Source organism: Heterodontus francisci, chromosome 11 (assembly GCF_036365525.1).
Source record: "Heterodontus francisci isolate sHetFra1 chromosome 11, sHetFra1.hap1, whole genome shotgun sequence".
Taxonomy (NCBI): Eukaryota; Metazoa; Chordata; class Chondrichthyes; order Heterodontiformes; family Heterodontidae; genus Heterodontus; species Heterodontus francisci.
The window spans coordinates 100,896,396-101,040,574 of record NC_090381.1 but is presented as its reverse complement, the minus strand read 5'-3'; the positions used below and the strand labels follow the sequence as shown (position 1 = coordinate 101,040,574).

Below are 144,179 nucleotides of genomic sequence, written 5' to 3'. Positions count from 1 at the left end.
AGCTGCCAACAGGACACTGATGGTTCTGTGATTCCCTAGCCACCGCTGCCTGTGAGCACCCAATGATGGGGGAAGCCTTTTGACCGGATTCAGCATCTTAAGTGAACTAGAGTTTCATATGTTTAGCATGGCTTCTCTCTCCTGACCAATTGACCGATACTGTAAGTTGCAATGAGTTGATTTTGTGTTGACAGGCTGTCCATACACCTTTGCTGCCTCATCAGAAGCAGGCGTTGGCCTGGATGGTATTGAGAGAGAATAATGCAGATCTGCCTCCATTCTGGGAGCAGAGGAACGACATGTACTATAACTTGCTGACAAATTTTGCAGAAAAGGAGAGACCCGAAAATGTACATGGAGGAATCCTAGCTGATGACATGGGCTTGGTAATTATCTATCTTTGTAATTGCAACTTGGATGATTTAGTGCCTACACTTTTATTTTTAAACCAAGGTTTAGTTGTTATTCTGTGCTCAAAATATCAACAGAAAACAGCAGACTCCTCCCCAGCTAGATAGAGAGCAAGGGGAAGAAGACACGCATCTATAGGCGGAATTGGAGAAGGAAATGAGTGAGGAGGAAGATGCAATCTCTGTTTAGAAAGGGTGGGATGAAGAGTGGTGGCCCTGGGCTGAGTAGGAGGAGATAAGAGCGCTTGTTTGTTTCTGTCAGGAAGTGGTGGTCTCTGGAATGGAGAACATTGCTTCTATATGGAAAGGGAGACACACTTTTCTTCCACAGAGAATTGGAAGAACTTTGTAGGAAATGAATTCCCCAAGTATAGGTTGAGGAGTAGGCCATTCAGCCCTTTGAGTCTGTTCTGCCATTAAGTTAGATCATGGCTGCTCTGTATCTTGACTCCATTTGCCTGCCCTGGTTCATATTCCTTGTCTAACAAAAATCTAACAGTCTCTGTTTTGAAATTTTCAATTGACTTAGCCTCAACAGCTTTTTGAGGGAGAGTTTTCCAACACCCTTTGTGTGATGAAGTGCTTCCTGACATCAGCGCTGAAATGGCCTAGTTCTACTTTATGGTTATGCCATCTTTTTTTGGACTCTCCCACCAGAGGAAATAGTTTCTCTTTATCTACCCGATCAATGCCTTTTAATCATCGTAAACACCTCAATTATATCACCTCTTAATTTTCTTCACTCAAGAAAATACAAACCTAGTCTGTGCAATCTGTCTTCATAATTTAACCCTTTTAGCCTGGTATCATTATGTTGAATCTGCACTGCACCCTCTCCAAGGCCAAATGATCTGTGTTTTCTCGACACATGCTGCCTGACGTGCTGAATGCTTTCTGTTTTGGACCCACTTTTTTTGCATCTGGATTTATAAGTAGAATTTCCACTATTGGCCACTTCAGTACTGAGGACAGTTAATAACATTTACAACCAACATCATCTGACTGAATTACTGGCTAATTTGTAGAGGTTATTTTTAGCACCAGTAATTACTACTAGTTTTCTGTCAACCAGCATTACACAGTAATTTCATTCTGCTCATGACAAAAGTTGGACATATTTAGTTGAGTTCTTCCGAATGGCTTTCTTCTCGGATTTTTCAGTCTTGAAACCCCATGTGCAATGCTGCTGGAGATTGGCTAGAATATTAAATGAACAATTAAAACTTAATCTGAGCCCCATTTCATTTTGAAACCGCTGTGAAGCTAGGAATTGCTAGATGAGAACAAAAACTAGGTCCATCTAGTTTTTCTTCTACCATCTGTGATGCATTGCAGAGTTAAGTTATGGAAAGCTGAAGACCCAAATGGTGGTAGCATATAATGTATAGTTCAAGAATGTCATTATTCTAGTCTGTAGATGAAAAGAGGTCAAGCTAGTAAAAAAAAAAAGCAGCTGGGCGACCAACCAATGTTTCTTCTAAGCTGTGTGGGTGCACAGCCAGACAACAATCTGGAACATACCGCACAGGCAGCAAACTGACCACGCACAGCCAATGTTACATTTAAGGTTCGTGGCTTCAATCTTAAAGGGACCATGCAGTGCAACAGACAGGCTGCACAAAAAGAAAAATTAAACAGGACATCCTGTGAGACTTAACAGTGTGTGAGATGCAGCATTGATGGCACTCCAAAATGCAGACCTCAGCTTCAGAAGTTCTAATATTGTTTCTTCCACCAGCAAGGTATGAGGCTGGTTTCCTTTTTATACCTTTTCAATTAGGGCAGAGTTGCACAATAGCATGATCACTACTTTTTGATTCACAGATTGCAGTTTACTCATATTTGTGAGAAAAGTCTTTCATTTTTTGTATTTTTCCAGGGAAAAACGCTATCGACTATTGCAGTAATCCTTACGAACTTTCACCAGGGAAAGCCACTTCCCATTGAAAGATGTGCAGAGGAAGTGGTGGTGGAGGAGGTAAGAGTTAAGCAGATGTCCTATATCATTTTAAGTTTTTTTTTCCTATTTATGTACTTTTAATGAGTAAAAACATAAGTAGTAGGAGCAGGAGTAGACTATATGGCGCCTCGAGCCTATATCTCTTTGTAGTCTCTTTGTGTCCTCCTCACAGCTTACATTCTCACCAAGCTTTGTATCGGCAGCAAACTTAGATTCATTACTCTCGGTCTCTTCGTCTAAATCGTTAATATAGATTGTAAATAGCTGAGGTCCCAGCCCTGATCTTTGTAGTACTCCACTAGTTACAGCCTGCCAACTTGAAAATGCACCATTTATCCTTTCTCTCTGTTTGCTGTCCCTTAACCAATCCTCTATCCATGCTGATATATTATCCCCATGAGCCCTTGCGAATTGGCCTTTTGTGTGGCACCTTATCGAATGTCTTTTGGAAATCCAGGTAGACTACATCTGCTGGCTTCACTTTTATCTACTGTACTAGTTACATCCTCAAACTAATAAATCTTTCCCTTTTGTAAACATATTTTGACTTTGATCATGTTATGATTTTCTAGGTGCATTGTTAAGATTTGCTTAATAGTAGAGTCCAACATTTTCCCCAACAACTGATGTCAGGCTAATTGGACTATAGTTCCTTGTTTTCTCTCTCCCTCCTTTCTTGAATAGCAGTATTATATTTGATAACTTTCAATCCGCTTGGACCGTTCTAGAATCTAGGGAATTTTGGCAAATCATATCAAGTGCATCCTCTATCTCTGGAGCTACCTCTTTTAGAACCCTTGCATGTAGGCCATCAGGCCCTGGGGATTGTTGGCTTTTAGCCCCTTAAGTTTCTCCAATACTTTTTACTCAGCTGATATTAGTGACTTAAGTTCCTCACTCTTATTAGCCCCTTGGTTACACTCTCTTTCTAGTATGTAATTTGCTATTGTGAAGACAGACACAAGATATTTGTTCAACGTTTCTGCTATTTCCTCGTTCCACATGATAATTTCTCCTGTCTCTGCCTTTAAGGGACCAGTGTTTATTTTACCTACTCTCCTTGTTATACACTTGTAAAAGCACTTTACAGTTTGTTTTTATATTCCGAGCAAGTTACTTTCATTCTATTTTTTTTCCCTTTTTAGCAACTGTTTGGCCCTTTCCTAGTTTCTAAAACACTCCCAATCCTCAGGCTTACTACTATTCTTTGCAACATTATAAGCCTCTTCTTTTAAACTAAAACTATCTTTAGTAAGCCACGGATGGATCTTTCTTGCTGAGTTTTTGTTTTTTAATAGAATGTATTTTTGTTGAACATTTTGGACTTCTTTGAATGTTTGCCACCGTTTATTTACCACCATACCTTTTAGTCTGTTTCCCCTATCATCCTTAGCCACCCCTCCCCTCATACCTATGTAATTGGCTTTGTTTAAAGTAAAGTAAGATGTTACTTTTTAGGTAAATAAACAGTCCACTAAATTGTGGTTTAGGCTATTAACTGCCAACCTGATTTAAACAGTAAATTGACAAGTGAGCAGTAGCAGTGGCACACTGTATATTTTGCAATTGCTTTAACTTAACTCTCCAAATTGGTTGAAAATAATCATCAGTCATTGTTCTTTGTGCTAACAGTGTAAATGTTTTTAAAGCCAGTTAAGCTGGTGGTTTTTTTCACTTAATACTGTTAGGATGCTTTTTTGTGCTGTGAAGGTGAAGAATATTTATGCTGAGAAATACAATATTGAGTAAAGCAGTATTATAGAGATTCAGATCAGGTTAGCTGTCCCATTGCTCGCCATATTTGTCCTCAGCCTTACAATAGGGAGAGGTCTTCAGATGTTATCAGTGTGAGTATGGCATTTCCTACATGGATTATCCTTTGATCTCTTGGGATGAACTAGGATGAGTTGCATTTTATTTGCCCTTGGAAGGGAGAAGGGACTTGTCTCATTAATCTGGACTGGGCTCATTCAGATCTAAAAGTTCAGATGAAAGTGCAGCAGGCACTGTGTCAAACTGTTGGCCAAGCAGCTCTCCATTGGAAAACACCACTGGGAGATGAAGCTAATCTGGAAGGGGAGAACAGCAATAGCAACAAGACAGGCCTTGGGGCTGGCTCTCTCAATCGGATCCCATTGATGGGTATGCACTTCCTGCTTCCAGCAGCACTAATCATCCCCCTCCAATTTGTGCCCTGCCTCAGAAATGCTCCAACTTGAGAAGAGAGCAGCTGGAAACATTGGTGTGCATCAGTTCACTGTTTCCTCTTGTGAGAGAACTAGAAGTTTCTAACTGATTTGTTCCCTGCGGCAGATCAGCTGTTTGGCACAGTTAGTGGTTTCTCATTAGAGTCCTAGAGAGGTACAGCACTGAAACAGGTCCTTCGGTCCACCGAGTCTGTGCCGACCATAAACCACCCATTTATACTAAATCCTACTTTAATCCCATATTCCTTACCACATCCCCACCTTCCCTCAATTCTCCTAGCACCTACCTACACTAAGGTAAATTGGCCATTGTAAATTGCCCTATCAACCTGCAAGTCTTTGGCTGTGGGAGGAAACCAGAGCACCCGGCGGAAACCCATGCGGTCACAGGGAGAACTTGCAAACTCCGCACAGGCAGTACCCAGAACTGAACCCGGGTCGCTGGAGCTGTGAGGCTGCGGTGCTAATCACTGTGCTGCCCTGTGCACTTGAAGGAATAACTTCTTCATGTTTAAAATGGGTAAGGAATAACTCCCCTCGTCTGCACTGCCCCATCGAACACTCTCAGAGAAGGTACAGCATGGGTTAGATACAGAGTAAAGCTCCGTTTAAACTGTCCCTGGAGTGTCGGGTTAACCCGGGTCACTCACTGTACCCGGCTCATGCTCAAGACTCACCTGCCTCAGTCACTGAGATGCTCCTGTATCACTTGCCTTAATGTAAGCGGATGCCGGGATTTGGAGCAGGACAGGCACGTGGGATTAGGACGACTACTCATGTGGAGGATAAGCATCAATAATCCCTCAGAGAATCAGAACAGACCAGTGAGACTCAGAAAAGGAAACTTGGTTTGAATTTGTGAGCCTTGCATTGTGGAATGCTTTAGTATTTGGTGTGAATGTTGAAATCATAATGTTCATCTCCTTCAGTTGTGGTATGTGCTGGGAGCGAGAGAACATTCCTGCCAGGACTAGTTTAGCTCATCTTTCAGCAAATAACCCTTAAAAAGGTTCAGACAGACCTGCTGGGGCTGAGTGTGACAAGCACTTCTGGTTACCCACTGATGGAAGGCCAGCAAGCAGGAGAGTCTTGAAGTGTATCCGTTCCCACAAAGCCCTGGACTCAGCTACTGATACTACCAGATCTAACTCGCCCCTTTCCTGTTGATTCTGCCTGAAACTTAGCCCACCTGAGTGCTGCAGCAGCCTTTTCCTGCCCATATGGAGTTCGAGAGTTAGAGGAGAGAGGCACATGCAGAAATGAAGGTGAGACAGTCTGGGAAGGGACAGAGAACGATACACCGAGAGGAAAGATACTGAATTGGCATGGTTTAATTTCTCACAAAATGTGCACTACATAGGGAACAGGATGATGATGGTTCCCATCACCACTATCATGATCACCATCTTATAGTTAGCACAGAAAAATGGAGTGAAATCCCCATAATCCTGTGTAATAAAGGTGGAATTGAAATTATTCATACACAGCCCACTTGTTGGTTGTAATACACCAACGTGGCTGTCTGCTTCATAAGACTAGATGCCCCATTGTAGTTCATTGAACTGTTCAGCTCCCTTGTCCTGATGGGTCATCTTTGACCGGGTCAATATTTTCTCACACACACACACACACACACACACACACACACACACACACACACAGATGTTGTGAAACATTCATGGCTATTGACTCGTAAAATGTTTTAACTATGCAAATAATATGTATTAATGTCTGCCTGTTTTAAATCAGTGCACTTACCTTAAAAAATATTTTCCAATAGCTGCTTCACTGGTTTAGCTAGTTCTCCATATTTGCAGATTGTCTCCATTGGAGAAGGTGGGTGTGTCATCAGGCCTTGAAGAGGGTTGAGGGCAGAAATTCATGTTGTAATATTTTTTCCCTGTCTCCTTTTTCTCATGGAATGGGGGTGACTGAACTCAGCTCAGCAATTTTGTCTCCCTACACAGGTTAGTCTTCCAATACATTCCTCTCTGGAATTGGGAATTCCACATATTGAAACTAAAAGTGCATTGACATTTTCTTTTCTGATAGTACTTTTGTGTACAGTAATAGATGTGTTTATCCTGATATCACTGCAAGCATGCATGTGTGAAGCAGCGTTTAAGGGTATGTTTACAACTGCAGCGTCAGTATAACATTTCAGATTACATTGTAAATTCAGCCTCGATTCGGAGTCAGAGCCCGATCTGATACAGTGGGGTGTGAGTCAGTATGGGCCTTAATTACACTACACAAGTTTAGCAATGGTGCAAAGCTGAAATGCTTTTAAGTTTGTTGTATAAATGCACCTTAAAACATATACATCAGTAGCAGAATGATAGGCAAATACTAAACTTCTATCTTTCTGTCCTCTAAATGTAGGAATCATCTGGCTTTACTGATGCAATGGGGAAAGCTTATGCACAAAGAGCTAACAAGGAACCATCCAACACTTTCAAAATACTAACAACAGGTAAATGCATTGTCTTTTTAATGTAACGAAAGTTAGTTTTTAAATAACTTTTTAAGAAACTTATTAGTCTATCATGGCTTGGAGGCATGCTTCCTGCCCTTAAAAACCTTCTTACTTGTACTTTTTTTTTTTATTTTGCTTTTTCTTGAGAACATTTACCAATGTAGATTGCTACATTTCAGTTTTGCTTTGTCGAATGTCACTGTAATTCTAGGCTCTAGACTCTTTTAAACAGCACAATTGACTTCCTATATCTATTGTTTTCTGGAGCAGTATGTTGTTTATATTCATGACACTTTTGTGCGATCTTTTCCCTAGATTTGGTTTCAGTTGGCTTAGTTCAAGTTTTAAGATTATTCCTCTTGTTCTGCACTTCCCTTACTAGAGGAGGGAGGCAGTGGCGTAGTGTTAATATTACTGGACTAATTATCCAGAGTCTTGGGCTAATGCTGTGGTGAAATTTGAATTCAGTTAATAAATTAGTCTGATGGTGACCTCGAAGACATTGTCAATTGTCGTAAAAACTCATCTGATTCACTAATGTCCGTTGGGGAAGAAAATCTGCCAACCTGGTCTGGCCTACGTGTGATTCCAGGCCCACAGCAATGTGGTTCACTCTTAATTGCCTAGCAAGCCACTCAGTTGTATCAAACTGCTACAAAGTGTAAGAAAAGGAAAACCCAGCCCTGTCAACCCTGCAAAGTTCTCCTTACTAACATCTCGGGGCTTGTGCCAAAATTGGGAGAGCTGTCCCACAGACTAGTCAAGCAACAGCCTGACCTAGTCCTACTCATGGAATCATACCTTATAGACAATGTCCTGATACCTTCATAACTATCCCTGGCTTTGTCCTGTCCCACCGGCACAGTGGTATACAGTCTGGAGGGAATTGCCCTGGGAGTCCTCAACATTAACTCCAGATCTCATGAAGTCTCATTGCATTAGGTCAAACGTGGGCAAGGAAACCTTCTGCTGATTACCACCTACCCACCCCCCCACCCCTTGGCTGATGAGTCAGTGCTTCTCCATGTTGAGCATCACTTGGAAGAAGCACGAAGGGTAGCAAGGGCACAGAACGTACTCTGGGTGGGGGACTTCAGTGTCCGTCACCAAGAGTAGCTCGGTAGTACCATTACTGACTGAGTTGGTCGAGTCCTGAACGACATAACTGCTAGGCTGGGTCTGCGGCAGGTGGTGAGGGAACCAACAAGAAGGAAAAACCTAATTGATCTCGTCTTCACCTGTCTACCTGTCACAGATGCATCTGTCCAAGACAGTATTGGTAGGAATGACCACCGCACAGACCTTGTGGAGATGAAGTCTCGTCTTCGCATTGAGGACACGCACCATTGCGTTTTGTGGCATTACCGCCGTGCTAAGTGGGATAGATTTCGAACCGATCTCGCAACTGAACTGGGCATCCATGGGGTGCTGTGGGCCATCAGCAGCAGAATTGTATTCAACCACAATCTGTAACTTCGTGGCCTGGCATATCCCCCAGTCTACCATTACCATCAAGCCGGGGGACCGACCTTGGTTCAATGAAGAGTGCAGGAGGGCATGCCAGGAGCAGCACCAGGCATACCTCAAAATGAGGTGTCAGCCTGGTGAAGCTATAACACAGGACTACTTGCATGCCAAACAGTGGAATCAGCATACGATAGGGCTAAACGATCCCTCAACCTTAGCTCTGCAGTCCTGCCACATCCAGTCGTGAATGGTTATGGACAAATAAACAGCTAACAGGAGGAGGCTCCACAAATATTCCCATCCTCAATGATGGGGGAGTCCAGCACATCCGTGCGAAAGACAAGGCTGAAGCATTTGCATCCATCTTCAGCCAGAATTGCCAAGTGGATGATCTATCCAGAGGTCTCCAACATCACAGATGCCAGTCTTCAGCCAATCCGATTCACTCCACGTGATATCAAGAACCGGCGGATGGCACTGGATACTGCAAAGGCTATGGGGCCCTGACAACATTCTGGCAACAGTACTGAAGACTTGTGCTCTAGAACTTGCTGCACCCCTGGCTAAGCTGCTCCAGTACAGCTACAACACTGGCATTTACCTGGCACTGTGATAAATTGTCTAGATATGTCCAAGACAAATCCAAACCAGCCAATTACTGCCTTATCGGTCTACTCTTGATCATCAGCAAAGTGATGGAAGGGGTCGTCGACTGTACTATCAAACGGCACTTGATCAGCAGTAACCTGCTTACTGAAGCTAGGTTTGGGTTCCGCCAGGGCCACTCAGCTCCTGACCTCATTTACAGTATTTGTCCAAACATGGACAAAAGAGCTGAACTCCAGAGGTGAGGGGAGAGTGACTGCCCTTGACATCAAGGCAGTATGACTGAGTATGGCATCAAGGAGCCCTAGGAGAACTGGAGTCAATGGGAATTGGGGGGAAAACTCTCCACTGGTTGGAGTCATAGCTAGCATAAAGGAAAATGAAAGCAAAATATTGCAGATGCTGGAAATCTGAACTAAAAACAAAAAGTGCTGGAAATACTTAGCAGGTCTTTCGATTGGGCACTCTACAGCCTTGCGGACTGAACGTTGAGTTCAATAACTTAAGAGCATGACTGGCCTTTTTTTGTATTTTATTTTTTAACCATGTGCCTATTTTTCATGTAGTCAGAGCTGCTCATTATTCTGCTATTAACGCTCTCTCTGGACTAATGGCTAGTCTTTCACCACAAGCATTAACACACTCTGCGTTTGTCCCAGGACAGCTTTGTTGTTTAATCTCTCCTCTCACAAACACCTTCCCCTTTTGTTCTTTCCCACACCCCCTCCCCTTCACTTGCTTAAAACCTAATTCTTTTCTAACCTTTGCCAGTTCTGTTGAAAGGTCACAGATCTGAAATGTTAACTGCTTCTTTATCCACAGATGCCTCCAGACCTGCTGAACATTTCCAGCACTTTTTGTTTTTATTATAAAGGAAGATGGTTCTGGTTGTTGAAGGTCAATCATCTCCACTCTAGGACATCATTGTAACAGTTCCTCAGGGTAGTGTCCTAGGCCCAAGCATCTCCAGCTGCTTCATCAATGACCTTTCCTCCATCATAAGGTCAGAAGTGGGGATGTTCGCTGATGATAGCACAATGTTCAGCACCATTTGCGACTCCTCAGATATTGAAGCAGCCCGTGTCCAGATGCAGCAAGACCTGGACAACGTCCAGGCTTGGGCTGATAAGTGGCAAGTAACATTTGCACCATACAAGTACCAGGCAATGACCATCTTAAAACAAGAGAGAATCTGACCATCTCCCCTTGATCAATGGCATTAGCATTGCTGAATCCCCCACTATTAACACCCTGGAGGTTACCATTGACCAAAAACTGAACTGGACCAGCCACAAGAGCAGGTCAGAGGCTAGGAATTCTGCGGCGAATAACTCATTTCCTGACTCCCCAATGCCTGTCCACCATCTACAAGGCACAAGTCAGGAGTGTGATGGAATACTCTCCACTTGCCTGGATGTGTGCAGCTCCAACAACACTCAAGAAGCTCGACACCATCCAGGACAAAGCAGCCCACTTGATTGGCACCCATCCACCACCTTTTAATATTCACTCCCTTCAGCACTGAGGCACAGAGGCAGCAGTGTGTACCATCTACAAGATGCTCTGCAGCAGTTCAGCAAGTCTCCTTCAGCAGCACCTTCCAAACCCGCAACTGTACTACCTAGAAGGGCAGCAGATGCATGGGAACACCACCATCTGCATGTTCCCCTCCAAGGCGCACACCATCCTGACTTGGAACTATATTGCCGTTCCTTCACTGTTGTTGGGTCAAAATCCTGGACTTCCCTTCCTAACAGCACTATGGGTGTACCTACACTCCAAGGACTGCAGTGGTTCAAGAAGGCAGCTCACCGCCACCTCCTCGAGGGCAGTAAGGGATGGGCAATAAATGCTGGCCTAGCCAGTGACACCCACATCCCATGAATGAATAAAAAAAAAGGAACTTTGCTAATTTCCTTCCCTTCATTAGTTAAAGCACCTCTGTCAGATTACTCCTTAAACTCCTCACCTCCAGTGGTTATAACCTATATTTATCCAATCTCTCATCATTGTTCAGTTCCCTCATCCCAGCTGTTGTCATGGTGAATTGCTGCTGGAATTTCTACAAGGCTCATAAATCCTCCTACGGTGGGACACGTAAAACTGAACACAGCGTTCCGAGTGAGGACTGACCAGTATTCTGTATTATCGCAGTTAGTACTTAATCTACTGTAGATTGTAAAGAGCGTCTTAATTCTGTCCTTAACTGGCACGTGAACTGTATCTTATGTCTGACTGCATAGCAGTGAGGAGCAGGATCCCTCAGTGGTATATTCAGCCACCCTGTCCTAACCCGGAACACTGAGACCAATTGTCAGGTTGTACTGCTGGCCAAACAGAGTCTAACTAACTCAGCACAAATTGGAGATTGAATCTGGCCCTTTGCAGTTCTCTATTACAGTGTATATACCAATTCAGCCATCTGAGAGGGGGAAATTGAGTGATTCTACCTTCTGTTGGGGGTTGGGGGGGTACTATTCCTGGGACTTCATTCTGTAAATTATCACGACAGTAGGACTGTGAAAATGGAACTGAGAGGAGTAGAAGTGCTGAATGATACTGTGGAGCTCCAGTCTATTGCACCACATGACTGCAAAAGTCTTGTCACTTTTTGCTGGGTGTGTAGGTCTTACAGTTAAATAAGCACCCCCTGGAATAAAGTATAATGATGGATATCTGGGAATGATTAGAATGCTGTGCAGTTATCTTATTGTGAAATGGTCAGACTAATGATAAACTACAAGAATGAAGATCGAGTGGTTTATAGTCATAAGCAAAATTGGCTCCAGGTATCTTTTTTTTAATTCTTTCATGGAATGTGTGCATCATTGGCAAGGCCAGCACTTGTTGCCTATCCCTAATTGCCCTTGAACAGAGTGACTTGTTCGGCTATTTCAGAGGCCAGTTAAGAGTTAACCACATTGCTGTGGGTCTGTAGTCACGTGTAGACCAGACCAGGTAAGGATGGAAGATTTCCTTCCCTAAAGGACATTGGTGAACCAGATGGGTTTTTTTCATGACAATTGATAGTTTCATTCATGGCGTCATTACTGAGACTAGCTTTCAATTCCTTTTTTTTAAAATTAAATTTAAATTCAACCAGCTGCCATGGTGGATTTTGGAACACACATCCCTGGGGCATTAGTTTGGTTCTCTGGATTACTAGTCCAGTGACATTACCACTGTCTCCCCTAACCCTTCTCGTATACAGAAGGGTAGCTTTAAAAAAAAAAAAAAATTGGTACCCATTAAATTCTTTGGCTCTGTACTCTGCCTAATCATTGCAAGATTGAGTCAATCATGGATGGTACCACATGGCACTTTATCCAGCTGGTGAGAAATCTAGATGTGTTGACTTGGAGTAGAATTACTGCCAACTTTAAAGAAAAAAGAAGCACCTCTAATATATTTTAATAACTGGGCATTTTTGTACCATATTGGGAGGAGTTTCTCTTTTTGACTCATATTTTAAAATACTGTGTGGATGTGGGTAACTTTACTTGAGTAGTTTGTGGTCCTGGGGATTTAAGTGGATATCCTGGAGTTTATTTTCTGTCTCTTAATGTGCTGGAATTCCAGTTTTCTACACTACCTGTCTTGTGCTGATGTATTTAAAACATGGCTCAATCGCAGGAGTGTGCCATCTCGGTGCTGGACTGTGTCAGTACAACCCCATGCCATCTAGGATTATTAAATATCCATTCAGATTTATCCTGCCAAATAATGCTGCCTTTTAGGTGCTGACAACAGAGAAAAGGCCACTATGATGGATACTACAGGAAACATTTCTTCCTCAGGAACTAATCCACTTGCTTCATCATATCCTAAAAGGTAATGGGCTGTAAAGTTAACCTGCATTTTTCTTCTTAGTATTACTCATTTCTGCACTTGTATACTTGTTACAACTGTTAATTTGCATAATTTCAAGCAATTCATTTTTACATCTGCACGGTCCTGTATACGCACTTGATGGACATTATATTAACTGATCATTGCAGATGTGCTGGATGCTGTACAGCTCTCAGTATAAGTCTTTGCTTGCTGAATACACGGTGGAAGTCACCAAGAGGCCTTTGTCTTCTGGGATCCACTTAAATCTGTCCCATATATCAAGTTTGAAGAAGTGGCCCCATTAATTTGGACCTGTTTCAACAGCAAACATCCGGGCCTCTGAACTTCAATCAGAGCAAACCAGCAAGCAAGGAATATAGGTGTATAAAAAAAAAACTTGAGTTGCCTGTGCTTTTCTGACCACTGCCTCAAATCTGTTCCTTACAGTATACTTTGCAACAAGTCGCACTTGGCAGATAGGACCTGTTTTCTTTAGCCCAAGAAAACTACTGACTGCCGGTCTTGGTTCAGAAGGTTGAGTTCAAGTTCCCACTCCAGAGACTTGAGCACACAATCTAGGTTGACATTCCCAGTGCAGAACTGAGGGAATGCTGCACTGTTGAGGGTACTGTCTTACAGATGAGATGTTACGCCGAGGTCTAGTGTGCCCTGTCAAATGGATGCCAAAGATCCCATGGCACTATTTTGAAGCGCAGAGGAATTCTCCTGGGGTCCTGGCCAATATTTATCCCTTGACCAACACCTAAAACAGATATAAAAACAAAAAATGCTGGAACCACTCAGCAGGTCTGGCAGCATCTGTGGAAAGAGAAGCAGAGTTACCGTTTCGGGTCAGTGACCCTTCTTCGGAAAACAGATAATCTGGTCATTTATTTAATTGCTGTTTGTGGATACTTACTGTGCACAAAATAGCTGCCACATTTCCTGTATTACAACAGTACCCTCACTTTGGAAGTACTTCATTGGTTGTAAAGTGCTGTGGGATGTCCTGAGATTATGAAAGGTGCTATATAAATGCAAGTCTTAGCTTTCTTTTGACTGTGATGGTTTTTGAAAATTCTTTACTCCTTTCTTCTGCTTTTACTCTTTATTTACATTTTATCAACTAGAATGCTGTTTTGTACAGGAAAAAAACGGAGAGAGTTAAATACACCTACAGCAGCGACTCTGAAAAGGATGAAGAATGGGCCTCTACAAAAAAGAAAGGCAAGGCTGTGACCAGGATCCTTTTCATTCACTATGTTTATTGATGTGGTTTATCAGGGTCCAATCTAAAAGGATCACTTAGCCAACTTCAATAACACAGATTATCGGGTTATTCTCTCATTGCTGTGTGTGGGGCTTTGCTGTGCACAGATTGGCTGCTGTGTTTCCTACATGATAGTAGTGCTTATACTTCAAAAAAAATTACTTAATGGGCTGTAAAGTGCTTTGGGACATGCTGAGGTTGTGAAAGGTGCTATATAAATACAACTATCTCTTTTGAAAGCTGCATCATGGTTATCATTCTTCTTTTGCAGTGAAAGCACAAGTGAAAAGTGCAAAGGGTAAAAGAACGGAGTGGAAGCCTACAAATAGTGGGAGAAAAGGTGAACAATTAAAAAAAAAAGATATTATCCATATATTTGTTTAAAATGACACCCATGATCCAAAACGTCTTGACATAAATTCTAAAGAGGGTAGTTCTGTATGGTCAAAGTTTTGATTGGGCAGTTGTGACAAGAATAAACCTGTTTTCATTCCCAGGCTATGGGCATCACTGGCATTTATTGCTGAACCCATTTGCCCTGAGAAGGTGGTGTTGGACCGTGTTCTTGAACTACTGCAGTAATAGTTAAGAGTCCTGTAGGTGGACTAGGAACTAAATGGTAGAAACGCAAAGCAGATCATTGTTTTTTTTCAATCCTGTTTATGCCATTCACAGATTTGATTTCCTGGTTGTTATTTTGGGACAGTGTTGGTCTTTTTGGACTTTTTAGAGGGTGGTAGTTGAACAGATGACTTCCTTGTGAATTCAAACCCTTTTTGTGTTGGAAGAATATCTGTGACAAGGAAAGAAATCATCATTGGTCTGCTCGTAATAGCTGTTTGCATTTTTAAGATGTTTTACAGTTTTTGTTTTACTTGACAGGAGTTATTGATGATAAGCCACAGTCTAGATGTGGCCTGATGGAGGATATTGATTTTGCAGCCGCACTAGGCGGGTCACCTTCCCCAATGAAAAAGATCAAGAAAGGTAACGCTTCATCTGTGTGGGTAATATGAATTTATTTTTAACCTTTTTTGTTGGTGATTCCTCCTCTCACCTGGATATGCTGAATACGCGCCAGACTCTGGTCTGCTCCTTACCCCGAGGTGCAGTGACTCAGTTTATGTTGCTGTTCCTTCTGTGATTTGTTCTGCAAATTGGAAATAATAAATAACGCTGCTGTCTCCTCTCTCCCCGCTAAGCTCATGATTCACCGCGCTATGCCCTGTTCCCCTTCCCTTTCAAATCAAAGCATACTTTTAATTCCTTCTTTCCTAGGATCTCCATGCTGTGGAACTCCAGAGGTACATCAGTCTCCCCTCTTCAACTACAGTTTATGAGCTTGTCATCAGCGATTGTAGACTAGAACCATACAGCACAGAAGGAGGCCATTTGGTCTCTCATGCCTGTGCTGGCTCTTTTGAAAGAGCTATCCAATAGTCCCTATTCCCCTGCTTTTACCCCATAGCCCTGAAAATTTTTCCCTTGCAAGTATTTAACTAATTACTGTTCAAAATTACTAATTGAATCCACATCCATCGCCCTTTCAGGCATTCCATTCCAAATCATAACTCATGCATTTCTTTTCCTCCACCCCTCTGTTTTTTTGCCACCTAACCAATCCTGCTTATTTTCTTTTGTAGATTTTTCTACCCGTTAGTGTCTCACGTTATAACCATTGGTGCTTCATCTAAAATGCTTGCTAATAAAATTCTATTCACAAAATAACTGGAGAAAATAATAAATGCAATATCTTTAGTGCCTTTAGATGGTGCTAGTGGAACATGTAACCCTTAGCAAATGTAATCACCTCGAAGTCTGCCAAATGATGCTTCACCTCCCGAAGGACGTGGATGAGCTTTCCGGACGTCGATGGTGGGCACTGAGGAAATGGCTTATTACCTGCACCAGATTCCACCCCCCCTCCCCCCCCCCCCTTACCCCCCTTCCACCCCCCCCCCCCCACCCCCGTCCCCTTCCCTGCTCCACCCTCTCAGCTCACCCCCTCACAACCCCGTCCCAGCCCGCCCCCCCCTCGCACCATCTTCACCCCGCACCCCCTTCCCCTGCACCCCACCCCCACCCCCTCCCTCTACCCCTCCCCCTTGCATCCCCTCCTCCCACCGGCACCATCCTACACCTGTGTAGGGGCCCCAACAACCCCACTGCCTTGTGGGCGTCTCGGGAGAGACCAAGGCTAAGGGAGTAAACCCTAACAGAAAATCCGGAGCGGAACCCCGTAGGCGGTCATGTGTCACCTTTGGCATGTTTCCGGCAGTTCCTGCAGCCATACTGGTGCCAAACGTCGTGTCCTGCACTCCTTTGGACCCCACCAGAAAGGCCGAGAGGGGGGTTTTGACGACTGGGCAACTCTCAACCTCCATAAATTTGCCCAGGCATGCGCCATGGAGAGGTCACTCCATAGTTGCCTCACAGCGACTAAAACAACACGGAAGGCAGCAGTTACGGGTTATAAGTCCAGATAAATTGGCGTAGAAACTGGGCGCCACGGGTTGCCTTTGTTGGTGGGAGAGGTCATTGCACCTCACTGGACAGCTACCGCCCGCCTCAAACCGGGCAGCCCCCGGTCAATAAGGTTCTGTCCCGCCACAGTCTGCCTGCTTCAATGGGTGCTTGGAGCTCAGGGTCATTGCCCGAAAGGTGGACTGATACACCGCACCAAACAACATGAAAAAAGGAAAGAAGGTACCAGCCCTTCGCTTTGCAAGCTGGAACGTCAGAACTATGTGTCCTGGCCTGTCGGAAGACCTTACACAAATCAACGATTCTCGGAAGACCGCCATCATTAACAACGAGCTCAGTAGATTCAATGTGGACATTGCAGCACTTCAGGAGACTCGCCTCCCCGCGAGTGGCTCTCTAGCAGAGCAAGACTACACCTTCTTCTGGCAGGGCAGGGATCCTGAAGAACCAAGACAGCATGGAGTGGGCTTCGCCATCAGAAACTCCTTGCTCAGCATGATAGAGCCTCCCTCAAATGGCTCGGAACGCATACTGTCCATCCGACTGCTCACCACCTCTGGTCCAGTACACCTACTCAGCATCTATGCTCCAACACTCTGTTCCGCACCTGAAGCTAAAGACCAGTTCTATGAACAACTCCATAACATCATTAGCAGCATCCCCAACACCGAACACCTATTCCTGCTGGGGGACTTTAATGCCAGGGTTGGGGCCGACCATGACTCATGGCCCTCCTGCCTTGGGCGCTATGGCGTTGGAAGGATGAATGAGAACGGGCAGAGACTGCTTGAGTTGTGTACCTATCATAACCTCTGCATCACCAACTCGTTCTTTCACACTAAACCCTGTCACCAGGTTTCATGGAGGCACCCAAGATCACGTCGTTGGCACCAGCTAGACCTCATTGTCACAAGGCGAGCCGCCTTAAACAGTGTTCAAATCACACGCAGATTCCACAGTGCGGACTGCGACACCGACCACTCCCTGGTGTGCAGCAAGGTTAGACTCAGACCAAAGAAGTTGCATCATTCCAAGCAGAAGGGCCACCCGCGCATCAACACGAGCAGAATTTCTCACCCACAGCTGTTACAAAAATTTCTAAATTCACTTGTAACAGCCCTTCAAAACACTCCCACAGGGGATGCTGAGACCAAGTGGGCCCACATCAGAGACGCCATCTATGAGTCAGCTTTGACCACCTACGGCAAAAGTGCGAAGAGAAATGCAGACTGGTTTCAATCTCATAATGAAGAGCTGGAACCTGTCATAGCCGCTAAGCGCATTGCACTTTTGAACTACAAGAAAGCCCCCAGCGATTTAACATCCGCAGCACTTAAAGCAGCCAGAAGTACTGCACAAAGAACAGCTAGGCGTTGCGCAAACGACTACTGGCAACACCTATGCAGTCATATTCAGCTGGCCTCAGACACCGGAAACATCAGAGGAATGTATGATGGCATGAAGAGAGCTCTTGGGCCAACCATTAAGAAGATTGCCCCCCTCAAATCTAAATCGGGGGACATAATCACTGACCAACGCAAACAGATGGACCGCTGGGTTGAGCACTACCTAGAACTGTACTCCAGGGAGAATGCTGTCACTGAGACTGCCCTCAATGCAGCCCAGCCTCTACCAGTCATGGATGAGCTGGACATACAGCCAACCAAATCGGAACTCAGTGATGCCATTGATTCCCTAGCCAGCGGAAAAGCCCCTGGGAAGGACAGCATTACCCCTGAAATAATCAAGAGTGCCAAGCCTGCTATACTCTCAGCACTACATGAACTGCTATGCCTGTGCTGGGACGAGGGAGCAGTACCCCAGGACATGCGCGATGCCAACATCATCACCCTCTATAAAAACAAAGGTGACCGCGGTGACTGCAACAACTACCGTGGAATCTCCCTGCTCAGCATAGTGGGGAAAGTCTTTGCTCGAGTCGGTCTGAACAGGCTCCAGAAGCTGGCCGAGCGCGTCTACCCTGAGGCACAGTGTGGCTTTCGTGCAGAGAGATCGACTATTGACATGCTGTTCTCCCTTCGTCAGATACAGGAGAAATGCCGTGAACAACAGATGCCCCTCTACATTGCTTTCATTGATCTCACCAAAGCCTTTGACCTCGTCAGCAGACGTGGTCTCTTCAGACTACTAGAAAAGATCGGATGTCCACCAAAGCTACTAAGTATCATCACCTCATTCCATGACAATATGAAAGGCACAATTCAACATGGTGGCTCCTCATCAGAGCCCTTTCCTATCCTGAGTGGTGTGAAACAGGGCTGTGTTCTCGCACCCACACTTTTTGGGATTTTCTTCTCCCTGCTGCTTTCACATGCGTTCAAATCCTCTGAAGAAGGAATTTTCCTCCACACAAGATCAGGGGGCAGGTTGTTCAACCTTGCCCGTCTAAGAGCGAAGTCCAAAGTACGGAAAGTCCTCATCAGAGAACTCCTCTTTGCTGACGATGCTGCTTTAACATCTCACACTGAAGAATGCCTGCAGAGTCTCATCGACAGGTTTGCGTCTGCCTGCAATGAATTTGGCCTAACCATCAGCCTCAAGAAAACGAACATCATGGGGCAGGATGTCAGAAATGCTCCATCCATCAATATTGGCGACCACGCTCTGGAAGTGGTTCAAGAGTTCACCTACCTAGGCTCAACTATCACCAGTAACCTGTCTCTAGATGCAGAAATCAACAAGCGCATGGGTAAGGCTTCCACTGCTATGTCCAGACTGGCCAAGAGAGTGTGGGAAAATGGCGCACTGACACGGAACACAAAAGTCCGAGTGTATCAGGCCTGTGTCCTCAGTACCTTGCTCTACGGCAGCGAGGCCTGGACAACGTATGCCAGCCAAGAGCGACGTCTCAATTCATTCCATCTTCGCTGCCTTCGGAGAATACTTGGCATCAGGTGGCAGGACTATATCTCCAACACAGAAGTCCTTGAAGCGGCCAACACCCCCAGCTTATACACACTACTGAGTCAGCGGCGCTTGAGATGGCTTGGCCATGTGAGCCGCATGGAAGATGGCAGGATCCCCAAAGACACATTGTACAGCGAGCTCGCCACTGGTATCAGACCCACCGGCCGTCCATGTCTCCGTTATAAAGACGTCTGCAAACGTGACATGAAATCGTGTGACATTGATCACAAGTCGTGGGAGTCAGTTGCCAGCATTCGCCAGAGCTGGCGGGCAGCCATAAAGACAGGGCTAAATTGTGGCGAGTCAAAGAGACTTAGTAGTTGGCAGGAAAAAAGACAGAGGCGCAAGGGGAGAGCCAACTGTGCAACAGCCCCAACAAACAAATTTCTCTGCAGCACCTGTGGAAGAGCCTGTCACTCCAGAATTGGCCTTTATAGCCACTCCAGGCGCTGCTTCACAAACCACTGACCACCTCCAGGCGCGTATCCATTGTCTCTCGAGATAAGGAGGCCCAAAGAAAGAAAGTGGAACATGTACAAATGTCAGATTCCAATATTTCACAAGAGCTTGGGCTCCTAGAGTGCTCCTCGTGCAGGATGACATTTCCAAGTTCTTAGATTAAGGAAGACAAAATAGGGATCAAAGGAATGAACGATGATGGTTTTTTGAAAGTGGGGAAGGAGGTGACAAAGTGGAGGGAATTGGTCAAGGTATAAAAGCCATACTGCTAAGACAAAGAATTATGACATCTAGAAATGGGAATGGTTGTTAGACAGAAATATTGCTGCCTTTTAAAATAACTTTTACCTCTTTCAGTTTAATTTATATGGTGCCTTAAAGTAGTAAAATGTCCCAAGGTGATTCACAGCAGTCAGTGGACAAAAATTGACACTGAGCTGCATAAGGAGATATTAGGACAGGTGACCAAAAGCTTGGTCAAAGAGGTGGGTTTTAAGCTGTATTAAGAGCAGAGAGGCTTAGGGAGGGGATCCAGGGCATGGGGCCTAGACAGCGAAAGGGAAGGTCACCAATGGTAACTGATTGCAGAACCTACGTCCAAATTTATAGACATTATTAGACTTAAAGGTACTCCACACTGACTAGATTTTAAGTGAGTTTGTCAAAGTGCAACCTAAATTATTTTTTATCAAAAAAATAAGAATAGAAGATACTGGAAATACGCAGCAGGTCAGGCAGCATCTGTGCAAAGAGAGAGAGTTGACATTTCAGGTCAATGACTGTTCATTAGACCCGTTCCCCTTTGTTGTTATCCGTCTCCATTCTTGTGTTTGTTCAAGCTAAAACTTGTTTTCACAGCCATATCTCTTTCCTCAGCTCCCATGAAAGATCATTGACTTGAAATGTTAATCCTGTCTTCCTCTCTCTACAGATGCTGCCTAACCTGCTCCAAGTGTTTCCAGCAATTTCTGTTTATATTTCAGATTTCCAGCATCTGTAGTATTTGTATTCTTTTCTTTTTAGGTTGTCCAAGCACACAGACCACCACAAATACTGCATCTAGCACAAAGGCAAGATCGACCCTGATTGTTTGTCCACTATCTGTGCTCAGTAACTGGATTGTAAGTACTTCGTGGCACATTTGAGTCTGGCCCTACAAATTTGGTTGTTGTCTTCATCAATATTATCCTTTATTGTAATCAACCCAAAAGGTACAAAGTCCAAACTATTTGAAATAACTTGAAATGCAAATCTGTTTTTCAGGATCAATTTGAGCGACATTTATGTCCTGACGTGAAGTTGAATATGTATCTTTATTATGGCTCTGAGAGAAATAAGGGTGCAGCATTCCTTGCTGAACAGGATGTAGTACTGACCACCTACAATACCTTAACAGTCGATTATGGGGTAGGTGGTGAATATTAAATTGGTATGGTATTGAAATTCATTGCAGTCTTTGAGATTGCACACTTTTCATTCTTGTAAAGTAAAATTGTGACATCTAAAATCCCATCAAAATACTTCACTGAAAGTCACAAATACTTTTGGAATTGAGCTTTTTGCTTTTCTGACCTGTGAACAGTTCTTAAAGGGAAATTTCATACTCCAACGCAACTTTTATCAATAGACCTCAGAGCTGATTTATTTGTTACTTTATAAACCATAGAAACAATTTACGTACTTTTAAAAATATTCTTCTTTCATGTGAGCATCGCTGGTATGGCCAGAATTTATTGTCCATCCCTAACTGCCCTTAACAACAGTGACTTGCTAGGCCATTTCAGAGGGCAGTTAAGAGTCAACCACATTGCTGTGAGTCACATGTAGGCCAGACCAGGTAAAGATGACTGATTTCCTTCCCTAAAGGGAATTAGTGAAACAGATGGGTTTTTATGGCAATTGATCATTTCATGGCACCATTACTGAGACTAGCTTTCAATTTCAGATTTTTATTAATTAGTTGAATTTAAATTCCATGGTGGGATTTGAACCATGTGCCAGGATCTTAGCCTGGGCCTGTGGATTACTAATTCAGAGACATTACCACTACACCACCGTAACACTGTTCTATCAGAATGGAAGTGCCAGTGCATTGCATACATTCCATATAACCGTTTGCATTTATATAGCACCTTTTAATGTAGAAAAATGGATTCCAGGCCAAAGAAGGAGAGTCTGGGAGGGCAAACTAAAAAATTTGACAAAGCAGTGCACTTTAAAGAGGGTCTTCGAGATGAAGAGGCAGAGAGATTTTGGTACGGAATTCCTGAGAGTGGGACTTGAGCAGCTGAACACATGCCGGCCAATGGTGGAGTCAAGGGGTTGGGTGCACAATACGCTGGAGTCAGTAAAACACAGAATTTGGGTTGAGATATTGTCGAGCTGGAAGAGTGATGGAAGGATTTGAAGACCAAGTCCAGTTTTTAAAGTTTGAGGTATGGAGGAAAAGGGCTGGGAGCCTGTGTAGGTCAGTGAGGATGGGGTGATGGGTGTGGGATTGATTGTGGGATAAGGTGCAGGCAGTAAAATTTTGGATGAGGATAGGCAGCTGGCCAGGAGAGCAATGGAATAGTCATGTATGGATGACTTTAATAGATGAGCTGAGGTAGGGGGCAGATAATGTTAGATTAATTAGAAAATAGGCGACATGTTTAGAGAGAGGATCTGGATCGGCGCAGGCTTGGAGGGCCGAAGGGCCTGTTCCTGTGCTGTAATTATCTTTGTTCTTTGTTCTAATTGCAGTGCATGATGTTCAGAATTAGAAATAAGCAGATTTATTGAAAGGGAAGATGTGGAATTGAAAACTTGACTTGGGTCGAAGAGGTCCCTTCTGAACAGTCCTGTTCAGCTTGAACTGGTGTTAACTGGTTAGCAATAAGTCGGGCTCATTTCCCTGCCTACTCCTCAGCACGGCCAAAGATGCGCAGGTCAATTGTGACACCTGTCTCTACCTCACAGGGTTCATATCAAATGGAACTTAATGATTTAGTGGCAGGAAGCTCTAGGATCTATCGTGCTGTAATCTGTGGAAATTAGCACAGTAAAAGCAAGGGAAGTGAGCTGACATTAACTGGAAGTCAGGAACATTTGGATAATTCCCACATGGGTTAAGGGAACGAACAGGGCTTTATGCAGTATTTCTACTGAATTAATAATGCAAGAGAATTGTAATAGAAGTAGCTTCCTATTCTGCTGTGCCTCACAACAGTTGGATGAGTGAGAATTACATGTTTGTGAAGAAGATTGACCTGCTATACACCACAGTGTTTAAAACCTTAGAGCAGCATTGTTTGAGACTACTAAATATTTTATGCATTTTCTTTCTCTGTGTGTGCGCAGAGAGTTATATTACAGCACTTCAAAAGTACCTCATTGGCTGTAAAGCACTTTGGGACATCCTGAGGTAATGAAAGGCACTGTATAAATGCAAGTCGTTCTTTAAGAAGAGCGACAAAAACTATTCCAAGTGTGAATAAGTTTAGTTGTGAGGAAGGATTAGAACACCTACCTAAAGAGAAGGTTGTAGGGGACATCATTGATCAAGCTATGTAAATAGTTAGCAATTCTGCAATAGCACTGCTCACAAAAATTTGTTTTTATAATGACCAGAATCTCTAAGGTATAGTTGTGCCGCTTCAAAGCTACAATGTCTAATTGCGCCTAAGCAAACATTCAGGTAGAGTTCAAACATGCCGCTCAGGTGTAAAGCTGGCATTGTGGATCAGCTGCCTGTTATAGAAACCGCCCAATTTTCAGTTCCATTGATTTTCACCAAAATAAATATCGTGTGATTTCTATAATGGGTGGCCAAAATACAATGTTGGTTTAACACCCCGGATGGAAAGTTGAAAATTTACCCTGTTACGTGAGGTGGAACTTAATTGCCCTTGAAGCTGAAGATCAAAACCTGTACTTCCTTGCTTTACTTAAGTGTGATTTGTAAAGATAGACAAGTGGCTAGAGCCTTCGTTCCTTTTAAACATTTTTTATTTATTTGAGTGTAACATGATATACGAAGCAGGGGCGCTAGATATGTTATGAAAATGGTTGGATCAAATAGTATGCTGTAAACGGAATATTACGTCAGATTGCATTACGATAATGGACCGAGAGAACACAACTTTAAATTTGTTAAACATAAGTTTAAAATGGATACTTGAGTGATAAATGTTTAGAATAATGGACCAAGGAAGATAATAAAGACCAAAACTGGGGCATTTAAAATGCACTTGGATGCTACAGCGAGTGAGGTCGGCTGCTACGAGCTGTAAGCTTTGCTGCGCTGATTGGGTTTTTGTATTTTTTTTAATGTGGCATACTGATACTAATAGAGAATTTCTCAGACAGCTGTATTAGAACATTGTGGTCTGGAGTCCAAGCCTCTGCTTTCATTTCATTTTATCTTTTTAAATGTGTTGAACTGATGATGTATTGGTGCAGGGATATTGTCTAATGCGTGAAGTAGTTGTACAATTCTGAAGTGGGAGACGAATTGCACTGGATTTTTATCTTTTGTCATTGTCGTAGCAATTACTATTAATTTGTCCTGACAGAGCGGAAGTGCCAGTCCATTGCATAAAGTGAACTGGCTCCGTGTGGTATTGGATGAGGGACACACCATCCGAAACCCAAATGCCCAGCAGACTAAAGCAGCGCTCACACTAACTGCTGAAAGAAGATGGGTGTTAACAGGTAGGACTGGGAGATATGTATTGTGCTGACCTGCCAGGTTTCATCTGATCATTGTGATTCTCTCCTTTTGGTTGGGGGAGCAAGAGATGCTGGGCTGCATTTTGTGTAGAAGTAAAGGTGAGGCTACCAGATCAAATTCTGGGTGCTGCAAATGCTCAGTTAAATGTGGAAATCAGGAAGTTGCTGTCCCAGATGCTCTTCTCCTTCAAAAGCTGCTCGACATATTTATATTGCCGAGAGACTTGGTGTTAAAATACATTGAACGGCTTAAAGTCTCTGTACTTACCTGATGTATGTATAATTAAACTCGCTAGAAAAAGGTTGGGCTTGCCCATTCCAGTGTTGATAAAATTTTAACGGTGTGATGAGTCTTAATTACTGCCAAACCATCTCTCTGGCACTGAAAATGAACTTTAACAAATATGGAATCTCATTTCTTCAGATTTTAATTATTGTTGAAGATTTTAGAAAGATTTTTTAAATTTTTATTTCTGTTGCTTTGTCTCACAATTTGAATCTTCCTTTCTCTCTCAATTTTACTTTCTGGACCTGATTTGACGTTGAATTAATTAATCTAACTGACACTTCCTGGTTCAGACTCTGCATGCCTCATTCACAATTAGTCACATGGTAGTATAGAACTTGAGTATTGCTGAAAAGAGAGACATGCTGTCAAAGATTTTTTGACTTGCACTCATCAGGACAGATGTAAGAATGCCAGATTTCAAAGGGAGTAACGGTTTATGCTGCATGGGAAAAGGGTGCTGATTGGTTGGCAGGTTGGCTGCTATTGGTCGAGGCATTGCCATAGAGAATGCACCAGGGCACTTTTGTCCCCCACGCTTTTGTTTAATTTAAAAAAGCGCATTGCCTGGACATGTTCCTTTTGCCTGCAGAGGACAGGTCCCAGCGTATGAATATAGGTAGCTTCTAGCAAGCCTGAGTGAACCACATTACAAGCCCGACTGATGATCTTAAATTGTTTTTTAGTGTAATTCTTAACACAGTCTGAATTGTTAAATAAGTGCTGTCCAGTCGTGAAATCGCCTCTAACATTAGACATTGCATGCTGAGTTTTGCAGGTATGGGCTGGTTGAGTACAGTCAGTACTGTGCCTATTACGAATAGCCGAAGGGACGAGTGATGTGATCCGCCAGTCATTGGGATGTACGGCCTACATACCTGGCATCGCATCGGTATTGGAATTCATATAGCACATTATTCATTTGTGTGGTAGGCAGGACTTGCTGAACAATCCTAAGTCTGATAAGAATTACACTAACAACAAATTTAAGGTTATCAGTCGGGCTTGCAATGTGGCTCACTTACGCTTTCTCGAAGCTACATATATTCATAGGCAGGGACCTGTTCTCTGAAGGCAAAAGGAACATGTCCAGGCATTGTGCCTTTTTAAAAAATTAAAACAAAAGCATGCGGGACAATAGTTCCTTGGTACATTGATCGTGGCATTGCCATAGAGAATCAGAGCTGACTTGCCAACCAATCGGCACTCTTTTCGCATGCAATGTAAATTGTTATTCCCTTTGAAATTAGGCATTCTTGTGTCTGTTCCGATGAGTGCAGCATGAAAAGTTTCAACGCAGTATTTCTCTTTTTTTCAACAATACTCATTAACAGTTCTTCAATCTGATTGGTTAAGGTGATACACAGTTGGTTGCCCTGCTTACACAGGTCCCAGATTACCTGTAAGGTGGTGGGTGGGGTGTCGTTTTTAGATAGTTGGCTGACAGGAACTTACAGTGCATAAGTCCATTTTAAAAAGTCTGGGTAGTTCGCTGATGACAAAATCCAACCCAATATTTCTACAGTGAGATCAAGAGAGAAAATTGCAAATATTGGAAGTATACAACAGGTCTGCTAGCATCTGAAAAGAGAAAGGACAGTGATCAGGAGTAGGCACCCTTGGCTGAACTTTTTTCCCCCTTCACTAATGCATATATATCTTTATTTTTTAAAAAAATTTGCTTTGATAATGATTATATGGATTAATATGTTATTGTAAACCTGTTGATGTGAAAACCTGCTACTTGAATATGATGTATGTTATAGGATTGTAGAATTAGAGTTATAAAGAGTCATAGAGTTTTACAGCACAGAAACAGGCCCTTTGGCCCAACGCGTCTGCGCCGACCATCAAGCACCCGTCCAAAACTAATCCCACTTCCCCGCAGTTGACCTTGTATGTTATGGCGTTTCAAGTGCTCATCAAAATACTTCTTAAATGTCGTGAGTGTTCCTGCCTCTACCACCCCTTCAGGAAGTGTGTTCCAATCATGGTATGAAGATCGGTTGGTGCATAATGGAAGGCACAATAGAATTGGACTCCCACTGGATATATAAGATGGTTATTAATTAATAAAAGATTTCATTACCAAGGGTCTGATTTTTAGATTGCTCAGCAGATTCCTGGAGTATTTTGCAATGAAACCAAGAAAGTGATCTTCCTGCACTGTTAATTACCCTACATGTTACAAAGGGAGTTACTTGGACGTTTGAGGCAGCCTGGGAGCTGTTGTTTTACTTAAACTTGTTCTGTGCATAAATGCTGTTAAAACTGAAGCTGTGACTCATCAGATGGGTCCAGATGTAGAAGGCCCTTCATTTGATCTCCAGAATATCAGTCCCACCACTTTGGTTTAAAACCTCATACAAAGGACACCACCTCTGATAATGCAGAGTGCTCCCAGTACTACACTGAAATATTTCTTATGTTCTCAAAGTCTGGGTTGGAGCTTAATTCTACAACTTCTGACCACAGGTAAGAGTGTTGCTAAGTTGACATGCACAAGTTTGCTTCCGTGTAACTGTTTAAAGCACTACCCATTACCCTTGTAACTTAATGGATAATTATGCTGTGTGTCTGTCAGTGGCTCAACACCAAACATGGTTTTTCCAAGGCCTTGGTTGTTCCACTTCTTTCATTCATTTTGGCATGGTCAAAACAGCAGTTATGTCTCAAATCTTCCAGTAGATCAGGATCCATATATTCTAAGCTGGGGCTTGCATGAGTCTGTTATCTTTTAAACAGCCTTCAGTGCAGAGTTGGAAGAGGTTTGTTAAGACATGCAGCCATTCATTCAATATGATTCTGCCACAGGCACTCCAATTCAAAACTCCTTGAAGGATCTTTGGTCCATTCTTTCATTCCTGAAGTTGAAACCATTTACAGATAGACAGTGGTGGCATCGGACTATTCAACGCCCTGTGACCATGGGGGATCAGCATGGTCTCAAGTAGGTATTTTTGAACTGAAATTGGCTGAGAATGGGTGGAGGGAATTCCTGAGAGTAGGACCTAGGTAGGTGAAGGCTCTGAGGGAGGTCTTGGGGTGGGAATTGCACAAGAGTCTAGAAGCCCAAGTAAGTGTTCAGAGTAGAGGAATATAGGGTTAGAGGAGTTTGTGGATTTAGGAGAGAGTGAGACCAAAGAGGGGTTTAAGAACCAGGATGGGGATATTAAATTTGAGCTGTTGGTGGACAAGGAGCAAATATGTTTATTAATGAGGACAGGGCTGATGGGCAAGTGGATAAGTGCAGCAGGGTTTTGGACAAACTGGAGTTTGAGGAGGGTGGACGAAGAAGAGTGTTGGGAAGTAGTTGAGAAGGAAGGTAACAGTTTCAGTTGTGGAAAAAAAAAACCCAGAATACTCCTATTGAAATGTGCTTTTAGCTCTGTATTTCTCTCTAATCAGACCGTACAATATGTATCTTCAGAATATCACTTGCAGGTAATGTGTAATGGAGCAGTTTGAGCTATACAAGTTTCTTCAGTTCGAAGGGACTCGGGAACAGATCATTCCTGGGCAGCTGGTTTTGTATTGCTGTGGTCTCTCTCCATGTATATACAATGTAAAAGGTGGCACCGTACACAGAAACCTCCTGAAAACTCTTTATTTCTTAGTTGTCACTAACATTTTTAAAAATAACATGTAATTTTGATTTTTTTTCAGTGGAATGCATGATTGGAATTTAATAGACATAAAGACATAGAAAATATCTCCTTGAAACATCCAAAAGCATTTAACAAACAATAAATTACTTTGATGCGGGGCACTGTTTTGCAGGAAACCATAGCTGCCAATTTGCATGCAGGTAGATTGTGCAAGGAGAGGTTGATTGATTATCCAAGTAGATGGTGATAAGGGGGGGTGGGGGGGAGGGAATGTTGGCTAGGACTTTGGGAGAACTCTGCTGCTCTTCCAGTAGTGTCATGGGATCTTGTACATCCATCTGAATCACTAAAATGGCCAAATTGCTTCAGTATAACTCCTCAGCCAAATGATCACTCCTTTGGCGAGGTAGAACTTGCAGTATTGCTCTGGGGGTCAGCTTAGTTTGTAGGAGTAGTAGACCATTCAGCCCTGGAACCTGTTTCAGCTAAAGTCCTGGAGTAGGACTTGAATATAAGTTCGCATTATCCAATATAGGTTTTGTGCAATTTGTAGCTGGTGATCAGTCTGCATATGCAGAGCTAATATTCTCTACCTTTCCTCTTGCATATTAAAATAAAACTGCACAGATCTGCTCTTTTTTTTTTAATAAGAAGGATGTACTGACACTGGAGAATGTGGGCAAAAAAGATTCACAAGCATGATACTGAAACTGAGAGGTTAGAACTCGGGAAAGACAGAACAGGCTGGGGCTCGTTTCTCTAGAAAAGAGGAGGATGAGGGATGATCAGATAGAGGTTTTTAAAATTATGAAGGGGTTTAATGGTAATAAAAATACAGTGCTGGAAATATTCAGGTCAGGCAGCAACTGTGGTTTGACAAACTGCAGATGTTTCCACTTATGGGAGAATTCAAAACTAGGGGTGATAAATGCAAGATAGGCACTAATAAATCCAAAATGAAATTTAGGAGGAACTTTTTTTTTCTCCAGAGAATCGCTAGAATGTTGGAATTTGCTACTATACCGAGTAGTTGAGGCAAACATCATAGATGCATTTAAGGGGAATCTAGATAAACACACGAGGAAATGAGTAGAAGCATAAGGTGAGATGTAGGATGGGAGGAGACTCGTGTTGAGCTAAATGGCACATTTATGTGCTCTAACTTCTGTGTAAAATTCCATACTAGTGATGTATCAAACATTAGTGCCCTAACTGTCATGTTCTGTATGGAGCCGAGAAGGATGTATTCTTAATCCTAAATCCCTAATGCTTTTGTTTGTGTTTGTTCTTCAGACGGCTACAAGCTTTGATAAACAACATTACCTTGCGAAGAACCAAAACCAGCAAGGTTAACGGCAAACCTGTAATTGAGCTTCCAGAACGCAGGGTTTTTGTTCAACATATAACACTTTCCGATGAAGAGAAGCAAATATACGAATCTGTAAAGAATGAAGGCCGGGCTATTATTGGCAGGTGAGACCCTGAAGCAATCCCAGCCTCCTGTTGAGAAAGTGGAGGCAATACAAAATTGTCTCATAGCCACATTTTGTTCCATAGACATCCTTAACCTTTTTATAATGCAAATATTTTATTTGTGCCACAACATGCAGCAGTAAAGAGGCAAGCAAATATTTGGGAGGATAACTGTTATTGAATACATGCCACATATGGGTGTGTTTGATGGCCAGGCTTCGATTGCTTAGTTGTGTGAATTAATCAGGAGGAACAGTAAATCAGAATGCTTAAGCAGGAGATTAATTTTAATTGGCAGGAAACCATGGGCTGGAACCCTGCAATTTCTCAATATGTGCACCCAGCAAAGAGGAAAATTTCATCCTCCGTTCCTTACAGAAGCAAAAGTGCAATCATAACTTTGTTTTTAATAAAGTACTTAATTTCCTGTGACAGTGCTCTTGGACAGAAAAAATAAAATTGCCTCTTTTTCTTTCTTTCACCCCTCTCTTTTCCCCCATCCCGTCTCCTTTCCCCCCCCACCCTCTCCTTCCCCCCCCCCCTCTCCTTCCCCCCCCCCCTCTCCTTCCCCCCCCCCCTCTCCTTCCCCCCCCCCCCCTCTCCTTCCCCCCCCCCCTCTCCTTCCCCCCCCCCCCTCCTTCCCCCCCCCCCCCCTCCTTCCCCCCCCCCCCTCTCCTTCCCCCCCCCCCTCTCCTTCCCCCCCCCCCTCTCCTTCCCCCCCCCCCTCTCCTTCCCCCCCCCCCTCTCCTTCCCCCCCCCCTCTCCTTCCCCCCCCCCTCTCCTTCCCCCCCCCCCTCTCCTTCCCCCCCCCCCTCTCCTTCCCCCCCCCTCTCCTTCCCCCCCCCCTCTCCTTCCCCCCCCCCCTCTCCTTCCCCCCCCCCTCTCCTTCTCCCCCCCCCTCTCCTTCCCCCCCCTCTCCTTTTCCCCCCCCCTCTCCTTTTCCCCCCCCCTCTCCTTTTCCCCCCCCCTCTCCTTTTCCCCCCCCCTCTCCTTTTCCCCCCCCCTCTCCTTTTCCCCCCCCCTCTCCTTTTCCCCCCCCCTCTCCTTTTCCCCCCCCCTCTCCTTTTCCCCCCCCCTCTCCTTTTCCCCCCCCCTCTCCTTTTCCCCCCCCCTCTCCTTTCCCCCCCCCCTCTCCTTTCCCCCCCCCTCTCCTTTTCCCCCCCCCTCTCCTTTTCCCCCCCCCTCTCCTTTTCCCCCCCCCTCTCCTTTTCCCCCCCCCCTCTCCTTTCCCCCCCCCCCTCTCCTTTCCCCCCCCCTCTCCTTTTCCCCCCCCTCTCCTTTCCCCCCCCCCTCTCCTTTCCCCCCCCCTCTCCTTTCCCCCCCCCTCTCCTTTCCCCCCCCCCTCTCCTTTCCCCCCCCCCTCTCCTTTCCCCCCCCCTCTCCCTTTCCCCCCCCCCTCTCCCTTTCCCCCCCCCCTCTCCCTTTCCCCCCCCCTCTCCCTTTCCCCCCCCCTCTCCTTTTTTCCCCCCCCTCTCCTTTTTCCCCCCCCCCCTCTCCTTTTTCCCCCCCCCCTCTCTCCTTTCCCCCCCCCCCCCCCCTCTTGTTGTGTTTTGAATTGTGCATGTTAGGAATATTGTAGTTTGGCAACTGTGTCTGCCTGCCAGAAATTTAATCTGCTAGTTCATGATTTCAGTGAGTATGCAGCACTGACTGAGCATTTCACTTCAGAGCTGTGATTGTATACTGCTTTCAAACACTCATGCCCACAGTTAAATACTTATCCTCTTCCAACATTCTTCAGATATTTCAGTGAAGGATCCATTTTCACACATTATGCAGATGTCCTTGCTATCCTGGTCTGGCTGAGGCAGCTGTGCTGCCATCCTCGTCTGTTCGCAAATTCTTCGGCTGTAATGGGTTCCTCAGGTAGGAGCAGTGTTCTCTGAGATCCTCGCCATTGTATTTATGTTAATGAAATGGGACACTGCTTCAGACACCTTTTTATCTACTCAACTGAAGTCCATGGGATTGAAGAGACTATGGCTTCATGGATACAGAATTGGCTAAGAGACAGAAGAACAGTTTTTTTTAGACTGGAGGGTCGTATACAATGATGTCCCACACGGTTTGGTTTTGGGATCACAGGTCTTTTTGATACATACTAATGAATTGGGTATAATTTCGAAGTTTGCAGATGACACAAAACTCTGAAAAGTAGTAAACAGTGAGAAGATAGTAGACTTCAAGAGAGCATAGACTAGTAAAATGGGCAGACAGATGGCTGATGAAATTTAAGGTAGAGAAATGTGAAGTAATGCAATTTGGAAGGAAGAATGAGGAAAGGTGATATAAACTAAAAGGCAACATTTTAAAGGGGATGGAGGAATACAGAGACCTGGGGGTTTGTGTACAGAAATCCTCTGAAGCTAGTTAAACCACAAGTCAGCTATGATGGTGAATGGAAGAACAGGCTCATGGGGCTGAATGGTCTACTCCTGTTCCTTAGGTGGCAGGTCAAATTGATCAGGCTTTAAAAAAATAAATTACAGGATCCTTGGCTTTATAGATAGAGGCATAGGGTATCAAAACAAGGCAGTTATGCTAAACCTTTGTAAAACACCATGATCTGGAATGTACTGCTTGAAAAAGTGGTGCAAGCAGATCCAGTTGTAACTTTCAAAAGGGAATTAGCTTTTTATTTGCAGGGGAGGAATTGCATGGCTATGGGGAAGAAAGCAGGGAAGTGGGACTAGTTTCATAGCTGGCACAGGCATGGTAGGCCAAACACCCTGTGTTTAAGGTTCTATGAACATCAGATATTGCATTTCAAACAAAAATTCACTTTGTAAAACCTGAGGGAGTGGGTCTAGCTGAGTAGTTCTTGCAGAGAGCTGGCATGGACACAATGGGGGCTGAATGGCCAGCTGTGCTGTAACCATTATATAATAAGATTTTGAAGCTGCTGTCTAAGTTTTAAGTTTATTATTGTTTAGCCAAAACCTGTAGATACCATAAATCTATAACAAAACCAGAACATGCTGGATGCTGGAAACACTGAGCAGAATCTGTGGAGAGAAAAGGAATTTTCTTTTTTTAATCTTTTCATCGATGTGAGTCAACCACATTGCTGTGGGTCTGGAGTTACATGCAGGCCAGACCAGGTAAGGACAGCAGATTTCCTTCCCTAAAGGGCATTCGTTAACCGGATGGGTTTTACAACAATCGATAGTTTCATGACATCATTACTGAGACTAGCTTTCAGTTCCAGACTTTTTATTAATTCGTCTTCGTCCTCGTCGTCTTCTTCGGCCTCCTTGTCTTGAGAGGCAATGGGTAAGCGCCTGGAGGTGGTCGTGGTTTGTGATGCGGCGCCTGGAGTGGCTATAAAGGCCAATTCTAGAGTGACAGACTCTTCCACAGGCGCTGCAGATAAAATTGGTTGTCAGGGCTGTTACACAGTTGGCTCTCTCTTTGTGCTTCTGTCTTTTTTCCTTCCAACTGCTAAGTCTCATCAACTCACCACTCTTAGCCCCACCTTTATGGCTGTATTAATTGACTATAAATTCCACTAGCTGCCATGGTGGAATTTAAACCTGTGTCCCAAGGCATTAGCCTAGGCCTCTGGATCAGTGACATTACCATTATGTCCCTGTATCCCCTGCACAGATGCTGTCAGATCTGCCAGGTGTTTCCAGCATTTCCGATTGTCTAGCACTTTTGGTAGGAGCGTTCTTTGATTAGAGGTGAATGTTAAAGATCCCAGAGCACTTTTTAAAAAATTCATTCATGGGGATGTAGGTGTCGCAGTCTAGGCCAGCATTTATTGCCAATCCCTATTTGTCCTTGAGAAGGTGGTAGTGAGCTGCCTTCTTGAACTGCTGCAGTCCAGGTGGGGTAGGTACACCTACAGTGCTGTTAGGAAGGGAGTGCCAGGATTTTGACCCATCGACAGTGAAGGAACAGCGATTATAGTTCCAAGTCAGGATGCTGTGTGGCTTGGAGGGGAACTTGCAGGTGGTGGTGTTCCCATGCATTTGATGCCCTTGTCCTTCTAGGTGGTAGAGGTCGTGGGTTTGGGAGGTGTTGTCTAAGGTGTTGTTGGTACCAGAGCTGAGGATTCTCGTAATCTTGACCCATACTCCTTACTCAACCAGCAACAGCAAAAAATCAACTGCTCGTTCATCTGATTGCTGTCCGTGGGATCTGCTGTATGCAAAATGGCTAATGCGTTTTTGCAATTGCTGCAACTAGATGTTTGTATTTTTATATAAGATGTTTTAGATAAAGGTGAGAGGCTACATAAATGCGTCTTGATTTCTTTTCCCCACTCCTTCTCGGGCTACAGGCTGATTTCTTTCCGCAGCCCCCCCGCCCCCATGAAGAGAGTCGGTAAATGCCTAATTTTTCACAATTCTGCCAGCATTGATTTTATGTTCGATTTTAATTTTTAACTGCTGTCACCTGTCATCCAAACACCTTTGAGCAGGGGCTACAGATCAGTTCTCCCCAACCTTTTGCTTACTGAGCGGCAGTGCAAGCAAGTGTAATACCTGACCAAGTTCAGCTAACTCAACACAAACAAAGAGATCTTGCCAGTCTGGTGTGCTCTACTGTACCCAAGAGCAACTTGCATTGAATAGTTCCTTTTTATTCTAGAAAGTTATTTCCCAAACATTTAAATGGACACTGAGCCAGAGAACTAGGGATTAGAAGGGTGACCAAAGCTGAGGTGGTTTTCAGAGGAATCGTGCAGAGCCAGGTGGATGGATTTGTGGAAGGAGTTAGAATGTGGGACCTCAGCAACATGACCAGCACAGTAGCCAACAAAGTGGTGAAAAGAGGCCAGATTCGGAAGAAGAATGTCTGGAGTTGGTGTAGGACTGGAAAAAGTTATAAAAATGAGAAAGATGTTGGTGATGCATGAGTGGCGCTTGATATGAGATAAAATATGGGCAACAGACCTTTAGACCAGTTGAAGTTTATGGAAGGGGGAGGCTGGTCAGGTAAACTTTGGAGTAGTTGGTGTATTACCTCTGGGAAGGAACCACAAACATTGGAGAATTCTGGAGATTTTCCTTAAATATAAAATATGCGCCCTGCTGGCCACTTGACTGAACTAGTTAACTATCTAAACTAGCTGGGGTTACCAAGCATAGCATGTACAAGCTTGATGAAACAATGATACATTAATTTTTGTGTACATTGATATAATTTAATAATAAATATTCGAATCGTCCAAATTAATTATTTATTCAAACAGGACTGTTTTCTAAACTGATCAGAGACACAGCATTCAGCTGTGCTAGATTAATAGTCAGGTTAGATGTACATTTGTTAAAATTGAAAAGGTTGATTATTTCAGTTCATTTTGATGGACATATACTAAATGGAGGTCAATTCTCTCTCTCTCTCTCTCTCTCGTTGGATCCCATTAGTTACACAAAGAGAGACGAAGTCCGACTGTAGCTTTAAGAAACTTTATTGCAGTACTTCTTGGTTACATCATCAGCAAGGCAAACAACAACAACACCTGGGCTCTTCTCTCCTGTCCTTCTCTCTCCTGCCCTCTCCTGCCTGAGCAGGGAAAGCAGGCCTTTCCTTATAGTTCTTCATACACATCAGTGACACCCCCTTTATGTTCCCAATTGGTTTACAAACTTTGCAGTTTCTTGGTGTCAGGGCCTGATTGGGGTACTGCCTTGTCAATTTGATGCACCTCCTTACTCTAGCAGTTTCTCATCCCCCTATCTCCTTGGAATGTTAGGTTGATTGCTATACAATAAGCTATTATGAAGCAGCTTACAGTTGTCCTGTGAATTTTTACTTGATATTCTACTCCTACTGATAAGCTGTCTGTGCAGCCCTGAAGCTATGAAGTCATTACTGATAAGCTGTCTGTGCTGCTCGGAGGTTAGTTTGTTAGTAATACATGATTGATTAATTATTTCATCTTAAATGTCCCCATCTTATTCTGTTCTCGAAAATTCTGTTCTCACACTCACTCTCTCTCTCTCTCTCTTTTCCCCACCCCCACACTTTCTCTTTCTAGTAGACAATGCCACTCCTGACGAACTGCGGGAGAAGTTGGTGAAGAAGATTAAACTAGTTTTGAGTTGTGGCTCTGATGAAGAGTGCGCCATCTGCCTGGAATCGCTGAGCTTTCCTGTGATTACACACTGTGCCCACGTTTACTGCAGACCGTGTATCTGTCAGGTTATTCAGAGTGAGCAGGTCAGTGGATGGCAGGAATGTGGCTTTATGTAAACTTTTTTTAAATTCATGGGGTTTAAGAGATTTCTACAAAAGTTTTTGTACTGACTATGGTGTCAGGAATTTGCTCGGGGTGGGGTTCAGGGTTGTCCTCCTGATTGGCTGCTGTAACTTCAGTGAAAACTCTGTTTGAACGTCCATCCAAGGGTTTCTGCCAGTCATCTGCCAAAGTTATGGCACGGTTAGTTAAACCTGTGTTTTTACTACGCTGATTGGTTATTTAAGGTTGCATTTTCACAGCGTTGATATGAAGCAGTTTTGCTTCATACAGATTCTAAAGTTGTAGCGTATGTTCCCTTTTTATTTGTTTTTGTACAGGAGACTACATGTGAGGCTGCTCCTTGTTTGCTGCATATGTTGAAAGGGTTCACTGTTAGACCATATGCTCACTGATGCATTTATATTATAGTGTTATTGTTACAATATTTAAAAGTACCAATACCACTACCTCTGATGGCTTAGAAACCCACCTCAGATGTTGCTGTTTGCCACTAGAAGGGCATTGTGACCTGTGGGAAACATAATAGGCCAACTCCTGTAGCACTGAATTGACCCAATCATTTTAGTCATGACATTAAAGGAGGACTTTTTAAACACTGACGAATGTCACCGTGTCCTGCAACCTCTGTCGTGTATCATAAACAGTGAATTTTAGAAGACCTGTAGTGTAGGAATGGCACTTTGTGAAATGCTCTATCGGTATAAAGTTGAGAGCTTCAATTCTTGTAAGCCAATTAAGTGTGTCTGATCTTTGGATACCTCTTGTTACATTTGCCTCCTTTGTGTTCCCACTTGTCTTTGCTAGCCCACCGCCAGGTGTCCCTTGTGCAGGGCTGAGATCCGAGTAGAACAGCTGGTGGAGTGCCCCCCTGAAGAGACAGACACTGCGGCACCTGACAAAACTCAGCAGGCCTGGGTCTCCAGTTCAAAGGTCAGTCAGAAGCCTTGTTTATTTTAAAAACCCTATTCAACCATTTATGGGGAGGTGGGGAGAGGACGAGCATTGATGTCAGGAAGGGGAGATTCTGAGAGAGTATCGATATCATCTGTGGAATGTCGGCCTGCAGACGTTTGGGAAAACTAGCAGCTGCGACATTTCTGGTGTGTCTGCACGAGAGCTTTTATTTATAAATTTGACTGTAAATGGGGATTGCATTGCTCAAATTTAACTTCAAAATGACCAAGCCAGACCGGGTACCTCCTGGGCAGGAAGAGCACTTTTTGTCTTTTTTGTTAGTGGGGTGGGGGGGTTGCATGTGGGTGAAATTAATGCAACATACCACAGTGCAACTGAGTTTTATCTAAGACATTGAGGGCAAGGAATGTCTTGAGGGATTTTTAGTGTTTGCCACCTTTAGCATAGCTTGCACAAATTGGCACTTGCCCATTTTGGTACTGGACAGTCTGGTTTGACAGTAAACTAACTGGAAATTTCTAAAGGAAACTGGGCATCAAAAGCAGCTTTTGCTTTACATACAGAGGTCAGTTTTTCTGGTTGCTCCTTGTGAGAAAAGAAGGTCCTTTGCTTCACCTTGTCACATTGAGATTTTTGTGGACCATTTTTCCTTTGAAGGGGTTTGAAAAGTGTTTAGAAATGTCACTAATTATAATTAATAAGTTGAATATATTTTATTTTAAAGCCTTCAAAAAAAGGCACTGATAAGTGATTAAAATATTAGAGTTAACTTCAATGATCTTTCCCTATAGATTGTAAATAATCAGCAATTCATTAGCGTGTATTTGCATTCAATAAACTCCACTTATCCATGGTGTTAGGAAATTCCTTGATTGCTCTCTGGTTGTGAAGTGAGGGAGATGAAATGGCAACACTGGATCACTGATTCTGCAAAAACAGATGGGTACAACAAAGGCTGCAAAAATATTGGAAAAAAATTTTGTTCAAGTTAAGCGAGGTGACCATAGGATCTTAAAGCAGTGATGGAGGCCATTTGGCCCATCATGCCTTTGCTGGCTTTTTGAGAAAGCTATCCAATAAATCCCGCTGCCATGCTCTTTCCCCATAGCCCTGTAAATCTTTCCTGTTCAAGTATTTATGCAATTTCCTTTTGAAAGTTGCTACTGAATCTGCTGCCACCACCCTTTCAAGCAGTGCTTTTCAACTTGCGTATTTTAAAAATTCCTTTCGTCTCCCCCCTGGTTCTTTTTGGCAATTAACCTAAACTTGTGTCCTCTGATTACTGACCCTTCTACCAGTGGAAACAGTTTCTCCCTATCTACTCTATCCAAGTCCCTTATTATTTTGAATACCCTCTATTAAGTTGCCCCTGAGACACTGAGCCACATAAGGCGATATTATGGCAAATGGCCAAAGCTTGGTCAAAGAGGTAGGTTTTAAGGAGTGTCTTAAAGGTGGAAAGTGAGGTAGAGAGGCAGAGAGCTTTAGAGACGGTATTCTAGAACTTGGGGCCTAGGCAGCTGAAGGCATCGAGCAATTAAAATCGGGCTGCTCAAGAGGCCAGAATTAGATGAGTACAGATATCTGACAGTTGGGTTGGGAGATTACGAGGGGAAAGAGCATGGAGGGATTTGAAAACAAGGATGAGAATTTTAAAATCGAGGTGTTGCGTAACCAGGAGCCAATGTAGGTCAGCGAGCACAGGGGCAATAAGTGAATAGGACTTGGTGTGAGTTAGGACATGGGGAGCAGAGTTTTAGATGGCCTCAAGTTTATGGTGGGTAGAATGTGGGAGCCCAGCTAAGATTGTGTTGTATCAGTTAAGTATAGAGGTGACAAAAGCATTGGGAGTTTCTACGAGGAGGGGTGGAGTTGGGCAATGTCACGGAGGTTTAAATATGCAGTCTTAGTGATGGTGTGGATATGTGTTGGAAGCTCATCTTGCAATCAGTTATAACACCAAGATTGTGAACAGTCTGGTTCAGCCTCAAGACAGTTGCCAGGGAGAGCGATAGAGACAGTGGCTTGGGAATGGAGTTTGTCGCGTGTCCAAAGACAATAGTTTTGGCAGCATCTGTGGAAAGAGAAGCAGAGTTAACGTTTCGGGTCAGTGACCCTTCTTCCGAAGAAGGGTCACTGACCCGAAACGTTAACTCTGCTTCTCTTTCCACAGATGCTGCCAGACCTGCTGAGTCATTCCAGCATTTCTTGTTTTTATTTCAGATTTCCAGCATCCGCAGTATTTTGCCTTTATTATTATGACAATAGTTTTGGTCTTCCCAGTATTTAATTGGAGGAAATTTCTGCTCATGCAGTACTGCATGTTGGATAAGCAGTCTGATAATTTAGCAACAGTGGAAGAATTGAGAGAGGTGGTGGTGAGGTAGAGCTGAGTGCTGTCAGCATATGTGTGAAAACTAATTCTGTGTTTCGCTCATGCAGGCATCAATTCCAGTCAGTAATGGATCACTTATCTCACTTTCCCGATTTTGTGAGGTTAGACTCCCTGATGCTCAATTTATCTCACACCATAAACACAACTCTCACAAGGTAGATTTTTCTGTACTGGTGTAAATCAGGTCTAAATGGTAAAGAACTTATGCTAATTCTGCCAGAATGATGAATTCTATTGGTATCCAAATTCATGGGTCAGGACATTTGCCTCATTATTCACATCCGGATATAAACTTCGGCAGGTGTAGGGAGCATTCCAGATACTGGAGCGAAAAATTGCACCCAAGTAAAATTTAAAGAGACAGAACAATTTAAAAAGTGCTGCAATAATCGGTCATAATAGGAAGGCATCGCAACACATCAAGTGATACTGACCTGTATAATTTTGCTGTATGTAATTGCAGGTAGATGCCCTGATGCATTCCTTGATTGAACTTCGAAAGCAGGATCCCACTGTCAAGAGTTTAGTAGTCTCTCAGTTCACAGCCTTTCTTACTCTTATAGAAACTCCTCTCAGGTAGGTACAGACCACGTATGTTTACTCTATTGTTCTTTTCCTTGAAATAACAGCAGTCGGTGGGCGTATCAGTATTCTACAGGGTGAGGCTAAGAAGCTGGGCACTGAAGGAGAGACTACTTAGCTATTCATGAGCAATGAGTGTACGGTTTTAGTAAGTGCTTCTGAAAGTGTTGTAAGAAATATAACATTACAGAGAAGGAAAATAAAGCCGATAACAAGTTGGTTATAGACAAGAAATGTCATTCAGCCCATTGTAGCTCATCCAGAAACCCAGAATAAAGGGCGGGGGTTTGGCGGGGGGTGGGGGGGAGGAGGATCTTCCCTACCCAACAATAACACCTTCACATTTATCACTCTGAAGAACTTCCCGATCTATGGATTTCAGTTCTTAAGCATGCACACACCACACACCAAAAGCAACTGAAAAATAAATTATCATTTTGCAGTCTAGACAGTTTGTTTGCTGCCTTTGGTCCAACACATTTCAGGAAGCAGTGGTTGGGTCCACTTTCAGGTAAACATGCAGTATGTAATGCAGGTTTGCCTCTTGTATAATGTTTCTGAAGACTTTAGCTTCTCGGAATATTGCAGCCTGAATTATTGGCTAGCTTAATTAGCTGTCACAAATGTGGTTGCAGAAAATGACTTTTAATTAAACATGAGTTTTTATTGTTGTTTTTAACAAATCTCTGGATTAAGAGGTTTTTTTTGTCTTTGGAGTGAATGTGAAAAGTTGGAAGCAGACACTACAGCATTGTCTCAGAAAACACTGAGACTGGTCTTGCAGCCATCCGTGGCCTGGAATGACAGCATTGGACACTGGAGGCTACCATTTGTTTTGCCCATAGCCAAGCTGCAGTTTTCCGTCTGCCACAGTAGTATACTAGATACAATTTAGGGATCTTTGAAGTGAAATTGGTTCCACAATAAAGTGCTGTTAGATTGCAAGTACTCCTGCATTGCTTTGCTGAAACCATTCAGTAGCTGTGATGAGCTTCGTTGTACTGAATCTGACCTGTTCATACTGGGGGGTCAGATGCAGCAACAATCGTGAACTGTAGAGTGCGAGAGACATCTCCTTGGTTAGTGAATGTGAATACACAATGCGAGTATTAATCTTGCCCACGTGCAGTCGGTGTAAAGTTTGTGACTTTCACATGGCCTATGCCCCTTCCTCAGTGTCCAGGGGAGAAGGTCCTATTGGTAGCATTGCTTGGAAATTATTGTTGGGCTGTAAGGGCAAGCTGATAGCTAGACCATCACAGTCAAACCCAAAAATGGTATATGCCATCATTTGGATGTCATTGGCAGGTTCGGTATTGAGTAAAAACTCTGTCATGGGGGTTGTTGGGAGTTGGGTTAATTTTACTACACTAGATGACCCTGTAGCATACAGGGAGCACAAATAGTTATAATTTTTTTTTTAACATGGTACTGTTGTTGTACTTTGTTTACAGATAGAATTGTATTTAATGACATTGCAATAGCTTGTTCATTAGGCTTGACCCTTGGGCTGGAGGTGATGCGCACCCCAAAAGCTGGGAAGCCATGAATGAAATGGGGCTTCCCTTTGTCGTCTTTGACCCGTGGTATAACCAATTGTATTTGGCTTGCGTGTGCGTTTCTGATTTTGTTTTCTTTGTAGACAGGAAGGCTTTGCGTTTACCCGCCTGGATGGCTCAATGCCACAGAAGCGGCGGATAAATGCCATTGAGTCCTTCCAGAGCAGCAAGCCAGACTCCCCGACCATCATGCTGCTGTCACTGAAAGCTGGTGGAGTTGGCTTGAATCTGACGGCAGCTTCTCGCGTTTTCCTCATGGACCCTGTGAGTAATGACGTAGAAAACTGTTCAATGCGAAGAATTTTGTGTAGCCGACACCTTTGTGGTTTTGAAGAGCTGGAGTTTGATACGTTTTCTTCTCTGCTTCCTTTCTAAGTAGATATCAATTAAAACCAATGTGTAACATTCCTTATCCCTCTCTCTCCCTGAACTAGGAACTATATGCTTTCCATTTTTTAAAAAAGCAGTATAAACCATATGTATTGTATATATCCCTAATTGATGTAATTGATAGGTGGAAATAAGGGATGCCATCTTTTCCCAAGGTATGTTTGGTTGAAGAAAGCCCTTCAGCCCAGTTACATCCCGTGGTTCTAGAATACCAACATTGGCATCTTCCCATGACTGTATATAGCTGTTCCTCCAAGACCAAAACTGAGGGCTATGTGATGGTCAAGATTGGAATTGTTGACTTGAATTCCAAGTTAGATTTTTATTTTCAGTGTTGTGGCTCAAGAGGTTGGCCTAGCTGAACACCATCTTTAAGTCGGACGCTGGCTGCTCGCAGTTTTTGATCCATTAAAATGAACAGACAGAAAATGCCGAGCAGTTGGTGTTCAATTTTGTAATAAGGGCCCTGTCCCACCAAGCTCTTGTGCCTCAGGACTAAAGAGGAAAATCAACCCCTGCTGTGTGTTCTGCTGCAGTTGAAAATTCATTGTCAACCTTAGCAAGTTTATTGCTTCCACATCATAAGTCACAAAAGAGCATGGAAAAATGGATGTATGTAATAGATATCAGTCTTTTGTGTCCACTTGACGTTCCATAAATTTATAGACAGCCCTCTCAAAAATGGTGCCCTTCACTGAGATCATAAGATTGCTGTGTATAAAATGCAAGAGCAAGTGGTCCTACCTTTACCATGGCTCACTGCCAGAGAAAACTGGAATAATTTTGTTAGACAATAGATAATTTAGAAACATAGAACATAGTAAAGTTGACGATTTGAAACAACTGTATTGGTCCAATTGGTTAGTCCCAATGTTCAAAAACGCTATCATATATGCTTTTATTTCTTGTATCTCTTGTGCGCTTATTCCATCCAGAAAAATCCTCTTTGCTCCCTCTTAAATTTGGCAGCTATCCACCTCCATTGTGTCATTCGGCAGTGTATTGTGTGCATTCAGCACTACTTAGTGAAGTTATGGAGGGAACAGGGTGAGGTGATTGAGGCTGGAGATGTTCCAGCTATTCACTTACCAATCAGTCTCGGCGACTGTTATTTGGGCCTCCAATCAATCAAAGAGCTCTTAAGAATATGGGGTCAAAGAGACAGTCTGCAGCAAAGCAGATTCATTGAGAGAAAAAATAAAACTGGATAACTTCCAGAAGTGAAAGAAGAAATGAGAGCAGAAAGTATTGTTACCTCGGAAGTCAGTTACAAACATACGAAAAAGGAGAGAAAAAGGCTAGCAGGTCACAGCATCCCCCACAGTCAAGCAATCTTTTTTTTATTTGTTCACTGCATGTGAGTATTGCTGGCAAGGCCAACATTTGTTGCCAATTCCTAATTGCCCTTGAGAAAGTGGTAGTGAGCCTGCAAGCTTCGTGCAGGAGGCAAAACATTTTGGGGGAGAATCATTCTGGGAAATTCATTCCGACCACCGAAATCGATCAAGAAAACCCCAGGAGATCAAGGTGACCAGTGGCTCACGGCCACATACCCCAATGACCCAATATGCAGCTATTTCGACTACGTGTGAAGAATTCACCTCTACCCATTTTTAAGTGCTTGCAGTGAATCCACATTCCTTGCACGTGCCAACAATGTATTCCAGGGGTCATTCCAGAAGGTTTACTGGAATGGGCAGGTTGTCTTATGAGGAAAAGTTGGACAGGCTCGGCTTGTATCCGCTGGAATTTAGAAGAGTAAGAGGTGACTTGATTGAAGCATATAAGATTCTGATGGGTCTTACAGGGTGGATGTGGAAAGGATGTTTCCCTTTGTGGGAGAATCTAGAACTAGGGGTCACTATTTAAAAATAAGGGGTCGCCCATTTAAAACAGATGGGGAGAAATTTTTTCTCTGAGGGTTGTGAGTCTTTGGAACTCTCTTCCTCAAAAGGCTGTGGAAGCAGAGTCTTTAAAAAATTTTTTAAGGCAGAGGTCGATATATTCTTGATAAACAAGGGGGTGAAAGGTTATCGGGGGTAGGTGGGAATGTGCAGTTGAGGCTACAATCCGATCAGCCATGATCTTCTTGAATGGCGGAGCAGGCTCGAGGGGCCTACTCCTGCTCCTAATTCGCATGTTCGTATTGACTGCTTCTGAAGAGAAGTGCCTTCTACTATCTAACCTAGTTTTCTGTACTTTGGTAACTTACACTTGTGTCTCCAAACCTCCATAGCCGATACACCTGGACTGAATCTAATTCCTTCATTGTTTTAGAGATCTCGATCATGTCGCCACGACAGCTACATTTTTTTCCCCAAAGTAAGAAGCTAAGCTCTCCAAGCCTGCCCTAGTAACTAAAGACCCTTAAATTTTGACCCTCATCTGAATCTTTTTCAGAGTTTAGTAGTCCCCCACCATATCTGAACTGGACACCGTATTTTCGGTGTAGCCTGACCAAGACCTTATACAAGGAAAGGAAAGGACTTCATGTTTTGTCCCGATTGTCCTAGCAGTACACCATAACACCCTAATCACTTTTACTATAGCTTGCAACACTGAATCATTCACCATAATCTCAATGTCTTGACCATGCAACATCTGCATGGCGCGGATGTGCTTGGAGTTGCCCCAAACATTACACTCTGTTAAAAAAAACAAATCATCTGTGAGACAAGGGATCATTGTGGCATTGTACCTAGATCTGGCTGCAGTTTTTTTTGTGTCATTGCCATCTTTAAAACTTACATTTAGTTTCTGAGATTGAATTCATCTAGATCGTTGATAAAAGGTGGTGCTTGATGATGTTTATTTTTATAGAATAGAAATTCAAGACTTGTTAACCAATAAACAAAATTACCTGACTTTATTTTCAAAGGTAGGGAAACTGATGTAGGCCGCAGCCCTATCTGCTCCCTACCCAAATGTCTGTTAACTAAGTAATATGGGAGTTGGTTAAGTAGACAGGAAATACTCTGTACAAAAAAAAGAACTATGGATAAAACTTGTAAACAAAATGATTTAACAAAACCCAGCAGCAACAGCACCACCAGTGCTTGGAGTAAACTGTAGGGGGAAATTTGGCTTCCACCTTTCCAGTTTTGAACATCAGTACAGTGTAAATTGGATGCCAAAGCCCTCACTTCTGAATCTATTTATTCCACTTGCTCTGTCGCTTGTAATGTGCAAAGATTAATGAAGGTGATTTTTGGGTGAATTTTCATTCACAGCAAAATAAATTCAGGTCATTGCTGGGTTTGGGGGGTGCAAAGCCTGTATTCCATGAAGTGGCCTCGGAGTTGTGTTCTGTGGCGTGAGTTTGGGCCTGTGTTGGGTTTTGTAGCTTGGGCCTGTGTCATTGTGTTTAGTAGCGTGGGCTTGCAATAACAGTGCCACTCCAGCTGTGCTGTAATTTGTCTTTGTGTCCCAGGCCTGGAATCCTGCTGCTGAGGACCAATGCTTTGACAGATGCCACAGGCTGGGTCAGACCCGGGATGTTGTTATTACCAAGGTAAGTTAATAGCACACTTCAGAAAGCTGATAGGAAAATAAATATTCACAAATGCTGCTTATTTTATCTGTGTAGCATTGACCTGCACTCTACCAGAAACAGACACTGAGATCTGCAATAGTACTGATTGCACATCCTGTCCTATAGATCCTCAGCCATTGTCCTCAATTACATGTAATCTCTTATGCGGTTTTTGTCTTTAAAGCACTTTGTAATATTCTGAAGTTGAGAAAGTTGCTAAATTAATTCAAGCTCTTTTGTATGTTCATTCTAGTTTCAAATTTTTTCCAGCTGTTTGCTTTTTAAAAAGATTGCATCTGTTGACAAAGCGACCACTAGGTAGCGCAGTACTGGCACATGCATAAATGAAGCCTCATCCACTGAAATTTCACTCTCTGTGACATCTCAGGCAGCTGCCAGTAATAAAGATGGCGCTGCTCATTTTATCGCAAAAAACAAATTAAACCCAGATCTCCTCAATGGCTGTGATCGCCACCTCCATCCCGCGCCCAACAGTACCCCACTCCCTCCTGCCATCGCGTTTCTCTTTGCCGCTCCCTGCCATGCCTGTCTTCATGCTGTTCACTCCCTGCCTCGCCGATGCCTTCCCTCAGCCTCTCGCTCCAGGCTTTGCCCCTTCTCCTTCGACTGCTCACTTCCTGCTTCCCCACCCCCAACCGCTCGCTCCAGTCCTCGCTGCTTCCCTCCTCTCAACCACTAGCTCCCTGCCTTGCTGCTTTGGCGGCTCATTCCCCACCGCTTCTCCTGACGGCACAGCAGGGAGTGATCGGCCGAGGGGTGGGGGGGAAAAGGCGGGATGGAGTTCCTGATGTGGGGGGGAAGCGGCGAGGGTGGGAGCGAGTGGCTGAGGGAAGGCAGCAGTGAGGCAGGATGGAGTGGGAAATTGAAAGCAGTGATTGAAATGGGGATGTGGGAGGGAGTGGGGTACTGTTGGGAGAAATGGAGCCGATGATCGCAGCTATTGAGGGGTGAGGACGTCATTGCGTGGCAACGTCAGCGCGCACATGCACGCGTTCATACTGTTAAGCTGGAAAATGTTCACACGCACTGATGACGTCCGCGATCGCTCTGTGCATGCTTTGCATTGTCAGGAGTCCCTTTCTTTTTAAAAAAAGAAACAACAGCTGCTTGAATTCTCAGCACCCCATATCTACAAAAGTATTTTAAATTATCTATGAAAAAAACTCATCCCTTTTCTCTCTGGTTGGCTGACCCCACTGTGTTGTATTTGTCTCCAAATCTTTTCTGCACCATTTTTTTAATTTAAAAATCCATTTTCAGTTGCTAATTGGAAGTCCCTGAGCCTGATATAAAATTTTAAAAGGCGTCCACTGAGAAACAAGAGTAAGAGACCTAATGAAAGAGAGGAAGTAAACTGTGAGATGCAGGGAGTGTAGGAGAGTGAGAGACACAAAAAAAAAAATACAACAAATGAAGGCTTGGTAACAATGAAAGAAAGTATTCAGCGGCCGGCAGAGAGAGAGCGATCGAGCAATAGGAATATTGCAGAAAATGAGGAGTGGGAGACGAAGAATTTGAAAATGGAGATGGGGAAAATGAGACAGGTTTTTTTTTAAAAGCTGAAGATTGCACAAAAGACCAACTAGTTTCTTCCGATCTATTTTATAAAATAAAATACTTTGCATGTGAAAGGCTCCACTGTTATGAGTAGAATTAGATTTGAGCTACAATATCCCACGCTGCTTTATCTTCGCACATACTGGACTGAATTTTACCAGCCCGTCACGGCAGGGTGCCTGTAAAATTCTGCGGGGAGAGGCCCGCCTCGACCCCTGACGTCGAGAAGGGCCTGCCGCATATTACTGGCAGCGGGGCGACCTCGGTGTGGCGGCCACACCACTTGGCGGTGGGGCCTTAATCTGACTATTTAAATTAACTTAAATTACATGTAAATGAACTTACCTGCTTGTGGCAGCTGTCCCACGCCGATTTTCCGGCCACCGTTCACTCCTCGCGCGCCTTTGGAACTCCGTACAGAGTTTCGAGGCGAGAACCTGGTGGGGAGGGGGGCGAAATAAAATTTACAGGGCAGAAGGGGTGGGGGAGCAAGGAGAACAATTTTTATTGGCTGTGGGGATGGTGGGAAGGGGTTGAGCGTCAAAGGGAACAAATTTCAGGGGGGAAGTTCAGGAAAAGAATAAAAGTTTATTATAGGGGGAAGAGGGCAATTTATGTATAAATTACCCATTGTGGGGGTGGGAGATGGGATTTAGAGTTGAAATAAACTTTTATTTTTATTTCCTGGAGACCGGGGCCTTTAAATATTAAAATGCTACTGAAGGGCTTGGAGTTCTTTAAAAATGGCGTCTGCGCAGTGGCGCTGGACGCCGTTGCCGGGGACGCGGTGGCTATCCCCTCTGTCATCAGGGGCGGTTGCTCCGTCCCCTCTATTTAAGTGAGCTCCCGTGCGTAATATCACGGGGACTTGGCGGCGGCATTCCGTATCGGAAGACTGCCGGGTTTAAAGCGCGCTGCTGCGGAGCGAGACGTGCTGATAAAATCCAGCCCACAGTCTTTCATATCCCGGGTCTTGGACTTGTGAATGTTTCACAGACATCTTGCCCACAAAAAAATGGAGAGGAGTAAGTTGACAACTAAACATTATCTCAAACCAAACACATCACTGCCGGATGTAGTAAACCGTTCCCAAATCTAGCCAACGTGATCGGATAATGTCTTTATCCCAGCTATATTGGCAGGTTTACTTGAAATTGGGAGAGTTAGGCTTCCTTTCATAACAAATGTCAAATTTTCACAAATCCAGACAGATTTTTCTGTGTATACGTGCTGTTTCCTGATTTTAAAAAAACTGCATCATTTGATCTTTTTTAAAAAAAAACCCTGCACCATTCTTGACCACTGTGCATATGTTTATTCTCTGACCAGCAAATTCTCCCAGTGACCTGTTCTGATGTAAAAATATTGGAGAATTGCAGTCAACTCGCAAGTGCTCCTAAGTATCAAAAGACTCAACTTACCAAGAACCAACAGCATCTTTGACCCATGAAATTGTGGATCACTGAGTCTACCACCTTATGCTCGCCTCTAAGCCTCTTCACTTCTGTCTCTTCCTTTTTAAGTTGCTCCTTAAAGCTGATTCTGACCAAACCTTTTGGTCACCTGTCCTAATACCTCCTTAAGTGGCTCAGTGTCAAATTTTGTTTGATAATGCTCCTGTGAAGCACCCTGGAGTATTTTTACTGTGTTCAAGGTGCTATATAAATGCAAGTTGTTGTTGTGGAAGTTGGACATGGTGAGCGGAGCTGCACTGCTTTGCAACTGGGTCTTGATGAAGAGAAGCTTAGCTTAGCTCAGCAGGCCGGCAGAGAGTTGTAACAAAATTAAGAAGGGGTGTGGTAAAGCCGTGCTTAGAGGTCATTGTCCTAAGACCAGGACAAGTTCTTTTTTTTAAAAAAAAAGGTAGAGAATCTAAGCATCTGTAGATTTAACTACTCTTTCGCAGACTGACTGGGCGGGAGTGTGAAGAGCGCAGGTTCTTTATTTGATCTTGTTTCACATTCCTTGGAGATTAAATTCTATTGAGGTTGATGCTGCCACTTTGTGATTTTAGAGTAGTTTTATCAGCATCCATTAATCTCATTGTGTGTGCTTGTACGTTTATAGTTCGTTGTGAAGAACTCCGTGGAGGAAAATATGATCAAGATTCAGAACAAGAAACGAGAACTTGCAGCAGGGGCCTTTGGAGCCAAAAGACAGCGAGAGATAAAACAAAGCCGGATTGAAGAGATCAAGATTCTGATCGACGTGTAATGCCGATTTTTTTTTTTTTTTTTTTTTGCTGTTTAGTCAATTGGTTTTGCTTTTTTGTTCCTTTTTACCTCCCAGAAATCTGAGCTATTGAAATTTAAAGCTGTTAGATTACAGAATTTCTGTAATGGGGCAGAAAAATGAAAATTAATTTGTAAACTGACAACAAATTTGTATGAGAAGGTAACTTTAATGTGAAATGTTTGTTGAATTCCATGAATCAAAATCTAGAAAACAAATTGTCAGTGTAATATAGTATAGGGAATGCTGCAGTCAGAAGGGCCGTCCCTCAGATGAGATGTTAAAACACAGCTCACTTTGCCTGTTTCCAATGGTCAGGTAGACATTAAAGATCCCATGGTAATGCACAGAGAGAATCGGGGCGTTTTGCCAGTGTTCTAACCTAATGTTTCTCCCTCAACCAACACCAACAAAATCAGATTAGCTGGTTTTTCATCTCATTGTTATTTGTGGGGTGTTTGCGTGACTGCTGTGTTTGCCTGAATAACCATTACTGTATTCCAGAATTCACTATGTGAAGGGGATTGAGATATTTTTGAGATGTTAATAAGATCCTATGTAAAGTCAATTTTTTTTTAAATCATCCCTGCTCTGTTACACAATGTGATTCAGCTAAGGATTTTTTAAATCTTAAACTTGACTATATGTGTCTAGTTTCATTTTTTTTTCTTTTAAGAAGAATAGAGAATCTTCGGAACTTGGGTCTCTACAAGGACTGGGTAGTGGTCCTTGTGGAGGAGACCAAATCCTGTCTTCCTACTGAGGATACCATCCACTGTGGCACCACCATCATGCAAATTCGTATGGATTAAGAATAAATCTAGCAGTTTGAAACTGGGTATTCAGTAATGGCAGAATTGTCTTCCACTACAATCTGTAACCTGACGGCTTGGTATATCTCTCACTCACTCCATTGCCATCAAGTCATATAACCAACCCTGGGTCAATGGCAAGTATAGGATGAACAGGAACAGCACCAGGCATACCTGAAAATGACGTCCTAACTGGGTGAAGCTACAGCGGAAGCAGCATGCTATAGACAGGCCAAAGCAGTCCTGCCCATCTAGTTGGGAATGGTGGGCAATTAAGCAACAAACTTGAGGAGGAGACTCCAGGCGCATCCCAATTCGCAGTGATGCTGGAGTCCAGCACACAAGTGTCAACAAACAAGGCTGAGGTGTTCGCAACCACCTTTAGCAGAAGTACAGAGCAGATGATTCTTCTTGGCCTCCTCCTAAGGGCCTCACGTAATATGAAAAACAGCTGAGTGAACTGGATACAGCAAAGGCTGCGATCCCTGAGAACATCCCAGTTGTATTGCTGAAGACCGGAGCTCCAGAACTAGCGGTGCCTCCTGCCACCCTGTTCCAGTACAGATGCAACAGTAGGATCAACTTGAACATGTGGAAAATTGCCCAGATACGCCCTGTGTACAAAAAGCAGGACGAATCCAGCCTGGCCAATCCACAAACTTGAATGGAGCAGTCACCTAAATGCTGTGACTGTTAAAGCGGACCATAGGCTGGATATTCTGTGAGTGGCTCACTTCCTGACTCTACACCACCTGACTCCCCAAAGTGCTATCAGCATCTATAAGGCACAAGTCAGTAGTATAGTTGCATGCTTTCCACTTGGATGGTGTAGCTGCATTAACACTCCAACTTCACACCATCCAGAGCAAAGTAGTCCACTTGCTTGACTCCACACCGGCTTACCGTGGCTGCAGTGTGTCTATCTACAGGATACATTGCATCAAGACACCAAGGCTTTCTCTGCAGCAACTCTCAAACCATAATCTTCACCCCATAGAAGGACAAGTAGGTGCATGGGACACTGTCCCCTCCCGATTCCCCTCCAAGTGACAGAGCTGCTCCTTCATCATTGCTAAGTTAAAATCCTGAAACACTCTATTTAACACCATTGTCGGAGTATCTTCACCACATAGACTGCAGAGCTTCAAGAACAGGGCTTGCCTCCTCAAGGGAACTAAGGACGGGCAATAAATGCCAACCCTGTCAGTAATGCACTTTATCCCAAGAATGAATTTTTAAAAGATGAATAATGACCATGAGTCTACTATGAGGATAATACAAACAACAGAATGATGCATCAAGCATATTTTGGATCGAAACATCCATGGCTAGAGGTTGACTAATGGTACTCAGTAATGGGGATGAAGAACTTGACCACTAGATTTAGGCCTGAGCTGATGTCCTAGGTGCCTATTGTGACAAGAGAGTCTTGGAGCATTTTACAATCACTGAAAAAATATGCATGAAGCCACATCATGCTAAAGATTTGAACCGAGTTAAAGACACTAACACTATCTGGAAGCTGAGAGAACAGCATGAGGGTTTCATGCTTTAGAACAAAGGTCAACATCACGAGAGCTCCCTGGCAACCTAATCTAACCCAATTTTACAGTCTTTTTTAAAAAAAAACAAATTTATGTTGATTTGAGACAAACTAGGAACAAAAGAAAATGCTTGGCAGGAAAAGACATCTGGTCCAACAAACCTGCCCCACACAATCATGATGCCGAATCATTGTGAATCGACACCCGCTACCCACCAGCTACCATTTAACACCCCCACCCCCGCCGCCCCATCTTGTGTATACCATCCTGGATTTGAGTCTTACACATAACCTAAGAACATAATACAGGCTGACAGTGGTATGCTACATTGTTGGTGCTGTTGTCCTTCAGAGGAGATATTTTCTTTCTATGACTCCCTATTTTGGGGAATGTTGCTTCTGTTCAGGCTTCCCACCTCTGTTGAAATCACTGTCGTGTGATACCAGAACAAGGCTTTGTATGGAAAAAGGTTTGGGAGACTCCTGTGTATCTTTTTCGGTTTGTTTTGATAACTGTCTAACTCCAACTAAAGTGTTAGCCACTTCTTCACGAAAGGAAGTACCTTAAAATATTAGTTGAAAGTACATTTATTGATGATCTATTTTAACTCCTATTCTTCGATCCTTCTTTACCTTCACCCTAAATTATTGCCTTACTGAAAATCTGCCTCAAATGACAAATCTTGATTGGCAATTTTGATAGGGTATCTCACTCTTATCAAATTCAGATAGCGCAGTCTGCTTGAAGGCCAGTAACAACTCCTACTTGTGTTTTTAACATAGTAAAACATCCAAAGCCACTTCAGATGACCATTGTCAAACAACATTTGATAATGAGCCACATAAAGATACTAGGACAGGTGAGCAAAACTTAGTCAAAAAGTTAGGTTTTAGGAGCTACTTAAAGGAGAAAGGGAGGGAATGCCAGAGCTTGGGGCTTAGGAACCTAAATGTAAGGCTGGCAATGGTGGAGTGATTATAGGATGTGCAAGAGGCCAGAAATGGAAGAGCACAGTGATCATTGAGGTTAGTGATAGGGAGGTGCAAGGTTATGGAGGTTTGAGGTGTTTTGAACCAGGAACCAATGTTGGACAATAGGCACAGGGGTGATGCCTGATTGGGACTTGGTGTGAGTTAGAATGAGCTCAAGTTTAAGGAGGATGTTAGATGGGAGGCCTATTAGAGGAGAGCATTGAAATAGTTGAGTCTGGCTTTGATGAAGGCTTCAGTAGCAGATGGGCTGAGACAGGGGAGGCAAGATACAATGTTACGGAGGTGGAAATAGACAGTCTTGATGGATGACAAACCAGCTTGCCTGTCCTAAAGCCTCCAGTGCGTGTACAGTTTCTCTGTACCATGACAAAATAGTACTACTTCTCTGTGTGAGATGTAGGCAGTTCCTCATGAGGGTATCACCGCACATTCGGCCAGGGATCATTCACTATTGAGCGCATGTGAGAATCCTGGCAGATTTATTTATTTTGTTTCTCTAGTCCAAGGGTACAGAGGCCAATTGTAGTGCCCTCTATAAGATCAGCTAACTAACTCAGCACAGACTGGCAGCTTTCTGTGTGTTCTGCTGGTCTGTATTGATCAGTGCTGTCTTGAAGGGGGAATAGCTTTGTTTTCACATTAGCAATTGTTCCTCGAAACATTCCCTCCAAATTCCCCATAATCAGATTTTTTTTTGTCTAACTAAAATGCCCTATTTAAGAAGTGAAGATGAAGTAAGCTTTGATAGTAGATACAGTTTAGCTTTTTTAAAGTTCCAGTAGGATTACCAAATTATGCTGAACTGTATGTCTAGTGTTGCTGCTCAGACAACTGCACAGATTCCAGCTCCCTTACAGCAGTGTGTGATACAGAACAGCAGATGTCACCTCATGCAATTGTGCAGTAAATTCAGAACAGCAAAGCTGACTGATCTGTGCAGTCTTGCTACTAATCAACAGGACTGTGCGTTAGATGAAGATTATTGCCCTGCATTCCTGAAAATAGAGCCCAGTTTATACTAAGTGTTTCACTAGCACTAGAGCTCCATCTCACTGTGGGGAGAGATGAACAATCACCCTGCTGTCAATGTAACGTGAAGGGGCATTCTGCTGGTTACGCACACAACTGCCTGTAAATCTTCATTATAGCTAACCCTCTAACAGAGCATGATTGTGCTCACCACCTGCCATCTTAAATAATACTTTAATGCTCACTTATTTTGTTGTTTTGCAAGAGCCTGTTAAACCGGTTTTATCTATGGAAACAATCAAGAAAGCCCAGGATTCTGTTCCTCAGCTTGTGCTGATGAGCTGAGTGACATTTGATGAGGTAGGGAGAAGAGGAAAATTGATTAAATAGGCTATGAAAGCTTTCGAACGTCCTGAAGTTTTGAAAGGCACTTCATAAATGCAAGTTTTTCAATATCGATTGACTTCTGTCAGCATAACTCGTGTGAATATCAAATGAGAACAGGATACAGTTTTGGTAAGGTGCCATCTCACATTAAGAAGAGTGAGCTATGGATGATATCAGAGGGTGACCAGCAAGGCATAAACTTGGGAAGAAATTATATCACAGAATCATAAATGAAGGATACAGTGAGGAAGGGTTGCCATTAGATATTATGTACAAATGAACTAGCTGAACAATACAAAAACACAGACGTCACCATAAAAGGAGTCAATAATGCAGTTGTGTGTTGAATGGCAACCAATCTTGTTCATACCATGTTCCTGTTAATTATTTAAGATTCTTTTACTGTCATTATAAGGGAGGAAGATGTCTTTAGAAAAAAAAGAGCATAAGCTCAACCACATTTTAACTTGTGCCCATTCCCATTGGAAAACGAGTGAATGGATATTGCGCAGTTACCTGTATCCAAAGGGTACCATTACCATAGTCTTTCACTCTCTCAGACTTTATGGCTGTCTAAGACATGGCAGCTACAATATCTGGCTAGTCTAATCATGACCATGAAGGCACTATCGACTGTTGTAAAAACCATCTGGTTTACTAATGTCTTTAAGGGAAGGAAATCTGCTGCCCTCACCTGGTCTGGCCTACATGTGACTCCAGACCCACAGCAATGTGGCTGACTCTTAAATGCCCTCTGAAATGGCCTAGCAAGCCACTCAGTTCAAGGTCATTTAAGGATGGGCAATAAATGCTGGCCTAGTCACCTTTGGCACCAGGCATGCGCCATGGAGAGGTCACTCACTGACCACCTCCAGGCGCGTATCCATTGTCTCTCGAGATAAGGAGGCCCAAAAGAAGAAAGAAGAAGAAGTCGTCAGCGATGCCCACATCCCACAAATGAATAAAAAAAAACTATAATAATGTCCATTGGCTAATGGTATTATTTGTCACTGACATTAACCATACAGAGAAACTCATAATAGGCAGGTATCACTGGACTGAATAATTCAAGTTGCCTTTCTATTTCAAAAGATTACAGGACTTTTACTTGTATTTTGGGGATGAATTCATCCATTTGTAATTGGGGACATTGGGTTAAGGTGACTGAGGATAAATTTTCATGGAGTTATGCCCACCAGCCATTTATATTGAGGAATTGCCAGCACTCTTAATGGGAAAAGAAATCATTGGGAGTGCTCCTGAGAACTCCTGATAGGTGTGGATGTAAGAAGGCCCTGTGGCACTCTTCGATGAAAAACAGCGGAATTCTCCCAGTATCCTGGCTGATATCAAACCCCCAATATTGCTAGGAAGAAACCCTCACAAATCTAAGTAGTGACCAAGCAATTCTTGTGCCGATATATTCTCAAAGTTTCCATCTTCTTTCATGAAGGTAAGAATTTGACAACAGTATGCTTTGAAAAGAAATCAGAAACCTAATTACATGATGTGCAAAGTGTTTCTTCTATATTTATTCCTAAGTTACATGTGTTTTCTTACTGGCATGGTCTTAGAAGCTATAGTGTGGTCATGCCTGAATGATTAGATATTATGGATATAAAAGACTAGCAGATAACATTGTTCCCTTAGGACTTTGCACAACATTTTTAGCTGGTGAGTTGCTCTGTCCAAACTATTACACAAGCATGCCCTGAGAACATTAGAAATGTATCTGTTAGTATCACTTAACATGCTAGCCGCCTCAGCTTTGTCAGCTGATTGGGAATGGCATTCTGTCAGCTCTCAATTCCATACATTGGTTGCTTTCCTCTACCCCCATGGATGGCATCGATCATATTTCTCCATCCAACGGAGAAAAACAATATAGAATGTCTCACTTCCAGCAGGCCCTTCTTTATTACTATATAACTGCAATCGATCCCCTCACTGAACATTTCTAGGAACAGTGGTGACATCAGGTGTTGTTTTTGGTAAGGTATCATTTGAAAAGCTATATGGGTGACTTGGATAGCAAATGACAGTCAATACAAAGCAAAGTAAAAGACGGACAGAGAAGCTTAGAAGTCTGTGACCCACTGAATGGTTAAAACAGGTTATTCTGTCTGAAAGGCTAGGTTTTTAAACTGTGTGTTTGTGATAATGTATATTAGTGAAAAGGATTTAAGGTTGCACTCTACTATTTCAGTGATGCAGATATGCCTTGGAATTTCAAGGCAAGTTCATACCTGTAATTCCTAAAGCTAATGCAGGGAGTTTGAGGAGCTCAGTCTCCCAACTGGGAGGTACAGAAAATTTAAATGTCAGATCAACCTGGGCCATTTGTGTGCACCATAACTAATGTGCTGTGTCAAGTTTGGTAAGATGCACTCCAAAGTCCACACCTGCTAAATTTCAGGAATGTGAAAGAAGTGTTAGAAGACTGTCTCCAGTATTTGAAGCATTGTTCAAATCTTATATGAATTTAGGCTTTATACAGTTAAGTTTTTGGAAAGAATGTGTAGCCCCACAGAGGAAATTAAACTTTGAGGCAATTTTAATGATATAGAAACAGAAAATGCTGTGGAAATACTCAGCATGTCTGGCAACATCTGCGGCGAGAGCAACAAAGTTAACGTTTCAGTTTAATGATCTTTTGCAAGTTCTATTTGTCAATTGTTGTAAAAACCCATCTGGTTCACTAATGTCCTTTAGGGAAGGAAATCTGCTGTCCTTGCTTGGTCTGGCCTACATGTGACACCAGACCCACAACAATATGGTTGACTCTTAAATTCCCTCTGAAACGGCCTAGCCAGCGATGCCCACATCCCATGAATGAATAAAAAAAAATTCTGAAGGAAGCTGATAGAAAGTGGAGTTATCATAAAAAGAATGTGGTTAAGGTTCCATGTTGAGTATGGGTTTGTCAATAATGAGAAAGAACTGAAGAGAGGGGACTGGGAGAATCCCTGACTTGACACAAGCCCGCTGATGAATATTCTTTATTCCACCTACTCAAAAACAACTCTGTCTTTTAATTTCTAGTTTCAATTGAGGTTTCTTAATGGTCAATCTCTTCCTGCTGTCACAATTCCCTGCATGGAACATAGTCAGCATTTTAAAGAGCCAGATCAAGTCTCCCCCAGCCCCCTATTCTCAAATGAAAAATGTACCTTTGCATATATGTCCATAGAAACCTCTTCAATGCTCTTTTGAATGTATGTGCTATAAACTACATGCAGTATTTAAAAACATAACTTCACCAGTAATTTGTACAAGGTAAAAGTAACTACTGCACTTACTAATGAAAGACGTTGCATTTATATACTGCCTTTCACTACCTCAGGATGTCCCAAGGCAATTTAAAGTCAATGAATTACTTTTAGGAGTGTAGTCACTGTTGCAATGTACCCAATTTGCACACAGCAAGATCCCACACACAGGACTGTGATAATGACCAAATCATGTGTTTTTGTTTAGGAATGTTGATTGAGGATAAATACTGGCCAGGACACTGGGGAGAGCTCAGATGCCCTTCAGGTGATATCCTGATAACTTTGCTTCACACCTAAGGCTGGCTACACAAATGTGAGCTACTGACATGGAGCCTTGCTTGCCAGCCATACACATCAGGAAACTGCAGTGCACGTCCCATTATATTCTGTCCATCAATATTAATGACTCATCATGGCAGTGTGGCCCTATTCCCAACATGGGTGACCAGAAGGTGACATTCCCCACCAGTAGCACACATTCATAACTCCAGCCCTAAGGTATCTAAATGGCTTTCTGTGTAGCTATGAGGCCAAGCTAGTTTATTAGATTTCATTAGTTTTCTGAGAGATTTCATGAATTCTGCCACATTGCTATGATGTTATCCATGGCTCAGTGGGAGCATTCTTGCCTCTCAAGGCTGAAGGGCAAGGTTTTGAGTTCAAGCCGCATGTCAAATATTTGAACACAAAGGCTGGGATTTAATATGGGTGGTGGGGGTCTTGACCTCTGGTAAAAGTGAGCCAAGAACCCTGAGCTTGTGGGGGACCTGCTGAATCAAGTGCCAATTAGGCATTCTACTGGCCAGCGGTGGGCCTTTCACGGGACCAAAGACCCCAGTGATGGAAGTCCTGCCCTGGCTAGCAGTTCTCTAACTGAGCAGCACCGCCGTGAAGGCGGTGGCTGCTGCCAGTGGAGCACCCACCCAAGGCCAAGGAAGGGCGCTGGACCCAGGCCACAGGTACGTAAGGGCAGCAATCACGTGGGGTGGGGGTTCTGGGAGAGGGGTGTGTAAGGGGGGGGTGGTGGCTCTGTGGGGCTCCTCTCTCCCCTCCCCCCCCCACCCCCCCAACGCTTCATTCAGGCACCGTGACTTAACGCGGTACCCCCCACCCCCAGAACCGGCAAGCAACCCACAAGGTTTTTCTTGCAGTGTTTCCGTGTGGCGACAGGGCTACCCACCGCTCGTCTATTGGCAGTGAGGTAAGGCCCTTAATTGTACATTAATCCTCAGTACCTTGCTCTATGGCAGCGAGGCCTGGACAACGTATGTCAGCCAAGAGCGACGTCTCAATTCATTCCATCTTCACTGCCTCCGGACAATACTTGGCATCAGGTGGCAGGACCGTATCTCCAACACAGAAGTCCTCGAGGCGGCCAACATCCCCAGCTTATACACACTACTGAGTCAGCGGCGCTTGAGATGGCTTGGCCATGTGAGCCGCATGGAAGATGGCAGGATCCCGAAAGACACATTGTACAGCGAGCTCGCCACTGGTATCAGACCCACCGGCTGTCCATGTCTCCGCTTTAAAGATGTCTGCAAACGCGACATGAAGTCCTTTGACATTGATCACAAGTCGTGGGAGTCAGTTGCCAGCGTTCGCCAGAGCTGGCGGGCAGCCATAAAGGCAGGGCTAAAGTGTGGCGAGTCAAAGAGACTTAGTAGTTGGCAGGAAAAAAGACAAAAGCGCAAGGGGAGAGCCAACTGTGTAACAGCCCCGACAAACACATTTCTCTGCAGCACCTGTGGAAGAGCCTGTCACTCTAGAATTGGCCTTTATAGTCATTCCAGGCGCTGCTTCACACACCACTGACCACCTCCAAGCGCGTATCCATTGTCTCTCGAGATAAGGAGGCCAAAGAAATTGCTTAAGGGACTCAACTGGCAGCAGGGCAGGAAGGCCGTTCACAGGCCTTCCCGCCCCAGACTTAATTTCGGCAGAGGCGGGAAGGTGGCAGGATCAAAGTCTCTACGGAAATATTTTGAAAAAGAGCAAGGGCTTTCTTCCTCTGGTGTCCTAGCTAACATTCATCCCTCAATTAAAACACATTATGTGGCTGTCTGCAAATTGACTGCTTTATTTCATCTATTACAACTGACTACACGTCATTAAAAAAACGGTACTTCATTGGCTGTAAAGCGCTTTGGGACATCCTGGGGTCATGAAAGGCAGTATATAAATGGAAGTCTTTTTACATCAGTCCTGTGACTTTTAAACATTAGTAGCTGATAAAATGGCTGAGATCTTATGCAGTGCAGCTGGATATGCAAGATAATCAAACCCATAGGAAGATACGTTCAGTGAAAAATTCAACAATTTCAAACCAATAAGTTTATTTTGTGGGTAAAGTGCTAAGGACACATGGGAATTAATGGTCAGCAGGTTAATCACAACACAAATACCAGAAAAGGTGGATAAAGTCTTCAGTTCTCTGTAACAATTTTGCAAGGTATTGGTTATGTACAGTGCACAGACATCCCATCTCTAGGTTTTGTTTTTATATCATTAAGTCTCCAAGGTAGAAATTACTTTTTATTTCCCCAGTGGGGTACAGTGTTTTCTTTGTCCTTTGTAAATCTGATGAGTGAGGAGCGGGTGAGAGGAGGGGTGTATAGTTATTTCCCATCATGCAATATTGTAGCTACTGTGAAGCTACTTCAAACATTTGTAAAATACTGTGAGCACTGTTAAACTCAGTGTCTATAACACGGTTCAAAATTTAATTGTCTGTTTTACTAAGTTAAGCAAAAAGCAATATCTTTCTGGAGGAGCATTACAGCAGTAGGCAGTGTCGATGTGCAAAATATTGAATATTGGGAAGAGTTTTGTTTCAGGTGTTTGAAAGATGACGTTCTCAGGCTTTTGCCATATTCTTGCTACAGAAGTGCAACACCCAGGTGACAGCCAGATGGTGACACCCATTTCAAACCATGCCACTAACAGCTTAAGTACAAACCAACCATGCACTGAACTCCAGCCTAGATGCTATAGACCTTCTGTATTCAGTTCTCGCTGGGCAGCCAAAGGGGGAGTTCAGTGACCAGCCTTTAGTTCAAGTAAGCATCCAGCTTCTTTTGGATGTTCTGAAAAGAATCTACTCCCATGTAATCAGCTTGACCCTGTTCCCACTTTTTCCTGCGGTCCTCCGAGGAAACCACTGCAGCAGGTTCGGTGAATGAAAGCTGGGAAACAGCCTCACTCAACTTTTCTTCCTACAAATTAAAAAAAAAAGTTAATTGCAAAATTTCAACCCTCTGAAAAGCCACCATTACATTGGAACAATACTTGAAATTATTTTAAACAAGCTAACTAACTATCTTGCACTAAAATGCTGCATTATATAACATTAGGACCTACCAGTTAAGTTATGCTTATTCTATATCTGTTCAGTAATCTAGCTTTGTACAGATCAATATTAAGTTGTAAACAAATCTAAAAAGAAATCTCCCATGCACATGTCAGGCATTGACCCATTAACCTTTAATTAAGATGTCATGTACTTCACTAGCACAATCTTTAAACAGCATTTACATGAATACTATTGAGTTAACAAGGACTTCCCCTGATACAAGTGCTCTTAAGTTAGTTAACCAAGCCAAAGTTGAATGAGAACTGATTGTAGGGACAGGGACCTTTGAAGTTTAGCATACCTTCCTACAGAATGACAAGCCACAAGTGAAAGCCAGTGCATAGACCAAGCATGACAGCTGAAAGGTTGCCAGACATATTTGTGAAGACAGAGAAAAAGAGTCAATGTGGGAACGTGCACATCAGTTTACTGCATACAACAATGGCTTCTCATCTCGACCGCCTTCCAGAGGTCTGACATTTCAAGAGTTTAAAACCAACGTGACGGCTAATGTTTAGGAGTCAACTCACAACCACAGTTCTGAATTTTAATGGCAATTCAAGGACCAGAATGTTAGAGTCAGATTTTGCTTCAGGCTGCATTTAACTGCTGCTGGCGAGTTGCAGGCCTCCCACTGCAAAAGAGGGTGGGATATCGTCCACCTCTCAGTCGGTCAGGTCTGAGGCGGGAGCTGGAAGGCGATCCGAGGGGAGGTCAGGAACATGATTGCACCGGCATCAGCTCAAGGGGTCTTTTGTGTAGGCACGAGAGGGGCACTCCTGCTTCTCCTGAGCCTACAAACATTAAAATGTCTTTGGCGTTTTTTTTTGAGTGGCTTCCAGCAGTCCCTTTAAGGACCGCTGGTTAGGCAGCTCAAACCTGGTGCAACTAGGCAGAGCATGCGTGGGACCAGGTCCACCCATTTGTACCTGAATTTCAATCAGAGACCTATGTCCAGCAAAGGATCCAGATTTGCAGCTTTAAAACCAGTCTTACTCCTGCTTCAGGTAGGTGGCTGGGCTGCTCTCGCATTTACTGGGCCCGCCTGAACATTGCATCGGAGGGTGGGGGGCCTTCGGCTTTAAAGGGGTGATTTCCCACCCATCCCTCCACCCCCTCCCCCATTTCAATTTTCAACTGACAGCCACAAGTTGAAATTTTCTCCAAGATGTTTAGAGGGTTGTGGGGATGGGTGGGAAGGCCAAAGACAGAAGATTTACTTCAGCATCTTGCCTTATTAAGCATGTTTCTGGGACAAGCATTGTCAGAGTGAGCCATGACTGCACTGCCCCCCTTTTGTATCATTCATTTAATTGAAGTAGACACACATTAACTGCATGACACGGACCAGAGATCAAGCAGCAGGCAGATATTGGGTAGGTCATTTTCTTGCACCATTGTCTTGAATGTTCAACAAGGTGAGAACTGGGTCTTAAATCATCACTTGCCCACTTCATGAGCTTGTAATTAGTAAAACTGACCTCAAAGTCCCCATTTATTTCCCACACATTTTGGGGGGTAATTCATTCAACTAGGGCAGTGGTTCCCAAACTGGTACGCGAGTTATTTCTGGGGGTACGTGGGCGAATTGTTGAAAGGTGGACTTAACTTTTCTCGCCTCATTTTTTAAAATTCATTTTTTTATTTCTTGTGTGTGTTTAAAGAAAGAAATGTTGGGATGCTTCCCAGTGAATGTTTTCTCTGCCTGTTGTATTTTTCCCAAATGCAAGAGCTAGTGATGTGGCCCAGGGACAGAGTGGTGGGTTTGTCCCAGGGGAACAGGTCTCTGCTATCTGGTCATTTGCGACCCCTCAGCCCACTCTTTGAGCTTCCTAACGTGGATTGGAGATCTCAGCAGAGTACTCGTCCTCTTCCAAACTAGGTGGAGCCGGCAGGGTCACCTATAGCAATGCACCGTCCAAGAGGAGGAGACTATCATCCACACTTACCTGGCGTTATGCCTGGAGAACCGAGATAACCACCTGTCAGCCCACGGTTTCCTAAAAGTGCAGGAGTCCCGGCTAGAGGTGGGGTCTGGAGGAGCTGGGTGGGATGTGGCTAACTGCTCCAGCCCATTGACCTCATCAGCCGACCATGGGCTTTCATAGACATTGTATCGCCAGGCTGGCTCATTCAGGGAAAGAGTTGTGAATTGTTTGCCTCTGCAGGGAGCCTCTCATCCCCAAGAGGAGTCTGGACTCTTTGGGTTTCCACTGCCGATGAACCACGAGAAGCTGGATGGTTCCCGGGACCATATGATGCAGGGTGGGAGACCCTGCTGGAAACTTCACCGATTTAGGTAAGACGCTGAGAGTTTTCAGACTTTTTTTTAAAAGGGGAACTAACTCTTGATATTACAGAATCAGAAAATCATTTAACACTCCATTAACTAAACGTACCATTTATATTTTATATAAATGTGTACATGATGGTACCAATATTTAAAGGGGTATTGTCTTGATGAAAAAAAAAATTCAAATGATTTTACAACACAATAACCTAAATGGCAAGTTAGAACAAAAGCTTGCATTCATATGGCATCTTTAACATAAAGAAAAACAACCCAAGGGAATAACAAATGGAAGTTGGCAGGGAAAGGGATGTGAACAATGGAGGGAGAGTTTAGTACAGGATGACCAAAACCTGGCCAAAATTATGGCTTTTGAGAAGACTTAAAGGAGCAGAGGCTGGTGAGCATGCAGAGGTGGTTACTGCAGGAGTGGAGCCAATGTCACTGAAGGATCAACAAGTGTGAGATAAAAAAAGACTCGAGGATTGAAGGATGCCATGGAATATAAGACAAAGAACATTGTAAAAATAAGGTGCAGAAGGCCATGAAGGAATTTGATAAGAATGCATAGTTTATATTAAATATGGTGCAGGACAGAGGCCAGTGTAGGTCAATGATGGATGAATGGGACTTAGTGCAGAACAGGATACAGGACACTGCGGTTTGGTCAAGTGAGAGCTTGTGAAGGATGGGAGGACATTGAAATAATGGAGTCTAGAGGTGATAAAGAATGAAGAAGGGTTCCAGCGGCAGGAGCAACAATGTTACACAGGTGGAAATAGGTGGTGTTGGTAATGGTTAGGATATGAGGTTTTGTTTGCCCAACAGTGGAGTGCACAATTATTTGCCAAGTCCAGTTTACTAAGCAACTTACGACTCAAATTATCACTCCAAGCATTACACATCTTTGCTCAAACAACCTCATTCATCACATTAATGACTAGTAGTACCATAAAGGCATTATTTAAGTTGTATACGTGCACTATAATTTTTACATTTTGTACAACACTTGGCCATTAAAGGGGCTAATATATTAAACCTGTATGCTGGTAGGGGTACGTGGGCAGCTGGTAGTTCTGGAAGGGGGTACGCAATAAATAAAGTTTGGGAACCTCTGAACTGGGCATCAGCTTAACATAAAGCACAAGTATGTGCATTCATTTAATTAATTTATTGGCATGCCCAAAAACCACTTAAACAAGGAGCTATTTCTTCCTAAGAAAATATCTATAAGTCACATAGTTAAGTAGGGTCAAATTTTTTTAGCCACTTGTCTACATGTTAGTTGATCTCCAACATGTCAAAATGTCCCAAAATATTTTGCCCGTTAGTATTTCAGCATGCTTAAACCCACATTTATAGATGCAACCTACCTCCTGCGTGCCAGAGCTAGTGTCCTTTGAGATACCGTGCTCCGTAAGCAATGGTGAGACAGATGTCATGAAGGTGTCCCACCACATATTGAGGAATTCAGGGTGAACAGATGAATAATCATGACCATCTCTCATCACACATCTTGTCTTTGGGTCATAGGAGTAGTTCCATGGTTTGACCTTGCCAAGAAAGTGGACCACCTTGGCATCAGCACCATACCTAGGATTCCACATATTTAACATAAGGCATTAATGATCCTATCTAATAAATTAAAAAAAGACACTTTGAAAATTAGCTGATCTCTATCAGTATATAGTAAATTAAAGAATATGCTTTTTGTAAGGACAGCATTATATCATTTCATGGAGATTCCACCAGGTAACAGAACTAGGGCAGGAGACTAGACCACATAACACAGAATAAGCATACAACATTATAGTATGTAACACAGAATAAGGATACGAGATTATACCACGTTAACACAGAATAAGGTTACAAGATTAGACAATGTCACATAGAATAGGATACAAGACTACACCGTGTAATGCACAGTAAGGATAGAAGATTATAATATGTAACACCGAATGAGTATATTATACCATGTAATGTACTGTAATGATAGGAGATTATACAATATCATGCACATCAAAGATAGGACATCATACCATGTATCACAGAATAACAATGTAGTTCTACCAATGTCCCATTAAGCTAAGGCCGTCATTTTCAGTCAACATAGGCAGCTGATCCCAACTCACCAACAGAAACAGGTTCTAATGTCCTCTGAAAATGGGGGAGGTTGGTGTACAGATGTTACTCATTTAAAAGGTCAAAAGGCCCCAAAATCACACTTTCCCCCCCCGCCGTTCATACCTGTTTTGGTTGTAGCCACTAACTCCTCTTCAACCAATTCGATTCACTCCGCGTGATATCAAGAAACGACTGAAGGCACTGGATACTGCAAAAGCTATAGGCCCTGACAATATTCCGGCAATAGTTCTGAAGACCTGTGCTCCAGAACTTGCCATGCCCCTAGCCAAGCTGTTCCAGTACAGCTACAACACTGGCATCTACCCTGCAATGTGGAAAATTGCCCAGGTATGTCCTGTACACAAAAAGCAGGACAAGTCCAACCCGGCCAATTACCGCCCCATCAGCCTACCCACAATCATCAGTAAAGTGATGGAAGGTGTCATCAATAGTGCCATCAAGCAGCGCTTACTTAGCAATAACCTGCTCAGTGACGCTCAGTTTGGGTTCTGCCAGGGGCATTCAGCTCCTGACCTCATTACAGCCTTGGTTCAAACATGGAAAAGAGCTGATCTCAAGAGGAGAGGTGAGAGTGACTGCCCTTGACATCAAGGCAGCATTTGACCGAGTATGGCATCAAGGAACCCTAGAAAAACTGAAGTCAATGGGAATCGGGGTAAACCCTCCGCTAGCTGGAGTCATACCTAGCGCAAAGGAAGATGGTTGTGGTTGTTGGAGGTCAATCATCTGAGCTCCAGGACATCACTGCAGGAGCTCCTCAGGGTAGTGTCCTTGGCACTACCATCTTCAGCTGCTTCACCAATGACCTTCCTTCAGTCATAAGGTCAGAAGTGGGGATGTTCGCTGATGATTGCACAATGTTCAGCACCATTCGCGACTCCTCAGATACTGAAGCAGTCCGTGTATAAATGCAGCAAGACCTGGACAATATACAGGCTTGGGCTGATAACTCACCTCCTGACTCCCCAAAGCCTGTCCACCATCTACAAGGCACAAGTCAGGAGTGTGATGGAATACTCTCCACTTGCCTGGATGGGTGCAGCTCCAACAACACTCTAGAAGCTTGACACCATCCAGGACAAAGCAGCCTGCTTGATTGGCACCCCATCTACAAACATTCACTCCCTCCACCACCGACGCACAGTGGCAGCAGTGTGTACCATCTACAAGATGCACTGCAGCAATGCACCAAGGCTCCTTAGACAGCACCTTCCAAACCCGCGACCTCTACCAACTAGAAGGACAAGGGCAGCAAATACATGGGAACACCACCAGCTGCAAGTTCCCCTCCAAGTCACACACCATCCTGACTTGGAACTATATGGCCGTTCCTTCACTGTCGCTGGGTCAAAATCCTGGAACTCCCTTCCTAACAGCACTGTGGGTCTACCTACCCCAAATGGACTGCAGCGGTTCAAGAAGGCAGCTCACCACCACCTTCTCAAGGGCAATTATGGATGGGCAATAAATGCTGGCACAGGTAGTGACGCCCACACCCCATGAAATTGTGGAAATATTAATAACTTCCCAGCATTGGAGACAAGATAGCCCACAGTAAAACTTCAATGTATAAAGCACTAGCAGCATTGTAACTGGCTAGTGTTAGTGAGCCAGTTTATCAAGGCTTAGTATTTATGCCTGAACCACTAAAGGGAGCTACTCATTCTGGTAATGAGGTTTAAACCAAAATCTTTAGAACTACTGTAGACAATTATTCTGAACTTTGCTCCAGGGAAATGTCTATTTACTGGGACAAAGGTCAAGAAAAAGCTAACAGAGATGTGTTATGCTGGGTCTTATTCCCTTATGTGTCTCCAGGAATTCTGGAGAGTTCCCTTGCAGGGCAGACCAATGGGATTAGGCCCAACATCAAATTGTTTATGAGGTAGGAGGCACTGTTTCCAGCCTCACAACTGTTTTCTTGCCTTTGAGGCCATGGACAGCTCCAAAAGGCAGGCAATAGGTTTGTACCAGGAAACCCCCTCAGAATGGCAAGACAGAGAGGATCCCCACAAGGTGACACAAAAGCAAAATACTGAAATTAGAACAGGAAATGCTGGAAATACTCAGCAGGTCTGGTAGCATCTGCGGAGAGAGAAACAAGAGTTAACGTTTCAGGTCAAGGACCTCCTGATGAAAGGTGCTGTGTATTTCCTCCATTTCTGTTTTTATTCCCCACAAGGTGAGTAAGACAATTTTTCCAACTGTTTTATCGGATCTTTGGGCATTCTGTTTGCTGCTTTCAGGATGCAGCAGGCCTCTCAAGCCTTCAACTATGTTTCTGTTTCTTGCCAAGTGATAGGCCTGTCCTGGGGGTTCCCTGTTAATGGCCTGGGACAGGAAATATAGGCACTAGGCCCAGTATACTTCAGATGTATTACTCCTGTCTAGCACCAGAGTGAGGGTATCAGAAAAGCTGGCACCACCATCTCTATAAACAGCTCAGTGATTGAGATGGGGTTCCATCAGGCCAGGCCTGAAAGTTGAAGGGAAACCTTTGTTCACTTTTATCCAGGCTTACTTCATTCATGGTTTGATCTTTAAATAAGTCTGCTATTTTTAATCATGTTATCTCAGCAGATAACTGGCAGCTGTTCCCTTCAGCTTCAGCATTGGGTCACAGTGGTATGGACTGAAATTTTCAGTCAGGCTCATTCCTACCAAACCTACAAGCGCTTAAACCTGTGGCTCAAAAGGCGACATTAAGTTTGACACTGGCAGTTTCCACAAATACATAAATGCGTGTCAAAAAACACATACGTAACGCTCAATGACCTACAACTGCTTTGTAGTTTTTCCACCCAAATAATTTTTTTTTTTAACGTAACAGCATTGTCAAAACACATACCAAATAGTCATATTGGAATATTAATTTTCATTGCATTATACTAGATTTGGGTGCTGACCATAAAGCAACTTTTTGTCTCTTTGTCTTAAGTTCTCCATTTCCATTCTCAAATCACTTAGTTACCATTCTTTCCCTATTTGAAACCGTTGCACCTGATAACCCTTGCAACTTGACAAAATCGATTGTCAAAACAAATCTGATGTCTTGCTGGCCTCCAACAACATACATTAATCTGGCAAATTCCACACTCCAATATAAGACAATCCTTACTGTCGGAATTGTTATTTTCCGGGACAAGTAATGCAAGATGTCGACAGATTAGATGAGCTCCAATCACAATGTCATGGTGAGGTTAGTTGTGCTGGATAGACTGATGCAACGGAATGGGCTGCCTCCTTCTCTACTGTAATTTCCATGATTTTAGTAAAGTAGCAGGGATCTAGCCCTGAGGTCATGAAAGGCACTACATAAATGCAAATCTTTCTATTTTTTAAACCTGTATCAGATACACCTGCTATTTCTTTTGGGATTCTAAAGGGACTAGATAATGTAGACCACGATAAGGGGAAGGCTCCAGGGCTCAACAACCATCAGGCACACCCCACAAGAGGGACACCAATTTTTTTTTTGCGAGACAGAACCCATACATCGGAACATTAAGTGGTAACATCACAGATGGAGACCATTCGGCCTATCCAGCCCGTGCCAGCTCTCTGCAAGAGCAATTTAGCTAGTCCCATCCACCCACCAACCCTGCCCTTTCCATGTAGCCCTGTAAATTTTTTCCCTTCAGGTTCTTACCCAGTTCCCTTTTGAAAGCCACAACTGAATCTATCTCCGCACTTTTTTTTAATGAATACTTACTGTTTGAAAGCAGGAAGGTAGGAATAGACTGCGACACTGCTCAGGTTGTAAATGAAAGGCAAGTGCTTATTGATGTCTGCTGTTGACCAGTTGCTGAAGAAGCTGTTCAATAAACCCTGGTCCCCACCTAAATTTAAAAAAAAACTTCAAAATGTTAAGATGTCAGACACCACTTGCCATTTTAACAACTACGTACTTTTATTTTAGCTCCTTTAATTTACTTAAAGCAACCTAAGGCACTTCAGAGGAGTGTTACAAACAAAATGTGACATTGAGCCACATAGGGAGATATTAGGACAGATGACCAAAAACTTGGTTAAAGAGGTGGGTTTTAAAGAGGGAAAGGAGAGGGGTTTTAGAGTGAATTCCATAGCTTTAGGGCCTAGGCAGCTGAAGGCATTGGCACCAATGATGGAGCGATGAAAATCAGGAATGTGTAAGAGGTCAGAATTGGAGCAACACAGAGATTTGGAAGGGTTCTGGGCTAGAGGAGGTTACAGGGAAAGGGAAGGGCGAGGCCACAGAAGGATTTGAAAACAAAGATGAGAATTTTAAAACTGAGGAATTATAAAAAGACTTGCGTTTACATCGCACATTTCACAACCACCAGACGTCTCAAAGTGCTTTACAGCCAATGAAGTACTCTTTGAAGTGTAGTCACTGTTGTAATGCAGGAAATATGGCAGCCAGTATGCGCACAGCAAGATCCCACAAACAGCAATGTGATAATGACCAGTTCATTAGTTTCTTGTGATTTTGATTGAGGGATAAATATTGGCCAGGACACTGGGCAGAACTCCCCTGTTCTTCAAAATAGTGCCATGGAATCTTTTACATCCACCTGAGCAAGCAGATGGGGCCTCGGTTTAACGTCTCATCCGAAAGTGACACCTCCGACAGTGCAGCACTCCCTCAGTACTGCACTGGGCGTATCAACCTTTCTGGAGCGGGATTTAAACCTGCAACCTTGTGACTCAGAGGCGAGAGTGCGATCAAATAAGCCCCAGCTAACACTCATTCGTATAACTGAGTGTTACTATTTATTCACAGACAACTGGCAGCCTCAGCTGCCATTCACAGGTGACTAGCTCAGCTCTCAGCATTAAAGTTACAAGCTGCCATGCCACTAAAAGAATTGCAAAAGAGGATGCTAAACCCTGACATTAAAGTCTTGCTGTGTAGAGTCTGCAAAAAGCTGCCTGAGAGGAAAGAGAGTATGCCTGACAGTAAAAAAAGTGAGCAGTGCTAAACCAGCACTTAAGCTGCAAAATGTATTATGGCGATAGTTTGTTTACATTCTTGAAGGAATATTACACAAGTCACCAGAATGTTGAAAGTCCATTTAAACTAAAGATTTAAGTGGTCCATTTCTGTACGGCCAAGCTAAGTGGTTCTGTATACCTGCAAAATGCATACATGCAGCTTATAGATCAAACAAGCTGGCTCCATTCTGAATTGTCGAGGGAATTTTGCAAGTTGTACTTTTAAGGTGCAGATCACACTTAATATTTAGCCTGTGACACGTTGGCTCAAATTCCCACAGTGGATGTTATTTTGCTTTCATCTGATCTGCACCATATATGGTGAAGCTGTCCAGCACAAAAATAAAGTTTGCATTAGTTTTCAAAACTCTCTGTACTTCTGTGTGTAGACTTCGCTTGGGCAAGAAACATTTACACTGGCTTTTAGTCACAAAATTCAGCCCTCATTCCATTCTTCCCCCTCCCTGAATGTTCTATATAAAAAGGAATCTGTGCAACTTCATAAGATTATGAGGATCTCATTTACTACCAAAGGACTCGTAATCAAATCTCACAAGATATCCTATATTGTAAGTCTGTAGCCCTTTGGAATTTGTTTTTAAGATTAAGATGAGGGTTGCCACTAGCTAGAGTCCTGAATCCTTTCCATTTTTGTCACCCAGTTCCACCAAAAATGCTCTTAGTCATAACATAGAAGGTGCAGAGTGAAAGTGTCTGCTTATGACAACCTGGACTACTTGGTAGCGTTCTCATCTTCAAGTCAAAAGATAATGGGCTGAATTTTATCCTTGGCAGGTGGGAGCTGTCCGACTGAAAAGTCGGTGGCGAACCCACCTCCACCTGGCGTGCATTTTGCAGTCCCCAGGCCTTTAATTGGTCTGAGGTGGGACTTCCATCTCATTGAGGTAGGAAGTCCCGCCTAATGGAGCTGTCGGCCAATCAGCGGGCTGGCAGCTTTCTGTTCCAGCAGCGCCACCAGGAACGGTGGCCACTGATGGGACTGCAACCCAGCTGAAGACACTATGTCGGGGAGCCCTGGAGAACCGGTAAGTTTTTGGAGCCTCGCCGGGGGCGATCGGTCGGGCCCCGGCGAGACAAGCATGAATTGAGGGAACGGCGGGCGTGTTGGGTGTTGAGGGTGGTTTGGGTATCGGGGATGGCCCTCCATCGGACACAGGGTGCCTGATCATGAGGGCCCCACCCCGCAGGCCATCAGAAAGCCACCTGCTTTTGTCAGGCAGCTTCTCTCGGGCCTGAGCTGCCCAACCAGCCAAGAGTAAAATCCCCGTGGCAGCGGGCGGAGGCCCTTAAGTGGCCGTTAACTGGCCACTTAAGGGCCTTGATTGGCCTGGGGTGGGTGGGCCGTTTCTCGAAGCTACCCTGTGTAAAGTGGCGGTGGAGGCAGGAGCAGGTCGGGAAGGGCCCCCGAGCCACCTGCTCCATTTTACTCCCACCCCCCCTCCCCCCACCTGCCCACTCTTAAAATTCAGCACAATGAATTCCAGCACCTAATCTAAAGGTGTTCTATTCCAGTGACTCGAGCACAAAGTCCAGTAGTGCAGCATCAGAGATACTGAGGCCCTGTCTGCCCTCTCAGGTAGATGTACAAAATCCCTTAACATTACTTTGAGTTCATCCAGTTTATCCAGTCAATATTTATTGCTCAGTCAACATCATTAAAACAGATTATCCGATCATCATTTTATTGCTCTTTGTGGAGCTTGCTGCCTGCAAATTGGCTGTAGCTAAATTACAACAGTGACTATTCTTCATAAAGTACTTCATTGGCTGCCAAGCCATTTAGGATGTTCTGAAAAGCACCATATAAATGCAAGCCTCTTTTTTGCTTTCTTTTATTGCCATCAGCTCTCAACATGCAGTTCTTGCACAGCTGGCAGCAACCCCAACGTAAACTTGACATTTGCGAGCAGGCCATTAGGAGCACAGGGGGGCTCGTAGCAGACAGGAGGATTTATGTGGGGTCAGGAAGAACAGAGAAACAAAACTAGTAAGGGAACTGGGCCATGGAGGAAGTGACTTAGGGGAAGGTGACCAAAAACCTATTCAAAAGGTTAAATTTAAAATGTTCTACAAGTTGCTACAATTTAAGTCTCAATCTCTACTTGCCCTGTTCCAGTATATCAACTGTCATGACGAGACCAATCTATAAACAAAAGAATCAGCTTCCTTGATAAAATGTCACAATGTGCAGACTCGCCCAACAGCTCCTCCTGGTTCAGCTAGAATTCTTTGCTTAGCCACTGCTCAGAGGTTTTGTGAGGCAGGGGTGAGGGGAGGGGTGTTACAACTTCAGTGAGACCCGTTGATGTTAAAATACGAGATGTGAACCCCCAGGCCAATTTAAAGGTTTACATAAGATTTCAAATTTTAGGCTTTTATTAGAACAGAAATCTCCATTAACCAAATAGTATTTGTGAGTGGCTGATACCCCAGATTACAAAAGGAAGATATTTTCTTTACTTATTAAAATACTTGAAAACCTCACACGCATTTATACACTACACAGTCCTTTTTGATGGCGAAATCCTTTGCAGTTAAGTCTTCTCCCAGTAGTAATGCGTTGGAACGCCCAGATCTTTTCAAGAATCAATGTCCTCTTTGCTCTCTTCTTCAAACCCGGACATCTGTGAATAAGGCGATTCCTGGTGATCCTGCTGGTCTTCTGCTTCTCGCAAGCTTCAAATTTCAAAACAAGTTCAAGTCTTCGCAGCCTTTTACTATATGAGGCTTCCAAGAGCAGGTGTTCTCTCTCTCGACGCTGCATCCACTGCTTGTCATCCTTACAGCCTGCTCTCAGGCTACAACCACTGGGTTCCCTTCTTACAGCCTGCCTGCTTTGAGGCTGCAACTGCTGGGTTGCTATTGCCTTCAGAAAATCTGTTATTATTATCTGGACTCAAAAGTCAATGGCTTTTTGTCCTGTTCCAAAATGAAGAGTCCAGAGTCTGGTTTCACAGAGCCACCTGGGCCTTCCATTGTTCCCAGATGTTAGCAGCTGCTTGGTACATTTGTAGCTTCAGGATCACTGGGCTGGGCAATCTCAAACGCGGCGGCTCCTTGCCGTTTTATGACCCGAAAGTCTGGGAAGGCGAAACCCATTGTTCGTCAGGTGTTAGCCCTGCAGTCTCTTTTTTTACCCCCAAGAAAATGTCTTTTATCTGTCTTGTCCTTTAGCAGAGTGGATGTGAGATCACCTGACCTACTGGACTCCATCTTAAAAATCACCATAGTTAAACCATAATCATGTTACAAAGTCTGGCGTTCATAACAGGGGCTGTGGCAGGAAGTAAGGGGCGAGAGTAGGGTTGCTAACCCTCCAGGATTGAAGCTTAATTTCCAGAACACTGCTGTGAGGAATCCAGGGAGAAAAGTCATCGGGCCGTTACAATATATGGTGCGTTTCTTTCATTTGCTTTGAACACGTTTGCTTATTAGTTCTAAAAGTATGTTCTTTTGGGCCTCCTTATCTCGAGAGACAATGGATACGCGCCTGGAGGTGGTCAGTGGTTTGTGAAGCAGCGCCTGGAGTGGCTATAAAGGCCAATTCTGGAGTGACAGGCTCTTCCACAGGTGCTGCAGAGAAATTTGTTTGTTGGGGCTGTTGCACAGTTGGCTCTCCCCTTGCGCCTCTGTCTTTTTTCCTGCCAACTACTAAGTCTCTTCGACTCGCCACAATATGTAGGACATTTTAAAAGTATTGGAGATGAGGGAGAAAAAAGGCTGCTTAACTGGGTGGGGCAGTATGTAATGGAACCTCCAACACTATGTTCAACCAAAGTTGGAAACCCTAGACAAGAGAGAAAGGGCAGGTCCCTGTTGTTGGTGCATCAATGATGGACTGGAGAATGTAAAGTGGAAATGATATGTTGCCACCACACCACCAAGATAGTCCAACCATTTTGTAAAGGCTATGCATATCCTGGTCAGTAGATTTGTTCTGTTACTTCAGCAAGCAATATAAACTTCTACAATTGTTCAAACACATTCAGGGCTGAATTTTATGGGTGGCCCCAAGGCAGGGTTGGAGGTGCGGGGGCGGCCCAAAGAATCCCGATGGGTGGTGAGGACTCGCCGGATGGGGGTGGAGGGCCTGTTGCCGCCCGGTTACCAAGTGACTTTTCCTGGGCGGATAGGCTGACAATGGTCTTCTAGCTCAGAGACCAACTGAAGCCCTTAAGTGGCCTATTAACAGCTAATTAAGGGCCTCTTGCCCTCGTCGCTGGGATTTAGCCAGCAGCGGAGGAGGAAGTGGGGTGGGTTGCAGCCTCTGCCACACGGGGAAGATGCCTTGTAAAATGAGGCGCCCTCCCTGTTGGGTGTTCCTCCTCCGTGGGCAATCTGTGGCCAATGGAGGGCCCCGGCTGGGAAACAATGCACCTCCCAGGACCTCCCTCCCCCTGGACTTTATGACCACCACCGTCCCCATCCCGGGGATTTCCAGCCTGCCCCCGACGAAACTGCCTCACTTATCAAGGGTCCAGGGTTCCAGTGCCAGACATGAGTCCAAGGCCTTTGTAGTACTGGCATTGGCCAAAACTGTCGGTGGTGTTGCCAATACTGCTGAACTGTTGGCCCTGTGATTGGCCGGCAGCTCTTGGAGGCAGTATCCCAATCTTTAAAGGGATGGGGATCCTGGCACCGGAATCATCATCTCCGGAACGGAGGATCGCGACTCCCGCCTCCTCCACAAAATCCAGCCCTCGATGTTCCAGCGCACAAGATCCAGCCGAAAGCAAAGGGAATCAATCTCGCTCGGTAAAATGTTTCATTACAACTTTAATTCAAGGAGTTTTACTTGAAAGGAGAAAAGCTTTAATTTAAAGTCAAAGCTCTGAGTAAGGAACTGGAAGTGAGTTATGTTTGCAACGAACAAGGGTCTCAAAGTATACAAACCTAACAACATGCATCATATTGCGTCTTTAATGTAGTAAAACATCCCAAAGCGCTTCACAGGAGTGTTATCAAACATAAGGAGATTTAGGACAAGTGACCCAAAACTTGTTCAAAGAGGTAAATTTTAAAGAGTGTCTTAAAAGGAGGAGAAAGCGGTGGAGAATCAAAGAGGTTTAGGGAGGGAATGCCAGAGCTTAGTGCCGAGGCAGCTGAAGGCATGGCTGCATGATTAAAATTGAGGATGTGCAACAGGCCAGAATTGAAAGAGCACAGATATCTTGGCGGTTTGTTGGGTTGGAGGAGGTTTACCGAGGTTGGGAGGGGCAACACCATGCAGGGAGTTGAAAACAAGAATGAGAATTTTAAAACTGAGGCGTTACCAGACCAGGAGCCAATGTAGGTCAGCGAGCAAGGGTGACAGGTGAGTAGGACTTGTCTTAGATCAACATTTTTCCAAAAGCAAACAGTCTGTTTTGTTATCTGGTAGGCATTGGGATTTCCTTGTGAATGAAAAAAGAATCTAATGATTTTAGACATTACTTCTTAGTAGATGGTGAAACTATGGCTGCCAAGAAAAGTTGCAAAATTCCCTTCTTGCATTGTATTTATTCATTACTCATGCAGGCAAAACGTAGCCGTAATTTCAAGTCACTTTCTCATTACTCATTAAAACTGACAGCTCAATGAGCCAACATTTAACTTTGACCCAGCTCACACTGCGTGTAAAATTATACAAGAATAATGTTGTAACTTCAGTGCCTGCACTTCTTATTAGTATTTTACACTTCATGCTGCAAGACTGGCCTGCATGTTTCAGCACAATAGTAGTCATATCAGCAGTGCCCTACTGCTTTTAAAATCTAAACCACCTCGTTATAGAATCAAACAATATGGCTTTAGGTCAGTTTGGATTGGGAATCAGTTCTCCTGTAATTGTGCATATACAAAAATAAAATCTGATTCACTGAATAACCCAGCAGCAACTCAGGATCTTGACTGGTCATTAATGTCCTTTACAGAAGAAAATCTGCCATCCTGACCCAGTCTGGTCTACATGTGACCCCTATCCTAAACAATGTGGCTGATGCTTAATTAACCTTTGAAGTGGCCGAGCATGCGATAGTGGTCAAGGTGGCAGCCCATCACCACCTTTTCAATGTAACTTGGGATGGACAATAAATGCTAGGCTGTGAATGGCGGGAGGGGCATGTCCCATTTAGCACAGTGCTAGTGTCAAACAACACAATGGAGAGTGTCCTCAGTGTTTTTTAAATTCTTTCTTGGGATGTGGGTTGGCATGGTGATACCCATCCCTAATTGCCCTTGACAGCTGAGTGGCTTGCTGGGCTATTTCAGAGGGCTGTTAAGAATCAACCGCATTGCTGTGGGCCTGGAGTCACGTCGGCCAGATTTCCTTCCCTAAAGAATGTTAATGAATCAGATGAGCTTTTATGACAGATAGTGTCATGGCACCAGCTTTTCATTAATTAATTGAATTTATTAATTAACTGAATTTAAATTCCACCAGCTCCAATGGTGGAATTTGAACCCATGTATCCCAGGGCTTTAGCCTGGGCTTCTGCAGTACTAGTTCAGTGACATTACCACTATGCCACTGTGCTCCATGTGAAGACAGGACTTTGTTTCCACAAGAACTATGAAGTGGTCATTCCTGCCTATACTGTCATGGACAGATGATTCTGCGAGATGTAGATTGGTGAGAATGAGGTCAAGTAGGTTTTTTGCTTGTGATGGTTCTCTCAACATCTGCCACAGGACCACTCTGGTAGATATGTCCTCAGGACTCCGCCAGCCCAGTCAGTCGTGGTGCTATTGAGCCATTTCTGGTGATGGACATTGAAACCCCCTATCCTGAGTAGATTTTGTACCCTCGCTACCTTCAGTGCTTCTTCCGAGTGGTGTTGAACCTGGAGAAGCATTGATTCATCAGTTGAGGGAGGGCAGTAGGTGGTTATCAGCAGGACGTTTCCTTGCCCTTGTTTGTCCTGATAACATGAGACTTCATAGGAGCAAGAGTCAATGTTCAGGACTCCCAGGGCCACCCCTGCCAACTGTGTCCCACTGCGCCACTATCTCTGGTGGGTCTGTCCTGCCAGTGCAACAGGAAATACCCAAGAATGGTAGAGATGGAGGAGTCTGGAACATTGGCTGCAAGGTATGATTCTGTCGGTATGACATGCCAGGCTGTTGCTTGACTACTCTGTGGGACAACTCTTTCAATGTTGGCACATGTCCCCCAGATGTGAGAGAGGACTTTGCAGGGTTGACTGGCCTGGGTGTGCCTTTGTCCTCTCTAGTGCCTAGGTCGATGCTCGGTGGTCCGTCCAGTTTATTCTTACTATAATATGGAAGATTAAGGGGATATTGAGGATTTTGAAAGGAATTGATAAGGTAGATTGAGAGAAGCTTTATCCACTGGTGGGGGGTCTTGGTCTCCCACAAAAAAGCAGTAGATGCTAATTCAATTAGTAATTGTAAATCTGAGATTGATTTTTTGCCAGACAAGGGTATTGAAGAATATGGAGCCAAGGCAGGTGGATGGAGTAAAGATACAGATCAGCCATGATACCACTGAATGTTAGAACAGGATCAAGGGGATGAATGGCCTACTCATATTCCTATGTTCCTTTATTGAGCATCAGTAAAATTGGAGAAAATTTCAAAGAATTCTCAGTACTTCCATTAAATGACGCTGTAGAATCTGATTCTTCAAACTAAAGGGCACCATGGACAACACATCACTGTACCTGAGTACCAGCCAGTTATACAGCCATATGTTCTGGTTGTGTATAACAAGGTCAAGCTGAAGAATTAGTCTTAGTGTTGTAGCTCTGTCTTTAACCGAGGCTCACTTCTAGACTGGAGCTCAGGCTTAGTAATTTTACTCTAAGGTGACCGAAGATACGATGAGACGAAAGGTAATTAAACTGCTGCTACGATAACTGTTCCAGCTTTAACTATGTGGAAAGAATCACAATTCCCACATACATATCCCAGGAGGAAATAGTTGTCCAAAATATTAAAAATACCGATACAGCCTCAGTCTACTTAATTCCTTTCCCTGGGTTAATGAAGCAGAACTGATGAAAGGTCACAGACCAGAAAACTCTCTTTACAGATGCAGTCAGACCGGCTGTGTATTTCCAGCACGTTCTATTTTTATTTATTACGAGATTAAAAAAAAACAGTCTGGGATCATCTGAGTTTTGGAAGAAATAAAATCAGGTTTCGATTATTGCACTAGGATTAGCAGTGGTGGTGGGCTATTAGTGCACAGAAATGGCTCAGGCTTTGGGGTTTATTTAACCTAGATATAAGAAAAACAAATTTCCATCCATTCAATGCTTTTCAAATTCTCAGCATATCCCACAGCATTTCACAGCCAATGAATTACTTTTGAAGTGTAGTGACTGTTGTTTTATTGGGACATGTTACAATTTGCACACTGAGATGAATGGCCAGTTAATTTGTTTTTGGTGTTAGTTCAGGGATGAAAGTTGGCCAAGACAATAAGAGAAGTCCCTGCTCATCGCTATAAAGTGCTTTTGGATTTTTTACACTCATCTGAACAGGCAGTGACCAACACTCTGGTTACACATTGGTATGTGTGATGTTGCTAGAGGGGAAAAGAGAGTTGCTATACAGGAAAATTGACAGTATAAAGTTTGAAGAGTACCATTTTCGTAAGGAAATCTAGTGCTCAATGAGGGAAGCCAAATGTATTTCAATTAATTGTTTAGTCTTCCTTCAGGGATGATCTAGCTGGCTCATCTAGCTGTATCTGAATGCACGAAGCATTCAGAATAAAATTAATGAGTTAACAGCGCAAATAGAGATGAATGAGTATAATTTAGTGGCGATTACTGAGACGTGGTTTCAGGGAAACCAGGTTTGGGATTTGAATATCCAAGGGTACTCAGTAATTTGGAAGGATAGGCAGGAAGGAAAAGGAGGTGCTGTAGCTTTGTTAGTAAAGGAATAGATCAGTGCTGTAGTGAGAAATGATATAGGCACTGGAGATCAAAACGTAGAATCAGTCTGGGTAGAAATAAGAAATAGCAAGGGAAAGAAGACCCTGGTGGGAGTAATCTATAGGTCCCCTGACAGTAGTTCCGCAGTGGGCCACAGTATAAACCAGGAAATACTGGGGGCTTGTAAGAAAGGTACGGCAATAATTATGGGTGATTTTAATATGCATATAGACTGGCTAATCATATGGGTAGGGGTAGCCTCAAGGGAGAGTTCATTGAATGTATTAGAGATTGTTGTGGAACCAACCAGGGAGCAGGCTATTCTAGATTTGTTGTGTAATGAAGTGGGATTAATTAATAATCTCAGTGAAGGATCCTCTAGGGAAGAGTGATCATAGCATGCTAGAATTTCAAATTCAGTTTGAGGGCGAGAAACTGGAGTTCCACACTAGTGTTCTGGAGTTAAACGAAGGTAATTACATAGGCACGAAGACAGATTTGGCCCTAGTGGACTGGGCAGGAAGACTAAAAAGTAGGACAGTTGATGAGCAGTGGCATATGTTTAAGGAGATATTCAATTCCGCCCAACTAAAAGATATTCCAGGGGAGGAAGAAAGATTGTAAGAGGGGGAAAAAACATCCATGGCTAAGCAAGGAAGTTAAGGATAACAAAGACATACCATATTGCAAAGGCCAGCGGCAGGCTGGAAGACTGGGAAACTGTTAAAGATCAACAAAGGGTTACTAAAAAGGTAATAAAAGGAGAAAAGGTAAATTATGAAAGAAAACGAACACAAAATATAAAAACAGATAGCAAAATCTTCTATAAGTATATAAAAGGGAAGAGAGTAGCTAAAGTGAATGTTGGTCCCCTGGAGGATGAGACTGGGGCGTTAATTGTGGGGAACACAGAAATGGCAGAGACACTAAATCAGTATTTTGCCTCAGTTTTCATGGTGGAGGACACTAGTACCATCCCAATAGTAACAAGTAATGCAGAGGTTATAGAAAGGGAGGAACTTCGAACAATCATCATCACTGGGGAACAAGTACTGAGCAAACTATTGGGATTGAAGGCAGACAAGTCCCCAGGGCCTGATGGCCTACATCCTAGGGTCTTAAAGGAAGTGGCAGCCGAGATAGTGGATCCATTGGTTATAATATTCCAAAATTCCCTGGATGCGGGAAAGGTTCCAGGGGATTGGGAAAATGCTAATATAAACGCCCTTACTCAAAAAAGGAGGGACGCAGAAAGTAGGAAACTGTAGACCAGTTAGTTTAACATCTGTCATTGGGAAATTGTTAGAATCCATTATTAAGAAAGTAATAACAGGACATTTAGAAAGTCAAAATGTAATCCATCAGAGTCAGCATGGTTTTATGAAGGGTAAATAGTGTTTGACTAATTTGCTAGAGTTCTTCGAAGATGTAACAAGTGGATAATGGGGATCCTGTAGATGTAGTATATCTGGACTTCCAGAAGACATTTGATAAGGTGCCGCACAAAAGGTTAATAGACAAGGTAAGATCACATGGGGTTAGGAGCAATTTATTAGCTTGGATAGAGGATTGGCTAACCAACAGAAAACAGAGATTCGGGATAAATGGGTCCTTTTCTGGTTGGCAAGATATAACTAGTGGGGTGCCACAGGGTTCGGTCCTTGGGCCCTAATTATTTACAATCTATATTAATGACTTGGATGCAGGGATTGAAGGTACTATAGCCAAATTTGCAGATGACACTAAAATAGGTGGCATTGTAAGTTGCAAGAAAGAAATAAGAAATTTACAAATGTATATGGATAGGTTAGGTGAATGGGCCAAAATTTGGCAGATGGAGTTTAACGTGGATAAGTGTGAGGTTATCCATTTTGGTCGGAAGAATAGAAAGGCAAATTATCTAAATGGAGAGAAACTTCAGAGTGCTTCGGTGCAGAGGGATCTGGGTGTCCTCGTGCATGAATCACAGAAAACTAGTATGCAGGTGCAGCAGCTAATAAGGAAAGCAAATGGAATTTTGGCATTAATTGCTAAAAGAATAGAGTATAAAAGTAGGGAAGTGTTGCTGCAACGATACAAGGCATTAGTGAGACTGCATCTGGAATATTACGTAGAGTTTTGGTCCCCTTACTTGAGGAGGGATGTAGTTGCATTGGAGGCAGTTCAGAGGAGGTTCACTAGATTGAATCCAGAGATGAGGGGTTTGTCTTATGAAGAGAGATTGAGCAGTTTAGGCCTTTACTCTCTTGCGTTTTAGAAGAATGAGAGATCTAATTGAGGTATACATGATGATTAGAGAGGATTAGAGAGTAGACGTAGAGAGGATGTTTCCTCTGGTGGGACAATCTAGAACAAGAGGTCATAATTTTAGGATAAGGGGTAGCAGATTTAAAACAGAGATGAGGAGAAATTACTTCTCTCAAAGGGTCGTGAGTCTGTAGAATTCACTACCCCAGAGTGGGGTGGGTGCCGGGACATTGAGTAAATTTGAGGAGATAGACAGATTTTTAATTAGTAATGGGTTGAAAGGTTATGAAGAACGGGCAGGAAAGTGGAGTTGAGGCAGAGATAAGATCAGCCATGATCATATTGAATGGCGGAGCAGGCTCGAGGGGCTGAACTGCCTACTCCTGCTCCTAGTTCTTATGTTCTCATGGGAGTGTGGAACAGTCACTTATTCAATCTCACTTAAACAGCTAGAAAATTTAACATTGCAAAGACCTCTTTAATAATAGAACCTCCACTTAAATTATAGCCGTTTCAGAATGCAAGGCTTATTTCAAGTTGGGTCTTTGTATTAGTGTGTAAACGTGCTCACTTATCTCATTCGAAAAACTAACACCATGACAATGCAGCATGGTCTCAATACTGAACTGAAGTGAGAGTCTAGATTATCTGCTCAAGTCTCTGGAGTGCGGTTTGAACCTTTGTAATCACGGAACAATTGAAACCTCTGAACAGAGGCACCATGACTTCTACATGAGGAAAAAATTCTTGCATTTGTATCATACCTCATCACCTCTATAAAGTACAATGAATTGTTTGAAGTGCAATGTCTGTTGCTATGGAAGCAAACGTAGCAGCAAAATCCAAACAGCAACCAACTTTATCAGCTCTTTTAAATCAACGGAAATGAAAATTGGGCAGTTACTATAATGGTGAGTGAGCGGGAATGCCAGTGTTATGTTCAGGCAGTAAGTTGAACGACCCTAGTTAAACACTGAGTAAGTCTCTTCCAACTCTTGCCATTGCTAATCCAGCTAGGGCTATAATTTCGATTTTGCTTTTAAAAAAAACCTCTATAATCTGTATAGACCTGCCAATAATTATTAGGTGCATCTGATCTCAAGCCAGAAAGTGCAAAACATGATTGACCGAAGCTGACATTTTAAATTCATCTAATCACACCAGTAACTTTTTGACAACATAGCAAAAAGATTCATCTGAACAGCCTGAAGCAGGATGTCATTCCAATTAAAAAAGGTTCACTGAGAAATATTGGGAACAGTAAGGAGGATCGTGATAGACTTCAAGAGGAAAGAGGCTGGTGGAAAGGGTGGACATGTGGCAGATGAAATGTACTGCAGAGAAGTGAGAGCTGATACATTTTGGTAGAAAGACCGAGGAGAGGCAATATAAACGATACAATTCAAAAGGGGGTGCAGGAGCAGAGGAACCTGGGGACATATGTGCACCAATCACTGAAGGTGGCAGGCAAGGTTAAGAAAGCAGTTCATTAAGGCACACCGGATCGTGGCTTTATAAATGGAGGCATAGAGTACGAAAAATTGGTGGCGAGCCCGTCTCTGCCAGGCCTAGGGAGCCAGGCCGGAATTTTCCATTCCCCAGGCCCTTAATTGGTCTTGGTGAGACTTCCACCTCCTTGAGGCAGAGGTGAAAGATTGTGGAGTGTTGATGTCCAAAGAGTATCCTTGCTCATGAGTCACTAAAAGCTAGTATGCAGGTGCAGCAAGCAATTAAGAAGGCAAATGGTATGTTGGCTTGCTTCAATTGTATAAAGCCTTGGTGAGACCGCACCTGGAATATTGTGTACAGTTTTGGTCTCCTTATCTAAGGAAGGATATACTTACCATAGAGGGAGTGCAACGGAGGTTCACCAGACCAATCCCTGGAATGGTGGGATTGTCTTATGAGGAGAGATTGCAGAAACTGGGCCTGTATTCTCTAGAGTTTCGAAGAATGAGAGATGATCTCATTGAAACTTACAAAATTGTTACAGGGCATGACAGGGTAGCTGTGGATAGGATGTTTCCTCTGGCTGGTGAGTCTAGAACCAGTGGACAGAGTCTCAGAATAAAGGGCAGGCCATTTAAGACGGAGATGAGGAGGAATTTCTTTACTCAGAGGGTGGTGAATCTGTGGAATTCTCTACCTCAGAGGGCTGCGGAAACACAATCATTGAGCATGTTCAAGACAGAAATCGATATATTTCTGAATATTAACGACATCAAGGGATATGGGGATAGTGGGGAAAAATGGCGTAGAGGTAGATGATTAGCCACAATCTGTCTGAATGGCAGTGCAGGCTCCATGGGCCGAATGGCCTACTCCTGCTTCTATTTCCTTTGATCTTATGCCCCGCCTAATGGAGCTGCCAGCCAATCAGTGGGCCGGCAGCTCTTAGTCCCAGCAGTGCCAGCGGGAGCAGTGGCCACTGCTGGGACTACACCCAGTCACCACAGCAAGAGAAAGGACGGCCCCGGAACTATGCTAAGTTTTTGGGGCCTCCGGCAGGGCAAGGGTAAGGGGGAAAAAAAAAAAGTGTTGTGCGTTGGGGGCATTTGGGGCTTCGGGGGTGATCCTTCCTGGGGCACAGGGTGCCCAAGATCAGGAGCGCCCTGCCCTAGCCAGCAAGAAGGTCGCCTGGTTTTACCAGGGTTCTCGAGGCCTTTGCCAGCCGGCCGCCGAGGATACAATACCACTTCTCACCCCATGTAAAATTGCAGTGGGAAGGCGGCGGGAACGGCCCACCCACCAGCCCGCTCGTTTGTGGGCTGTAAAATTCCGGCCATTGGGTCCAATTCTGGACACCACACTTTAGGAAGTATGTGAAGGAACTGGAGGGGGTGCAGAACAGATTTACGAGAATGTTTCCAGGGATGAGGGACTTCAGTTATGGAGGACAGATTGGAGAGCTGGGGCTGTTCTCCTTAGAGAAGGCGGAGTGGAAATTTGATGCAGGTGTTCAAAATCACGAGGATTCTGGACAGAGTAGACAGGGAGAAACTGTTCCCATTTCCGGAACGGTCGAGAACCAGAGATCACCAATTTAAGGTGAATATCAAAAAGAACCAAAAGCAACATGAGGAAACTTATTTATGCAGTGAGTGGTTAGGATCCAGAATATACTGCCTGAGTGTGGTGGAAGCTGATTCAATTGTGGCTTTCAAAACAGTATCAGATAATTATCTGAAGAGAAAAGATTTGCAGGGCTACAGGGAAAAAAGGTGGAGGGTGGGACTAGCTGAGTTACTCCTGCAGACAGCCAGCAAAGACAGACGGGCTAAATGGGCTCCTTCTGTGCTGTAACCAATGATTGTACGATTGCAGTGAGCAGAAATGAGTTTTATCTCTGATATTTCAGGCCTTATCTGACAGGTTGTACTAACGGAACATTTGTTCCTAACCAAAACGTTATAAGCTTCCCAGAAAATTTTTTGCATCCAATTTTCACATTATTTAAATCCCAGCATTGTAGATTTCTCCCTGGATTATTTCTGAACAAAGAGCACACACTTGAAGATAAATTTACAATGAGATTACGGATTATATTGGCAACCAAACCTTCAGTCCATTATTTTAAAGGAATCACTAGTTTGTTTCTTTTATGTTTCTTTATTGTAAACAGTTTAACACCTGCTAAAATAGCAGACATAGGAATATTATTCCCAGACCAGCACTGATCTCATCCCTTCTAAAGATCATTCCCTCCCAACAGCCTCCAACCTCTCAGTTCCCCAACCCCACTTCTACATCTTTCCCAAGAACCGCAAACAAAACTACAGTGCTGGACCCATCCTTTCAACCTTTTCTGGCCCCATAGAACTTACTTCTTCCCATCTCAACTTAACTTTTTCTCCCTTTGTCCAGTTTCTTCCACTCTATAACTGTGACTCCTCTGACACCCTCTGTCAGTTTAAAAGTTTCCTGGCCCTAAATGTCTCCTTCATCATTGATGTTCCGTCCCTCTAGGCCTCCATCCCCCACCAGGACGGTCTGAGAACTCTTTCTTGAGCAGAGGCCCAATCACCCCAATTTCCACCTGTCCCTCACTTTCACATGATCCATCACAGACTCTTCCCTTCCTCGAGTTCTCCACCTCCATTTCTGGGAAGAGGCTTTCAACCAATAGCCACTATAAGCCCATCGACTCCCTCAGTTATCTGGATTACGCTTCCTCCCACCCCACCTTCCTATAAGTGCTCTATTCCATTCTCCCAGTCTCTCCGTCTCCGCCACATCTGTTCTGACAGTTCACCTTCCACACCAGTGCTTCCAATATGGCTTCCTTTTTTCTCAACTGAAGATTCCACTGAACTCTGGTTAGCAGGGCCCTCGAACGTCTGTCCCATTTCTAACTGCCCATTTTCCCCTTCTTCCCAGAACCAAGATAGGGTCCCCCTTGTCCTCACCTTCTAAACCACCAGCTTCCACATTCAACATTTCATCCTCTGCCATTTCCGCTCCTCTATGCCACGACCAAACATATCGTTCCCTCCCCTATCAACATTCCAAAGGGAACGTTCCTTCCATGACACCCTGGTCCACTCTTCAATTATCCCCAGAACCCAATCCCCTTCCCAAGGGTCCTTCACATGCAAGCACACGAGATGCAACACCTGTCCTTTCACCTCCTCCCTTCCCACCCTCCAGGGCCCCCAAAACTCCCTTAAAAAAGGTGAAACAGCGATTTACATGTACTTCTTTCAATTTAGTATACTGTATTCACTGCTCACAATGTGGTCTCCTCTACATTGAGAAGGCAATGCAGACTGGGTGACCGGTTTGCTGAACACCTCCGTGTGAGCATGACTGTAAACCTCTGGTCACTTGCCATTTTAATTCTCTGCCCCACTCCCACTCTGACTTCTCTGTCTTCAGGCTCCTACACTGTTCCAAATAAACACAAGGAACAGTACCTCATCGTTCAATGAGGCACTTTACAATCTTCTGGATTCAACATTAATTACAATAACTTCAGATCAAAACCACTGCTATTTTTTTTTTTGGACTGCAGGTTCTGGTAATGGTTCTGCTGTTGCCAATTACAGGTCCTTTAGACCCATCTTTTGATTCTTCCCTTGTTCCAGTACCACCCCCTTTCACCTTGCAGCATCATCCCTTTTGTCATTCGATCTCTCCTGCCTTCCACTCTATCACTTTTGTTCTTTTCTTCCCTGCTCCCTGCCTCTGAACTTGGTTAAAACTTGTTATAGTTCTAATTTTTTCCAGAAGATGGGTCATTGACCTGAAACGTTAACTCGGTTTCTCATTCCACAGGTGCTGCCAGACCTGCCAAGTATTTCCAGCCTTTTCAAAAACAACTTATATTTATGTAGTGCCTTTAATGTAATAAAATGTCCCGAGGTGCTTCACAGGAGTACTATAAAACAAAATATGACACAGAGCCACATATTAGGTCATATACCAAAAGTTTGGTCAAAGAGGTAGGTTTCAAGAAATATTTTAAAGGAGGTAAGGTGGAGAGGTAGAGAGGTGCAGGGCGGGCCCTAGGGCCTAGGCAACTGAAGGCACGGCCATCAATGGTGGAACAAAATTGGGGATGCTCAACAAGCCAGAGTTAGCTGAGTGCTGATATCTTGGAAGGTTGTGAGGCTGGAGGAGATTCCAGAGAAGGGAGGAGTGAGGCCATGGTGGGATTTGCAAACATGGATGAGAATGTGTGTTTTTAATATCAGATGAGGGTTACTAAAATGGCCTGCAATAACTTCTAACACATTTGTATACTTTTTGAATATCCCGATCAAATATTCTTTAGTGATTAGCATTTTTAAGCCTGGTTCTTTGAGTAAAGCTTCACTAGAAGATGGCCAGAAAAATCCATTTTTGCTTAGACATCTTAATGTTTGTGGATCTTATAGATCCCAGTATAGGTCTCACAGGCACACCACTTGCAGGCTGTGGGAATCTGATCAAAATGCAAGTATCTAGATCTGTAAACAACTTTGTTTCGCAGTTTTAAGAGACATTCTTGGCACAGTTACGTGTGGCTAAAGCCAACAATTTCAACATGTTCTGTTTAAACTGCATTATTAGAGAGGGAAGTCACTTAGCAGTGAAAACAAATTAAAGGGCAAGTGCATTCTCATTAATCGTGGCATTATTTCTCGAAAAGGTAATAAAGAGATCTATCGGATTCCTTACTGGTACATCTCAGTCACTCTTACACTACGTCCTATGCTGGTTACAGGCAGCAGTGACTGTGCAGCGCTCACCTTGTACAACATTATGACTTCATGAGCAGGAAATGCTTCCCACACCACCCAGGTTCTGGGACTGCCTCTAAACAGCAGTATGTAGCATAAAACACAGCAATATAGCCAAATGAGAGACATCATAAAGTATACCGCTAAATTAAGTGGTAGACATTGGTATGCATGATGTTGCTGGAGGGAAAAGGGAGTTGCAGCACAGGAAAATTCAGTTTGAAGCAAACCACTTTCAGAAGGAATCTAGTGCTCAACGAGGGAAGCCAAATGTCTTTAAATTCTAAATTGTTTAGTCTTGCTTCAGGTAAGATGGGTCATAATTTGTATGCTTCATACCTTCAGTACATCTAGTTGATTCCTGGGCAAGTGAAGCTATCATTTATTCAATCTCAATTAAAATAGCTAGAAAAAAAAAGTTAAAACTGCACCGACAATAAATTTACTCAGACCACTTTAATTATTGAACTTCCACTTAATTATAGTCCTTTCAGAGTACAAGGCTTACTTCAAGATAGGTCTTTATACCAGAGTGCAAGGTACACAGTAGCGTGGAAAACAAATGATAGAATGTGTTTAGCAGGCCTGTAGCAAGCAAATTAATCTAATGAATCAAGCTGTTCTTAGTGAGCAATCACTGTTGATACGAAAACTTTATATGAATAAAACCACTGGCTCTAATTAGAATGCCTTTAGCTTGTACCAGAATTATTGATCTTTTTTGAAAGAATTGCAAATAGCAAAATCCAGCCAGCCAAATTCCAACATTATTCCAAAGTGCAACGGTCTCCTTTGGCTGAACATTGTTGAAAATGGCACCTTCTGGCTCCTCCATCCCAATTAAGGGATTTTTTTTCCCCTACACATTGTTTGAAACTATTACTCTACCAGTGTTCATACCCACAGACTCTGCCATTTCAACAGGCACCAATTAATAAACAACATTTCAAATTCCCAAGGCAGAAACAAAAGATTTTTGTCTACCGACGCTGAAGCATAGATTTATTCTTGTGCCAGATTTCATCGTTTCACAGATCTATCAAAATCACAAAGTCTACTCTCACTAACGGACGGAGATCTGACACAACCTTTTGACCACGGCATCTTCCTCCCTCTAAATACGGAAGCATCCTTCCATTGGCAACGTTGCAACACTTTTCTCGTGGTTTCATGTTTCATCCCGAATGTGCTGCAATGCGTTTCAATGCAGGCCATGAACTTGAAAGGTGATTGTGTGGGCTGAGGGAAGATGTAGCAGTGGTTAATGTGCTCCACGGTAGCTTGGTAAGGCCACAATTTCAGAGAGGCCACGCCATCATTGACAGTACTACTCAGTTTAAAAAAAAAAGGATGTACAATTTCAGCATACATTCGTAACTGAAGTTGCATCATACCTAAGTTGTCTAATCTTCTGGAGTTCTTTGTGCACATTGTAATTACAGAAAGAGCTTTTCAACTGTGAACTGAAATGTTAGTTACGTGACAACAGGCAGCATTTCAAAATGGCTACTAGATGGCTCTTAATATTGCTCTTGCCATAGTCCCCAAAGGACCACAGACATCTCCCCCCATTAGAGAAAAAGACAGTTGGTGATGTATAGCTTGAGGGTCACCACTCCTCAAGCAAGGTGAGGAGGCAGGCCTTAATGAGGAACCACAGCTGGTATGGGGATTGAACCTACACTGTTGGTGTCTTTCTGCATCACACTATAGCTATCTAGCCAACTGAGCTAACCAATCCCCAGCTCTTATATAGAGGGGAATAAACACACAATTTCAAAATTAGCAATGAACAGGACATCCCTAGTAAACCAACAAGAGCCATGCAGTACATACAGGTGGGGTAATTTTGACTTTGGGCAATAGTGTAGAACAGATGATAGTCGATTGGCTGCCTGAATTCCTGTTGCTGAATTTTCTTTGAAGTCAGAGATTTCTAATGGCCATTCAATTCGATATCACCTATTGTACACCATCAGGAAAAGTTCAAATTACACTGTGTTCTTGCAAGGACACAGTTGGAATATACTCCTCTACTGCACTGCTTGCCTGTTCCATTAATAAAATTTAGCCTTTTCAGGCCTTCAAAATAGGTGATCTGAAAGTTCATGAAAAATTGCATAACTTTATGGTTCAATAAGTTAATTGCGAGGAAAAGTTATTGTTTTTAGGGTCAAATGGCAGTAATGGTCTGCTCCACAGATGGTATTCAAATGCACCTGAAAATGGCCCTGAATGGACCAGAATGGTTTAGATATTTCAAAAGATAACAACTTCCTAAGTTTAATTCACAATTCTTGGATAATGTGATGATGCCTTCGCACTTTATCCATCAAACTTATCCCTGACATTGGAGTGCGGTTGAGTTTCCAGCAATTTCTTAGATTTGGAGAGATCAAGTTGATTGTATTCAAAAGAATTGTTCATTTAGTCGCAATTAGAAAACATTTTTAACATTCTCTCCAGGAGATACAAACAATTAGGAAACAATCTTTGACATTAGTTTTGACTGCCCTTTGCCCTTTGGGATCTGAACTGCAGAGGACCACATTTACACTGCAGACTGACCTGAAAGGGTGGGAGATGCAGAATCAGATCTGGATCACTTTGCTCTTTCACGGAACTGATTTAAACACAATCTATTGTGCCACTGCAAAAGCTAAAAGGAAATGCAAATGCACCTTAAAAAGATTTTACTTGACCTGAACAAAACTAGAGATGCAATGTTCTTGCGAGATTTTAGCCACAAAATTCGGATGCAGCATAGCGTCTGTATTTTCAGCGTTATGAGTGTTATTTTGGGTCTAAAATAGTGTCAATACACACAATTCTGGTGTGGGCGACATGGATGCCATTTTGGTGAGGTCATTAGCACAGGCACTGGGAGTGTGTACCGCAAATATTCAGACTAAGCAAATTATAATGGGAGTCAGTGTGTAATGCTGATTCGACACCAATGCAGCAACCTTTAACTTCAATGCTCCAATTAATGCCATCTCTTAACCTCACACAGCTGAACATGTTTTCAGCAGCAGGAAGGACTCCCCACCAGTGCCAAAGGGATTATCAATCCCTTTCAGGTTAGTTGCTGATTGATTTCTACTGTTGCTGAGTTAGTAGAAGTGTTTGGTGGTTTGAACTGTTATTTAAAGTTGGTGTTGTAGCACAAGGTTCTCACTTCAAGGGTTCTGCTCAGACCACTTGCTTCCAGTCATAAAATGAGTAACTTCTGTCCCCCTCGACCTGCAGCATGTCAGGGAAAATGAGCAGAGGCGATACAGAGGGCGTGCTCCTTGCAGAGGAGGGGGAGAGGGAGAAGAGCTCTCAGCAGTAGGCCATGTCCACCCAGTGTCTTCAAGAAATAATTCTCATCTCAACCTCACCGAGGAACAGTGTGTGCGATGTCTCCATTTCACCAAGGAGGTGCTCACAAAAACCTCCACCTGTTCCAGGCAGACCTGCAGCCTCAGAGCAGGGCGAGGACAGCACTGTCAGTGCCTGTAAAAGGTGGCCGTGGCCATGTACATATTTATGTCAGGCTCCTTCCAGGCTGGAGATGGGGACATCTCCAACATCTCACAGTTTGTATAACAGAGGTGATTGACACTGTATGGAAAAATAGGAAAATGCATTGCGTTTTCTCTTTCCAAAGAGAAGCAGTGGCAGCATACATGTTTCTTCACCAGGATGGTGGGCTTCCACATAGTGCAGGGTGCCGATCACTGCTCACACACTGAATTTACATGCAGTGTCCGCAACGCAGAGATATAATCACAACCAGAAAGGGTTACACTCGCTCACTGTCCAGCTAGTGTGTGACCACATTCAGCACATCATACAGGTCAGTGCCCGGTATCCTGACAGCAGTCGTGATGCCTTTGTTCTGCACCAGTCCACTTTACCATCAGCATTTGAGCCATCATAAGAGACCAGAGTTCCGATGAAGGGTCACTGACCCGAAACGTTAACTCCGCTTCTCTTTCCACAGATGCTGCCAGACCTGCTGAGTGGTTCCAGCATTTCTCGTTTTTATTTCAGATTTCCAGCATCCGCAGTATTTTGCTTTTATTATAAGAGACCAGAGGGTGGCTACTGGGTGACATGGAAACAGAAAAAAATAGGAGCAGGAGTAGGCCATTCGGCCCTTCGAGCCTGCACCGCCATTCCATACGATCATGGCTGATCATCCAAACTCAGTATCCTGTTCCCGATTTCTCCCCATATCCCTTGATCCCGTTAGCTCCAAGAACTATATCTAACTCTTTCTTGAATATATTTAATGATTTGGCCTCAACTGCTTTCTGTGGTCGAGAATTCCACAGGTTCACCACTCTCTGGGTGAGGAAGTCCCTCCTCATCTCAATCCTAAATGGCTTACCCCTTATCCAAGGGTTATCCACGGACCACCTGGCTCATGACTCCGATGCATAACCCACGTGGGCAGCATGTGTACATATAGCGCCATGCTGCCACACGAAATGTCATCGAGCAGACCATTGGGGTGCTTAAGCAACGTTTTCACTGTCTGGACAAGCCCTGCAGTAACCTCCAAGAATGCATGTAATGATTCACCGTAATCTGCTCTACTGTGCACAACCACGCCATCATGAGGGCACAGCACAGGTATACCAGAAATATGGCCAGCAGCTGAGAAAGAAAAGGGTGAGGAAGGGAGGAGGGACCCAACATATCCCCTTTCCCGCTGTGCAGTCCATGATCAGCTCATCCACCTATGATACCAATGAACAGTTCCACACCTTAACTTACCTCTGTTACTGTCCTCTTGGCCACAATGCTGACATCAGAAGATGCTACAAAACATTCAAAACCAACTTTATCAAACTATCGAATATTCCACACAAAGGTCAACTATTCAAACTTGTGCATTCCCTTAGTGCCAGTCTTTCATGTGCCTTTGCTGGTCTAGTGCTACCCCAATGACTGCAGCATGGCTGGTGGAAAACTGCTGACTTTCAGTTGGGACACTGCAGACGGCCTTGTAGGAAGAGCTCACACAGCTCTGGATATGGAAGGCCCGTCTTTGGACTGCCTCATCTTGGAATGGGCAGCAGAAGTCTGGGCTGGCTGGTAGACAGGCAAGAGGAAGGGCACTGGTGGAGTGACTGGTGGGAGGATGAATGCTGTCCTCCCGAGAGAAGGGACAGCAGGTTTGTGCTCCACAGAGCCACTGCCAATCCCTTGGGGCGACACCTCAGCAATGCTAATAATCTGTCGAAGAATAGATTGCTGGACTACTGCAAGACCAGCAAGCTCCTTCGATCAGCCATGATGGCAGCTATCTGAGCTTGCCTGACTTTGGGCTGAGTTTCCAAGGCAGCACAAGATGTTGGGTGACTTCTGCTTGTGCTGTAATGGAAGCGGAGACACTGGCCACAGGACACTGCATCACGGTTGGGTCTGCAGGTGTTCTCATGGAGTCGGTCACCACTTCTATGCTGGAAAAGCGTGGGCTCCAAGCTGTGCAAGGTTGGTGCCAGATTCCTCCATGCTCTTTGACAGTGACAGCATGCTTTCTGACAGGCCTGGAAACGCACTCAGCGTTTGTGTGTACGTGCATCAGCCTTTTTCTTTACGGTGTCCCATTGAAGACCACGAGCCCTCTGCAGCAGAACTCTTGTGCGACCTCACCCTCTGGCGAGCTGGCATCTGCACTACCCTTTCCCTCTGCCCTGGATGCAGGCCACTTGTGCCCTGTGCCCCACCACCTGCAGATCTCACCGCTAAAGCTCCCCTTTAAATGACGTGCAATCTGAGCTGGTGGTTGAAAGCGTCAGAGATCCTTCATATCAGTCTCTTCTTCCTCTACCACAGGGGTGTCCAACCTTTTCGTGTGAGGGGCCACATTACAATTTTTCTCCTACGTGGGGGGAGCCGGAGAGCAAATTTCAGAAAGATAAAAGGCATTAGAAATTTATCTTCCTATTAATCAAAACAACAAAAATGTGCATTTTTGTGAACAAGCTTTAAAATGAGAAGACATATTGATACTTGAAATTAAGAATTTTGAAGTCGATAGCCAAAACCACAAGCAGCTCATGGTTCCTGGACCCGGTCTGGAACCATTCCAAAAATTTTTTAGAACATTACAGCGCCGTACAGGCCCTTCGGCCCTCGATGTTGCGCCGACCTGTGAAACCATCTGACCTACACTATTCCATTTTCATCCATGTGTCTATCCAATGTCCACTTAAATGCCCTTAAAGTTGGCGAATCTACTACTGCTGCAGGCAGGGCGTTCCTTACTACTCTGAGTAAAGAAACTACCTCTCACATTTGTCCTATATCTATCACCCCTCAACTTGAAGCTATGTCCCCTCGTGTTTGCCATCACCATCCGAGGAAAAAGACGCTCACTATCCACCCTATCTAACCCTCTGATTATCTTATATGTCTCTATTAAGTCACCTCTCCTCCTCTCCAACGAAAACAACCTCAAGTCCCTCAGCCTTTCCTCGTAAGACTTTCCTCCATACCAGGCAACATCCTAGTAAATCTCCTCTGCACCCTTTCCATAGCTTCCACATCCTTCCTATAATGCGGTGACCAGAACTGCACACAATACTCCAGGTGCGGTCTCACCAGAGTTTTGTACAGCTGCAGCATGACCTCGTGGCTCCGAAACTCGACCCCCCTACTAATAAAAGCTAACACACCATATGCCTTCTTAACAGCCCTATTTACCTGGTTAGCAACCTTCAGGGATTTATGCACCTGGACACCAAGATCTCTCTGTTCATCTACACTACCAAGAATCTTCCCATTAGCCCAGTACTCTGCATTCCTGTTACTCCTTCCAAAGTGAATCACCTCACACTTTTCCACATTAAACTCCATTTGCCATCTCTCAGCCCAGCTCTGCAGCCTATGTCTCTCTGTACCCTACAACATCCTTCGGCACTATCCACAACTCCACCGACCTTAGTGTCATCTGCAAATTTACTAACCCACCCTTCTACACCCTCTTCCAGGTCATTTATAAAAATGACAAACAGCAGTGGCCCCAAAACAGACAGGTAAATGGGAACAGAAACATCAGAACCAGACCCTGGCCCCAGTATCCATGTTCCTTAGGGTCAGTCATAGGAACAGGAAGAGGCCATTCAGCCCCTCAAGCATTTTCCACCATTCAATTAGATCACGGCTGATTTGTATTTTAACTCCATCTACACTCCTTGGTTTTAACACCCTTAATACCTTTACCCAACTAACTACCTAACTAACTAACTACCTATCTCAGTTGTGAACTTTTTAAAACTTGACCCCTTTTTTGGGGGGGGGGGGGGAAAAGAAAGAGTTCCAGATTTGCACTACCCTTTGTGTGAAGTGCTTCCTAATATCAGCCCTGATCAGCCTCGCTCGAACTTTAGGGTTCTGCCCCCTTGTTCTGGACTCTCTCACTAGAGGAAATAGTTTCTCTCTATTTACCCGATCGAATCCTTTATTCATCTTAAATCCCTCAATTAGATAAAACTTTAATCTTCCATAGACTGGCTGCAGGGAGAAGGAGGACCAGAGTTGGGGACAGAGGCTGCAGGGTCAGGCCACGTCTACCAGCTGAAGCCCCTGAAGCAGCCGTGCCTTGGGCCTCTCCTCCCCTGGGTCTCCTGTCCTCACCTCAGGCCCACGGCTCCAGCCTGCAATCCGACCGCCAACCACACTCGCTGCCCCAGAACCTGAACTGTGGACCCACCCGGAAGCGGATTCATGCGCACCACTCAGCATGGGATAGAGTGGATTCTGAGCGGTGTCACCCCCCATAACCGTCCCCCAGCTTCCAGGCAGCAACCACTTCCTGTCTGATTCTATACAATACTAAGTGTGTGTGTGTTTATTTTGGTAAAACCTCCAAGATCAGATAGTATAGGATCCAAAGCGATACTCTAGAATCAATTGGCGAGTCGGATAGTAACCTTTGGCGGGCTGAATTCTGCCCCGCGGGCCGTAAGTTGGGCAATCCTGCTCTAACACTTCTTGCTCCTGCATCACTACCTGTCCAGCTGTCAGTTCTTGGGTATCTGAAAGGAGAAAGCACAAGGGGTAGGGCTGTGGTGAGGGGAGGAAAGGAAGACATAAACCATCTGCAAATTGTGAGATGAGGTGGGAAGTGGGATGTACAAAAGGAGGATTATGTAGGAAAGCACTGTCATCGTCGATGGTTTCAGTGCTACCGCTGACCACAGCCTCAGTCATGACTGCTCCAATGATGGCGGGCACTGTCTCCTCTACTATGGGGGGGGGGGGGTGAGAAAATACAGCTAGTTAGCTCATGCTGCCTTCAGTTGTGTGCTACCTTGTCTTGCAAGAGAGGGGGGGAGATGTGTCAGTGAATATGGTGCAATGTGTTTGGGTGATGCGCCTATCATGGTTAAATAGCTGGTAAAATGTACATGCTGCGAGATGTAAGCGTGAGCGAAGTGTGTGATAGTGAGGTGAAGTTAATGTGAGGTTTGAGTCACAGTTGTCAGTAGATGAGTAAAGGGGGAGTGTTATATGGAGCAGTGTGTGATGCTAGTGGTTTATTTGTAAGGATATGGCATTTGAAGATGCATTCACTGACGGTGACCACTTGTGTGAGGTCATTAAAACTACTTCCTGCACTGTGTTCAGGTCCTCAGGACTACACTGCTTGCATTGACAGCAATGGCCGTTTGCTCCCACTGCCTTTGTAAAATTTGTCTGGTGGGTCTCCTGGCCCCCTGTGGATAGGAGGGCCTCTCGCCTACTGCATCAAGGCCTCCAGTGCTGCATCAGAGAACTTTAGAGCGCACTCTCTGCCTTGTTGCGCTATTGTCACTCTTTTTGCAGGTCACTATTCTCTAGCCACTTCCTCTTTAAGGAGGTGCAGACTGGCTTTTAGTAGTGCAGGCTAGCGTTAAGTGGTGCTAGCCTCACACAAATCTGGCCCCCTGCTGAGGCATGCAGTCACTCAACAGTGCATTTAGCAGCTATCATTTAAATGAGCTGCCAGCACCAAGTCTGTATGCTGCCTACATCAGAAAGAATGGGTGCGGGTTAATCCTGCATTGCCATCCCCATGCTCATTTTCAGGGGCTATCCGATTTTGCTATTACATATTTCCTTATGATAAATCTTTATTTTTCGGTAGTCTAGTTTAAAAATACTTGAGAGGTTGACAGCCAAACTGCGAGAACAATTCTTACTTTCTTCTTTGGCCTTCATATCTCGAGAGACAATGGGTAAGCACCTGGAGGTGGTCAGTGGTGTGTGGAGCAGCGCCTGGAGTGGCTATAAAGGCCAATTCTAGAGTGACAGGCTCTTCCACAGGTGCTGCAGAAAAATTTGTTTGTCGAGGCTGTTACACAGTTGGCTCTCCCCTTGCACCTCTGTCTTTTTCCTGCCAACTGCTAAGTCTCTATGACTCGCCACACTTTAGCCCTGCCTTTATGGCTGCCCGCCAGCTCTGGCGAATGCTGGCAACTGACTCCTACGACTTGTGATCAATGTCACAGGACTTCATGTCGCGTTTGCAGACGTCTTTAAAGCGGAGACATGGACGGCCGGTGGGTCTGATACCAGTGGCGAGCTCGCTGTACAATGTGCCTTTGGGGATCCTGCCACCTTCCATGCGGCTCACATGGCCAAGCCATCTCAAGCGCCGCTAACTCAGTAATGTGTATAAGCTGGGATGTTGGCCGCCTCGAGGACTTCTGCGTTGGAGATACGGTCCTGCCACCTGATGCCAAGTATTCTCCGGAGGCAGCAAAGATGGAATGAATTGAGACGTCGCTCTTGGCTGACATACGTTGTCCAGGCCTCGCTGCCATAGAGCAAGGTACTGAGGACACAGGCCTGATACACTCAGACTTTTGTGTTCCGTGTCAGTGTGCCATTTTCCCACACTCTCTTGGCCAGTCTTTCCCATGCGCTTGTTGATTTCTGCATCTAGAGACAGGTTACTGGTGAAAGTTGAGCCTTGAACTCTTGAACCACTTCCAGAGCGTGGTCGCCAATATTGATGGATGGAGCATTTCTGACGTCCTGTCCCATGATGTTCGTTTTCTTGAGGCTGATGGTTAGGCCAAATTCGTTGCAGGCAGCCACAAACCTGTCGATGAGACTCTGCAGACACTCTTCAGTGAGAGATGTTAATTCTTACTTTGTAATGTGGTTTAAATGTACTCTGATCAGATAACATCTCTTACTGTTAGCTAAACATCATCATCATCAATGGTGCCAACAAGTCTGACAATTAAAATATGCAATTTAAATTATTTTCTTTAAAGAGTAGCTCTCCTATTACACAGTCTGGGAAATCACTTAAATTCAGCGAGATTTACACTACTGTTCTGTACTTCATTTCCATTTAAAGCAATTCCTATTTCCTAGACAATGGATAGATCAGTAGGAAACATAACAGACATACCATTGCCTACTGTCACTGATTTAGAGGGAGATAAGAACTGCTGTAGTATAAATAACTCAAACAATATTCTCTGAAAGCTGGGTCTTAAAACGAACTTTCATCTGAGATCCTTTGAGGAGCACTGACGAAATGAAGATGACAAAGAATTGTAAAACTCAAGAGGAATTGCTCTTTATTGCATCCCTTTCACAGAAAAAGACGCCAACATCTTACCTGGAATTTCAGCCTTGATGCTATCCCACTGCTTTGCCCCAGTATCTGACCAGGCCTTAGAACCTCAGAGTTTGTTGGTTCGGTATTGCCATGATCCAGTCCTGTCACATAGGCCCACCTTCTGAAAGAGACTTGCACTGGGATGCAAGGATGGGAATACACAAAAGGCCTGCAACTCCAGGATTTGCTGACAGCCTTAGGCCTTTCTAGTTGCTTCTGGTAGCATCAAGAAGCCTCCAGACTTGAAGTCCAGCAGGGAATTTAGAACAGACAGGCTCCCTTGCCTTACTAGTTGGCCTTTTTGGACCCTCTTATTTTGAGATTGTCAAGTACAAGGCTTCATGCCAGTTTCTTCAGGTGCCTCTGAAAACAGAGGTCTTTGAGTTGAAAGTCAGACAGTTGTAGGTATAGGCCCGGGGTACCTGTTTTATGAATCCCTGAAAATCCTGGGGCACTGTGAAAGAGGCAGAGACCCAGCCTAACTGGCATTTCCACAATGTGTGGGAAATATGGATCCCCCGAGAGAGAGTGCGAGACAGAGACAGAGACAGCGAGCAAGACAGCAGAAAAAAAGAGAAAAAGAAAGCAACTGAAAGTGAGAGAGAACAAAAGAAGAGAGACGACAGGAGCAAAGTAGGAGACACGGATTTTGTGTTGTTCAAACTTTTAAAATTAGACAAACGTTTACTAAGTCTTTATATTTTTGACTACATTATCTTGCCACTTGCACGTTTCCTTATTTGGAGAAGGATAATCTGAAGGAGTTTAGTCAACTTTCTTTTTATAGTTATGGTTGAAACATGAAAAGCCTGGGGCATTCGCTGCCTTATTCACAATATTATTTATAGTTAATCCAACATAACGTTTACTCAGGTGGCTCCAGTATTTCCATCATCAAACCAATTGTGCCTGTGAGACTGTATCAAAAAACTTTATGAATAGACCCAAGAGCAATTGCCACCACTGTACTGTTTTGCCAGTAGGTCAAGTTCACATTGGCAAAAGCTTATTTATATCCTGCAAGGAGTCGCCTCAAACATTTAACATTTTGCAAGTCCAAGTTTTAAATTAACTGGAAGTTACCACCATCTTCCTAATTAGGATCAGAACATTTAAACTATAAATCAGTGACTATCTGAATGAGAGGAGCGGAGCAGAGTTATACTGCCAACCCTAAATCATCCTGACCAGGACAAAAAAAAACAGAACTTTGCAGATTTGTTTCAATGTTTGCCAAGAACTCTGCTCCTTGGGATCTAAATGCCGATTACATTTATCCAGTAAAGTACCTGCAGAGTGGTTGGCTCTCTGCCAACCATAAAAGTGATTAGACATGAAGTATAATTTTCACTTACCACCATTTGACTGCCCAGGAACTAGTTATGCTTTAAATATTACCAAAGTTTTGCTGTGCATCAGCTGCAGTTATACTGCACCTAGTGCAATGTTAAACCCACAATGTTTACCCCCTAGAAGGTAAAGGGCAGCAGGTGCATGGGAACACCTCCACCTCCAAGTTCCCAATCATGACTTGGAACATGTATATCATGATTCCTTCAGGGTCGCTGGGACAAAATCCCATAACTCCCTCCCCAACAGCACATTGGCAGTACCTTCAGCATGCGGTCCAAGGTGGCAGCTCACCAGCACCTTCTTGAGGGCAACTAGGGATGGGCAACAAATGCTGGCCTTGCCAGCAATGCCCACATCCCAAGACGGATTTATTTATTTGTTTGTTTATTTAAGTATTGCATATTTTCTTGAGATGCTTGCATATTGCTTACCTAAATTCAACTTGGGTGACTTCATACTTGAAATTACTGCACACAATATATACTAACGCAGTCTGAATTGCTGCAATTGTATGGAGCCTTGCAGACCATGAGAGAGTGGATGTAGATAGCAAGTTTCTCTTGGCTGGTGCGTCTGGAACCTAGTCTCGGGATAAAGGGGTAAGCCATTTAAGACTGAGAGGAAGAGGAAGAGGAAGAGGAGGAGGAGGAGGAAGAGGAGGAGGAGGAATTTCTTCACTGAGAGGGGGTGAATCTTTGGAATTCTCTACCCCAGAGGGCTGTGGAAGCATGTTCAAGACAGAAATCGATAGATACCTGGATACTAATGACATCGAGGGATATGGGGATCACGCGCGGGAACGTGGCATTGAGGTAAATGATCAGCCATGATATAACTGAATGGCGGAGCAGGCTTGAAGGGCTGAATGGCCTACTCCTGCTCCCATGTTCCTATGAATGAAAAAAAAATGTGGAGCGTTGGCCAATGAGGTGTGTCAGTGCAAAGAACATTGGTTGCAATTTCAAGCTAGGGGCCAGAGATCACGTACAAATCTTTCTTTCTAACAATGAAACGTACCATCGAAGCTGCCCTTTTCTGTAGAACACTGTAAAAGTTCACTGTAGGTTGCAATGGAAGGGCGGTAAACAAAAACTCCCGTATTGAAACAATCCGGCCAGCCAGGATCCGGTGCAGCAGATAATTCTTCCCTTTCAAAGAGTTCGTCGATGTTGCATAATACCTGTTAAAATGTCAGAAGCACTGGTTACAGGAAACACTCTCAAACCATTCAAAAAATAAATAAAAATCAGTGATAATACTTGCAGAAAAAAAACTGAAGGATTATGGGGTCAGAGTTGGAGTTGGACTAATTGGATAGCTGTTTCAAAAGAGCCAGCAGAGAGGCTGAATGGCCTCTCTGCGTGCGCATCATCTAAAGTCAGTTGAGAATGGGGATGTGGTAGGAATATGGAGTTAGTGTAGGATTAGTATAAATGGGTGGTTGTAGGTCGGCACAGACTCGGTGGGCCGAAGGGCCTGTTTCAGTGCTGTATCTCTAAACTAAACTAAATGGCAGCATTATAAACTGGCTAGTGCTCTCTTATACTACTGAAGATAGACATGAGTGTTTGCTCAAAAAGATACGTGAGCTAATGTACAGAGAGCACACTGAACTGCAAACTGTGCAACTCCCAATACTGACTGGCATTTCAGACACTTTTTTTTTTAAAACGGCTGTATGTGGATAAAGTACAGTATTCAACAAGCCACACCTTTTTAGACTGTAATTAAGCTACACCATCTCATTGCTGCTTGTGGTTATATTACAACAGGAACTACATTACAAAAGTATTTAATTGGCTGTAAAGTGCCTTGGGATGTTTTGAGGCCATGGAAGGTGCTATATAAATACAAGTTCTTTCTTTACACAGTGAATAATACAACAGTCACTTTGAAGAGAACCTCAAAAACATAGCTGAAGACAGACCAATCTTGTCTTCAGACACAAGTAATTGGCAGTTTTGGCGTTTCTGCATGCACATGAATGAATACATGGAATTCTAATGTGCTGTCTAATGGAGCTGTTGGAAGACATGTGAAAGCAATGAAAACTAGTTCAATCGGAGGTGACTTTATTGGCAGAGTGTCAAAACCAAATCTTCCCACCCCAATTATAGCATCAGTAAGTGGAGCTCTACACCCTCGTTACTCATGCCTTTGGCACCTTGTCAAACACATGTGACCAAACCATAGAAGTTAACCCTTTGATTAGACATACTCTTTCCTGTTTTCCAGATGAAATTACTCATAGAAGCTGCAGAATGCTAAAGCAATTATTTCTCTTGTTTTGTTTGATCCAATCTTTCAATGCATTTCAGAGCAATACAAGCAAGCTAACTAGCATGTGGGATGGCTAACAGATGACTTGAAGGAGTACTCTTGGATCAGGCCATATAGTGACATTGTCCAACAGCATTTATTCCCCAAACTATATTTAGAAATGTTATCACATTATTTATGACTGGTTCCCCAAACCAGTTTGAGACTGGAACACTGAAACTTGGCTAATCACTTAGAATATCACTCCTGTTCTATCCCACTCAGTGCCTTACAATGATGGGATCCTAGGCTGAAGAACAAGGTGTTGGGCTGGGCATTAGCTCGGAGGCAGTGAGGAAGCTAAGCAGTTGTTTGAGGTTAGGAAATCCAGAAGTACGGGCTTAAATTGAAATTTTATTCCGATTGATAGGCTGGCTGCATGTTGGATGGGAAAGCATGCAATACAAAGCCCCAATCAAGCTCGGCTGAGAGCAGGTATGTCCAGTGAGGGGGTGGAAGAGATCGTGTGAGGAAGAGGGCGTCTGATCATGGGTGGGTTTGGAGCAGACAGATTGTGCTGGGGAGGGCCTGGGTGGGGTTTACTGAATAAACCTCTGCTCCTCCTGAGCCACAAGCAGTGCTATAAAAAGGCACTTAACATATGGATTCAGTGCTTCTCACCTACTGGGTTTCCCCCGAGGCCAAAGAAACACAACCGAATGTGGTTAATAATAGAATCACTGTTAAAATGAAGGCCATACAGCCTCATTAAAATATTTAAAATGACCAATCCACCTCCTGGGAGCAGGTTGGGGTTGGATATTTTAACACCTCACCTGAGCCAAACCCACCCATTTTTGGAGGTTATCCCGTTCACCCCATTATGATTCTACAACACAGCTTTACAAAAAAAGATTTGGACTTGATGTGGGAAAGATAAAAAGAGGTAACTCTCAAAAACCTTAGCTTCTGGAAATAGATTCAAATAAAGTCTCATCCAAAGCACAATAGATATTTATTCCTGTTTAAGATAGTATGTCTAATATGGCTAGAAACTAACACAGAGAAGCATTTTGTATAGGCATCTTTAATCAGTTGCTTGCAAATATTTTCTTGGCATTAAAAGGGCCAGTTTACCATCATTCCCAGCTCTCTTTCAACATTTAAAGTCTGCACTAATTCTCTGTCCTTCCTCATGTGACAACTTGTATAAACTGGCATTTATTAGCATTGATTTAATTTGTTATCTCTCAGCTCAGTTGCATAATAGATCTAAATCCTGCTGAAAAGAATTAGCCATGTCCCCCAGCCTCTACTATTCTCCCTACTTCAACATCATCTCAAACTTAAGAGGTTAATAAATTGGTTTCTGTCTGCAGGTTAGTTTTATAGATAAGGGGACAGGCAGTGACTTTATGGTACTCCCCACAGCACCCTCCCTTCATCTGACACATTGGCCTCGACTTTAATGCCTCCCCTGGACAGGTGGGAGAGATGAAGGCTTTAAAATAGAGAGAGAGAAAAAAAAATCAAAAAAAAAAAAAAAATCGAGTAACCGGATCCCATTCCCATCCACTTACATTTTTACAAACCCCAATCAGATTGTTGATGAAGCTGTTCCACAAAAGACAAGCAGGGGGCCTAATTAACAGTCAACAGTTGTGGCCCGATGATCAAGTTAACAACGTCAGGGGGGAGTTCTGTGTTGTCGGACGACAGCAGATCAGAGGTGGAAGCTGCCAACTGCCCAAGGCAAATCCTGAAGATCAGCTCCTTTTAGCGCTCCTCGGAAGCTTTCACCTGATTACAGCCCCCATTATCTGGCTTCCCCAATCACAGGCTGGAGCTTCTGCCTTATCCCCAGCCCCAATTTGTGGTCCAAAGCCTTCCTCCCCCTACTGACTGCTGGGGAACATCCCTACTGTGGCCTCCTGCTACTGCTGAACGCTCCAGCCCACCAGCCATGCAGTCAGTCAATCTGACCAACTGCTGGGTGAGAGACTGCCAGAAATTATTCAAGTTCGGTCCTGCTGATCCACATGCCCAACCTTGCTGGGTTCTTGGTTCACTATCAGGCTCCCTACACTCCTCGTTATGCTGGGGCTGGCGTTTCTCTTGGGCACTTTTATTTTCCTTCTTTCAAAATACAATTTCTTACCCAGTTCTACATTCCACTTTGCTTTCCCATGAATTTTTAAGTTTAGTCTTTCAAAATGGGGTAATCTTTTTCCTTGTGAGCAGCCTGTTTAATTCAATGCACGATACCTTTGTATTTTTTGTACGGCTACACGTGCATTGTATTTTAAAACAGAATGACTCGAGTGGCCTCTGCGGTACCTTCCGGGTTACTGCGCATCTGTGCACACATGCGGCTTAGGAGGGAACACAGGTTACAAGCTTTCCAGCTGTTCGAGTAAGCTACATCGTAGGGCACGAGATGATTTTTTAAAAATTTGTGACCTCCTGAAAGAAACTGAGGTCAAGCAGGACCTTTGCTTCATAATTCCAGAATATTGTTGATTCAGCTATTACTCTATAGTTACTCCTCCAATTGTTCAAATTATGACCCGTCCTGAAATTGAGAAATTTATGTTTCCTGGATTCAGTTTACCAAAGTTAACGTGAAGAAACAAATCCACCCAGAACTGTAATAAGTACTAATACAGCGTAGTTACATCATGTAACATGAGCAGTAAGGAGCAACATCTGTACATTGTGCAAACTATACTGGATTGCTTAAACTGGTCTTGGCCAGAATTTTACAAGTGTTTAGTCATCTACCCCAATTTCTGGAAGCCCATCACTTACCAGCGTGTCAGCATCCATGAATATACATTTGGAATAGTGTGTGAGAGTCCAACAGTGTAGCTTCGTAAACGTCACGCCGAGTTCAGGCCTCTTGATCATGGCTAAATGAGCTGAATCCTTGCTGTCTAGCACATCCACTAAAATAACCTCATCAAAGATTCTTCCCAGTGCAACTCTAGAGAAACAGGGGCAGGTTTTAATAAAACACACATTTTACATTTGACATGTTCATGGAACTTCCAAAGGCAGGGGAGATGGTGGCGTAGTGGTAATGTCACTGAACTAGGAATCCAGAGACCTGGGCTAATGCCCTGGGGACACCTCGACATCCCTCCACAGCAGCTGGTGGATCTTTAATACTAAAAATAAATTCTGGAATTGAAAGCTAATTTCAGCAATGGTGCCATAAAACTATCATTGTCGTAAATACACATCTGGTTCACGAATACCCTTTAGGGGACAAAATCTGCTGTCCTTACCTGGTCCGGCCTGTTGACTCCATAGCAATGCGGCTGACTCTTAACTATCTTCTGAAATGGCCTAGCACTCAGTTGTCAAGGGCAATAACTGCTGGCCTTGTCAGCAACACCCACAAACCATGTAAGAGTAAAAAACTGTACTGTATTCAGCTCTAATGTGGTGTTGAATTGAACACAACATTTTCAATTAACCCCCCCTTTGTTCCAAAAACAGATACGCAAACCTACCTGGTGAAGGGGCAAATAAATATTTGTACTCGAGTTAATCATTTGTGTTTTAAGTTTCAAATAATCCAGAGGGAAAAAAATGGCCATAACTGTTCAAATTGCATCTATACATGGATCAAAAAGGTTACTGAGTGAAAGACCTCATTAAAAGGAATATCATCCATGATGAATGTGTGATTTCTCCAGTCTGAAAACAACTTGCCACAAAGACATGTCTATTCAGATTATAGTCACAGCCTGTGGCTTTTCCATTTATGAGAGAGAGTTCCCACGTGTTGGTACAGGTTTGTTAAGCAATCCTGCTGGAGTCTCTCATTTGAGGTTCGCAGGTCAGCAGTGTGCTAATGGAACCCCTTTGCCAATCTGCTCATGGCACAATGGAACAGGGGTCATGCTCTGAGTTGGAGAAACTGTTACTGCTTTTTTAGTGGACTGTACTGATCAAATCAGCCTACCAATAGAAGAACATAGTTGGTGCATCAAATATTATCCTCCATAATGGCCATGTGAGCCGCATGGAAGATGGCAGGATCCCCAAAGACACATTGTACAGCGAGCTCGCCACTGGTATCAGACCCACCGGCCGTCCATGTCTCCGCTTTAAAGACGTCTGCAAACGCGACATGAAATCCTGTGACATTGATCACAAGTCGTGGGAGTCAGTTGCCAGCGTTCGCCAGAGCTGGCGGGCAGCCATAAAGGCGGGGCTAAAGTGTGACGAGTCGAAGAGACTTAGTAGTTGGCAGGAAAAAAAGAGAGGTGCAAGGGGAGAGCCAACTGTGTAACAGTCCCGACAAACAAATTTTTCTGCAGCACCTGTGGAAGAGCCCGTCACTCTAGAATTGGCCTTTATAGCCACTCCAGGCACTGCTCCACATACCACTGACCACCTCCAGGCGCTTACCCATTGTCTCTCGAGATAAGGAGGCCAAAGAAGAAGAATGTAATAGTTTGCTCCATCATGGATGTCATTGGGTAACGCAATCAAGAAGAAACCTTAAAGAAATTCCAAACCCCAAAATAAATGAAGCAAAAATCTGATATCAACCCAAAACTAAATCAACTCTGAACAGCTGCATTGCACTGATAACACAATGGCTCAACTGGAGAAGAACAGGTCTCTTTAAATAATTGCATTCTTAAAACTTTTAATCATTTCTGAATAAGGTGTGGTACTTCTGGCCCAAGGCGATGGGCACTACGTACCATTTGAGCACATAATCTAGAATGACTTTTTAATACAATACTGAGTGAGTGCTGCATACTGACCTTTGAATAAAGGTACTAATTTGAAGAGCAAAGTAATTTAGGTGCTAAACAAGGGGGTCTAAATTGGATTGCCCCCAAAAACAGCCCTGGGGATCACAATGTGCAATTACCCTGTGCTTGTTTGATGTAATGCAGACAGCACTGTATCTCCTGGCTGCCTGCTTATTTACATGAGCTGCAAAATGACAGCGCAGGTGTCAAATCAGCATAGCAAGCTGCTGGAGGTCAGAGGTCATCATCTGCCTCCTCTGCACACTTCTGGCAGATGTTTTGTCACTAATACCTGTAACAAGAGGTCGGCCAGCACGCTTCATGCCACGAGTGTTTGTGTGCGCACTGGACACCATTTGGAATTCCTAAGGTCACAAAAAAAAAATAGGTGCTACCGAGCCCAATTTCACACCCATGGACTTCTTCAATCAAATGCGGTCCAACTCCTTCTTACAAAATAAAAGGCAATTGCTTGAGGTTTGCTGTTTATCTTGTAGTCTGCAATAACACCAAGTTAAATAACCTTGCTTACATATCAATACTCCGCAGTTTCAAGACCTGAATCTTTAATGAGAACAAGTTCAGTTCCATAAATATCCCCTAATAATTTAGAGCTGCAGGTCCCAGAAATATCTTTGTACTGGAGAGAAGATTTAGAGAAGAGCAACAGTCATCTCTATTAAAACATATCCATTTTTCTTAAGCCACTGAGCCAGTTTAGGTTCTTCTTTCAGTTTTGACAGATGGTGTGGGTGACGACAGGAAAATGTGAAGTAACTGCAGAAAATGATTCACTTCTGAAAAGAAGTTAGCAGTAAACTAGGTGGATAAGGCACTGCACCTTGATGAAGAATCCTCGGCTGTTGAAGGGCGTCACAGGAAAGACAGGCCTTGCCAGAACAGTTAATCCTCTTTTGATAAGCAAATTGTGTCAAGCAACTGGAGGGTAGTAACGGCAGCAAGAAGAATAGACTAACTGACCTGTAGTTACCCACTTTAAATGTCAGTTATGGACAACCTCGTATCCAAATTCAACATCAAATTAGTGAAAGTAGGACAGATGGTAGCGTAGCTGTAATGTCACTGGACTAGTAATCCAGAGGCCCAGGCTAATGCCATGGGGCCACAGGTTCAAACCCCACCACAGCAACTGCAGGAATTTAAATTCAATTAGTTTATAAAATCTGGAATTGAAAGATAGTTCCATGGTACCATTACTGAGACTATCAGTGTCAAAAAAAAAAACCCCATCTGGTTCACTAATGTCTTTTTGGGAGGGAAATCTGCTGTCCTTGCCTGGTCTGACCTACATGTGACTCCAGACCCACAGCAATGTGGCTGAACTGCCCTCTGAAATAGCCCAGCAAGCCACTCAGTTGTCAAGGGCAATTAGGGATGGGCAACAAATGCTGGCCTTGTCAGCCTTGCCCACATCCCATGAAAGAACAAAATAATTACAAAAGGTACACAGAACAATGAATGATTGATGACCAGCAAGTCATTTTGGACAAATTTAACAATTTTGTTTTGAAGGAGTACTGATTCTCTATAGAGAATATAACCTATATAGTTTTTAGATAAATGTCTGAGAAAGTTTACAATAGATTGGGTGTATGGTAGATGAGGGAGCATGGCAGTGTGGATAGAAAACAAAGGGTTAGAGTTAATGGGGTGTTCCCCAGATTGAAGAGTTAGATGCGTTGTAAATATCGATAAATGGGTAGATTGATCTGGGCTTGGAGCACACTACCAAAATTTGCTAACACAAAAGTAGAGGATTTGGCAGTGAGGAGGACTTTAAAAAAAACTTAAGAACATACGTTAGCAGATTAGGTAGCTAGGTAATAGATACAATCTAATGTAGAACAAAAGCAAAATACTGCTGATGCTGGAAACCCGAAATAAAAACAGAATGCTGAAAATACACAGCAGATCCGGTGGCATCTGTGGAAGGAGAAAAAAAAAAGTTAACATTTCAGGTTGGTGACCTTTTGTCAGCTCAACAACCTGAAATATTGAGTTTAAAATCAGGCCTGTTCAGAACTCATTCACTTCCTCAGTTAGAAAATCAGGGCGGCGCAGTGGTTAGCACCGCAGCCTCACAGCTCTAGCAACCCGGGTTCCGTTCTGGGTACTGCCTGTGCGGAGTTTGCAAGTTCTCCCTGTGACCGTGTGCATTTCTACTCCAGTTTCCTCCCACAGCCAAAGACTAGAAGGTTGACAGGTAAATTGGCCATTGTAAATTGCCCCTAGTGTAGGTAGGTGGTAGGAGAATTGAGGAAAGGTGGGGATGTGGTAGGGAATATGGGATTAATATAGGATTAGCATAAATGGGTGGTTGTTGGTTGGCACAGACTCGGTGGGCCGAAGGGCCTGTTTCAGTGCTGTATCTGTAAACAAAAAATAACTAGGTTTCTCTCTCCACAGATGATGCCTGACCTGCTGAGCATTTCCAGCATATTCTGTTTTTACAACATAATGTGCAGATGGGCGAGGAAAGAGTGGGAACTTGCACTCAATGGAAAGATACTGAAGAATATGGATGAACAGGCAGAGCCCAAGGATTAAAAATACAGAAATCCTCAGAAGTGCAACTAGAGATAGATCAGAGGACAAGGGGATTTTATAAATAAGAGCTTAGAATTCAAGTGCAAAAAGATGATAAAAAGACAATGGTTAGACCACATTTAAAGGGTACTGTGTGGAGTTTTGATATCCTCTTACAGAAAAGGTCATTAAAGCCACCAAAAAATTAGAAGTTTGTTTTAAGAGAAACATTGGACCATCTGTTAAGAAAATATAAATATTTGATTTGAAATACACTTTGGGGATTTTAACTACTACAATATTAACTGGGATAGTTTTAGTGCAAAAGGAATTGAGGGAACAGGATACTGGAAGTGCATTCAGGAGAACATCTTCAGCCAGTAAGTAGCAAGTCCAACAAGAGAGGGCACAGTTTTAGACTTAGTTTTAGGAAATGAAGATTGGTAGGTGGAAGGAATGGCAGTGGGAGAGCATTTTGGTGGTAGTGATCATAATACAGTCAGTTTTCACATAATTATGGAAAAGGGCAAGGATAGAACAGGAGTTAGAGTTCTCAATTGGGGAAAGGCCAATTTTACTAAACAGGAGTGATTTAGCGAAAGTGAACTGAAAACAGCTACTTGAAAGTAAATCAGTGTCAGAACAGCGGGAGGCAAAGGGTTCAGAGTAAACATGTTCCCACAAAGAAAAAAGGGTGGGACAGCCAGATCTAGAGCTCCATGGATGTTAAGGAGCTTACAGGGTAACAAAGCAGAAAAGGAAAGCTTATGTCAGACACCAAGAAATCAATACTACAGAAAGCCGAGAGGAGTATAGAAAGGTGAGGGGTGAAATCAAAAAAGGAAATTGGGAAAGCTAAGAGAGGGCATGAAAGAATATTTGGCGAGCAAAATCAAGGTGAACCCAAAGATGTTTTATCAATACATTAAAAGTAAGAAGATAACTAAGGGAGAGAGTCAGGCCTATAAAAGATCAAAAAGGTAATCTAGGTGTAGGGGGCAAAAAGATGTTAGTATTACTCTTAATGAATACTTTGTTTCTGTCTTCACAAAAGAGGGGGACGATGCAGATATTGTAGCTAAGGGAGAGGGATGTGAAGTATTGGATGTGATAAACGTAGGGAGAGAGGAAGTATTAATGGGATTAGCATCCTTGAAAGTTGATAAATCACCAGTGCCGGATGAAACATACCCCAGGCAGTTAAAAGAAGCAAGAGAGGAAATAGCGGAAGGTCTGACCATCATTTTCCAGTCCTCACTGGATATAGGTGTGACAGAGGATTGGAGGACTGCTAACGTTGTACCTCTGTTTAAAAAGGGAGCGAGGGATAGACCGAATAATTACGTAAATAAAAAGGAAAATACTGTGGGTGCCAGAAATCGGAATAAAAACAAAGTGCTGGAAATACTCCGTAGGTGTGGCAGCATCTGTGGAGAGAGAAGCAAAGTTAACGTTTCAGGTCTGTGACTTGAAACGTTAACTCTGCTTCTCTCTCCACTGTATAGTTTTTGGCCAGTCAGTCTAACCTCAGTTGTGGGCAAGTTATTGGAATCAATTCTGACAGATAGGATAAACGGTCACTTAGAAAGGCACAGATTGATCAAGCATAATCAGCATGGATTTGTTAAGGGAAGATCTTGTCTGACCAACTTGACTGAGTTTTTTTAAAGTAGCAACAAGGAAGATTGATGAGGGTCGTGCAGTTTATGTGGTCTACATGGATTTTAGCAAGGCTTTTGACAAGGTCCCAAATGGCAAACTGGTTAAAAAAAAAGCCCATGGGATCCAGGGAAATGTGGCAAGGTGGAAGCAAAATTAGCTCAGTGGTAGGAAGCAAAGGGTAATTGTGCATGGGTGCTTTAGCGGAGGGCTGTTTCCAGTGGTGTTCCGCAGGGCTCAGTACTGGGTTCCCTGCTTTTTGTGGTATATATTAACGATTTGGACGTAAAATATAGGGGACATGATCAGGAAGTCTGCAGATGACACAAAGATTAGCCGTGTGGTAGATAGCGAGGAGGATAGCTGGAGGCTGCAGGAAGATATTGATGGTCTGGTCAGATGGGTAGAAAAGTGGCAAGTGGAATTCAACCCAGAGGAGAAGTATGAGGTGATGCATTTGGGGAGGTCAAATGAGGCAAAGGTATACACAATTAATGGCAGAATACAGAGAGGTATAGAGGAAGTGAGGGACCTTGGATGAACGTCCACAGATACAAAGAACAAAGAACAGTACAGCACAGGAACAGGCCATTCGGCCCTCCAAGCCTGCGCTGATCTTGATGCCTGCCTAAACTAAAACCTTCTGCACTTCCTGGGACCATATCCCTCTATTCCCATCCTATTCATGTATTTGTCAAGATGCCTCTTAAACGTCGCTATCGTACCTGCTTCCACCACCTCCCCCGGCAACACGTTGCAGGCACTCACCACCCTCTGTGTAAAGAACTTGCCCCGCACATCCCCTCTAAACTTTGCCCCTCGCACCTTAAACCTATGTCCCCTAATAACTGACTCTTCCATCCTGGGAAAAAGCTTCTGACTATACACTCTGTCCATGCCGCTCATAACTTTGTAAACCTCTATCATGTCGCCCCTCCACCTCCGTCGTTCCAGTGAAAACAATCAGCGTTTATCCAACCTCTCCTCATAGCTAATGCCCTCCAGACCAGGCAACATCCTGGTAAACCTCTCCAAAGCCTCCACGTCCTTCTGGCAGTTTCCTTCCCCATCCTACACATCCTAAATCTTGCCTAATCGCGTCATAATTTCCTTTCCCCCAGCTATAATTCTTGCCCTGCGGTTTATACCTGTCCCTGCCCATCGCTAAGGTAAACCTAACCGAATTGTGATCACTATCGCCAAAGTGCTCACCTACATCTAAATCTAACACCTGGCCGGGTTCATTACCCAGTACCAAATCCAATGTGGCATCGCCCCTGGTTGGCCTGTCCACATACTGTCAGAAAACCCTCCTGCACACACTGGACAAAAACAGACCCATCTAAAGTACTCGAACTATAGTATTTCCAGTCAATATTTGGAAAGTTAAAGTCCCCCATAACCACTACCCTGTTACTCTCGCTCCTGTCGAGAATCATCTTCGCTATCCTTTCCTCTACATCTCTGGAACTATTCGGAGGTCTATAGAAAACTCCCAACAGGGTGACCTCTCCTCTCCTGTTTCTAACCTCGGCCCATACTACCTCAGTAGACGAGTCCTCAAACGTCCTTTCTGCAGCTGTAATACTTTCCTTGATTAACAATGCCACACCCCCCCCTCTTTTACCCTCTTCTCTGTTCTTACTGAAACATCTAAATCCCGGAACCTGCAACATCCATTCCTGCCCCTGCTCTACCCATGTCTCTGAAATGGCCACAACATCAGGATCCCAGGTACCAACCCATGCTGCAAGCTCACCCACCTTATTCCGGATGCTCCTGGCATTGAAGTAGACACACTTTATACCAAGTTCTTGCTTGCCAGTGCCCTCTTGCGTCCCTGTAACCTTATCCCCTACCTCACTACTCTCAACAGCCTGTACACTGGAACAACAATTTAGGTTCCCATTCCCCTGCTGATTTAGTTTAAACCCCCCCGAAGAGCACTAACAAATCTCCCCCCAGGATATTGGTACCCCTCTGGTTCAGGTGAAGACCATCCTGTTTGTAGAGGTCCCACCTACCCCAGAAAGAGCCCCAATTATCCAGGAAACCAAAACCCTCCCTCCTACACCATCTAAAAAGAACATGCATGCAGGGTTACAGGGAGAAGACAGGGGAATGACACTAGGTGAACTGCTCATTTGAGAGCAGGTGCAGACATGATGGGTCAAATGGCCTCCTCCTGTCCTGTGAGGACTCCTCCACTGTTAAATTTTGCTCATACAGGAGCTTTTCAAAGTTGGGTGTTGCAAAACTCAATTTTGAACACCGCTTTAGCAACGAATTGTGACTGATTTTAATTTATAATCAAATGCCCTCTGGAGCCACCACGATTCATTAACCTAACTAGCAGATAAACTGGGGCTGAGGTAAAAGGATGGCTGGCCAACTAGTTTAGCACAATATTCTTCCAGCTTATGATCAGATTTTGAATGAAACATACAGGATGGGTCAAATGTCTTCCTTTATAACCACCCCTCAGCATCCTACTAGATTAGTTTGGATAGCAGCAAACCCAGTTTCTTGAAGGCACAGATTCACACCAAACACCCCTTATGGTAGCTACTCATTCGGAGGTGTTTCACCCATTCCAGATCACTTTAGATATTTAATTCTGTATTTATTTCCCCACAGTAAGATGTTTTATGCAGCCTGGTTGGGTTATAGATTCTCCCATGTCTGTGAAGTATCTTGTGCAATACCTCTCCTGATCGTCAAGATCTTTTCCCAATTTTGACAACATATTAAACAATCCTTTTCAAAGAATCCACCAAGAGTAGACAGAATTTGCTGCACTCCTTTTGACCTTCCCTTTCGAATACTCATTTTATCTATTATCACCTGGCTTTTTCAACTCCCAGTCCTCAAGTGTTCTATCTGGATTTATTTTTATTGTGAAAAAAAAAATCTGCTAGGCCTTTAGCTTGATTTTGTTCACTTTATTTAGCCACTAGTCTAGGTCATCCTAAAATTACCTGGGTGATATCTCTCCACTTCCCTTACAATGCTGATTTATTTTCTAGCTAAATCACCACTGAATTGCTTCCACCGCTCCAGTTCACAGCTCCAGTGTTTGCTCCTCTAAGGCTGTACATCTTGTAAAATATCAATTCTAACTATACACTTATTACTGGGTGACCCAAGTATTTATCCCTGCTTGCAGAAACACAATTATCTTAATCTTGGTGGAGCTTGCTGAAGTTAATGGAAAATTTGGCCATCGAGATATAGGAAAAAAAAAGGACTTTGGTTTCCATGCATATGATTTGATGCAGTTTAAAAGCACAGGTGCTGCATTTCATAAATAATGAAAACAATTCTCTGAAAGTTTAAAATAACGTACTCTACAGTGGTGACTCAGGGCATCTGACTACATAAATACTATATAAATGCCTGGTTGCTGTTGCAATCTTATAGCACAAAACACTTTTAAAAACACAAAGTAAGTAGACATCTCAGAACAAGCTTGGGCTCTTGATAATCCAGCAGACTCATGCTTTTTATTTCCAACATTTAAAAAAAAACTGAATTTAAATTCTCAAACTGCAATGATAGGAGAACATGTTCAAATCCTAATTATTAGTCTTTGGGCTATTAGTCCAGTGACATAGTCCTATACTACCATTTCCCAATGTTCTTCTCCAACTGTTGCAACTATTTCATACAATAATTCGAATGGCCAGAAACTGCAAATGTATATTTTCAAAGCAGCTTTGTGCTGGCTTTTATTAGAAATGCAGGTGACAGACTCAAAAAAATTGCTTGTTGGTTTTAGCTGAAGATCGAGAATTACAAGCTGCTAGAACATTGCACCTTTTCAAAGTCAGGTGCACTGGAGCAGTTACAAACAAGTGTTCTCCAATCATAATGGGACAAGTGGAATAACTCAGACCCATCACTGAACGAATTGGAGTATTTGGTAAAAATGTCAGTCGTCATTTTAAAAATGTCATGCTTCTCACTTAAATCAAGTTTCTTGGTACCAGCACAATCAGCAAATTAGTTAGTCCCCCCTTAGGTTAAAATTAAACAGAAGTGTGTGCCGAGGAAATTAAATGTTTCACTTTTTGACATCCAGTATCAGTCCAGATATAAAATAGGTTACATTCAGGATATACAATTCTATTATTCTGTTCTAAGAATGCATCTGAATTAAGATGCATAGAGCTTTCGCACATCAGTGAGAGTGCAGTTTCTCCAACAACATGGCACCTGTATAAAAAAAAGTGCCAATTATGCACAAGTTTAGACTAGTTCAAGGGTACCCAAACCAGGTTATGCACATTCCTTGCATGCAAGAATCATTACATTCCATCAGTCCATGCTGGATCAAACCAATTGAACTACTTAGACCATTGCTATTTAATTTAGGATCTTGCTGCAGTTTATATTGTGTCAGACAGATATTCAGGCTCATATGGGGATTGTGGCCATGCATTTCATGTGCACAAAGGGGCAATATAATGGTTTGCTTGTCACAAACAATTTATTTACAAGACTACGGTGGAGTGTTCTACTCAACGGAAAAGGTTTTCATTAATGACCACAGGGAATTTGGTAAAGTGGACCTAGAGTGAGAGTCAAGAGACCAGTTAAAATTGCATTTGAGGTAATTGACTATTAGTAATTGTAAGTGGCCACAAGACTCAACCAAACCAGGGCCAAATGATCAATGATGTTGTCAACTTAAACATATGAGAACTATTCAGTGTTCCAAATTAGTTCCATCAAGGTGTGCAAAGATGGATAATAATCAAATATAAATACCTCATATTGTTAGATACTTGGGGAGCAATAAGAATCACCAGCTGTTTAGTAGTTCTGTGGTTTCTTAATGAAGTTCCCAGTACCAAGGCTCCTTTTCCATATAGGTCATTGGTTGCTAACGTTACAAAGGCTTGATCTAGAAAAAGAAAGAAAAATTAATACAAGCAAAAAGGCATTTCCTCTACTACCAGTCCAAGTTCAGATTTCAAGATTACATATGTTGCCTTATGGAGTCAGTGTCTGGATCTCGAGCCCTCAGGAGGTAAAGCACATCCTGGAGGAAGAAAGCAGCACGTCATTAGAAAGTGCTTGGCAATAAAAGGACTCTACACTCTTTATGCAAGCTTCAAGCCATTTCAATTTGGATTTGGAAAGTATGTTTCCATCCAATATAGGAAAGTGCATGAATAGATTTAAGCCAGGCAGTGAGTTACACACTCACTTCATCCACATAAAATCCTTGGCGGGAACCTGTAGGAAATAATCAGTGTAAATCAAATTACAGTAGAGGTTAAAAATTTGAACAGTTGCAAGGATTAACTACTGTGTTTAAATGCATTTGTTTTACCTTGTAGCATTCATACAGTACAGATTACTGCTGAGAGTTGCCTGATACATCACATGTAAAAGGAAGCACCATCAAATAAAGATGGTTCCCTGTAGTCACTGTAAAACGTTAGTGCAACTATCAGTTATTTGGGGCCATCCTTCTCAAAAAAGTCACTAAGATCTCTCTTTCCATTTTCCTATCTAATATCCAGCTATTTACTGTTGGAAAGACAGGTCCTTTTCTCTGATAGACAATGAAATTGCACTCCCAATACCCGTGCCTCAGAAAATGAAAACACAAGCTGGACTTGAGTTTAATTCTTCTCAAATCTACTTAGGTGCAATTGTAACACTGGGGATAAGTTTTATCTGGACATAAGGATTACTGCCTGGAAGAGGTTTTGAACATTTAAACCACTGCAGCTACCAAGGACTTGGCTTAAATTTTGATTATTAACTTCCATTTTCTGATTTGACATCCCATGATTAACACAATCACCACTCATGTACAATTCATGTCATTCTCCCAGTTTCCCAATTTATGAATGTTCATAGCCATTCCAAAGCAGCCCACTTTCCAAGCATCTTGTGAAATGTCAAACATTCCCCCAAGCAGATAAATTAAATCTCAAAGAATTCCATCATGCAACCAAGCTCTAGTCTGTTTTTAAATAGGGCAAAAATATCAGAAACAGGTTATGTCAGATTGCGCAACAGTATTCTAAACAAGAGCAGTTTTGAATACGCCATTAAAATGAAAGAATGGACAAGTTTAAGGTGACTTTCTTCACTTCTACCCCCAAAGTTAGAAGTAGTGAAGGTTGTAAAACAAAGAAGTAGGTTAAACAAAAAGTACTTGCCAAAATATCTATGGCTACTGTTAATAATTTGGTGTTTATGCCTACAATATTAAACAACTGGATAATTTGAAACTAAGCTGCACTATTTATTCAGCCTCTCGATGATCTTGGCCATCATTTAGCAAGCGACGACAGATACCATTTTAACCATCATGCTCATTACTGGCAGCTGACTAGAAGAAAATGAGATACGTTTAAGTCATTAACAGAGGTTCAGCACTGCTTGGCTCAAAACTGTAACTTGATGCAAGCTGTTCCTAGTGAAGGTAACTGACTTTATGCATAAACTTCAGGCAGTTCACCAAGTTTCTGTATATTGTTAGAAAAGGATGTGAGGACATTAGAGAGGGTGCAGAAATGATTTTAGGAAAATGGATCCAGGGATGAGAGACTTCAGTTATGTGGACAGATTGGCAAAGCTGGGGCTGTTCTCCTTGGAGAGGACTGAAAGGAGATTTGATAGAGGTGTTCAAAATCATGAGGGTCTGGAAGAGTAGACAGAGAGAGAAACTGTTCCTATTGTTGGAAGCATTGAGAACCAGTGGATACCAATTTACAGTGATTAGCAAAAACAGCAAAGCTTCTTAAAAACAAACACAAGATGCTAGGTTTTGGAATGCACTGTCCAAGAGTATAGTGGTGGAAGATTTAATTGTAGCTTTCAAAAGGGAACTGATAATTATCTGAAGAATTTGCAGGGCTACGGGGAAACAGCAGAGGAGTGGGACTGGCTGAGCTGCTCTTAGAGTCAGCATGGACAGGATGACCAAACGTCCTCCTTCTGTGCTGTAACAATTCGGGGTTATTTCCCACCCAGGTGATTACTAGATGCAAGTAGTGTACGTACATGCTGCAAAGTACGACACAGCCAAAGTACTTTTGAAGTGTAGTCAAATAGGGAAATGTGGCAGTCAAGGTTCCACAAACAGCAATGTGATAAATGGGCAGATAATCCTTAGTGAAGTAGATGGGGTCAGGATACCAAGAGAACTCCCCAGCTCTTCGCTGAATAATGTCATAGGATTGTTTACACCCAACCAAGAGGACAGAAAAGGCTTCAGTTCAACAACACATTTGGGAAGAGAGAGAGTGTCAGCCTAGACCAAGTGCTCAAGTATCTGGAATGGGGCTTGAACCCTGATGTTCAAACTCTAAGCAGTGCTAGTACTGAGCCAAGACTTACAATTAATAAGTACTACATTCACGTACATATCACTTCAACCAGAAATAGTACTTTGTCTCGACTCTCCCAAATATCAATTATACAGTACCAATAGGTGACAGGACTGAACAAAATTAATCTGTATGCAAAATGCAATAAGACAATAAAGCTATATTGCAGTTGAATCATCAGCTCAAAGAATGACAGCCTGAATAATACCAAGGCCAAGAACACAGCGAATGTTTAAATGAGATGAAATAAAATGGTATTTTACACAAGACCCAAAAGTGCAAACCCAGCCAGGGCTAATCAAGCAGACAATGAGAAAATCTCATTCACAGTCCAATCCTTGAGATAAAGCTCAAGGGCTTAAACTTGGAACTTCATCTGTATGATTTGGCACCACATCAGGACATGGATTTACCCACTAAAATAGCTTTAATGATCAAGAGGCAACAGAAAACATTCAGCTAGAGTTAATGTGTCCAACATTTGGGGAAGCTACACAGTTCAAAAGACCAGGTACAATTGTATTCGAATTTATTAATCCCTGGAGAGTCATAGGCAAATCACCTGGTTAAGAATAGTCAGGCTGCCAGAACAGCATCACAGTTGACAACTCAACTTAAACCAAAAAAAAAACACGACTGTATCGTCAGACCTCGGCCAAAAAAAACCTTTGAAATTAAATATCAGTCACACTTAGCAATGACGCTACTCCTGATATAGTACATTAGGATTTTGCTGCAGTGCGCGCAACATCTCCTTTCATGCTCTGTGCAAATGGCCATGATTCATGTTGATCTCTTGATGGTGAGTGATGGCAGGCGGTGATTGATGACAGGCAGTTCAACAATGGTGGAAGCAGGCATCACCGTTGAGTGTGATTGAGGATGCATGTGTAGGATATGTTAGTATGTCACAGTACGGGAACAAAAAAAAAGTTCCGAGATTCCCAATTGCCTGGACCTGGCAGTAATTTCAAGGTTCAGCATGCATTCTGAAATAGACTGCAGTAAACAAATGCACTCCCAAAACAGATCAGCTCTGATTGATACTTGCTGGACCATAAGTTATGGAGGAGAAAAAGGTCCCAAACTTTGATAGTGTGTCAATGCCAAGCTGAGGAGGTGCGAGGAGTGTGACAATTAACCTGAGCAACTTCAGACTCCTATCCAGCAATCCTGCTGAAGTGCAGAATCTGGTAAAACAAGAGAAAATGAAAGTCACACGACAAACATGCAGGCGTGGAGTTGCCTCCACTACATGTAGGGCAGAAGGTCAGAGAGTGATATTACATAGAACATAGAACAGTACAGCACAGTACAGGCCCTTTGGCCCACGATGTTGTGCCGAACCTTTAACCTACTCCAAGATCAAACTACCTACATACTCTTCATTCTACTATCATCCATGTACCTATCCAAGAGTCGCTTAAATGTCCCTAATGTATCTGCTTCTACTACCACCGCTGGCAGTGCATTCTACGCACCCACCACGCTGTGTAAAGAATCTACCTTTGACATCCCCCCGAAACCTTCCTCCAATCACCTTAAAATTATGCGCCCTGGTGATAGCCCTTTCCATCTTGGGAAAAAGTCTCTGGCTATCCACTCTATCTATGCCTCTCATCATCTTGTACACCTGTATCAAGTCACCTCTCATCCTTCTTCAATCCAATGAGAAAAGCCCCATCTCCTTCAACCTTTCCTCGTAAGACATGCCCTCCAGTCCAGGCAGCATCCTGGTAAATCTCCTCTGCACCCTCTCTAAAGCTTCCACATCCTTCCTATAATGAGGCGACCAGAACTGAACACAATATTCCAAGTGTGGTCTAACCAGGGCTTTATAGAGCTGCAGCATAACCTCGCAGCTCTTAAACTCAATCCCCGTTAATGAAAGCCAACACACCATACACCTTCTTAACAACCCTATCAACTTGGGTGGCAACTTTGAGCGATCTATGGACATGGACCCCAAGATCCCTCTGTTCCTCCACACTACCAAGAATCCTGTCTTTAACCCTGTATTCCGCATTCAAATTCGACCTTCCAAAATGAATCACTTCACACTTTTCCAGCTTGAACTCTATCTTCCACTTCTCAGCCCAGCTCTGCATCCTGTCAATGTCCCGTTGCAACCTACAACAGCCTTCCACACTATCCACAACTCCAGCAACCTTCGTGTTATCGGCAAACTTGCTAACCCAGCCTTCCACTTCCTCATCCAAGTCATTTATAAAAATCACAAAGAGCAGAGGTCCCAGAACAGATCCCTGCGGAACACCTCTGGTCACCGAGCTCCAGGCTGAATACTTTCCATCTACTACCACCCTCTGACTTCGATGGGCCAGCCAATTTTGTATCCAGACAGCCAACTTTCCCTGTATCCCATGCCTCCTTACTTTCTGAATGAGCCTACCATGGGAAACCTTATCAAACGCCTTGCTAAAATCCATATACACCACATCCACTGCTCTTCCTTCATCAATGTGTTTTGTCACATCTTCAAAGAATTCAATAAGGCTTGTGAGGCATGACCTGCCCCTCACAAAGCCATGCTGACTGTCTCTAATCAAACCATGCTTTTCCAAATAATCATAAATCCTGTCTCAGAATCCTCTCCAATAATTTGCCCACTACCGACGTAAGACTGACTGGTCTATAATTCCCAGGGTTATCCCTATTCCCTTTCTTGAACAAGGGAATAACATTTGCCACCCTCCAATCATCTGGTACTACTCCAGTGGACAGTGAGGACACAAAGATCATCGCCAAAGGCGCGGCAATCTCTTCCCTCGCTTCCCGTAATATCCTTGAGTATATCCCGTCTGGCCCCGGGGACTTATCTGTCCTCATGTCTTGCAAAATTTCCAGCACATCCTCCCTCTTAACATCAAGCTGTTCGAGCATATCAGCCTGTTTCACGCTGTCCTCACAAACGACCAGGTCCCTCTCACTAGTGAATACTGAAGCAAAGTATTCATTTAGGACCTCCCCTACCTCCTCCGACTCCAGGCACAAGTTCCCTCCACTATCCCTGATCGGCCCTACCCTCACTCTGGCCATCCTCTTGTTCCTCACATAAGTGTAGAACGTCTTGGGATTTTCCTTAATCCTACCCGCCAAGACTTTTTCATGTCCCCTTCTAGCTCTCCTAAGTCCATTCTTCAGTTCCTTCCTGGCTACCTTGTAACCCTCTAGAGCCCTGTCTGATCCTTGCTTCCTCAACCTTAAGTAAGCTTCCTTCTTCCTCTTGACTAGCTGTTCCACATCTCTCGTCATCCAAGGTTCCTTCACCCTACCATCCCTTCCTTGCCTCATCAGGACAAACCTACCCAGCAGTCGCAGCAAATGCTCCCAAAACAACCTCCACATTTCTGTCGTGCATTTCCCTGAGAACATCTGTTCCCAATTTATGCTCCCCAGTTCCTGCCCAATAGCATTGTAATTCCCCCTCCCCCAATTAAATATTTTCCCATCCCGTCTGCTCCTGTTCCTCTCCATGACTATAGTAAAGGTCAGGGAGTTGTGATCACTATCACCGAAATGCTCTCCCACCAAGAGATCAGCCACCTGGCCTGGTTTGTTGCCAAGCACCAAGTCCAACATCGTCTCCCCTCTAGTCGGCCTATCTACATATTGAGTCAGGAAACCTTCCTGGACACTCCTGACAAAAACTGCTCCATCCAAACTATTTGCACTAAGGAGGTTCCAATCAATATTAAAAGGAAGTTGAAGTCACCCATGATAACAACCCTGTTACTTTTGCACCTTTCCAAAATCTGCCTCCCAATCTGTTCCTCCATGTCTCTGTTGCTATTGGGGGGTCGATAGAAAACTCCCAACAAAGTGACTGCTCCTTTCCTGTTTCTGACTTCCACCCATAATGACTCAGTAGACAAATCCTCCTCGACGACCTCCCTTTCTGCAGCTGTGATACTATCCCTGATTAGCAATGCCACTCCCCCACCTCTTTTACCTCCCTCCCTATTCCTTTTGAAACATCTAAACCCCGGAACATCCAACATCCATTCCTGCCCGTGATATCCAAGTCTCCGTAATGGCCACAACATCATAGGTCCAAGTACTGATCCATGCTCTAAGTTCATCACCCTTATTCCTGACACTTCTTGCGTTAAAATAGACACACTTCAACCCATCATACTGACTGCAACTTTGCCCTGTCAACTGTCTAACCTTCCTCACAGACTCTCTGCACTCTGTATCTGCCTGTTCAACAGCTACCCAATCCACTGATCCATAGCTCCGGTTCCCATCCCCCTGCCAAACTAGTTTAAACCCTCCCGAAGAGCTCTAGCAAACCTCCCGCCCAGGATATTGGTGCCCCTCCAGTTCAGATGCAACCCGTCCTTCTTGTACAGGTCCCACCTTCCCCAGAAGGTATCCCAATGATCCACATATCTGAAGCCCTCCCTCCTACACCAGTTCTGTAGCCAAGTGTTCAGCTGCACTCGCTCTCTGTTTCTAGCCTCACTAGCACGTGGCACCGGTATCAATCCTGAGATTACTACTCTGCTTGTCCTGCCTTTCAGCTTCCAACCTAACTCCCTATATTCGCTTTTCAGGTCCTCATCCCTTTTCCTAGCTAGGTCATTGGTACCGATGTGTACCACGACCTCTGGCTGCTCCCCTTCCCCCTTAAGAATCCTGTAGACTCGATCAGAGACATCCCTGATCCTGGCACCCGGGAGGCAACCCACCATCTGGGAGTCTCGTTCGCGACCACAGTCTCCTGTTTGTTCCTCTAACCATTGAATCTCTTATCACTATCGCTCTATTCTCCCCCCCTTCCCTTCTGAGCCACAGAGCCAGGCTCAGTGCCAGAGACCTGGCCGCTGTGGCATTCCCCTGGTAGGTCGTCCCCCCCAACCGTATCCAAAACGGTATACTTATTATTGAGGGGAACAGCCACAGGGGATCCCTGCACTGTCCGCCTATTCCCTTTCCCTCCCCTGACGGTCACCCAGCTACCTTTATCCTGTAACTTAGGTGTCAATACTTCCCTATAACTGCGCTCTATCACCCCCTCAGCCTCCTGAATGATCTGAAGCTCATCCAGCTCCAGCTCCAGTTCCCTAACGCAGTCTGTGAGGAGCTGGAGTTGGGTGCACTTCACAGGTGAAGTCAGCAGGGACACAAGTGATGACCCTCACCTCCCACATCCTGCAAGAGGAGCATGCAACTGCCCTAGCTTCCATCTCCTCTGCTCTAAATTGACAACAGGAGATTAAGAAAAAAATAAGGAAAACCTTACCAAACCCTCCACACGAGTCCTTTTTTTTTTGGTTAGAGGAGGATGGGTGCAAGACACTACATGTGTAGTGTTTCGGGTTTAGCCACTGCCCGAATATACAAGTTCACTTACCCAGCAGTCCCCGTGTCCACCGAATCGCGAGGTAAGTAATTTACAGCGAAACTTACCTTCCCAGCTGCCCCCTGGCTCACATGATCACCTCTACTGCTGATCAAAAGATATTGTCAGCAAAAAGTTAGCAATTTTCTGATCTCTGCTGAAGGTGTTAAGAAACAAAAATGCCCCTAAAAACAGAACCTTTAACCAGATGTTGCGCACACTGTAGCAAAATCCTAATATACTACATCAGGAGTAGCATCAATGCCAAGTGTGACTGACATTTAATTTCAAAAGGATTTTTTGGCCGAGGAGGTCTGACGATTCACATTCACATGACGAGAAAACACGGTTCCCTGCTATCCAAGAATCTGGTTTATTTATTAAAAGAACCTTCCGTTGTCAGGAGTGTCTGGTACATTTGTTAAGAGCCAAGAGCAATTTCCACTTCCCAGTTGGTCAGATGTCATAATGAATGGATTGTAATGGACTTTTGACCATCTTCAGTTGGTTAAAGGTTCGGTTTTTAGGGGCATTCTTGTTTTAGGAATTTTCTGATATGCTCTGCTGAAGGTGTTAAATTGTCAGCAAAAAGTTCAGACCTTGTGCCCTACATGCAGTGGAAGCAACTCCACACCTGCATATTTGTCATGTGTGACTTTCATTTTCTCTGGTCTTACCAGTAATTTATCTTGGATTGACGATCTGATCAAACGATGACTCAGAAAAGTTGTCTTGACTTGTCTTCTGAACATGATCTCTGCTGGGGATGGTAATCCTGTATCTAGGGGTGTGGCACATTGGGGCAATATTGCTACTTGAATGTCTCGATTGGTCTCCTTACATTTCAAGATTAGTGACTTTACCATCCTTTCTGCTAGTCGACTTGACCTTGGATAGTGTGATATGTGATCTACAAACCACTTTGTGCACATTCTGGAATGAATTAGCAGTGTACTGTGAACGGTTATCTAACACCGTCTCCTCCGAGGAACTAAAAAAAAGACTGAAAATTGCACTCATCGTGTTTGCTAGCTATGTACTTGACGTATCCCTCACAGTTGGTGAATGATAGGAAATTTGGAGAAGTAGTTGGTAATAAGTAAGAAGTCAACACATTGGACAGTAAATAAAAGCTACCATATAGAGGACAGGATCTCTGAAAGTCTTTCTTTGAAGCTCTTTGCATTTGTTTTGTCCAAATTGCTAATATTGTGCACATCTTCTAGTTCCACATCTACTACTTTGAACACCTGGACATCCAGCGGTATACCTTCTGCCTTCTTAGGGTTGAATAGCCTGCTCCGCATGACAGGTGTAACCATGAGGTTTCCAGGTTTGTACTGGACCCTGCAATCATACCACCGTACTGTGATTAGCAGTCGTTGGAGTCAAGGTGGAGCGCTGGCGAGTGGGGTTTTGCCAAATCCTTGTGCTCAGTCTCAAAGCATTTTCCAAATAGGCATGTATGAAATCAAGTTATAATCGAACATGGTTTCTCGTTCTATGCTCGAACGTTCACCTGAGCAGGTGACAAACTTTTTAGAACCAAACGCAATTAGTCTACCGTCCTGTAACAGACACATTCAGAGACCCTTTTGTGAAGTACCTACTTAGACTGTAGTTTTTCCTTGGATCGTGGTATTGCAAACATGCTTCAGCAGAAAGTGACTGTTTTGACAAATCAAACGTGTGATGATCGTCATGCCACAAGAATGGTATATCGTTATGGAGAAGTTCATGCAGTGATGCTTTTTCCAGAGAAATTAGAGATATTAAAAAAAAAAGTGCTAAAAAGTTAAAACAGGCCCAAACACCTCTGTAAATCTTCTTTATCTTGGAGTGGGCATTGATTGTACATACTCAACTTTGTGATCTGGTCGTATTCCAGTGTCAAAATAGATTGACCTGAAAAAATTAATATGACTCACATGGATAGCACATTTTTTGCTATTAAAACACGAGACCTTCTCTCCTAGCCATCTCCATTAGAATGTGCAGATACTCATCATGTTCTTCTTTGGTAACTCCCATGACTGCCATGTCATCCGCAAAGCGGACAGCCAGGATCGCTCTCGGAAATGCAATCCATATGTTGTTGGAACAGGGTCTCAACTCACTGACAGATCAAATACTAACTGTAGAAAGCAATACCTCCTAAATGGCATTAGTTCCTGTGAACCCTCGGAAAAGGTGCACAGACCAGTAACCATGTTGCCCATCCAATGTTGAGAAGAACTTGGCTCTAGCAAACCTTGGGTTCATCTCCTCTAGAGTAGGAATCTCAAGGATACAGAGTGCTCGATTTAACCTTCTGGGATCCAAGCATACTCTAAATGGTACCAACTTTCTTAATTTCAGTGGTTTTAGAGCTACACCAATGTGTTGCTGGAGACAGCAAATAATCCCTTGTTGTTCCATCGTGTCAAGTTTGAGCTTTAATTGGTCTTGTATGTAGACACTGCACTTCTGTGGTCGATTTGTGGAGGGAACGGTGTCATCTTTCAGGTGACAAATGGCATCTCCTACAAAACTGCCTATAGTGTCAAATCTGAGTATTTCTGATGCAGAGCTTGAATATAGACTCAACAGGGTCACACATGCCTTGACTACGTAGCATTGGCGCTTTACCGATACTGTGAATTGTCATGATCCAGAGTTCACTGCATACTGGTAGTCCTACTACCTCTGAACCATTGGTTTCAATAACATAGAAAAGTTGTGGCGACCATGCAGAACTTCCATATCTGCACTTCAACATCAATGCTCCCACACAGTAGATTGGTGAACAGTTACATACTGTGTGAGTCTCGCTTTTGTTGGCTGCAACATCGACTCCCATCTCGCTAGGTACACATTTGAGTATCTGCAGTGGTAAAATGTTGGTGCTTGCCCCAGTCTCTATCTTCAGTTGTAGCTTGTGCTTACCACTTTTGTTGGGACATAAAGATTTCAACTGAGGTGAAAGCTTTCAGTTGTCTGATTGCATCCAGGTACTGTGTGACTGTTATTGTCTGAATATCTTGTTCACTTTCTAGCTGGAGTTTGCCTCTTTCAGTGCTTTCTTTGCGGTCTAGGTCTCTGCCTACCTCGTGGATGTGCCCGTGCTTGAAATGGCACTTGAACTCTATTTTTGCCACAGGGCGGTGTTGCTTTTTTTGCTGAGCTGTGGCTTCTGACCGCTTCTCCTACACAGGCTTGCCTAGTGTCTCTTTAGACCACATGCCATGCAGGTAACTCAATGCAGGACAGTTACGTGGATGATGCATCAGACTGCACTTACTGCATGCCTTGCCCTGTCGAGGTGCCTTGGCTACCTCACCCATGGTTGTTGCTGCTCCAAGTGCTTCTATATAAACTGCTCACAGCCATGGCTTCATATTTTCTGCCATCCTTGAGCAGACTGTCAATATAGTTTCTTTTTTTCTCAAACAGATCCTTCTGGAGCGCCTCTATTCGAGTTGATGTGATTACCAGTTCCATTATTCTGAGAATTGTGCGTCTGAGAAATTACAATCTTTGCCTTTTTCATGACATCTACCTGATGGACTGGTCAATAGTTTCTTTGGGCTGTTATTGATAGTCCATCAGTTCAAGTCGATGGAGTCTGAAGTTGACCTTGGCTCTTAGACTGGTCCTCCAGCATTGTCCAGAGTTTAGATGGGTCTTTCTCTCTGCTTCTGACAGTCCAGAAGTGTTGATGCAGTGGAGACCTTCATTGCCAATCACTATCTTTATTTTGATTACTTGCTTACCAGGTTCTGCGACTGCAAGATCTAAAAAGCAGAACACTATACGATATCGAAAAAGTTGGAATTCATGAAGGACGTCCTGAACATTCCAATTCGTAGCTGGATATTTCGTTGTCGTGTCAAAATTTCTAGCTTCCAAAAAATCTTTTACCAGAGCTTTCCTTTGAGGGAAAAAACGTAGCTGTACTGTGTCTGCAACACTGCACCTCTGTAAATACAGGATAGGCTTTCAGCCTCTGCACAGGGCGACTCCGCTCACAGAGCTCTTTTCGGTGGCAAATCCCATGATACTTAACCGCGGCGCAGTCTCGCAGCCCTGATTCGGATTGACTATTTTTGTGAAACCCCATTCTGCCAGAACACTGCCTTTCTGGTTGACTACCATTCCAAAAAAATTCCCCTATTTCCCACTCTTTCGGAGTACTGATTCCAGAGGGTGTTTTTCGAATTCGGTTCCAAATCTTGCCACCACTGCTTCTTCCATCTATTTTCTCAGGCTTTTATGGCTCCTCCCATTGTCCATGATGTTGTGCTTGTGATCGCTGTCACGATGTCAAACACTGCTAACACGTTATGTACATCTGCATCACTGTCACCATATTGTATTATTAACATCCCATCGCTACCACCATATTGTGTTATTGACTCTTAACACAAACGTACCAAACACAATGACAATGATTGGTAAACTAAACGTAAGGGTCCTTCTTTATTAAAGAACAGGATTCTGAGAGCTTTTCACTACACATGCTGACTAACACTGCTCCAACTACTTTATCATGTTAATTGGAATTACTTCCTGTGATGATGTATACTAAATTACATATTCAATAGTATGTTATTCAGCATTAAAAGCAAGCTAAGTAATATCAGAGTTGGTAACGTGTTACCATCATCTTCATTTCTGGATACAATTCAATGCTCCAAATCACACTTTAGATAGAACATTAGTACTAATATTTGAAGTATTTCAATTCATTTCTTTAAAGCACGAAACTCCCACTTTGTTGTTACATATATTTTTCTAAAAAACCTAATTTGAATTAAGCAAAGTATTATGACTTTTATTCATCAGTCAACTGTAGATAGTCAGTGAGGCAATCCTATGCATCTCCCACATTTCTGTAAATTAACAAATTGCAAGTTTTCTTTAAGTCTGTTTTATTCATGATCGTGCAAGAGCTTCTACAGCACAACTCTTCAGCTAATCCACAGCACTGCAGCTTTACCAAGACAAAACCTTTGTGACAGAGCAGTGTACACAACTGAGATTTACCATTCACCAGTGAAAATGGGAGGCTCCAGTAACAGAGAGGATGTCCTGGAGAGATTCCATGACTTAAGTTCTAAATGCCAACACTGCTCTCCTATTGAGTTGCAATGTCAAATCCAAGCCTGAACATTAGACTCAGACTGCAGAGAGGTTACTTGGAAACTAGCTGGCTAAACACCTCCCATCTTACAACATTGACTGCAACACCATTCATGCAGTATGATCTTGTAGATTCATTAGGAGCAAAAACACATGACTAGCCATTTTGATAACTGCTCACAGTATGTACACCCCGATCTCTGCCCAAGGCAAGAAGCGTAGCTCCTGGTATTCTGCCAATTCCTCCATGACCAAGGTTGGAGCCAGAGGGGCTCTGTGTTCCTAAATTGTGGTCTAGACAGATCAGGCACATTATATAAGAATCTAGGCCATCTCTACGCAGTCATCTGGGTGGCCTGTAGCTAGAGTAGGGAAGTGGCTCTCAACAAAATGGTAACCCACAGCTAGCAGGAAATTCACATGATTACACCACAAGTTATTATGCACTGCTGAAAATCAATGTGGCTAGTCTCTCATTATCAGTTTGTAAACAATTATATTCGTACAGCCAGAGGCAAGGTTTCTACAATAGGACTGCTCACCAGGACAAAAGCTAATATCATGGAGTACAGTAGGCACAAGCAACAACCCACACAACTAGATATAAACACTCCAGAATTTGTCTCATCAGAATGTTACTTGTATAACTCAATATTATAAGCCCTATATAGTGCAACTCTGCAACACAGGATAGAGCAAGCACAGAGGTTTATCTTATTAAAAATCCCACAAGTACATATCTGGAGTATTGACTAAACACATTAGGGGTCTAAGGGGTAACAATGAAACTTAAGTTACTTTGAGTTAAAAAAAAAAACTTTCAGCACCATCAAACCCATTCCACTTATAAATCACGCACAAAATCATGAGCAAAAGCAATAGGCTGTGGATGAGAACTTCCATTCAAAAGATTCAGGTTCCCTGCATTAAGTAGGATATAGGGTACCATGTTTTCTACCTGCCTTTCACCCTATCTAAAAACCCATCCTTAAAAATTTCAATTCATTCCGTTCCTAACCAGATAATCATCCAACTTTTACTTTTAAAAAATAAAGTTACGTCTTTTACTGGGCATCTTACATTCATAAACAACAGAAAATGAGGATTTATGCAATCCTGGATTGAGACAATGTTACAATGGAAAATGAAACATTACATCCATTTTGTTCAGTAAAACAAAGCTGAACAAAGTTACATTTGAGAGAGAATCATGAATAGTTAGGTGCTGGTTCTGTTAACAGTTACACTTCAACTGATGACTGGTGTTTATTTACAGAAATATTTAAAATTTAACTTTTCTCATCTCAATATTATTCAATAGTTCATAATTTAACACTCTTTAAAAAAAAACTTGCATCTGTGAATGTTCATCTGATGTATTTGTTGCAATATCCCGTCAATCAACCAAATGTGTGTAACTGGGGCCCCAGTCAGATTCCCAGGATACTGGAGTGTTCTTCTGATATTTGTCGTCATTACAAGAATCACACTCCACCACAAATTGGTGCCAACATATTCCTTCACCCAGTATAAAACCCTTAAAAAAAAAAATTTGTAAAGGGATTTAACAACATTAACATCCCACTCAATTTCTCTAACAAATTCCCAACCAGTCATCACATACTGCTGATATCCCACCAGGTCTCAACATCAACCTCAAATCTGGGTACATCCACTCCCACAAGCAGACAACAGTCCACTCACAGCCCTTTACCTCACAGTTCCCCTTTCCCACTACCACGTGCAGTTCTAATGCAATCAACATATGCATAGCAGGCCAAAGGGACACACCAGGGCTGCCTCCCATTCCATCAGTTCTGGGCACCACACCTCACAGAAGGGTGCAGTGCTGAATCACCCGAATTGTACTGGGGCTAAAAGGGTAAAATTATGGGCGAGAGGTTGCATAGACTAGGCTTGAATATAGAAGATTAAGGGGCAATCTAATAGCGATGTTTAAGGTGAACCAAGAATTCCATGGAATGGATAGACAGAAATCAGAGGTGAAAAAAAAAGTCCAGAACAAGCTACATAACTTTAAAATTAGAGCCATTCAGAAGTCATGTCAGGAAGCATTTCACACAAAGGATTGTGGAAACCTGGGAACCCTTCCCCCAAAAAGCTGTTGAGGCTGGGGGCAATTAAAAGTTTCAAAATTGGGATTGATTAGACTTTAAAAAAAAAAATTTGATAGTATCAAGCGTTTCAGAACCAAAGTAGGTAAATGGAGTTGAAATACAGATCAGCCGCCATCTAACTGAATAATAGAACAGGCACAAGGGGCAAAATGGCTTATTCCAGTTCCTACCACCCAATCTCTCCAAGATTCCAACTCTCAGCTGAACTTCAGCAAAACACACAAGAGGTAAATGCTCCTTCCGGGCCCCACATGCTCCATCCAGGGGGGAATCCTAAACACTGCTGCCTGCCAAGGAGTAACTGACTTGCCACTACAGTCTGGAACCTACTGTTTGGGCTCTTTCAATGCAACAATGTGTCCCTTCTGTAATTAATCACATAGAAACAGGAGGAGGTCACGCAGCTCCAAGTCGATACCACCATTCAATTAATCATAGTGTAATATGCTCGCCTTGGTTCTGTAAGCCTTAATATTCTTACCGAACAAAATCTGAGGGGAGCGGGTAAGATAGAACTATGTGCATCATCAGGAGAAAAGAACAAAAAAAAGGAGGGGGGAAAAAGTGGACAGGATGCTAGAAAAGTAAAAAGTAAAGGAAATAAAATTGTGCCCTTCATATGCCAAGTATGAGGCTCCTGAATTCCTCACTCAACATACTCTTCAGTATCTTCGTGTGGATTCTGTTCCCTTCTGTATGTTTTCATTTAAACCCCCTACCATGTTGATGTACAGGGGGTCAAACAAACTGCACCTTTAACAAAATAAAAATAAACTAAAAGGTGTCATTTAGGCAGGAAAAAAAAACATTCAACAAAGGTAGGAAAAAGGTTAAGAATAATCAAAAGTGAGAGCCAAGAAGTGGACTTTGACAAGGCTACTGAGGAAGGGAGGCAGTGAGGTTTAAACAGCATTTCATAGAGTGGGACCAGGAGACGACTGAAGGTTCTGCCTCCAAGTGACAAGGAATGTAGAACAGGCCAGCCTTACAAGTGAGAGGGGCAGGTGTTGAAACACAAGGCTGTAAGACATTACAGGGATAAGGAAGGGCAAGTCCTTGGAGAGATTTGTAAATAAGGTAAGGAACTGTGAAATCAATGTATTGGAGCATGGGAGACGATGAAGGCCAGCGAGGACAAGGATGGTACGGAAGCTGAATGAAGACTGTGTTCTATGCTATGTTCAATGAGATTTCTTAAAAAGTGCAGAAGTTAAGGATGACAAGAACGAGCAAGTCTATATTTAACAAAAAGTATGGACACAGATTTCAGCAACAGGTGAAGTATACAGATTTGTTTTAAATTTAAGAGGCAGGCAATACTGATACTACAAACAGATAAGAGCCAGGAAGAGGGATAATGACTAGTTAACCTGATAGTACTATTTAATCATTGACAAAGTTATCAATGAAAGCACCAAAGCTGCTGCTCAAATGAACGACGCCAGCTATTGGCCAGCTCCTGAAATAGAGTTTTCAAAAGAATGGGTAAAGGAAACAGAACCAGAACATACGTCAGCTAAAGTTTTGTTACAAGATCTTGTCTGAAAAAACATTTTAAATGACGTCAACACAATTTGAATTAATTGATGCAGTGTAATTCACTGATCGATGGGATTATAATGAAATGGACGGGATGAGTTACAGCCTTAAGATTTTTCATGCAAAGAGCGCCGCCGCTTTTTTTGGGGGGAGGGAGGGAGAGGAGGGGGGGGAAGAGAGAGAGAGGGGGGGGGGGGGGGAAAGAGAGAGAGGGGGGGGGGGGGGGGGGAAGAGAGAGAGGGGGGGGGGGGGAAAGAGAGAGAGAGGGGGGGGGGGGGGGAGAGAGAGGTGGAATCGTGCACAGCACAGGAAGCAGCTTGAAGCCCATAAGATCCAGATTCTGTAATCCTAAAATAAAAATCATAAATCACCCAGATCCACATCATGCAGTCGCATAATTTTTTTTTTAAAAAACGAGATATCAGAGGCACAGTCCCTGCTACTTTCCATCTTTGACCCAGGTCAATTTCAACCGGAAGAGAAAGCGGAAAGAAAAATCGATTTAAAAGGGGAACTGGAGAGAATAATTTTAAAATAAACGCAACAGCGAAAGATAAACTGCAGCTTGATGCAGAGAGAGAGAGAGAGAGAGCAGAGGCACAGAGCGCTGCTGCTGCAGTACAGCCCAGACTCTGCACGCAGTCCCGGGACACGCTCCAGTGATTGACATCGGCTGCCGGAGCCTGGCCGCTTCCACCTCCCTCCCCTGCAAAACAAAACAGAACAGGCTGTATCTGCAGATCAAAACACAGCTCGAATCCGACCCGGGAATGAAGCAGCAGGGCGTCTGCACTCACCCGACATGCTGCTGGCACGATCCGATCCGTCCCCGGCTCCAGGAGCAATACTACGTGCTGCAAGCTAGCGGGATAGGACTGTCTGCATTGGGCAACAGGGGCTAAGAAAGCACTGCGTCTTTCCGCTAATGCCAAACACACAGTGGCTTTGCCTGAGCCGCCCAGTCTCTTCTATATAAGGCGACCGCGACACGTGATAGCGGCAGGGCCAGCCCTCCACATCGCCAGTGTACGTGTGTGATCACTGACTGTGATGTTTACTGTGTGGGAAGGGTGTATTTCTACTACTTTCAATAGACGAAGTATAAGTAAAGGTGGGGAATTTAGATTGTAGTAGGTGGTGTTTGGAGTAGAATAAGGTCCCTATCGTAATTAGTACTCAAAATTAAAGGGAATAACGAAGGAGCTTAATCTAAGGCTAGGTCATGGCAGGAGAGCTCAGCCCCGTGGCATGCTCCTCCTGCGCTATGTGGGAAATCAGGGACACTTCCAGTGTCCCTGGCGACCGTGTGTGCAGGGAGTGTGTCCAGCTGCAGCTACGAACTGACCGCATTGCGCAGCTGGAGCTGTGGATGGACTCACTGTGGAGCATCCGCGATGCCGAGGACGTCGTGGATAGCACGTTTAGCGAGGTGATCACACCACAGGTAATAGCTGCAGAGGCAGAAAGAGGATGGGTGGCCACTAGGAGGAGCGGGAGGCGCAGGCAGGTAATGTAGGGGTCCCCTGTTGCCATCCCTCTCTCAAACAGATATACTGCTTTGGAGACTGTTGGGGTGGGTGGCCTCCCAGGGGAAAGCAGCAATAGCCAAGTCCGTGGCACCATGGATGGCTCTGCTGCTAAGGAGGGGGTGAAAAAAAGTGGGAGAGCCAGAGTGATAGGGGATTCAATTGTGATGGGAACAGACAGGCATTTCTGTAGCCGCAAACGAGACTCCAGGATGGTATGTTGCCTCCCTGGTGCTGGGCCAAGGATGTCTCGGAGCGGCTGCTGGACATTCTGAAGGGAGAGGGTGAACAGTCAAAGGTCTTGGTACACATTGGTACCACGACATAGGTAGAAAGAGGGATGAGGTCCTGCAACAAGAATTTAGGGAGCTAGGTAGCAGATTAAAAAGCAGGACCTCAAAGGTTGTGATCTCTGGATTACTCCCAGTGCCACATGCTAGTTAGTATAGGAATAGGAGGATAGAGCAGATGAATGCGTGGCTGAGGAGGTGGTGCAGGAGGGAGGGCTTTAGTTTCCTGGATCACTGGGTCTGTTTCTGGCAAAGTTGGGACCTGTACAAGTTGGACGGGTTGCACCTGAATCAGAACGGGACCAACATCCCTGCTGGGGGGTTTGCTAGTGCTGTTGGGGGGCGGGTTTTAACTACTTTGGCAGGGGGATGGGATACAGAGTGGAGTTACAGTAGGGGGTGAGGCACAGTCAAATATAGAAGAGAAAAAAAGAAAAGGCAGAGCAAATATAGACCTGTTAAAGCACAAGTGAAAAATGCAATAAAGGATTATATCTATTTTAATGCAAGGAGTCTTACTCGTCCGGCAGATGAATTGAGGGCATTGATTAGCACATGGCATTATGATATTGCTATCACAGAGACATGGTTGAGGGAGGGGCAGGACTGGCAGCTCAGTATTCCAGGATATAGAAGCTTCAGGCATGACAGGGGAGGGGGTAAAAGAGGAGGTGGCATTGCACTTTTGATCTAGTAGTCAATTACTGCAGTAAGGAGGGATGATATCTTAGAAGGTTCCTCAAATGAGGCCATATGGGTAGAAATTAAAAACAAAAAGGGGGCAATCACTTGGCTGGGAGTGTACTACAGGCCGCCAAACAGTCAGGGAGAGATAGAGGAGCAGATATGTAGGCAAATCTCAGAGAGGTGTAAAAATAATAGGGTAATAATAGTAGGGGGTTTCAACTTCCCCAATATCAACTGGGATAGTCTTAGTACAAAAGGCTAAAAGGGGGCGAAATTCCTAAAATGCATACAGGAGAGCTTTTTGAGCCAGTACGTAGAAAGTCCTACAAGAGAAGGGGCAGTACTGGACCTAATCCTAGGGAATGAAGCCAGACAGGTGGGAGAAGTGTCAGTGGGGGAACATTTCGGGGATAGTGATCATAACTCTGTAAGATTTAAGATAGTTATGGAAAAGGACAAAGACGGACCGAAATTTTAAGATGATAAAACAGGATCTGGCCAAAGTGGACTGGGAGCAGCTACTTATGGGAAAGTCAACATCAGATCAGTGGGAGTCATTCAAAGATGAAATAATGAGAGTTCAGGGCCAACATGTACCCATTAAGGTGAAGGGTAGGACTAACAAGTCCAGGGAACCCTGAATGTCAAGGGATAGAGAGGATTGGATCAGTAAAAAAAAGGAGGCTTATGGCAGATTCAGAGTGCTGAAAACAGTGGAGGCACTAGAGGAGTAGAAAGTGTAGGGGGGTACTTAAAAAAGTAATTAGGAGAGCGAAGAGGGGACATGAAAAAACATTGGTGGGTCAGATAAAGGAAAATCCTAAGACGTTTTATAAGTATATTAAGGGCAAGAGGATAACCAGAGAAAGAGTAGGGCCCATTAGGGACCAAAGTGGCAATCTGTGTGTGGAGCAGGATGACATAGGTGAGGTTTTAAATGATTACTTTTCATCTGTGTTCACTATGGAGAAGGACGATGTAGGTGTAGAGATCAGGGAGGGGGATTGTGATATACTTGAACACATTAGCATTGAAAGGGAGGAAGTATTAGTTGTTTTAGTGGGCTTAAAAGTGGATAAATCCCCAGGCCCAGATGAGATGTATCCCAGGCTGTTATGTGAGGCAAGGGAGGAGATAGCAGGGGCTCTGACACAAATTTTCAGATCCTCTTTGGCCACAGGGGAGGTACTAGAGGACTGGAGGACAGCGAATGTGGTACCATTATTTATGAAGGGTAGCAGGGATAGACCAGGTAATTAGACCTCCATATCAATTCATCATGCTTTCTCTCCTCTGAGTTCACTGCCCTCCTGTTCTCCCTTCATCTCACCCTCCATGTAAACTCCCTAAATCATATTCATGACCACACACTTGACCTAGACATCTCATGTGGCCTCATTACTCCCATAGTATCAGTCATAGTAGATAAGGCCATCTTTGATCACTACCTTGTATTACTCTTCACCCACGTCCTGCTCCCCCCGCCCGCCCCCAATCCCTACTTCCTTCTGTATCTGCACCTGGAAAAATCTCTCCCTTAGTTCTCCTAGAACTGCACTTTCAACTTTCCAATTGTCTAGCCTCTAGCTCTCCATTCACCATGACATTTCTGCAGCTGCCGATCTGCTCAAACACACCCTCACCTCCACCTTCAACGTCCTAGTCCCTCATCAAAACCATTACTGTCTTTTACCCTGGCCATTCCCTTGGTATGGCCCTCATCTCCGCTCCTTAAACCTAACGGACGCTAATTTGAATGGATATGGAGGATAACTGGTTTAGCCATTCACTGCCAGATCTGGCAGGACTACATAAAGCACTGTCAGGTCCTGCTCCTTTCTGTGAAAACTACTCACTATTCCAGGATTATATGGGAATGCAAAGGTAGTTCCCCTCCCTAGCTTGTTTCTGTACTGCAGGCTGTCTTCTCAAATTCCCCTTCCCTGTCTCCTCCACTTCCAACGACAAGTGTGAGGAGCTCATGGATTTCTTTGGGTAGTCTCAATCAGCCAACTATGTTAGTTCCCTCCTTTCCGCTAGCCCATCGGACTTAGCCCTGAACTTGTTCCTATCCCCGCTCATGCCCTCTCCAAGCTCAATGTGTCCATGAGACCCACCTCCTGCTCTCTCAACCCTATTCCCACTAAACTACTGTCCACCCACTTTCCTTCATGGCTGCCATGTTAGCTGGCATTGTTAATGGTCCTCTCTCCTCAGGTTCTGTCCCCTCTCTTTCAAATCTGCCATAATCACCCTTCTCCTCAACAAAACAACCATTGACCCCTCCGTCCTTACAAACCATCACCCCATCTCCAACCTCCCTTTCCTCTCCAAAGACCTTGAATGTGTTGTCGCCTCCCAAATTTATGCTCACCTTTTCTGGAACTTCGTGTTTGAATCCCTCCAATCATGTTCCGCCCCTGCCACTGTACCAAAATGGCTCTTATCAAAGTCACGAATCATATCCTATGTAATTGTGACAAAGTCAAACTATCCCTCCTCATCCTTCTTGACCTGTCTGCAGCCTTTGACACAGTTGACCACACCATCCTCCACCAAAACCACAATCATCCAGCTGGTTTGGACTGCTCTCACCTGGTTACATTCTTATCTATCTAATCATAGCCAGAGAGTCACCAGCAATGGCTTCTCTTCCTGCTCCTGGAGTTCCTTCTGGTGTCTGCCAAGGATCTATCCTTGGCCCCCTCCTATTTCTCATCCACATGCTGTCCCTTGGCGACATCATTTGAAAACACATTGATTGCCACATGTACACTGATGACACTCAGCTCTGCCTCACCCCCACCTCTCTCGACTCCTTCACTGTGGCTAAATTATCAAACTGCTTATCCGACATCCATTTCTGGATGAGCAGAAATTTCCTCCAATTAAATATTGAGAAGACTGAAGACACTATCTTCGGTCCCCACCACTAACTCCATTCCCTAGCCACCGACTCCATCTCGCTCCCTGGCAACTGTCTAAGGCTGAACCAGGCTGTTCATATTTGACCCTGAGATCAGCTTTCAACCACATATCTGCACTGCCACTAAGACCTCCGTAACATTGCCCGTCTCTGCCCCTGCCTCAGCTCATCTCCGGCTGAAACCCTCATTCATGCCTTTGTTACCTCCAGATTTGACTACTGTAAGGGACTCCTTGCCATCTCCCACATTCTACCCTCCCTAAACTTGAGATCATCTAAAACTCTGCTGCCCGTGTCCTAACTCACACCAAATGTCGTTCACTCATCACCCCTGTACTCACTGACCTACATTGGCTCCTGGTTAAACAACACCTCAATTTTAAAATTCTCATCCCTTTCTTCAACTCCCTCCTTGGCCTCACTCCTCCCTATCTCTGTAACCTTCTCCAAGCCTATAACCCTCCGAGATATCTGCTCTCCTCTAATTCCAGCCTCTTGAACATCTCTGATTTTAATTGCTCCATTATTTGTGGCTGTGCCTTCAGTTGCCTAGGCCCTAAGCTCTGGAATTCCCTCCTTAAAGCTCTCTGCCTCTCTACCTCACTTTCCTCCTTTAAAACAGTCCTTAAAATTTACCTCTTTGATCAAGCTTTTGGTCATCTGCTCCAATATCTCCTTTTGCGGCACATTTTGTTTTATGATGCCTCTGTGACATGCCTTGCGATGTTTTATTGCGTTAAAGGCACTAAATAAATACAAGTTTTTGTTGTACATAAGTACAAGTCTTTCTCTTTTTATCTTTATATATGGGTTTTTGTTGCGTGCATTGTTTTTGAATAAGTGTCAGCCTTAGCTCACTTTTGCCATAATGACTCAGAAGGTTGTGGGTTCAAGCCCTACTTCAACAACTTGAGTGCATAATCTTGTCTGGCATTCTGTGCAGTACTGAGGGAGTGCTGCACTGTCAGAAGAACATTTTTTGAAGATGACACATTATACTGAGGCCCCTCAAAGAAGAGCAGAGGTGTTCTTCTAGTGTGCCAGCCAACCTCAACCAGCTTCACAGATTTGGTAATTTATCTCATTGCTGTTTATGGGATTTTGCTGTGAAAATTGGCTGCTGTGTTTCCCTCCACTTCAGTAACTGAACTTCAAAAGTACTTCATTGGCTGTGAAACACTTTGGGATATTCTGCGATTGTGAAAGATGCTATGTAATTGCAAGTTCATATTTGCAAGGGACTAAGTGATAAATAATGGGAAGCCTGAAGCCATTGTCTTCAGTCCCTAGCCACTGACTCCATATCCCTCCTTGGCCACTGTCTGAGGCTGAATCAGACTGTTTGCAACCACAGCATCCTATCTAACCCTGAGCTGAGCTGCCAACCCTATATCCTCTCCATCACTGAGCCTGGCTACTTCCAGCTCTGTAACATTGCCGGCCTCTGCCCCTACCTCAGCTCATCTGCTGCTTAAACCCTCATCCATGCCTTTGCTGCCTTGACTATTTCAGTGCTTTCCTGGTCAACCTCCTACCTACCACGCTCTGTAAAATTGAGCTAATCCAAATGGGTGCTTGGCCGCACTACGATCTGGAACGTATCACGCAGTGTAATAAGCAGGCCGCACACAACAAAGAAAGATTAGAGGGAACATTGGATAGAGGTGACCTCGCTCTGTGACCAGGTGTCTCCTGGTCCACCATTACCTGCTCCAGGTGCTCCATTGATCAGTAAATGTGCTGCTGTCAAACTGCTTGTATAAATCCCCCTGGCTGGTAATGATCCAATTGAAATTGCATCATGTGGTTCCAGGAAAGTCCAGGTGTGGCAGCTTCTTTTGCCATACCTGCAGATAAAAAATAGAGGAAAAGTGATAGGAACGTCACAACAAAATATGATCAAAGCGAGTTCCCTGACAGCTTAGTAGCTAACTATACTGCTCAGTGTTGTATGAAATATACAGAGCATCAAGGTTCTAGGTTTGTTCTCCATCCTGGGCTGAGTTATCTGAGATATTAATTGGGGTGTGAAAATCGTTTTAAGGGTTTCTGGGCTAAAGAGAGGAAAGGTTAACCGGGATTCTAACAGACCCTACTGGAAAGAGTGCATGTGGGAATGAGGACGGTTTGGGGCTTATTTGTGATGCCTCAATGGTGGCATGGTCTAGCTACTGTCATTGTCGGTGCTCACCACTGAATAATGGCTCCTGGTTTACGGCAGTGGAGGACTGTTGGCAACCAGGGAATTGTACCCCAGACTAAGTCAGCACATGCAGGACAGGAGGGGAATAAAGGGGAAAAGTTTGGGGGGTGGGGTGGGCCTTATTTCTAAACTGTAGGGTCAAACATCGTCAGCTCGACACAATCCATTTCTGGCTACTATCTCACAAGTGGCGGGTAGCCAATTATGCTTCTTAATGGGCTATTGAGGCCACTGTACGGATTTTCCAGTCGGCAGTCAGGCCTCTTGTTGAGGCTGAATCCCAGCCGATGAATGGAGTTGGCTTCCCAGTGGCAGACCAAGTGGGGGGCGGTGGGTGCAGCGCTCCATTTACCATTTTTAACATCCCCCCCCCCCCCCCCCACAGCCCACTGTGACCACGATTGCAAGATGGCCACAGCTGTGACTGCAGACCCCCCCCCCCCCCCACCATAGAAGGTTCCCCCTCCATGATGACGGCCTGGCAGCTGGGGTCTCTTTTTTATTTTTAGGTTTTAAATGTCTTCAGAAGGCGCCTCCATCTTGAGGCTCCCTCTCTTTCACCTACCTACATCAGCAGTGCCAACCTCGCATGGCCTTCCAGCCTCAGGAGCCCACGCACCCGAACTCAATTGGACAGTGAGTGCGCATCCTGGCCACTAATTGACCTGCTCATCAAAAATCGTGTTGGGCATCAGGTGCCGATGCACTGCTGACATTCGCGTCCTGACCCCAACACACAAAATTCAACCCGATGTGCAACAGGAATTGACTGTTCTAAGGTGATACATTTATAACCTTTGCACTGGTTACTTATCACTATCAGTCAGTTAGACAATAAGGAATTGTGCCATTATCTGCAAGTAGGATGGAGATTATGGCTTTAATTATATATGAACAGTTACAAGGCCAAATGGAAATAAAAATAAGACACTTGCCTGATTTATTATCTGAAAATTGGTTCAGAATATAAATAGCTGAGAACCTTAGGAATGGGAGTTGAACGGAAGAAAATTCTTAATGGGATCAGTGAGAGGAGATTTGGATGTTGTACCTTCCATGCTGGTTTGTAGAAGGATACATAAGGTGCAACTGATACTAGTGCTTAAATTCAACTACAAACCAGATAGGTTTCATGAGATGGTCCCTGCAAGATCTATCAAAGGGCAATTAGGAATGAGCGTTGCCAGCGGCGCTCACATCCCAGGAATGAAAAAATGGTGGAAATGGGATGTTGAGAGGCAGGTACAATCCTTTGCAATGCTTTGGACAGTATGATCTGATCCTACCTTTTTGGAGGGAGAGGTGGGGGAGTCTACTGAACTTTGTAATGGATATTGTGAGTGAATGTCACAAGTGAGCTTGGCATTCTATTTCCTGTGTCTTCTTTTGAAGACGTAATAGACCTTAGGAGGGAAAAATAAAAGCCAACATATAGATGGATCTGACCACAAGCTGTGTAGCTTAGTGACGAGGCTGAATAAGGAATTCCATTTGTTTAAAATGTGGCTTAGTTTGATCTGGGCTGCACTAGTAATGGAAAAAAGATAGCAAAAGGTTAATCATTGATTAATTTCTTGGGTGATGGGACTTGGGCCAGAGCACTTTTAGCAGTACTGTCACAGCGCCAGAGGTGGAAGAGCTTGATGTTCTATGACGATTGATTTTTGCTCAATATTGTTGTAGTGTTGTTCCATTTAGTGGTGCGAGAGAATTTTTTGTGACACGCTGTAATGGAAGAAAGTTTCACGTGGGCCTCCTCTGGGGCTATCAGCAATTGAGATTGGGCTGTGTGATATCACAGAATCACAGAATTGTTACAGTGCAGAGGAGGCTATTTGGCCCATTGAGTCTGCCTCAATAACACTATTTAAAGAAAGGAGTTAAGTGGTATAAAGTGTTTGTATATAGTGGTTATGTTACTGGAATAGTAATTCAGTGCAATCCAGGAACTGTATCAATGTACGTTGCTCTTGGATACAATACAGAGCACTCCAGACTAAAGTCTAACTGGGGTATAAAATTAAAACCCGACCCGGGCCCCACCCAACAACAGCCAATCCGAACCCGACTCGGGCCCGAATCCTTTAATTTTTTTAAATGCCCGACCCGACTTGAAAGTAACAAACATATTAGATTAAATGTCGATTAAAGCGAAAACAATGCGAAACAAAACAGTACAGTCCAGCCCGACCTGACCCGAGCCCGAATGCTGGACAGAGAATACAGACCTGAGCCGACCAGAACTCGACACGTAGTCAGGTTTGGTCGGGTTCGGGTCGGGTAGCCAGGCTTTACTCCAGACCAGCAAGATCTCTTTGTGCTGAGTTAGCTGAACTTGGCCAGATATTACACTTGCTTGCACTGCCTCTCAGTTTGCAACAGGTTGGGGAAGAATAGCTAAACAGTGGCTCCTGTTTGGATGATAGGTGACAGCAGTTAAAAATTAAAATCCAGTATAAAATCAATGCTGGCAGAGTTGTGAAAAATGAGGCATTTACGGACTCTCTTCATTGGAGGATCAGCCTGTAGGCCAGGAAGGAGGGGGGAAAAAGAAATCAAGACTTGCATTTATGTAGCTTCTCACCTTGTCTGTAAAACATCCCAAAGCGTTTTATATAAAAGTACACTAATATCTAGTTGCAGCAATTGCAAAAATGCAGTCGCTATTTTGCATACAGCAAGATCCCACAGACAGCAATCAGATGAATGAACAGCTGATTTTTTGCTGGTGTTCATTGAGAAAGGAGTGTGGGTCAGGATTAGGAGAATCCTCAGCTCTGGTACCAAAAGTGCCCTGGGATCTTTAACATTCATCTCTCATCAAAGAACACTCCTACCAAAAGTGCTGGACAATAAGAAATGCTGGAAACACTCAGCAGATCCGACAGCATCTGTGCAGAAAAGTCCTCTGTTCTCTCCACAGATTCTGGCGGATCTGGTCAGTGTTTCCAGAATTTTCTGGTTTTGTTCTAGATCTACAGTACCTGCAGTTTTTTTTTTGCTAAACAATAATATACTTACATTTAGCAGCTTCAGAGTCTTATAGCACTTTACATGGTGAATTTCTGTTTGAAATGTGGTACTTGATGTTAATGGAAACTTACACACAGGCCATTTGGCCCATCATGCTTTTAAAAAGCAATACAACTAATCCCACTGACCTGTTTTTTCCCCCATAGTCATGCAATTTCCTCCCCTTCAAGCAAATAGCTGGATCACTTTTGAAAGTTGCTATTGAATTTGCTTCCACCCCTCTTTCAGGTAGTAAATTTCAGATCATGATAACTCATTACGTAAAACAATTTGTCCTCATCTTATATCTGGCTCTCTAAATCTGTATCTTCTGGTTACCGACTGTACTGCCATTGGAGGCAGTATTTCCCTTATTTACTGTATGAAAATATTTCATGATTTTGAATGTCTCTATGAAGTCCCTCATTCCTGGTACCACTCTGGTAGATTTCCTCTGCAGCCTCTCCAAAGCCTTGTTGTTCTTCCTAAAGTGTGGTGCCGAGAATTGGACTTAATACTCCAACACAGGCCTAACTAGTCTTTAATAAATGTTTATAACATATAGAATGGTTTCAGCACAGAAAGAGGCCATTCAGCCTATCATGTCCATACCAGCTGTCTGTAAGAACAACTCACCTAGTCCCATTCCCCTGTCTTTTCCCTGTAGCCCTGCAAATTTTTTCTCTTCAGATAATTATCCTATTCCCTTTTGAAAGCCATGATTGATTCTGTCTTCAGCACACTCTCAGGCAGTGCAGTCCAGATCCTAACCACCTGCTGTGTACAAAAGTTATTTCCCAATTCACATCTGGTCTTTTGTTAATCACCTTAAATTGGTGTCCTCTGACTCTTGACCCTTCCGGCAATAGGAACAGTTTCTCCCTGTTACTCTGTCCAGACCTCTCATGATTTTGAACACTTCTATCGAATCGCCTCTCAAACGTCTCTTTCCTAAGGAGAACAGCCCCATCTTCTCCAATCTATCCACATAATTGAAGTCTTTCATCCCTGGAACCATTCTCGTAAACCTTTTCTGCACTCTCTCCAATTCCTTCACATCCTTCCTAAAGTGTGGTGCCCCGAATTGAACACAATGAGCTGGAATTTGTGTGGCTCCATGAGGCAGGAT

General features: G+C 43.7%; 2 protein-coding genes across 3 annotated transcripts in view; one reads left to right on the top strand and one right to left on the bottom strand.

Annotated features, from left to right (window-relative positions):
• hltf (helicase-like transcription factor) overlaps nt 1-50,209 on the top strand; it is a 71,765-nt gene extending 21,556 nt beyond the window's left edge. Inside the window, exons 7-25 of the mRNA XM_068042611.1 lie at nt 195-386; nt 2,290-2,388; nt 6,960-7,050; nt 12,864-12,957; nt 14,105-14,184; nt 14,499-14,567; nt 15,110-15,214; nt 21,122-21,219; nt 21,362-21,505; nt 24,652-24,790; nt 27,909-28,044; nt 29,996-30,175; nt 31,917-32,041; nt 36,165-36,346; nt 37,191-37,316; nt 40,160-40,272; nt 41,921-42,101; nt 45,658-45,738; nt 49,405-50,209. Coding sequence (XP_067898712.1) covers nt 195-386; nt 2,290-2,388; nt 6,960-7,050; nt 12,864-12,957; nt 14,105-14,184; nt 14,499-14,567; nt 15,110-15,214; nt 21,122-21,219; nt 21,362-21,505; nt 24,652-24,790; nt 27,909-28,044; nt 29,996-30,175; nt 31,917-32,041; nt 36,165-36,346; nt 37,191-37,316; nt 40,160-40,272; nt 41,921-42,101; nt 45,658-45,738; nt 49,405-49,551 — 2,382 coding nt within the window. The 3' untranslated portion in view covers nt 49,552-50,209. The remainder of the gene's footprint in view (nt 1-194; nt 387-2,289; nt 2,389-6,959; nt 7,051-12,863; nt 12,958-14,104; nt 14,185-14,498; nt 14,568-15,109; nt 15,215-21,121; nt 21,220-21,361; nt 21,506-24,651; nt 24,791-27,908; nt 28,045-29,995; nt 30,176-31,916; nt 32,042-36,164; nt 36,347-37,190; nt 37,317-40,159; nt 40,273-41,920; nt 42,102-45,657; nt 45,739-49,404) is intronic.
• A 9,655-nt stretch (nt 50,210-59,864) lies between these two features.
• LOC137375417 (glycogenin-1-like) lies at nt 59,865-133,367 on the bottom strand. Of its 2 annotated transcripts, XM_068042608.1 has the most exons (8): nt 133,204-133,367; nt 115,662-115,797; nt 104,719-104,893; nt 100,669-100,831; nt 95,612-95,716; nt 69,045-69,171; nt 64,561-64,780; nt 59,865-60,760 (listed from the first exon to the last, which is right to left on the bottom strand). In XM_068042608.1, the coding sequence occupies exons 1-8, from the start codon at nt 133,208-133,210 to the stop codon at nt 60,596-60,598; spliced, it is 1,098 nt and encodes a 365-aa protein (XP_067898709.1). In that variant the 5' UTR covers nt 133,211-133,367; the 3' UTR covers nt 59,865-60,595. The 2 variants fall into 2 exon arrangements, with proteins under 2 accessions (XP_067898709.1, XP_067898710.1); XM_068042609.1 differs by lacking the exon at nt 95,612-95,716 and having other exon boundaries at nt 133,204-133,365.
• Nucleotides 133,368-144,179: the final 10,812 nt, after the last annotated feature.

Bases quoted from the DNA above. Each gene is read 5' to 3' on its own strand.
- LOC137375417 (XM_068042608.1), bottom strand. The intron at 100,832-104,718 runs GTAAGTGATGGG...ACATTTTAACAG, and splicing joins TCATGGATGCTGACACGCTG to GTATTATGCAACATCGACGA. The intron at 69,172-95,611 runs GTTACTATCCGA...TTTTAAATTTAG, and splicing joins CAGAATTCAGCCCGCCAAAG to GTGGGGACCAGGGTTTATTG.